The sequence below is a fragment of the Cyprinodon tularosa genome, unplaced genomic scaffold (genome assembly GCF_016077235.1).
Source record: "Cyprinodon tularosa strain WSP-4 unplaced genomic scaffold, ASM1607723v1 ctg339, whole genome shotgun sequence".
NCBI lineage: Eukaryota > Metazoa > Chordata > Actinopteri > Cyprinodontiformes > Cyprinodontidae > Cyprinodon > Cyprinodon tularosa.
Window position 1 is genome coordinate 189,335 of NW_024039051.1, and position 136,229 is coordinate 325,563.

At 38.7% G+C, this 136,229-nt stretch overlaps 6 protein-coding genes across 6 annotated transcripts in view; 5 read left to right on the top strand and 1 right to left on the bottom strand.

Moving 5' to 3' along the window:
* Nucleotides 1–775: 775 nt before the first annotated feature.
* On the top strand, nt 776–16,900 carry LOC119789451 (netrin-4-like). Its single transcript, XM_038294327.1, has 10 exons — nt 776–1,058; nt 1,162–1,718; nt 4,935–5,207; nt 5,571–5,697; nt 7,326–7,514; nt 11,984–12,191; nt 12,328–12,440; nt 12,543–12,611; nt 13,526–13,699; nt 16,432–16,900. The coding sequence occupies exons 1-10, from the start codon at nt 965–967 to the stop codon at nt 16,572–16,574; spliced, it is 1,947 nt and encodes a 648-aa protein (XP_038150255.1). The 5' UTR covers nt 776–964; the 3' UTR covers nt 16,575–16,900.
* Nucleotides 16,901–22,638: 5,738 nt separating this feature from the next.
* LOC119789439 (methionine aminopeptidase 2-like) lies at nt 22,639–34,340 on the bottom strand. Its single transcript, XM_038294318.1, has 11 exons — nt 34,145–34,340; nt 33,479–33,610; nt 33,217–33,279; nt 32,666–32,768; nt 32,321–32,482; nt 31,623–31,804; nt 28,202–28,296; nt 27,216–27,312; nt 27,010–27,113; nt 23,417–23,532; nt 22,639–23,326 (listed from the first exon to the last, which is right to left on the bottom strand). Exons 1-11 carry the CDS (start codon nt 34,323–34,325, stop codon nt 23,074–23,076), a joined length of 1,488 nt encoding a protein of 495 aa, XP_038150246.1. The 5' UTR covers nt 34,326–34,340; the 3' UTR covers nt 22,639–23,073.
* Nucleotides 34,341–41,350: 7,010 nt separating this feature from the next.
* Nucleotides 41,351–59,695, top strand: LOC119789440 (uncharacterized protein C3orf20-like). The gene is made up of 17 exons (XM_038294319.1): nt 41,351–41,542; nt 44,276–44,338; nt 44,426–44,506; nt 44,577–45,061; nt 47,528–47,584; nt 47,670–47,769; nt 49,312–49,521; nt 49,623–49,772; nt 50,051–50,171; nt 52,636–52,761; nt 52,828–52,935; nt 53,056–53,197; nt 53,465–53,681; nt 55,405–55,485; nt 57,997–58,357; nt 58,664–58,780; nt 59,362–59,695. The coding sequence occupies exons 1-17, from the start codon at nt 41,484–41,486 to the stop codon at nt 59,554–59,556; spliced, it is 2,673 nt and encodes an 890-aa protein (XP_038150247.1). The 5' UTR covers nt 41,351–41,483; the 3' UTR covers nt 59,557–59,695.
* A 3,716-nt stretch (nt 59,696–63,411) lies between these two features.
* LOC119789461 (FYVE, RhoGEF and PH domain-containing protein 6-like) lies at nt 63,412–91,870 on the top strand. Its single transcript, XM_038294339.1, has 21 exons — nt 63,412–63,617; nt 66,804–68,676; nt 72,867–72,999; nt 73,132–73,199; nt 74,511–74,541; nt 78,197–78,348; nt 82,573–82,729; nt 82,866–82,953; nt 84,362–84,412; nt 84,597–84,655; nt 84,749–84,820; nt 84,904–84,972; nt 87,362–87,445; nt 87,522–87,601; nt 87,685–87,805; nt 87,895–88,041; nt 90,237–90,342; nt 90,498–90,592; nt 90,870–90,998; nt 91,086–91,225; nt 91,318–91,870. The coding sequence occupies exons 1-21, from the start codon at nt 63,608–63,610 to the stop codon at nt 91,352–91,354; spliced, it is 3,702 nt and encodes a 1,233-aa protein (XP_038150267.1). The 5' UTR covers nt 63,412–63,607; the 3' UTR covers nt 91,355–91,870.
* A 4,241-nt stretch (nt 91,871–96,111) lies between these two features.
* On the top strand, nt 96,112–109,248 carry nr2c1 (nuclear receptor subfamily 2, group C, member 1). The gene is made up of 14 exons (XM_038294338.1): nt 96,112–96,266; nt 98,495–98,628; nt 98,770–99,003; nt 99,161–99,239; nt 99,351–99,530; nt 99,610–99,760; nt 100,088–100,184; nt 101,894–102,078; nt 102,275–102,428; nt 103,304–103,425; nt 107,616–107,758; nt 107,895–108,032; nt 108,120–108,225; nt 108,383–109,248. The coding sequence occupies exons 2-14, from the start codon at nt 98,557–98,559 to the stop codon at nt 108,552–108,554; spliced, it is 1,833 nt and encodes a 610-aa protein (XP_038150266.1). The 5' UTR covers nt 96,112–96,266; nt 98,495–98,556; the 3' UTR covers nt 108,555–109,248.
* A 13,413-nt stretch (nt 109,249–122,661) lies between these two features.
* Nucleotides 122,662–136,229, top strand: part of LOC119789448 (transmembrane and coiled-coil domain protein 3-like) — a 23,671-nt gene continuing 10,103 nt past the window's right edge. Inside the window, exon 1 of the mRNA XM_038294325.1 lies at nt 122,662–122,869. Coding sequence (XP_038150253.1) covers nt 122,804–122,869 — 66 coding nt within the window. The 5' untranslated portion in view covers nt 122,662–122,803. The remainder of the gene's footprint in view (nt 122,870–136,229) is intronic.

The following is a 136,229-nucleotide window of genomic DNA, read 5'->3' on the forward strand; positions in this document are numbered from 1 at the left end:
TCAGTCTTACTTTACTCCTGATTTTCTAGTTTTTAGTTTTCTTTTCTCCATGTTTTATAGTCCTAGTTATTTGATTATCATTTTGTTTTTATTTCCAGTCTTCCAGGTTTCTTTTTGTTGCTCTCTGCTGCCCTCTTGTGTTCTCCTTCTTCCCTAGCTCTTTCCCTCTCTTGTTCTGTGCACACCTGCTCCCAGTTTCCTCATTAGCCTCCTCTTTGTCTCAGTCTCCTTTAAAAAGCCCTCTCTCTTCAGTCCCCCTTTGCTGGGTCCTCGTCAAACATGCTCCAACTCTTTCTCTCTGTGCCTTCCTCGTTATGATTGTGATTCCCCCGATGTCTCCATGGTTTCTGGTACGTTTAGACTAGTTTTCATGTTTTTGTTTTTTGGACTTCGGGTTTCATGTTTGTTTGGACTTTGTTTTCCTTTTGGATTTTTGGATAACCTGCCTCTGTTTTCTGTTAAGTCATGATTAAATCCACAAGAGATTCACCTCTGCCTCCCTGCCTCTGCTTTTGGGTCAACTAACTATAGCCAAATCATGACAATTAGATGATTAGGATGCACAGAAACCAATAATGACCAAGGTCATAATCTCAATTTCTAAGAGAATTTTTACTTAGAAAAAAAAATTGCATCCTGATTGGTGGAAAGGTAGAACCAGTGGGGTGGGAATACCTTTGCAGGGCATTTGGCTTTTTAACAACAGTGCTCTAGTTCTTATAGAAAGTCTTTCTGTATGAGGTGTAGTTGGGGTGGTCTGGGGGTGGGTGGAGCAAATATAAGTGCCCAATGTCAATGAAAGTTTCCACTGAGAACCCTGCAGTGCGTGGGATCATAGAGTGACTTTAGAATTAGGAGCTAAGAAAATATAAAGATGAACAGTGAATGCATACTCCCACAGATGTGCGTTTTAAACGAGGAAGAGGGATGCCATTTATTTATGATCTATAAATCGAGCCTTTAAATGGATTATTTATCAAGCCAGTGGAGTTACAGGATGAGACTGGGGACGCTCTTAGTTTTCATATGGATGTGCGCATCATCTTCTCCATCAGCCGGTGAGTTATTTTACGCAATTGATCCAATTTATTCAAATGATATTTTATCTTTTTTTCTATAATATAGATATACTTTTTTCCAGTTTTTTTTTTTTCTTACCAGAGCAACATAAAGTGAAGGATCCAGGTCTCCGGAGCCGCTGCTTTGGCCGAGCCTGCAACCCTCCCATGGGTAACCTCGCTCTGGGCAGGCTGCTCCGCTCTCAGTCTGTCTGCGGCTCCAACTCCTCGGAGCGCTTTTGCTTCTTCAGTCAGACTTCCAGCCCTCACAGCAAGCAGTCCTGCTCCGCAGCCAAATGCAGCCGCTGCGACGCGTCCAAGCCCGGCCGGGCGCATCCTCCTTCGGCCATGAGCGACTCCTCTTTCCGCCACCCGGACACCTGGTGGCAATCAGCTGAGGGGGTGAAGGAGGAGACGCTCCAGCTGGACTTGGAGACGGAGTTTCTCTTTACTCATCTGATCGTGGTGTTCCGGTCCCCCCGCCCTGCTGCCATGGTGCTGGAGCGCTCCAAGGACTTTGGGCGCACATGGGAGACCATGAGGTATTTTGCCAGCGACTGTGAGAAGATGTTCGGCCTGGCAGAGGGTTCACCTGGAGGGGTCAGCGGTGCAACCTGCACCTCCAAATACTCAGGAGCTTCTCCCTGCACCAAAGGAGAGGTGAGGGTCCTCATAGCAAAACACAGCAGTGGCGGTTGTAGACCAAATGCACCAGGGGGTCTGGAGGGGCCCAGCATGTTTTCATGGGGGCTCAGAAAAGCATAACAGGGCAAAGGATTCAAATACATTAAGAGAGCTGCATGAACTGAAATTTCAATTCAATTAAGTTTTATTAAAATTCTATGTCTTATTAGGTCTATATACATTCATAATTCATGGATTATACATATTTTTGACAAAATTTAAGTTAAAATTACAGTTTTCTATAAAATTTGAATTAGAACTCAAGAAAAACTGATAAATTCTGCTGTAAAAATTTTAGTATATTTTTGTTTTTGAAAAATACATTTAGTAGACAAATACTGGGATCCTATCTCAATAACACTGAAGCTATATATATTAGTAAAACAGAACTTGTAAAAAAAAAAAAAAAATGAAAATGAAAATGTATCTAAAGGACCTGTCAGTAACCATGTTTGTTTCTGCACATATCATCATTAGAATTTCTTTGAGTATTATGTCTTCAGTATAGGGGCCATAACAGGGGCCAGGACATAATCTACAGGGGCACTGGCCCCCGTTGGCCCCTGGGACCACCGATGAAACACAGCCATGATGGATCAAAATAACACAGAGATATTAATCACTGCACATCAAATATCAAAATTGTAATAATCAAACCACCTAAAACAATAGGTTAAAAACTATATCTGTAATTTGTAATAATTACAATATTTTCCTGCCTAAATATTCTGAAGAAATTAAAATGAGGGGAAAAAAGCTGCAGACAGAAAAGCAGAAAACTGCAATTTGAAACTAAATTTAAATGTATTTTCATCTAAATATGTACAAAAGTTTAATTCTTGGAGCTCAGTATTGACCCGCTGTTAGTTAGGTTTAATTACTGTGGAAGGAAAAAAAAAATAAAATAATTGAACTTTTATTGACCTCACATTGGAAAAATTTAACCCATCCCGTTGGGGAGCAGTGGACTGCCATTGTGGGGCGCCCGGGGAGCAGTGTCGGGTTAGGGGTCTTTGCTCAGGGACCCAGAGTGACAGTCTGTGGGAGTGGGGCTTGATCTCAGATCCTCAGGATTCCAAACTCTATGCCTTAACCACACTCCCTGAAAGGCCTATAGATTAAGACAATGTTCTGGATATTCAGTAGTTTAAATCGGAGGTCTTCAACAGGGGGTCCGCGACCCCTAGGGGGTCCACAGAGGTACGGCAGGGGGGTCGCAAAAGTTTTGGTTGATTAGACTTTTATATATATATATATATATTCCCCCCTGCAGTTTATTCCACTAATTGAAATGTCTTTAAATCCACATAAAATTAATTCAACACACTTTCAGTCATCAATGCACACACAGGAGCCCATTCAAGCTGGGCACCGTTTCATTCACAATACCTGTCCCATCAACCAGGAATCAGAAATACTTTAATAATCCCAGGGAGAAATTACTTTCGTTATATTACTCCATATGAAATAAAGTGACTATAGGACCAGTTTCATACAATATATATAATTAGGGGGTCCCCGCTCCATCTCGCCATCAGTTTGGGGTCCTTGCCCTGGAAAACGTTGAAGACCCCTGGTTTTAATCAACACAAGCTCTTGCAAATCTTTTCACATTCTGACATGTTACAGTTTTGTTTAGACTCCCTACAGTGATATCTCTACCCATTCTACTGCAAACTGAGTCAGACTGGATGGATTGCATCTGTAAAGAAAGATTTATTTTTTTTATTCTTGTCATAGATTTAGGTCTGGTATTTGATCTTCTGAGAACTTGTGGAGCAGTTGACAGTTTTTCTGAAAAATGCTTCACCTGTCATTTAAAGTGGACACCATGTTTATGTTTGTAGTTTATGCTGTTTGTTCACTAACAAACAAAATCAGAATCAAGTTAATATATTAATTTTGGTAAATGCCTCTAAATTAAAAATATACCATGAGACTAAGAGGAACGAGGAGATCTTAAGGATTAAACAGTTTAATACTTAGATCAACATTCCAAAAAAATAAAAAATGTAAGAAAACAATCTTTTTTAATTCAAAAAGAGTCCTGGATGGGAAGTGAAACATCTTAAAACTTGGAAACAAAGTCCAGTGGATTTTTTTCTTTTCTTTTTTTACATTTTTTAGGAATGACTTTGACCTGGATGACTGAGAATCTTCACCAGCATATTAGATCAACATTATGCTACAGTGGTCAAAGTGCCTTCTGGAAAACATCCTGCACCTGCAAAAGCACACACCATCTGCTGCTATTTATTTTACTCCCCATTTATTTCAGATGAGCTGTGCCTGCTGCTAGGATATGCACATCTATAAAGTCAGGTCTCATTTTTACCTTTTTTTTTTTTTTAATTAAGAAGGATAGAAACTTTGAGAGCCTTCAGAAACAACACTCATATGGCCTCAGATTAACTATACTGCTAAATATATTTTTACTCCAAAGGGCTCATGGCAGGTTTTGGTTCTTTGACAGATAAACCTTAAGAATAAGTCTTGATTTGAGATTTCAAACTCACATTAGACCACAATGACTTGGCCATTTTACTGACATTAAAAAGGTTCTTGACATCTCCAGACATCAGTGATGTGATTATTAGATAGGAAATATAAAAACCATTATGGATAATTATAATTTATCCTAATGTGCAGGGTTTTTTTTGTTACAGTATGGTGATGGGAACGTTTCTAAATGTACTTTAACAATGGAAGACTTTCTTTTTCTACAACAAACAGAACTGTCCACTCTTACTTCTCTTAATCAAGACGTTTCTAAGGTTGTCTGTGGCTCAGGGGTGACTTAACACATGTGTCACATGTGTCAAATGTGACAGTTATAACCCTTGTCCCGGACACATCTGTGTGTGTCGAGTCTTGAAGCTCTGTGAAGTTTTACAATAGTTTTCTGAAGCATAGTTGAGTCAATCTTTTTACTTAGCAATTTTTATTATGATTATTTTCCTAACATACCTATTCCTTCCAATAAATGTTTCCGTATCGTGCTTAAAAATAACATTGTGCTAATTTATTTCAACACAGTGACACGCAGGTGTATAATCATATTAGTTTTCTTATATTAGTAGCTGTTAATCAGAACCATTTGTTTCGTATTTGACAGGTCAAGAAAACTAAAAATAAAAAGTTTCTTAAAGCATTCCGTTAGCTTTTAATCTGGCCCTGTTCTTTCATTTTCAGGTAATCTATCGAGCGCTGTCTACTTGGCACTCAGTGGATCCTTATGGCCTGGCTGCTCAGAACCGGCTGACTGTCACTAACCTGAGAGTTCGCCTCCTGCGGAGGCAGCAGTGTCCGTGCCAGACAAACCATCCTGGAGCCGCTGCTCTCCCAATAAACCACTACGCTATTTATGATTTCATTGTGAAAGGCAGCTGCCTTTGTAACGGACATGCTGACCACTGTGTGCCGGCCAAAGGCTATCAACCAGGCCCAGAGAAGAGCAGTAGCATGGTGAGCTTAGATTTATGGAACACTACTCTACTCTTGTGCCATTTTGTGTGTGCTGAAAGATGAAGTGATGACTTACTGTCAAACCACCCGTTTACCTAACATTACAGTGATTTAACAATGTGGAAACTTCAATTATAGTATTGAGCCTAAGACTTTAACAGCCTATAATCTAAGGTAGTTTATTCTCTGCAGTGTAAGAGGAGAATTAAAGAGTTTATTTGCAACAAACCTGAAAGAGTTTAGACATGTTATGCCTTTAAATGTTGCAATACTGCAGGAGGGTGGCAGTTTTAAAATGTTATTTATCTAGACATAATTTTTATAAAACACAAACATATTTTTCTCTCTGTGCTCAATGGGCAGGTCCATGGCAAGTGTGTTTGCAGACACAACACAGCCGGCGACCACTGCGAACGCTGTGCGCCTTTCTACAATGACCTACCATGGCAGGCAGCCAACGGCATCATGGGCACACCAAACGAATGTCGGAGTGAGTGATGCGACAAGAAACTTAAAAACACACTGTAGTCACTGCCTATTGACATGTCCTGCAAATGAATTAGGAGGCATAAATCACAGGCACACCCATTAGACACTGATGAAAAACGTGTTACAGTATGCTGATATTTAAAGGTATTGTGAAGGGTTTTCTCGAATTCATTAAAAGACCCACCCTCGTCTCTTAAAAAAAAGCACAAGCCCATTTCTCCTTGTGCACGCTCTGTTTAAAAGTTGCTGTTGTCATAGCTCATACAAGCTTAGTGTGTCTGAACGTTCACACTAACCCCTAAATCCCTCAATCACTATATAGAGGGGGGACTTTATAGTGAACTCAGTCAACTTACCGTTCGGACAGATGATTACTTCCCCATTGGGCCACTGGGTGGTGCCTGTGTGATCTCTGTTATTAGTCGATGCTGGCGGGTAGCGATAGCCTATGGCGACAGCAGGCTGCTGTGACAGCAAATCCCATAATGCTTTTTAAGGAGAGCTCTCCACGCAAAGCATTCTGGGATATATCTGCCTCTTCTGAGGCCTTTCTTTTCTTCATACACTTTGTAGACACTTTTTCTATTATGACCCTCGGCCATTTTTAAAGAACCGCTGTGAGAAAGGTGAGTTTTGATGACTGAAACTGTAGCTCACCACAGATATACGCCTGAAAGTTTGCATGTGCAAAAAAAGATGGCTAAAGGCACGAGTACGTAGGACGGCCTTACGTAAACATATCTCAAGAATGATTGACAATTAGGAGGACCACTTATTTAGATGATCCACCCGGAAATAAAAGATCCTCTTTTAATATAAAAGAGCATTTGTAATTGTGAAGGGAACAAAAAATATTAAAATTTTTCAGATTATTTATTGAATTTGCGTTTGCAATGATTTCCTACATAATATTTGAAATATTTTTTTTCTGTAAATACAAGAAAAAATGACTGCCGTCTTTTTGGACATCTTTTTAATGGCTCTTCTCCGATTTGTTCTAATTCTTTTTAATAAATCAGCCCCTTTAAAAGTTTCACTTGAATATTTCCCAGATTAATGTCAAGACTTTGACTAGGCCATTTTAATAACTGGCTTTACTGAAACCCTTCTGGGCTTTAGGATCATTTTTCTGGAGGAAGTCTCTAGCCTTTTGAAGCCTCAGTCATGTTTTCTCAAAATATTAATTTATTTCCATCAAGCTTCCTGTAAACCTTGACCAGCCTCGCTGTCTCTGCTGAAAGAGAATCATTCCCACAGAATGACATTGACACCACCTTCCTATGTTTTTTCATACTAATAATTAAATATAATATTTAAAGAGATTTAACTATGTGGTTTGTTTATTTACTCATTTGACTAATAAGGGAATTGATTACAGTAGATTTTATTTTGAATAAAAGAGGGGTCATCACAACTGGTCGCCATATTTCTTAAGTTCTTAATTTCAGGAAACTTTTGCTTTATCTGTATTAGTAAATATAATTAGTATTTTTTTTCCTGAAACATAAGGTTAGAACAATAAAAGTAAACATTGTGTTAATAAAGTTTCAAAATGAGAAAAAAATGACCTATTCTGGGCCCTGTAAGTTTAACATCAGTTTTTTTTATTTGCTGCATTTCTGTACATAGGATGTAAATGTAACAGTCATGCCAAGACCTGCCATTTCAGTCGAGGACTGTGGTTAGCTACAGGACGGCGCAGTGGAGGTGTTTGTGACAACTGTCTCCACAACACAGAGGGACGTCACTGTCAGAAATGTAAGAAAGGCTTCTACAGAGACCCAAGTCGTCCAAGAACCGCTCCTGACTCCTGCAAACGTAAGAGCGTTTAACATTTAGTTTTTCAAAGTGTACCCTACCGTATTTTGGCCCCAAAAAATAAATAGATTTCAGACAAAAAAACGAATTAGGAGGTGCGTATTTGATTGCTCCATTGGAGCTGATCTCTATGATAAAACCATCTGCATCCGTCTCTTCTTTATCAGTAGTGAGACAGGATGACCCCATCCTTATCTTAAGCAGTAATATCTGCTGTCCCTCTTGAAATATCTGCGTCACTGTTTTGGAATGTGACTGTAATGTCCAACAGGAGAGGAATTTCTGAGCACATTTTTCCGAATCTTTTCCCCCCAGAGGAATGCTGATGCATTCCTTTAGGAAGTAACAATAACATGCCATTTTTGGAAAAAAATAAGATGTGACAAATGTCTCCAAAAAACAGATGGAATGACCTCATTTAGGAGATTTAAAGCAACTTTTATTATTGAGGATTCAAGCTAACGATGTAATTCAGATTTCCATACATTTAGTACCTTCTAACATATCAAACAAACCAAACCTTCCAGCATTTATTCCATAAGATTAATAATTTATAGCTCTTAAATAAACATTGATGTGATCATGCACTGGCTCGTCTTGCATGAATGCTGCCCAGGGTAACCTCTTTATCTTGAAAAATATCTAATGTGTATAAAATGTTACAGACTAAAAAGGATTGTATCCAATGTTCCCTCTAAACTGCACAATTGTGCACTGCTCGTGCATTCTCAGTGCACAAACATATCTATGCAAAATAAAAATAAAATAAAAAATTTATCGAGTATCATTCGTTTATCAACCTAAAACCAACCAGAAAATACGAGAAATAACTGTCCTTCAATTATTTTTGCTTGCCATACTACTGGAAACATATTAAAAAACAAATGAATAGGCGACACATTCGTTTTATTTTCAGCTTGTAGATATTTGCGCTACATTTTAAGTATCCATTGCTAATTGTGAAAGATTTAGTTTAATGAATCAGGTCAAAACAGCATAATTGTCTTGAAGTGGCATATTTTGGAAAACCACTGGAGAAGAGAGGACAGATGTGAAAAATAGATCAAATTTAAGTCAGATTTGTTCATATTCTAGTGGCATTTATTTATTTTTTTTATTTATGGATATTAGTCATGAATTTCTTACGCTATTGTCTAATTTATGTCATTAGAAATGGTAAAAAACTGTGTAATAACATATTTTACAGACAGATTTACAGGAACTTATAGTGTATCACAACCTTAAACACACGTTTTATTGTGCAAAACATGAATATTTTAATGTAAACAAAAACTTATGTGTGAAAGGTGTAACATCTAATTTGTTCAAGAGCAGGACCATTACATATAGCATACTGCACATGAACAACATGTTTTTTTCCATTTTAAATGGGCCAAATCACTTAAATTTAAAGTAAACTAATGGAGATTGCTTCTATAATCTCTTATTCTTATAAAAAACAATGGAATTTAATATAATCCAGTGTTTATAACATAATTTTTTATTGGTAGATGGCCTCAGTATGCACATGTGATGTTGCGAACTCAGGGGGCTTGTTTGTATTCCCAGACACATAAAAATTATGGAGCATTGATTGCATCTCGTTGATACTAATCTTGTTTTTACCTAAATTATTTTATAGTTAATCCAACTATATATTTCTAAATTTGGAAATATATCGTTTTTATTATTTATTTTTCATGTCTGTCTTTTTTTTTTTTTCTTCTTCTTTTTCTTCAGAAAAAGTAAAATCCTTAAAGTAGCCTTTTGTTTGGGGGGCGAGAGTAACGCTAATTCATAGCAAAACCAATCAGAGCTTTGAAAACTCAGGTAATCTTCAGCTGAGAAAATATTCCCACTGTAAACCTCGGTTTCACACCAGAGTTGTGAATTGCTTAAATACATTCAATCTTCACTTTAATTGATGTTTCAGTCTAAGTTCAGTTTAAATGTCACACCCAAGTTTGATTACTGGCACACTTTGTGAAATAAGACCTGTTTAACACCATGAAGTAGGTTAAAAGATCTCTAAAAGCAACACACCCTGCTATGACTTAAATGTTAAGAACAGAAGAGATCAGGTTATTGACATGTATTATACTTTAAAGAGTTACAACATCATTTCTAAGGTTGTTATCCACTAACAGAGAAAACATGGAACAGTGTTGAAAGTCTCCAGTATTCCTCTCGTTTATAAGGCTAAAAATCACCCAAAAAAGCATCAGAAATATTTTGCATCACACACTTTTTTTTTTAGAAAGAAAATGTGTTACATTGTACAGGGGCAACAGTAAAGGGGGTAAAAAAAAAAAAAAAAAAAAAAGGTTTGGAATGGGCCGGTCAAATAACTTTTCCCCCAAAACTTCTCTACAGGGATGTAAAAGAGCCATGCAGTTATTGCTAACATGTTTTACAGCTGCTCCAAAAGGTGGCACCAGTATTTATTAGGTTTAAGTTTAATGTAAGAATATTGTATGATTTTAAGGGGATGGGGGTTGATTTTGCTTGTTTCTCTTAAATAAAAACTGCATTTTTTGATTTACTTTACATAGATTTGCTATTAAACTATGTTTGATTATCTGAAATGTAAAAAAAAAAAAAAAAACACACCAGCTCTGGAAGTGAGGGTTCGATCACAGAGCGGCTGGTAAATCAGGATGTTTGCCTTTCTGGCAGACTTTTTCTGAATTACAACAGACAGGTTCCAATGCCTGCAGTCCTGCAGACAAGGTTCCATTCGGTCTACCCATCTCCTGCTTCTTTCTACAATCTTTAAACATTTTATCAAGAAACTTGAAATGTAACTCACCTGGACGGAGTTGCCTTGGTCTGATTTCACATTTATTACTGACTTTTATTCTGCACTGCAAAAAATGTAAATCTAAAAAGTCGTTTTTTTCCTAAAATAAGTGCATTTTCTCTTGAACTGAGGTGGTAATTGAGACATTTTGCCAACAGAACAAGACAATTAACATTTATAATAATAATAAATTTTGCATAGTCTTATTTCAAGTGCATTTTATCTAATTATCTTATTTTAAGAGTAAAAATACTAATTCCATTGGCAAATAATCTTATTTACCTGCTCAAATTAAGGGTAAATACACTTAATTTAAGACATTATTATTTGTTTCTGGATCGTTTTTGCAGTGTGCAGTCTACATGGAGCCCCTCTGGGCTCAACGCTGCAGTGGAGCAGGAATTACCAGCTGGGTTAGTTTACATTTTGAAGCAGGAGGGGGAACAGAGTGACGCAACTAGTTGCACCATCGATAGATGTTTTAAGGTGCAGCCTCAATAAGTTGGAGCTGTTTGCTTCACTGTGCTGACTTGGCGATGCCTGAAGCCGGTGCTTTAGGCCGGGTAGGACAAATCCCCCGCATGCTTGTCTGAACGACACACTTTTAACGTAATATCTGGGGCTAAGATGATGTATGCATGTACCCAATGGCGTGACGACACAACAATAGGCCCGTAAGCAGTACAACTAACCCCCCCCTCAACTTCACTTCACCCACGCTTTCTCCATTCATCTCCTGGTCGCAATCTTTACTTACTGTAGCAGCAACGTCCACCTCTCTCTCTTTGGTTCTTAAAAGAACGTGTTTATTTTGGAAAGTTTTTTTCCGTTCTCCCAGCAGCATCTTTGCTTTTTCTTTTCTGGAATCCGCTTACGTACCTCTTTTTGGTATCCATCATCGCTAACACATCGTACGTTATGGTTATGGTTTTAATCTACACTCTGGGTTACCCATAATTATTTATTGCATTTTGAAACCTATTATTTGAATGTATTTTTAACCAACAGTCTAATGAACTATACAGTTATTAAAATAGTAATTAAAAGTACCACTGTCTGCTTTGCTGTTGGTGTCGTGTTTAAACGGCTCACCATCATGTTGAAATCTGCCATGTGTGTCGGTATAAATAAGGTCCGGTCAGTTAATCTAGTATCAAGTGGGTTTAAGATATTTTTTTGCACCATTACATCTGTAAAGAAATGTCCCAGTCCACAATTGCATAGGGGGCCTACGAGGTGTCAATGACGGGGCTCCTAAGAGCTCGGGGGGCCCTAAGCAACTGCAGTCTCTGCTTACTGATAGTAATGCCATTGCATGTACCCTTTGAACCCATATGAAAGTTCAACTTCAAAAGCCCCAGTCTGATCAGCTGCACTAAGGTGGTTTTCACACAAATAATGCAGAATTAAACATTTTTACATCAAAATGTAAAAAGAAATAATCACAGTAACATTACAGCAGGACCCAATAGATCCAGGTTATATAGTTTATCTACAAGAAAATGTGATTTACTGTATATGTTTAATTCATTCAGACCTCTTTAAATTTAGCAGTTATTATTAACGTGATGCTAGTATTCCATGTTCCTGTAGCTCTGTGCCAGATGTGCAGACATTACAGACTTAATAACATGCACTCTGGTTGTTCTGTTACCTCTCTGCTTCACAGCCTGCTCCTGCCACCCGACTGGCTCTGTCCCCGCTGGTGGTGGCACCTTCTGTAACCCTAGCAGCGGGGCATGCACTTGTAAACCTGGTGTGGAAGGTCCTCACTGTGACAAGTGCATAATGGGATACTGGGGATTTCATGACTATGGCTGCCGTCCATGTGACTGCGCAGGGGGCTGTGACCCCTACACCGGTGACTGCTTATCTGGGTAAGAGCCAAAATATATTGTATTTATTAGCATAAATGAGTTAAGACAAAGTCATGAATGCTGGGAAAGGTAGAGTTTTTTTTTTCTGTAAACAAAGAATAGCATTCTCTCTAATGTTTGTACGTCTGCTGTACAGCTTTGATGTGGAAGTCCTCCATGCAGCTGCTGGAAACCCAGGAAACAGCAGCAAAAATAGTGAGACAGTACTATTAAGAGTGGAGGAGCTTTCCTCTGCACTGCACCATTCTGGTGAGGAACCATGCAGATAAAAGCTGCACCCGTTGCTATCCAGAAATCAGATGAAGAAAGTGTTATTTAATATTAATCACAATGGTAATTTTTGTGTTGCAGAGAAATGTGAATGCTCTGAAGTTAACCTGGTCAGCCCTAAATGGTTCTGCTTAGCCAAGTTTGATTACGGTGAGCAGAAATCTTTAATTATAAAGAGCTATATAGGCAACCATATAATCCAAACTTGGTAAAAAACTTGGCAAAAAGCATAAAGTCTTACACCTCTGCTGATATCAGTGAATCAAATGTAGATAAAATGGTAATTACTGTATACTCTTTGGATGCATAAAATGTTTAATTGATATTCATAAAATTTAGTTTCATATAAATTCTGCAGATAAAAAGGAAAAAATGCAAGAAGGAGCCTTTGTACACAGACGTAAATGAAAAAAGAAATATGCAACAATAAAAAAAATATATGTTGAGTTGATTTCTTGCTGCTTATTCGTCATTTTTAAAAGTCTTAGTGAACTCTGCAAACTTTAGGCTCACAAACCACACCGGCTGTTAAAGAGCAGTGTTTGTTTACATACATAAAGTTTTTCATATTTGACAATACATTTATTTGCTGTGGATTTTTATTGTTTGTGTGCAAGATGTACGATGATATCTGCAGAAAATACATAAAGCAATGATTGCTCAAACCTTTGCATTTTATTACTGATGGTTAGCGGCAGCAGCTACTTATCAGGCTCTGAGCCAATTGAATGATTTACACTCAATCCACCACATTGGTAGATATTGTTTAATATGACTTTCCATAGCAAGACATTATGTTTTGTTATAAAATATACTGTAGATAGACCTTCAGTGGCGTAACAGACATGAGAGATATTAGAAATCATCATTTAGACTCATAAAATGTGAAATGATGGAATCCAGCTGTTAAAGAAAAATGATAATTCATGAACAGCGTTTCTCAGCTAGATACAATCTACGGTATAATTAATCCTGGCCAATGAAATAACTGATTGATAGAAATCCAACATTGATATAATAAAGTTTATAACAGATTTGTTTTATATGTAATATTTTTTTGACAGTTCTGGTGGTGAAGGCGATGTCTGCTCATGATAAAGGTTCTCATGCCGATGTGGAGGTAAAGATTAAAAAGGTTTTATATCAGAGCCCTGGGATGAAGATCCAGCATGGAAGTGTCACACTTTACCCTGAGTCCTGGACCGTCCGAGGCTGCACCTGTCCCATCCTCAACCCAGGTTAGCCTCCTCCAAAGAAAACCTCCAACAGATGATGATCATCCAAGATTGCAGTTTTATCTACTGGAATATTTGACCACTTTTCTCGTCATTATTGGTAAAACATTTTTAATCCGATGGTTTCTTAACTTTTAGTCATAATATGTAAATTACAACAGGAAAAAGGGCGAATCATTGGAAAGGTGAGTCTGGAAGCTTGAAGTTAGCTCTCCAAAACCAGCTTTAATCCAATACTAGCTTGGTCCAGTAGTCAATGATCTGGCCCAAATCTCACCCAAACCGTCAGCCCTTATCATGAAAGAAAAAGGAGTTACAGTATTCAAGAACAGCAAAGGCTGAGCTGATCATAAACAGGGGCAGTTCGGCTAGAGCCATAAAGAAAAGCAGCAGCTCTTAAATCATAGGCTATGGGTCTGACACAATCCTGCATGAAAGAAAGGCTTTTTTGATCAAATGACAGAAAGACTGAGCTTTCCAGCCTCTATGGTTTGAACAGGAGGGTTTTGAGGAGTTGAGCTCTGGCTTTTAAACCTAAAACCACTAAAGCCCGGCGTACACTGTGCGACTCTACTGCTCACACTGTACGACTAATCGCAGGGTTTAGTCGTACAGTGTGAGCTCACAGCTCACAATTTATGTTCGGCCCAATGCTCTGATGCGATCTACCTGCTCACACTGTACGACTAAAAACCCCGTCGGACTCAGCTCCGCAGTAAGATGGAGCTGATCTGTAGCTCTCTATCCTGAAGTCAAACAAATAGAAGGGGGATATTAAGTTCACTATAGGGAACCGCGCTGCCTCGGCAATTTGTGCAATGTTGTGCTGAGGGTCCTAGAAAGAAAGGGCGGCGACGTATTTTGAAAAAGTACGTGGCTGGGTGGGCGTGGCTGCTGCGGTCCGTCAATTTTGCAGACGGAGCTTCATTTCACTCATTGCATCCCTGCCACGCTGCTGTGTTTACATCTGAGAGGAGGAATAAAAAGAAGAATCCTTGTTTGAGCATGCGCCCTGAGCAATTTGCCCACGAGCACCTCCCCATTCCTGATCTGGAGGCGATTGTGAGAGGCTGATCGCCGCTCGTAACCTCCTGTACACTACACCAGCGGTCCCCAACCTTTTTTGCACCACGGACCACTATATGTCAGACAATATTTTCACGGGCCGGCCGAGTGGGGGGTTCAGGGGGGGAAATACGATCAAGTAAAATGATACGACTGGCATAAAATCAAAAACAAACTGCATAAAAATAAAACGACAAGCTTGTCCCATCTAGGTGTAATTGGAGACAATGACACACGAATTGTGCTCCTGATGTCCAGTCTGCTCCGTAGCTCTGTTTTGGTCGCTGTAACTGCAGAAAATCCCGCTTCACAAAGATAGGATGTTATAGATAGCGTCTTGACCTAAATTAACCTGTGTCAAGAGGCACAGATGCACTGACTGATGTAATTGGGAGAGAATACCGCAATTTTCTATATTTTTCAAAAATAAAACATCACTCAGACGCTGATCGTCCATAAATTATAATATAAATATATAATATACATTTTTTTTCTGTGCGGCCCAGTACCAAATGACCAACGGACCGTACCGGTCTGTGGCCCGTTGGTTGAGGACCGCTGCACTACACGACTCACGACGCACGATCAGGCTGAAAGTCGGCCCGATCGAAAGATTCTCGCATGACTGGAAAATCGCCCCGAAAATCGCACAGTGTACGCCCGGCTTAAGTCAGCTGTCAGGCATAGTGGTGGGGGCATTATGCTGCTGGGTTTTACAAAGTGAAAGCAATGATGAAATTAAAGGACAAATTGTTCAACTTGACACCTAGAATTTAGAAACCTGGATTATTCAACAGGGCTAAAGATCCATGCATACTTTCATATTTGGTTTTTCACATCAGAATCCAGAGTTTCAATATACAATATTTGCTCTTGAAATACAAGATTTTTTTTTTCATGTCTGAGGTCAGAAAAAGGATGAGGAGATGATGAGTGGAGTATTGATTAACTGGTTGTTTTTTGTTCTTTTGTAGTATATAGAAATCCCCATGCACAAACTAATAAACATAAGGGCAATTTAGAGTAGCAGAATAAGATGTTTTAGGACAGTAGGAAAGAAGCCAGAAGGAGAACCACTCATGCATCAGGAGAAGATGCAAACTGCCTACAGAAAATAAAATGAATACATCAAATGTTTGGTTTCTAAAGGTTAATATCTGATTACCTTAATATTAACAGATCAATAAAGTTTAGCTGTAACCCCAGTAAAATTGAAGATTGTTTTGAAGTTAATTCAAAGACATTTAAAGTAATGATTATTTTTTCTAAATAGTGATCAAATATTAACCCTGAATAACATATGGTAACAAACATTTGTGGTATCCCTGCTAATAGCCAAAGGTCATTTATCCTAATTATATTAGTGTTGTACTGTATGCCTATAATTGATCCTGTATAATTTAGTCTCTGTGAGAATTAGAAAACATTCAAAATCTTGCATGTATTCCCTGTTTTTAAATAAATAAAGAAGTTGCATGTTGGATCATCTTTCTGTGGTGGAAAAACAGTTGTTCTATTTTATGATTGAAAGCTTTCTTGCTTATAATGCGTGTATATAAACATCTGATCGACACTAACTTGTCTATTATTTTTCTGTAGTGGATTTTATTTCCATCACTTTCCTACCAGAATAATTCAGTCGTTTCTGCCATTTCCGTCCTCTTCTCCAGGGCATGAGTATGTCGTGGCTGGTCATAAATCCTGGAAAACTGGCCGACTGGTGGTGAACACCAGGAGCTTTGTTAAACCCTGGAAGTCGAGCCTTGGACGCAAACTCCTCCACATTATCAGGAAGTACTGTGGACGCAGGTAAAAGCCTGGGTCACCCTTCAGCAGAGACTGTTTTCTGTTATTTGGATGGTAAAACAAATAATGGACACCTTTTTTATTTCTGGTCCCAAAAAGGACTTTATAGGACAGAAAAACCACAAAAGACTTTTGGTTTTGCTCTTTCTATTAAGGACGGAGAAGACCAAAAAAAATGGATGGTGACTTTTATTTGGATATATCTAATGTTCTTAAATTGCTCTGATGTGGAGCTTCAGATTTTTATTGTTTCAGTTGTTTTTTAAAATACAGAGTATTTTTTTTTCTTGCTAAGAAATGGGATTATGGTCCTAGTTTGGCTATTTAAATGGAAAAAAAAAACTTTTTTTTAAAGTCACAGTTTAAATAACTCATTTAAGTTCAGATATTAATAAACTATGACTGTTTAAAATAACACGTGATTGTGTTATTACTGGTAGATACTCTAATTCACCTTTTAAGCCAGGTTAGATCAACTCAAATTCTGCAGGCAGTTAGACTCTCCTTTTATTAAAGCAGTTTTCCTTCATTGTAAAGATCCACTGTGGAGCTGTTCTCCTGATGCGTTCTGAGCCCAGTTCGTTCATTAGCCAGTGTTTATATTTGTGGGCATGCTCTCAATGTGTTTCTATATCTAGCTGTGCTTCAGAACCACAGTAAACACAACATTTTTTGACATTTTCCTATGAGGCTTAGTTAAGAATAGGCTTGATGTTTTGCCTCCTAGTGTAGCAAGAAATTATCAGAAGTAATGCAAAAAATACAATCCTCAGAGATGGCATCTTCAGTATTATCAGTAACCCAATGTTCTCCACGCGATAGATTAAGAGAAAGCAAAAGGGTCCTGTTAAAAAAAAAAAAAAGTATCATTCGGGAACTTTTTTTTTCCATACCTCGCCTTATTTACTCTAACTACTTTGAGGGAAAGCGTATTTGCTTTTTTTCCACATTAGAGGAAGAATGGATATCTGGAAAATGCATTTACTTCATGAGTCATGTAAGATTATCACCCTCCTTTGGTAGTAAGAGAGAAAAACACTCATATGTTCTAGCCTTCTTTATATAGTACTCATATATACCATTATTAAACAGAAGTACAGCAAAAAAGTAGAATTAAACAACTGTCTGCTTTTATGGTAGATTTCAAGCACAGCTGAAATCTAACAAGCTATTTTATTCATTTCAAGATACAGATTCAATAATAAAAGATATTTCTATTCTAAATGTTTCCATTTCAATGCTGTTACCTAATAGACCAGTTCACCTCCAGTCAGTTCCTCCTAATACTATAAGATGATAATAAGTACATAGACCTAAGTAATGTCATTGTGAAATTATATACATTTTGAATAATCAAACATTAGTGAAACTATAAATTTATGCATAACTCTGACAGGAGGTAGCCTTAGGCTTCAAAATGTAAAGAGCAAAAAATTAGAAAAACAGTTTAGGATATTTCTCGTGAGGGATTTATGTCTATGAAGCTACTAGCATGTAGAATAGATCTGTTTGGAAGGACAATGTTTTAGATCCTACTTCACCACATTCCTTCCTGTGATGCTTCCTGAAGGTTCTTTCATATCTCTCATATTTCCTCAAAACATTTTATGTTAATTGACATCAAATAGATTCTTATTTGTGATAAAAAAAAAAAACAACAAATTTATGTTCTGTGATCTTATAAGCTACATATTTTCAATCTCTTCAGGTTTAGTAACTTGGTTTTATTCATCCAGACATGCAGGAATGCTGTATAGTGGAATGAAGCCTCCTGTGAAAAGTTCACAAATGATCACAAAGCATACGAGCATTGCTCCAGTTCCATATTTATAATAATTTATTTTGTATACAAATGGCATCAAATGAAAAAGAAAGCAGCAGCAGATTAAAAAAACTAATATTTTATAGAAGCTTTTTTTTTTTCCCCTCAACAGATTCTAACAAAGCAACAAAGCTGGATGTGTTTTCTGGAGAGCTGCTAGTCCATTGTATTTTTTTTCTTTTTTGAGGGGGTCGGATATTTTGTTGCATAAATTTGTTTTGCATATTTTCTAAAAGCAGCACTTGAACTAACCCTGCAAATGCTACATTCAGTAAATATTTACCCTTTGACTCCTGGATTAATCATTAGAAGAAAACAAAAACTCTACGAAGCTCTCATCATGAGGCTGGTTTAGCTGCATTAATTACAGTGTGGTCCAAAAGTATTCATACCGCTGGAACTTTTCCCCATTACCGCCACAGACCTTAATGTTTTTATTGGGATTTTATGTTACAGATCACTGAAGGGAAATCTGCTCTTGGGTTTGCCCTTTCAGGGGGGTTCCACGGCAATTCATCCATCGCCATCTAACCTCATCTTCCATCACACCTTCCTGTCCTTTTTAACTCCACCTGTAAATCATCTTTTGGTCTTACACCAGCATCAGCATCCCTCCACAGATGCTCACTATCCCTCACCTGTGGGTAACCAAACCATCTCAGTCTACTGTAGCTTCTCTGGCTTTATCTCCAACTCATCCAACATGACTGGTCCTTCTGATGGACTCATTCCTGATCCTTCCTATCCTACATCGAACCTCAGCATCTTTATCTGCCTCCTATTTCTTCCTTCTAAACTGAACACTTAGATCCATGGGCGGTTCTAGACAGGGGACAACGGGGGCCAGTGCCCCTCATGTCCTGGCCCCTGTACTGAAGACATTATGCTTAAAGAAATTCTAATGATAAGCGCTGGAACAAATGTGGTTACTTTGGATCTATTTCATTTTTTTTCTGTTTTACTAATTATTTAAAAACAATAAGTTGATAGCTTCAGTGGTATTGAGATTGGATCCCTGTTTTCAAGTGCTAAATGTTTTTTCAAAACAAATTTTTACAGCTGAAATTATTGGTTTTTCTTGTGTTCTAATTCAGATTTGATAGAAGACGGTCATTTTAACTTAAATTAACTCAAAAATATGTAAAATCCCTAAATTATGAATGTATATTGACCTAATAAGAGAGAGAATTTTAATTAAACCTACTGTAATTTTCGGACTATAAGCCGCAGGTTTCACACAAACTGTCTTGCGCACGCAATGTCCGTCTTTCTCGCTGTCGACTTGTCTCGTACCACTCGCGGTAGAAGTCTGCTTCCGGAGGACCTCTGCATTACTGCGCGAAGCTACCGTACTTGCGTGTTGAAGCAAATGTGACGTCAACATGGTGGATGGTAAAATCCATAGATTTAGGTATTACCCTAGTGGCCGTTAGCTGTACAAGTCCAAAGATAAGCCGCATTGTTAAATAAGCCGCAAGGTCGAAAAATGGGGGAAAAAGTCGCAGCTTATAGTCCGAAAATTACGGTAATTGAATAGAAATTTCTCTTCATGCAGCTATATTAATATATTTGAATCCCGTGCCCTTTTTTTCATGTCATGCTTTTTTGTGCCCCCCATGAAAACATGCTGCCCCCCTCCTGGCCCCCTGCTACATTTGGTCTAGAACCGCCACTGCTTAGCTCCACCTGTTCCAACCTCCTTTGACATATTTTATTACCTCTTTAAGGCTGAGGAATAATGAGTGAAATCTAAAAACTGTGGCACATATTTGTATTCAGTCCTCTTTAAAATAAAATCAATTAATGCAACTATCTGCCTCTTAATTACTGAGCAGGTCATATGGTGTAATCTCAACATTAATCCAGCTGTTCTGGGATGGCCTCAGAGGTTTGTTAAGAACATCACAGAACAACTAACAGCACAAAGATGAGGAACAAATCAAAAAATCTTACTTTCACAATTAAATCCATCTTCTGAAAGAGAAGAATTAGATGGAAATTGAAACCCCCGTCACATGGCCATGCATCTAAACTAACAAGCCAGGGCAAAGCCAGCATGAAGGCCTACACACCCTTCATCAGAGCCAGATCAGTTGTTTAGTAGCTTGCAAGAACAAAGTTGGTTCTTTGCAGGATGCTTCAAGCAGGATTCATGGGAGGCCTTCATAGGGCAGCTGCAGTATATATGTCACTTTTTCTGCACCCAAACTCTACATATTTCTGACCAACCACAGGTTTTGTTGAACACAAGAAACAAAAGGTTCAAAAGGAGATCTTAAAGTGGTGGTAAAAATATGCTATAAGCCAAATATCATTGGGGTAAGTCAAAGTGGCTTGATTAGAAATAAACTCACTAAATTAATTTTCTAAATTGAACAATTATTCTGGTAGCATTACTCCTAAAATAAGAAAAACTGGTAAATAATACCCAAGATCAACTGAAATATCTTGAAAAATATCAAGAAAAAGATGTAGCACTGGCTTAATTTTCTTGCAAATATGTTTTCTTTCAGGAAAAAAAAAATGTACATAAACAAAAGTTTCTCTACTTTCTTCAAATTGTTTTTGCAGAGCAATCTGAGAGGCAACCAAGCAGCCTATAGGGACTCTTGAGGAGCTGCAGAAATCCAAAGCTTAGATCCTGACAGGACAACTATTAGTTGTAGTTTATAAATCAGGCCGTCATGAATGAGCACCTAAAATATAGCCTGTATAAAGCTGTGGAGGAGATACAGAGAAGTTGAGCTCTGGTCAAATGAGACCTCACTAAAACAGCATGAATGAACCTAACCACACAATCCATAAAATTAAGTTGTAGTAGCGGCAGCAGCATGGGGATGCTTTCCTTCAGCAGGGACCAAATGAAGGACCACGCTGGAAGAAAACCTGCTAGAGGTCGCTCAACATTTGAGACTAAGCGACAAGTTCAGCCTCTAGCTATGAAATGACTTTAAATAAGCAGCCAGATCTAAAATGCAATTATTTTGATCAAAGCATCTCCTCAATGTAGGAATGGGCTACTTATAGTCCAGATCTAAACTGATGGAGAGACGGTCAAGGCTTCACAGATGTTCTGCATCTAGGTTTAACCAAACAAAAGCTATTTAGCAAAGAAAAATCTGCTATTTTTAAAGAAATACCTAGCACAGGGGTCGGCAACCCGCGGCTCCGGAGCCGCATGCAGCTCTTTAGCGCTCCCCTTGCGGCTCCCTGGAGCTTTTTCAAAAATTTCTGAAAATTAAGTTGTTTTTTTTTCTTTTGTTTTAATATGGTGTGCAGGAGGTCAAACAAAAAATAATCATGTTTTCCAATGCTGTAAACATTTGTGTAATAAATAAATTTAAACAATAATTTGCGTCATAGCCGTAGAGATCAGAGGTCATAACTTGCAACCAGCGCTGCACAGTGCCAGGCTGCTGGTGTGTCTCGGACCATGGATCCCAAAAGGGAAAAAAGGAAGATATCTGAGAAAAGAGGATTCAAAGGATGGACCGAATCATTTTCTTTCATTATCAATGCGGAACGATTGCCTGCATTTTTGCTTGGTAATGAGAGGTTGGCAAAAGATAAAAATAAAAATTTGGAAAGGCATTTCCAGGGAAGGCAAGCTAAATATGCAGCCAACAACCAAGCTGGGAGGGAGAGAAAAATGGTGACTGCAGAACTTCTGGATAAATTAGAGGAGAGCAAATGTAGATTTAAGAAGTGGATTACATCTCCAAACTCCACTACTGCTGCTAGTTTTGTTGCAAGGATGGAAAACCGTCCACAGATCGAACAGGTAGAGCTCTGATGCAGGGATGGGAACTTTCTTCCATTTTTTCCCCAAAACCCAAAAAATATAAATCACACCAAGGAATGCTGGGATGGGGGATTTCAGGGTTAGAGAGCTCTGCTCTGATGGGTGTCAGTTCCTGCTTGGTTCCTCATGACTCAATCAACTCCTCCCAACAGAAACACGTCCAACATAGAGAGATTCCTTGATCATTTCATCAATGCAACAAAACTTAAACCGCGCGGTAAAGGGCTGTTAAGCGGCGCGTGATGGGAGCGTTCACTGCTCGTCCCTCACCTCATGCTGCTATGTGACATTTGCTCGAGGATAAAGATTTAATCATGAATGCTTATTATATATTTAAGCTCACATAGTCATTTTCTATAGTGGGATAAAACACCCGTGTTTCCATACGAGGCATGTATAAGACTTTTACATTTTTGCGGCTCTAGACAGATTTATTTATTTTTTATATTTTTGGTCCAATATGGCTCTTTGAGCAGTTTGGGTTGCCGACCCCTGACCTAGCAGCTACAATTGTGGCAAAAGGTGGTTCAACAGAATATTCCATTTAGAATTTGATTTCCATTTTTTTTAAACTTACCAAAAATCAGTAAAAATAAAAATAAAATAACTAAATCTAAAAACAGTCTTCCTGCTTCACAATGATACACCTTTTTTAATCTGTCACACAAAACCCAAATAAAATGCTCTGAAATTAGTGGTTGAAACGTGACCAAATGGTAGCGAGCTCTAGAGCTATGAATACTTTTAAAGGCACTGTACCTAAAGGGATTCAAGCGGTGAAAAGTTAGGTCAGAGAGACTTTGCATAGCTGCTGTCAGTCTGAAGTGGTTCGTTGTGGCTCAGCTGCCATGCTCCTCCAGGTCCAGGCTCTTTGCTGCAGGGTTAATAGTCATCTCCTCGGCTAACTACCTCTTTGCAGGTGGGCCTGAGAAGGATGGTGTGCTCGTACTGGGCGGTGTAGCTGCCCTTGATGTCGCACAGAGGCGGGTACGGGTCTATGATGCCGAGGTCGCACAGGTTCTTCAGCGCCATCAGGTATTTGCTCTCACCCAGGCGGTCCAGCCAGCGCCGGCAGAAGGCAAGCGTGCCGAAGTTCTCATTGATGACGTTCAGCAGGTGTTTAGCCCTTGGCAGTCTGTAAGACAATTTAAAGGTTAAAAAAAGGGAGTCTACTCGTAAAACGCCACTAGTGTGTCAGTGAAAAGGTCAAATGTGAGGATTAAACCTTATCGGCACATGTCCAACATTAAAGTTTTTCATGTAGTGAGAGCAATCCATGTCGTCATGGACTGCGCCTCTTCCGGTGCTGCCAAACGTCTCGATGGCGTAAGCTTCACCTTCCTGAAAGGCAGGAAAAGAGCCGCTCATTACGCTGCTGACGCAACATGAAGAAATGCCATGAAAACTTAAAAGGGCAGGAATGAGAGGACGCAGTCGGTGCAGAAAACAGGGTGAATGACAGAGTAAATTTGACCAAAACCTCCAGTTGACAGCTGCTAATTTATTCACATAAGGTGTAAGAAGGACAGTAGTGGCCGTCAGCTCTGATTGGCTGCGTCTCGCTGACATTTTGTGCCTCTATCAACCTGCGGTTGTTATTGGAGTCCCAGTGGTATTAGCTGATAACGCTGCACCGCCCTCTGCCGCTGCACCGATAATCAGGCAAAGTGCTTGCAGCCCCACGGCACGCCTAGCTGCTGCTCCACTCTCTGATCACAAAAGCGGGGGTAATGGGCCTGTTACACCGACACACTTCAGCTAAAAATACAATGTGCAAAAGGTGCCACATCAGCATCCCTCCTTTGCCCTTATTGCTCCCCTCCCCCTGCAGCCTTCAGCTTGACAAAGCAACTTGCTGCTTCTGATCCAACACAGCCGTTTCATGCACCTGTGCAAGACACAAGACCTGCAGATCTTCACTACAGGGGCGGATTTATGACATCTGGGTCCCTAGGCAAAGACAGGGGGCCCTCTGAATTGAGAAGAGTTAGTTTGGATTTTATATCAGCAACACAACATAGTGCACATTGTTGAAGTAGAATAAAAATTATCTTTTAAAAAATGAAATACACGGCATAGATATCTGAAAAGGGTGCCTTGTTTCTGTCATTTTTGTATATGACTGTGTTGATTTTCTTCACTAAAGGGAAAACAGGATAGGGAGGAAAGCAAATATTTATTGCATGATACTTGAAGTATTGTGTAAGATCATAATAGATATATGTTCAAAACGTGGCTTTCCATAAGAAGAGTGAACAGATTAGGCATAAAAATGTAATAAGGTCTAGGTGTCTGTTTCAAATACTGAAGTAAATATGAAGCAACTTGCCGTATTTTCGCGACTATAAGGCGCATATAAACGTCTTTTTTTTTTCCTCAAAATGTGCGGTGCGCCCTATGTGTGTTGTTACTGCAGACGTTGTTGAGACCACCGTGAGAACGTTAAAGGGGGAAGTGTTTGCGTGGATTGTGTATGTGTGTTTTATGGAACGGTGCCATTTTTCCACGCATCACCACCGCTATTAATCTGTGACTCCATGCATGCCCATCTCACAGCCGATGTGAAAAACATGGTGAAACAAATGAACGCTGTGCTCGCTGTTATTCCGGGAGGTCTGACAAAGGAACTTCAACCGCTCGACATCGGTGTGAACTGGCCGTTCAAAGTAAGGCTGCGAGCGTAGTGGGAGTGATGGATGAACGACGGAAACCACAGTTTCACCAAAAGTGGAAGGCAGCGCCGGGCAAGTTACGCCACCGTTTGCGGATGGATTGTAGATGCTTGGACTAACGTGTCTGCTGGCTCTGTTGTTCCAGCTTTCGCAGAAGCCGGCATCATTTCCAAGGAGCTGCGCTGCACGGAAAGTGACTCTGACAGCGAAGAAGGGGAAATTGGCATGTCTGATTTAGCGCAGCTGTTTAATTCAGAAACAGAGGATGATGACTTTGATGGGTTTGATTAATACTTTGTAATAAATACATGAATAAAGCACAAACATACTCAGTTTTGCTCCCGCTCTATTTTTAAATACGCAGTAGAGGTATTTAAACGTAGCAGAGTATATGTACCGGTATATAAAACCCACGCCCTATAATCCGGTGCGCCTTATGTGTGTGTTAAATAATGGCACACATAACTGAGACTGCGCCTTTTAGTATGGTGCGCCTTATGGTCGTGAAAATACGGTATTTCAATTGTACTGGAATTTCTTTTGTGACACATTTCTAACCACTTTGATAGAAGCTTCAAAAGATAGATTACATAAAAATCTAATTTAGCAGTTAATAATTCCTGAAATATCTGTCAGGTAAAGAGGGACAGAGAAATGCACCGAATAGTCATGATGATGTTGCTTTTGCTCCTTAAGGCAGATTTGACTAATGGAATTAGAAACATTTTCTGGGAGCAGGCCTCTGAACCCTAACCTGACAACAGCTAGATGCATGTCTAGCTCCGCCTAGCTCTAGGCGGAGCTAGACATGCATGCCTAGCTAGACATGCAAGCCTAGACATGCATGCCTAGCTCTAGGCGGAGCTAGACATGCATCTGACTGTTGTCAGGTTATCTGAACCCACCTAGAAGTGACTGAGTATTTTTTAGGCCCTGCATGCGGCCCTGGCTACAGAGTCTTTTGCTGCCTTTGTCAGTTTTTCCAAATTTATATTGCTCTGTATTTAGCTCCACTCACCGTCCCTTCCACTAACAGCTTTCCTTTCCTGCACAAAGAAAAGAAACCAGCAGCATGTAGGTCAGGAAGTTCAGTTTGAGCCTCGCCTGAACGCAGCTAGCCTCGTGAGACCATCCTGATCTCGCGAGCTTTCAAGGTTTCACTCGCAGATCATTCCGGCTACTTTCCGTTAAAGAAAATTTGGAGCCGTTCACCAAACGAACGTCCAATCAGCGTTGGCTTTGAGGCGGGTTGAGGTGTGACGCAACGAGAAGTGCGACAGTTCGGTCTAAAGAACATGGCGGCTTCAGCCGATGAAACTAGCGTTAGCATGGCTATTGAGCAAGTTTTATCGGAATTGCAGAGTATTTCTTCACTGAAAGAAGAGCAAAAAATGTTTTTGCTCTTCTCCCGACTGGTTTCGGCAAGAGTTTGATCTACAGTATCAATTGGCTCCTCTTCGTCGTCGCTCTGTTAGTACGTCATATGCTTCGTTGATCTGATTGGTTTATTTGGCCCGTCTATCACCAACATAGGCCAATCAGCTAACAAGTATTTTCGCCCCTTCCCAAAATTACTTCAACAGAAGATTTCCAGATGGATATGCGGAGCAAATCTAGCAAATCCATCTGGCGGAGTCAGATTAGAACGCAGCGGCATCTTTCTCATAATTTCGAAGTATGTTGCTTTTCATTTTGTTGGATTTCAGACACAAGAAGGAGGGGAACTGAGTTCTTTTTAGTAAAATAATTTGCAAACATAATTTTTCTTTCACTTATCTCAATAAATCTACTTTCAAGGTTTTAATAAGAGACCCCTTAAATGTCAAACAAACTCATTTAACAGGAGCTTCTATTCATTAACTTATATATTGCAGGTTAAATGTTGTACTTTGTGTGATTATTGTTTTGTAAGAAGATAAAAATTAACGCTCTGATTTGTGCAACACCTCCTCACACCTTTTGTATCTCAACCAGCTGAATATTCATCCATTTAAGAATTAATCAGGTTTGTTCATGAAGTCAAACAGCCAATCAGTGCCTTATTCCAGTGGCTCCAGCAAAAAAAAACAATAAACAAACTCTTGTTGAATTTCATGAGAGATTCTGGCCTGAAAACAATTGTTAGAGAAATTGTTTGAATCCAAACCTCCATCCTGGTTGCCTCTCCGCCTTTCACAATAGGAACAGTCTTCCCTGAGTGTATCCTGTACTGTCCAATCGAGTGGCCGTTAAGGTTTCTGACTGGTTTGACTGCCAAGAAAAAAAGAAATAACACCAAAAAACAAATGTAATTATTAAGTTTAAAGCAGAGGCCGACCTGAGAGGGAAAACAAACCATCAGGCTGCTTTTACCTTGATACGTTTTCCCATCTATCTCCACTTCATAAGACTCCATGACCTCCTGGATGGTTTCACCGACGTCGCACAGACGCACATCTATTCCAGCACACTAGGAGAGACCCAATAATCACCGTACTCAGAAGGAGACATTTTAAAGCTTAAAACTTTTACTTTCATTAATACAGTCACATAATACAATTTAAATCATCAGTCAAAACGTATTTACTCCCACAGTAGTGGGGCCAAATTTATTGTAACCTTAGATACTTAGTTTTTACTCCAAGGTACTACTAATCTATTGGCATAGCCATAATAATTCCCTCCGCCAAGGAGGTTATGATTTTAGTAGCTTATATCCGTCTGTCTGAAATTGAATTAATTCTTATAAAAAATTAAGGCCTTATTAAAAAAGAAAAAAATGTATTGACTTTTAGTAATTTTTTATGACCACCGGAAACCCTGTTACTGTTTAACGTAATTTTTATATAAATAAACAGGAATACTATAGTAATAGATTGGGTCATAGGACGGGCTACCAATACTGACCTATGAACTAGAGGAGTCGGCGTTCACCTGAACTTCATAGATAATAAACATATTTCTATTGTTTCTTTTCATTTTTAATTTGCTTTTAGATATTCTCATTACGAAATCCATATAAATCATCAAATGTTCTAATTTATTGATATGATAAAATGCTTCATAAATGCTTCAAAATAAGAGCTTCAGTAAAAAATAACATTTCAGATTTAGTCCACTGGTGAATTGTTCTGTATTCCAAAGATGCTGAGGGCACCCCATGTTGTCCTTGAGGGCCCCTTGGTGCCCACGGGCACTACGTTGGTCACCCCTGCCTTAGAGGCTGAAACTCTGTCTAGATTAGAAGATTTCTGTAAATATGCTGGGAAGACAAATACATCCTCTCTGATGATAAGTATCTGTTTGTCTCATTATATAAAAAAAAAAGAACAACAGAAATGAGTGGGTGGGACTGTTACCTTTATTCCAGTGTCGGTTGCGTCTCTCACAGCCTCCAGAAGTCTGTCGTACTTTGGATTGAAAGTGACGGTGAATGCACAGTCTATTATTCGACCTGAAAGGAAAAACAAATGATTAAAATAATTACTCCCCTGTTCCATGTACCAGTAATAATCAATTGGCTAAAAAGTCAAAACATTTATTTATATTGTGTCAGTTTAGAGCGCTATGTGAACATTATTGGTATTTGTAGCATAAACAGGAAGGATAAAGAACAATTTTTGCTAATTTAAAGACATGGTCCCACTCAATGTTTTGCAGAAAGTTTCCTTTCAAGCGTTTTAGTGTGTCTCTATGATGTGCACATCTATCTAACATCCTTCTCCCATTCTTCCCATTACCAGACTGAATTTAGAGTGTTTAGTTTTAAAGCCTTGTCACCAGGGCGACAACTAACGATTATTTTGCAAATTGATTAATCTCTCAATTATTTTTTTCGATTAAACGATTAATAATTGGAGAGCCAAAGATTCCTTAAAGAAGGCTTTTTATAAAATTAAACCAGGTGAAACTCAAACTTTTCCACTTGAGTTCTGGATAGAGCATATTGACAGAGCCTTTTTTTTATATATCTTTAATGCAAAATGTTTAGATTTTTTTTTTTTTTTTTTTTTTTACAATGTTGGCATAATTACTGCTCAATGTGTGTTCCTCTGTCAGCTCCAGGCATGTTTTACAGTCTCTACACTCCAATTAAAGATTAATCGATTGCTAAATTAGTTGACCATTATTTCAATAATCAATGAATCGCGATTAATCTGATTGTTTCAGCCCTACTTGTCACAGTGTCAAGTTCATTTAGGCCATTGCAACTCATGAATATCTTTCATCTAAACTATTTTAGTGTAGTTCTGGGTTTATGTTTAAGATGGCTGAAATGGAGCTTCTGTCGTTCTTAGTAACCTTACATTTCCTGTTTCCCCTGCATTTGGTTTTATTTAGGGATTGCAAAATAAAAAGGGTTCATCACAAATGTATGCTAAACTTTTAGGATTTAACTAATAAAAACTTTAAAATCTGTGCATCGTTTTTTTTTTTTCCACATCACAACTATAAACTACTTCATGCAGATCTATAGCGTCAGATTCCACAAAAATACACTGAAGCAGGCTCGGACAGGCAATCTGTAATACTGGGCATTTGACCAGTGGGCCGGTCCTAATTTCAGCGTAAATCATACCGGCACCAACACTTTCTCTCCGGCCAAAAAACCTACTTGTGACAGTAAATAACTCAAAGAGCTCAAGAAGTAATACAATGTTAACTTTCTAAATTATGCATGCAGTTTATATAGCCCTTCGTTGTCATGGTGTCATTTTCTATTTCTTCAAACTGTAAAATCCTTGCAACAAACTAAATTATAATCAAACTAAAATGCTTTCTTTAAACCAAACTACGATGTCCCTCCTATATTTGGAGAATTTAATTTAGAATATTTAGCAAAAATATGTTGCGTTGCATTAAGTGGTTTTGCATCTAAAGGCCAACGTTTCCCGTCTTACGTGCATTGTTGTCTGGCTTCGTGCAAGTGTGGACGTTACGCAGCAGCAGTCACTGTTGCGTCCGGGTTAATAACCAAAGCCAGTAAAACCGCATTAAAGACGTCTTGGTGATGGTTGGCATATGGTGTCATTATCTATTTCTTCAAACTGTGAAATCCTTGCAACAAACTTAATTCTAATAAAACTAAAATGCTTTCTTTAAACCAAACTACGATGTCCCTCCTATATTTGGAGAATTTATTTCAGAATATTTAGCAAAAATATGTTGCGGTGCATGATGTAGTTTTGCATCTAAAGGCTAACGTTTCCCGACGTGCATTGTTGGCTGGCTTCGTGCAAGTGTGGACGTTACGCAGCAGCAGTCACTGTTGCGTCCGTGTAAATAACCAAAGCCAGTAAAACCGCATTAAAGAAGTCTTGGTGATGATTGTCGTGTGATGCTTGAAGATAGATCGGTTAATCCACAACGTGTATTCGTATTGTGTTTCACATTTAAGACGCACACGTTGGACTATGCTTCTATTTTTTTTTTTCAGGGCGGGGGTTGGTGGGAATCATAAGTGGGCCGGTGTAGATGGGAAAAATGCCAGGGAACTGAAACGTTCCCAGTCTGTGCCTGCACTGAAGTTTGTGGTTTTAAAGGCATACTATGCAACATTTTTCAGTTAATTAATGTGTTCCATAACGTTTTGGATGATTAAATGAGTCATTTCAGGTTGAACAAAGGTATTCTCGGCCGCCCTGGTGGTCTGTGGGGGAAATACCGCACTTGCAATTGCAGGAGCCCTCGGCCCGCACCCACAGGCTCAGAAGTCTCGCGAGAGTCGGTCTTGCTTTGCGGCGAGAACTGCTACACGCCCCCAGTTAAAAACATGCTCGTTGCTAGCACAGTGGCGATCTTTGTGCAGTTATCATGGCGGAACCAGCATGAAAACAGCGAAAGCCCATGTCGGAGCAGGCAAGAAAGAGGAAAAGGGCTCCGGACAGAGAGAGGAGTCGTACACGGGTGAACATCGGGCAAGCTTTTTCCGAATGGCGAGAGCTAAAATAAAAGTAGGCTGCAAGGCTGACGTGGACCTCGCGTTTCTGCTGATGCGATTGTAAGTAACATTGGAATGGTTTCTCTCTCTCTGTGTGCATGTTCATACTTTCACTGTGTTAGTCATTCGTTGCGTTCGCCTGTCTGCTAGGCTCAAAACAACCGCACCTGGCTTGACGGAGAAACCAGGAGAACAGCTGAGCATATTTACGACAGTGCACTTTTACTTTCGCAACCTGGGGGGAGCTTCGCTGGAAAATCAACACCGGTTGCATAGTGTACCTTTAAAATGTGGAAAAGTTTAGGGGGTATAAATACTCAAAAGAGCTGTTATGAGAGTGAAACTTTGAAATTCTTCTGTTCCACTTAGTGTAAAATATTATATCCCTAAAGCACTGGAGGAGTAATCAAATCAACATATTCTCATTATCAGTTCGTATGAAATCTTACGAAAACTTATGCACAGTATTTCGTACGTTTTGGACGTTTTTCCTCAAAAAAACAGATCAGTGCGCATGCGCAGGCAGACAGACGAAAAAAGCAGATCCGTGGACGGACGTAAAACTGGGACATACAGTGCAATAATTACTTCTTCATGTCTCTAACTACGTTTCTTGATGTTTTGTATATTAGGGTTAGGGTTAATTGTATGTTCAATTCTGTTTTTGAATGGTGCGTAAGATGCGCATGCGCAAGGATATCTTGTCTCGAGGCAAGACGTAAAAATACGACGAAATAAGACGAAAAAAACGTCTAAAACGTACGAAATTACGGTGCATAACTTTTCGTAAGATTTCATACGAACTCATAATGAGAATACACTGATCAAATAGGTGTTACCATTAATGTGTGTTCCAAAGTCAATTTTGCAGACATCGTCGTAGCGCAGCACGGTGGGGTCTCCTGCGTTTGGGGTGTAGTGGGCCGCACAGTGGTTGATGGAGCATCCAGTTGGGAAAGCTAAGCCGGCGTTCAGCCCGTCTTCTTTAATGAGCCTCCTGGAGCAATCCTCCAGCTTCTCACTGAGGCAAACCCAAAGCAGCAAAGAGGGTTAAAGGTAGATTAGATTAGATTAGATGAGCTTTATTGATCTCACAGCGCAGAAATTCACTGGTCACATATTGGTATAGAAGTCAAAGAAGGTGCAAACAAGGAGGAAAAAGGTGCATTAAGAATAAACAAGCAAGCACTGTATATACAGTATATCAAGATAAGAATAAGAATTAAGGTGCAAGTGTACATGTATCACACACAATGAAAATAAAAATAAGAAATAGAAAATAAAAAATACAAGGGAGTAACACAGAGATTTGAGGTGATATGTGTACAATCAGGATGGCTTACAGGTGGATTAACTTTTACATTAAAGTGTACTAGGTAAGGAACAACGGTGAGGTAGTGGTATGACTATTATATTCACATATATTGCACAGTCAGCATATTGCACAGAATATTGCACAGTCAATAAAAAAAACTATAATATAGTTGCACATTGGTTGTGCAGATCTTAAAGAAAGCTTTATCAGCTTGTTTCTTACCAGATCTCTATCATGGTCATCCCCGGTTTGATCCAGCTCCTGACATAGGAGCGCACCTGTCGGTGGGCCTCGGCCGCCTGCCGGAAGTCGCTCCACATCTCCTCGTTCGCCCGGTCCATTGCCCGCTTCTCCTCGCTGGTCTTCCGCCACGCTGCGCTGCGTCTAAAAAGCCGTTTGTGGCCACATGAAGATATGAAATTCATTATTTTCTCATTCCACAAAAACTGTCAAAAAGAACAAACACAGTTTTGCAGAGAGGTGTATGTGTCTCTGTGTAAAGTTAGGGGACCTAAATAAAAACTAGGCACTGCAGGAGTCTTTTGGCCAAGTGTGGAGGTCACACACCCGTCTTTCGATGGGGGGTATTCACACTCTTCTCCCTTTGGAAAGTCACCGTTGGGATAGAGCTCACAAATAGGTACTGAGGGAGGGTCAGTCTGTCCCTTCACTGTGGCCCAGATAGAGAAAAGTAGAAAAAGATGAAATAAGAGGGGTACAGGGCAAACACTGCTTCAGATCAAATAGCCTTTAACAAATAAAAGTATCTATCTTAAGACATTATTATAATGTGTTTGATATAAGTGAAGAAAAGTTTTTTCTTTAATTATAAATAAAGACTTTTTAAAAAGTGGGATGTGTGCTGGACTTAAAACACTTCTCAGCATAAAGGAGGCTGAGTAAACATTTTACATTTTTATCTAAAGAACAGAGCCTTTCCTAATAGCCTAGTTTAAGCCTAATAAACTTAGGCTTAAACTAAGATAAATCACATGAAACATATACTATGTGAACAATTATGACCAATCAGTTCCCAGGCTTTCAGTAGTTTACCAAGACACTAAGTTTAACCGGCTGCATGATAATACCTTCCTCTGTGTCAAAGCCAGTCACCTTACCTCCTTTCTTCTTCTTTTTCTTCTTCTTCTTTTTGGCGGCTGAGTTTTCCCCTTCATCACCATCTGTTGGAGGCATCATGCAGCTATTAAGGCAAGGGAATATTGATGGCATGGACGTATTTCCCTGGGGCGTCCGCTCAAATTAAAAAAAAATCATGCAGCAGTCATGGCCAGCTGAATCTCACAGTGGCACTTTTAGCACACTTTGAGCTCCAGAAGCACCTGAGCTGCATGTTAGAATCACTGGAGGTGAAGGATATACCTTCTTCTGCATCCTCAGGCCTCTCTTTCTCCTCCAAGGTTTGCTGCTCCAGCTGTGCTGTTACTTCACCAACACCTCCAGCTTCTCCACAGTCCCCCTCTGCTTCCTTTGTCCCTGCTGCAAAGTCACATACTGTTGTGCATACATGTGCACACACACACACAGGTACACACAGTTCATTATTTGTTGCTCATTTCAAGAAAGTGCATACACTATGTTTTGAACTTGGCAGAGCCTGTGAATAATTTCTTGACAGTCTAGTCTTTATGTTCAAGGGCATATGTACCTTGCAGCATTATGCTGTTAAGTGCTGTGTGGAATAAACATGCAATATAATGCAGCAAATGCAGCTCGGCGTTGTGTTAATGATTTTTCCCCTCCTTATAATAAAAATGTTGCAGGTATCAGTGACATCTTTTACTTTCTTCCTGCACTGAACTGTTGCTGCTTCCAGTATATGAAACTTATCCATCTTATATATCTTTTTATACCCCTCATTTTGCAACTTTGAAGGAAATATAAAGCCTATTATTAAATTTTTTTATTTTAAAATTGAGTGTCACTCTCAGAAAAAGAAAAAAAAGGTTGAAAACTCTCCTGTCCCGTATCCAGATAAACAGGAGGAAACATTTTGCGCTGCATTCCTTCCAAAGTGACGCGTCTCACCTGGCACCTGCGTCCTGTTCCTCTTCTTCTTTCTTCTCCTTTTTTTCACAGCTTCGCAGGGGTCCGCTTCCTCTCTTTCCTCGTCTTGCAAGTCGCCTCCATTGAGAAGTTGAGGCTCTACTTCGCGCTGTGGCTCCGGCTCCGCCATGATCAACGACTGAAGAGAGGCGAAGTGACGCATAGTAAGGCTGCCGGGAGCCTCCAAGTGGCCAAAGAGGATAGAAAAAGTCACTGCTGGCCAGATGTGACTTCTTAAGTTTCATGCACCTTTTACTAATATGAAAAGCTGATTTTGCTTTACCTTTTTTTTCTTTTCTTAAAACAAAGATAGGGTTAAAACTGCAACTGATCTAAAATCAGCCGGCCAGAGTCATAAGCAAAGGAAGCTCCTACTTATATTTCTTGCATCAGTGGTTCTTTAGGTGTTAGATGAGCTTTATTGATCTCACAGTGGAGAAATTCACTGGTCACATATTGGCATAGTAAATAAAGACGAAGGTGCTAACAAGGAGGAAAAATGTGCATTAAGAATAAACAATATATATATACAGTATATCAAGATAACCTCTTTCATCTGAGGTCACTTTCGCCAACCAGACTGAGTATTTTTTGTCCATCTTTAAAGCCATTATACTAAATTTGGTTTTGCCCTCCAAGTCAACAGTGACTTTACTAGTATGTTACCTTCTGCTGTGAGCAGGGGTGGATTTAGGAAATCTAGGGTCCTAGGCAAAGACAGGCAGGGGGCCCTCTGAATTGAAAGGACAACACAGAAAACAGACCCATTATACAGATGTAGAAATCTTAATAGAATAGACATACGTTATTTGTTCTGCGATTTGTCCCTCTCTTCTTCTTGTCCCTTTTATTTTTATGTTTTGTAGCTGACTTTATAAGCTGTCTCAAAAGGAATGAAACATTTTTTCTAAGCACTGTTAACTTAGCTGATTGCTTAGCTGATCCTGTGTTTCCAATAAGGCGACAGCAAAATTAAATAACAGTCCTTCTTTTCACTGTAGACAAGCCATGATCTGCTTATCTGTTCTCAATTTTTCATTTGGATGAAATAATATTTGCATGAATCAAACCAGCAGACAAGATAGAGGAGAGCAGGAGGCGGGGTTACCAATCTACTCGCTCTGGAGAGCAGAGTTTGCTGCTTTCGTATGGATTTTTATCAAAAACAAAATTAACATGCACAAATAAGGAATACTTGTATTAACTATACATGTAAACAGAGTTTTATGGGGCCCCCAGGAGCTTGAGGAGACCTGATAGTATTGGCTAAGTGTGCATATGAAAAGACTTCATTGTGCCTCAGCAGCAGTTTAAAGGTATTAAGGAGGAGTTTTGCAAATTTGTTAAAAGACCTGCCCTCTCCACTTAAAAAAAAAAAATGCAGATGCACAACCCTGTACCTGCTCCTGAGAGGGAACGCCTATTACGCGTGTGCGAGATCTAAAATGCCCCCTGACAGCTGACCCCCACAGATAATCCAAGCATAACCTCATGATATGAAAGCATAGGATGCCACAAAACACCTTTGTTTCAATTTTCAAGTTGTGACGCAGTCCTTAATCGAGTTGGTGTTGGTCAGAGAATAAAAAAGAACAATGACTATGGAAGCTCATTGGTAGAATTCCCTGAAAGAAGACCACGATTCATACCATTTTATCATCCGGAGGGGGGAAACATTTAAAGCATACAAAGCATGTAACGTTTCTACTAATGCATTCAATGACTCGTGATTTTATATCCCTTTGATGTTTTATACGCATTTTTATTTTTATTATTATCACCCTGAAGAATATTTCATGGTTGTGTGGAAAGAGAAATATTAGATTGATATAGGGGATATAGGGGAGTGGCAGCCTAGTGGTTAGTTTAGTTTAGTTTAGTTTATTTAGGATCCCCATTAGCTGTAGCAAGCTACAGCTATTCTTCCTGGGGTCCAACAACAAAACATGAAATAAAAAAAAATTACAAATTAAATAAAATTATGTGGACATTAAAACAACATCTCCCATAATCTATACATATACATATATACATACACACATATACACATACATATACATACCCATATACATAAACAGAAACAATCCAAACTAATCAAAACAAACTACAAAGCACAGCAAGTGAAGAAGACAGTCCTAATCGTGTTTTACCTCTATATTTAATAAATGTTCTTTCAATGATTTTTTAAATTTCCTTAAATCAGTTATCAGTTTAATGTAATTCGGCAGTAAATTCCATGCTTTCATACCTCTATACATAACAGTTCTTTTTAAGGCATTTGACTTTACTTTAGGCAAACTAAAGTTTCCTTCAGTCGCATGCCTAGTCCTGTATTCGTGATTCTCTGAACTAAAAGTAAGGTTTGTAAATAACATATAAGGTGTTTTTAATACAGATATGTTTCTAATCATAACAGTCAATGAGTATGAAAGTCTGTCTTTAACCAACAACCAGTTTAACTTTTTATGCATTGTTATGATATTTGTCCTTAAATCACACTTCAATATTATTCGGGCAGCTCTATTTTGTACACGTTGTAGTTTATTTAGCATCTCTCCAGGGGCATTTGACCAGACGACTGGGCAGTAATCCATTTGAGAAAAAATCAATGATTGGATTATCATTTTAAGAATATGTGGGGACATAAAGGTTGCATGTCTTCTTATGACTGTGATTCCTCTACCCATCTTTGCAATCATGTTATTAATATGTTTTCTCCATAATAACGTGTTATCCACCGTCACTCCCAGAAGCTTGGACTCATGCACATTCCTTATCGAGACGTTATTGATATTAATATTCAATATATGATTACTGTTTACGTTGTAATTTGACCTCACAATCATGCTGTTAGTTTTTGCTGTATTCAATACCAGCTTATTTGCTTTCACCCATTTATCCACTCCCACTAGTTCGTTATTCATAATAATTTCTAATTCATTATTTGTTCTTGCTGATGTATATATAGTGGAATCATCTGCATACATAATTATTTTAGTTTTTTTGAGTATGTATGGTAAGTCATTAGTAAATATTGAAAATAATAAAGGACCCAGGCAGCTCCCTTGAGGTACACCACATGTTACAGTTTGTTTTTCAGAAAATGCACCATTAAAATATACCGTTTGCGACCGGTTAGTTAAATAACTGTAAAACCAAGTAAGTGCAGATTGTTCAAAACCATAGCAGGAAAGTTTTTCTAATAGTAGATGGTGGTCAATTAAATCAAAAGCAGCTGAAAAATCTAGAAACACAACTCCCACCATATCTTTTATTTCAAAACTCCTAAGCCAGTCATCAGACATACTAATTAGTGCTGTTGCTGTAGAATGAGCCTTTCTATAAGCATGTTGAGAGTGACAAATTATGTTATTAATCGACAGATAATTATTAATTTGTTCATATACTATGGTCTCTGTTATTTTTTCTAACACAGGTAGTAGACTTATCGGACGACTATTTGAGCTGGAAAAGGGCAGTTTCTTATTTTTCTGTAATGGGATTATTTTGGCTGTTTTCCAGGCTTGTGGACACACTGAAGACATAAAACTTAAGTTAATAATGTGAGTAATTACAGGAGCGATTTCATCAGCAACCAATTTGAGAAGTCTGACATCCAGTTCATCAACACCCGGTGGTTTATCTTTGCACTCTTTCAGGCAATCCTTTACCCTCTGCAAGTTAACCATTTCTAATTTAAACTTGGACCTTTTCCCTTTCATTATTTCGTTTCTTATTAATAAGTGAGATATTTCATTACTTAGGTTAGGCATATTTTCTCTTAGTTTTGCTATTTTACTAATGAAATAATTATTTAAATAATTAGCAATTTCTCTAGGTCTAGTTATGAAGCCATCGTTTGTCTCAAGAAATAATGGATGCGTTCTATTTTTCCTACCTGTCAAATCATTAACTATCTTCCACATTTTTTTGCAATCATTCCCCGCCTTCTTTACTCTATCTTCATAATAATTCTTTTTTTTCTTTTTATTTAGCTTGGTCACAGCGTTTCTTGTTTTCCTATAGAGGCACCAGTCTTCCTTATTACCAGTTATAATTGCAGTTTTTTTCATTTGGTCTCTCATTTTCATAGCTTCTTTCATTTCTTTGTCCAGCCATGGTGTTTTCGATGTTCTGACGGTAAACCTTCTCAAAGGTGCATGTTTCTCAATCACAGGTAGAAATAAATCATCAAACTTTGACAGTGCAAGCTCAGGATTTCTTTCAGTCAACACTTTAGACCAACATATTTCTCTCACATTGTCAACAAAAGAATAAGGATTGAAAGATGCATATGATCTTATTGTTTTTTTCTACTATAATCAGATTATGGTCACTGCTTCCAATAGGGACCGATGATATCTTGTTAACTGTTTCTGGAGAGTTTGTAAAAATGTGATCAATACATGTAGCTGTTTTAGTACCATCTTTTTTTATACATATTCTTGTTGGCTTATTCATAATTTGATCAAATCCACCTGCATTAGCTCCAATTTGTATCTTATTCTTCAGTGGACAGTTATGAGCAAACCAGTCAATGTTAAAATCTCCAAGTAAATAGACATCCAGACCCACATTCATATTAGCTAACATTTCACAGATTGTGTCAAGATATTCATTGTTAGAACTTGGAGGTCTGTAACAGCAGCCTACTAGTATAGGCTTTCTGTGAGGAAAATAAACTTGTAACCATAATATTTCAATATTATATTTCATCATGTCAGTACACATTTTCACAGGTAAATGATCTTGAATGTAAAAAGCTACTCCACCACCATATTTATTTCTATCGTTTCTATAAATGTTGTAACCCTTTATATGTAATTCACTATCTACAAAGGAGGAGTCTAAATGAGTCTCAGAAATAGCAAGTATCTTCAGCTTATGTTCTTCTAACAATTCAGCTATATCATTTGTTTTGTTTCTTAGACTGTTTATATTTATATGTGCAATAGTTAGTCCACTTTTTAGTCGGTTGTGTTGGGATGTCATTGCCATATATTTTAAGAAGCAGTCCTGTAAGCATATTTCCGTTTGTTTATCCTATCTTGGGGTGCTGGTACGAGGTCGGATTATCAGTTTGTCGTGTCTGAGGTAAGCTATTTCACCCTTCTCACGTGCAGCTTTCAGTTTTGGCATGAGTTCCTTTCTTTTTAACCTTACAGCATCTGTGTAGTCCTCATTGATGAATATTCTAGTACCTTTCAGATTTTTTGCTCTCTGCATTACTGCAGTTTTGTCTTTGAAGTGCAAAAACTTTACCACAATGGATCTAGGTCTTTCCCTATCTGGTTCAGGTTTTCCTATACGGTATGCTCGTTCAATATCAATCTCCCTTTGTAGTTGCAACTTCTGCTTTAGAATTTCTTTAACTTTTTCCTCTGATTCTACCCAAGATTCACCCGGGGTCTCAGGTATCCCATCAATGACCACATTATTTCTTCTCGATAAACCTTCCAGGTACTCTTGTTTATCCACAATTACCTGTAAGCTTTCACATATCTTGATTATGTCTGTCTGGATTGAATTACCATGATCAGACTGTTTTGCCTGAGTGATCTTTAGCTCATCCACATCTTTCTGTGTGAATTGTATACTTAATTTCAACTCCTGAATTTCTTTTGTAATCATGTCCATCCTTGAATTTGTTGAATCCATTATAACTTTAACAAAGTCTTTGAAAATGTCCTGCTGTTGCTGTAATAAAGCTGTAAACATGTCCTTCTGGTGATTCAGCAGGTCATTTACCTGAGTGAGTGATACCCAATCCTCCTCAGTGTTTCTTTGCTGTTTGGGACCCATTTTTCAAGGTAGTATGGTGTTACCTGATAGTGGAGGCTGGGGCCTGGCCTGGTGGTGGTGGCTGGCCTGGCGTGGAGGCTGGGGCTTGTTCTTGTAGTGGTGGCTGGCCTGGTGTGGAGGATGGGGCCTAGCCTGGTGGTGGTGGTTGGCCTGGCCTGGTGTTGGAGGCTCCTAGCTTGGCCTGGTGTTGGAGGCTCCTAGCTTGGCCTGGTGGTGGAGGCTAATGCCTAGCCTGGTGGTGGTGGTTGGCCTGGCCTGGTGGTGGAGGCTGGGTCCTGGCCTGGTGGTGGTGGCTGGGTCCTGGCCTGGTGGTGGTGGCTGGCCTGGCGTTTGAGGCTGGGGCTTGGTCTGATAGGCTGGCTTGGTGTGGAGGCTGGGGGCCTAGCCTGTTAGTGGTGGTTGGTCTGGCCAGGTGTCGGAGGCTCCTAGCTTGGTTTGGTGGTGGAGGCTAATGCCTAGCCTGGTGGTGGTGGTTGGCCTGGCCTGGTGTCGGAGGCTCCTGGCTTGGCCTGGTGTTGGAGGCTAATGCCTAGCCTGGTGGTGGTGGTTGGCCTGGCCTGGTGTCGGAGGCTCCTGGCTTGGCCTGGTGGTGGAGGCTAATGCCTAGCCTGGAGGTGGTGGTTGGCCTGGCCTGGTGTCGGAGGCTCCTGGCTTGGCCTGGTGGTGGAGGCTAATGCCCGGCCTGTTGTTGGCCAAGTTGTCCTGTAGATTGTCTGTCTCTGCTGCTGCTCAGTGCTGCTGCTCAGTGCTACTGCTCAGTGCTGCTGGTTAGGGTATAGAGCTTGGAATCCTGAGGATGTGAGTTTGAAACCCACTCCCACAGAGTGCCACTCTGGGTCTCTGAGCAAGACCCTTAACCCCCGATTGCTCTCCAGGCGCCACAGAATGGCAGCCCACTGCTCTCCAAATGGATGGCTTAAATGCAGAGGTAAATTTCTCCAATGTGAGATCAATAAAGTTCAATTATTTTTTTTTATTATTATCATTATGATATTCAATGTTCAAAAGCCTCATAGCAAAAAGAAGAAAATACTTTAAAATTAATCGCTTTATGAAGTTTATTGAAGCAGTATAACAATAGTAGGTATCCTGGTCCAAGCAATTTATCTGCTACTGAAGCTTAATTTTTTGTTGCTTTTCTGAAAATAAAGTAAATAATACAAATTGATTCAGATGTAAAATACATAATTGAAAAAAACAAATACAAAAGTAACTGATCCCACGTTTAATTCAGCTGAGAGCCCTATTCAGCCTTAGGCTTGGTCTGGCTGCAACCTGCTCCTCCTGATGTGTGTCCCATTGTGAGTGTCCATGTTGTGTGGCCTCTTATAGTTGCACTGCACGCTAAACGCATCACTTTCTCTTAGCTCCCAGGTGCGTCAGAGTTTCAGGTTACCTGTCAGTGCACACCTGAACCAGCAGCAGCCTTGCCTGTGCGCCGCTTGTTCCACGATCCAGAAAAATGTTCGTAAAGATGATGTTTTCCTGTTTGCACTGTGATAGGTAGCCATTGCATTTGATGAATCGACGATGTGTAAACGAGGAGACGTGTAAAGAGGCGTGTATCCTAGCAACAAGGTGAGCAGAGAGGGTTAAGGACAAAGGTAGGTCTACAAAAGTGAAAGGTAGATCTTTTTTTGGATGTTTTTTCCAGCTATTATTTTATAGTCTAGTCTTTTCTTTGGTATAAAAACTTTAAGGGGAGTTTTACAACAATATAAAAAGGAATTTATTTTGGTAATAAACACATTTACCGTAGTAATTAAAAATATGCATATAAAATCCAGCTGGAAACAAATCAAAAACCAATCAATTTCCATTTATAATAATAATAAAACAACAGCTGTTTATATCAGAAATTTTCATTTTGACGTGTTTGTTGGATGCAAATCTCCTCAGTGATAACCCTCAACTAATCTGCTTTCCTCTGCCAAGGAGGACCCAGCAGACATTTCTAGTCTGAGAGGATTCTGTGCATTTATAAAACCTGTTATTCTGTGCGCAAATGACAGCTGTGGAAATGTATCCTTAACATTTACTTTTATTTAGATATTATAATTAAGCCCACTTTCCATTAAACTACCGTGAAATATTGCTAATCAAAATGATGTATGTCTTAGCTAAACTAACGGTTTAAAATACGATCTTGCTGTTCGATCTATGTTTTAGACGCTTGTTTTAAAGTTAGAAAAGGTAGTTCTTGAGTGAAGAAGTGACCTGACTCCTGTTTGCCAATAATGATGGTTGGTTATCATCCGTTTTGCACTTTAATTGCTCTTAAGCTGAGGTGCCGTTTCAAAAGGTTGAAAAGGTAGCGTGTTTTCCCTTTGATCCACTTAAATTAAATTTTTTTTTTATCTTAAATCGATCAAACCTGAATTATTTCACACTGAGGAGAAACTTTTTTGCAGCTCAAGAAACCGTTAATCTTTACAAAAAACAAATGAAGAATAATTGTCAACTCTCTAAAACTACTGTATTTAGTAAGTGTAATAATTATATAAAACCAGAAAAACACACACACATATATATATATATATATATATATATATATATATATATATATATATATATATATATATATATATATATATATATATATATATATATATATATATATATATAAAGCTCCTCACAATGCATGGAGGATTTCCCCCAAAATCCAGCACCCTGAGACTGTATACCAAGCGTAGGGAGGGAGGCCTACAGTAGGGCTAGTGAGTGTCAAGACCACTGTCCAGGATGAAACAACTATGATCCAGGAGTACATCAGAAAGATGGCCCCCAAAGACAAATGGCTTGGTGAATACTTCAGGCAGGAGAAACCCGAAAGTGAGAACAAGAAAGATGAAGGAGAACCATCATGGAGGGACAAGCCGCTGCACAGCGTATACCACAGACAAATAGAAGAAGTGGCTGATATCAAAAAATCCTACCAGTGGCTGGAAAAGGCTGGACTGAAGGACAGCACAGAGGCACTAATCATGGCAGCACAAGAACAGGCACTCAGTACAAGATCAATAGAGGCCAGGGTCTACCACACCAGGCAGGACCCCCGATGCAGACTGTGCAAAGATGCCTCTGAAACAATACAGCACGTAACAACAGGGTGTAAAATGCAGGCAGGAAGTGCATACATGGAACGCCACAACCAGGTAGCTGTCATAGTGTACAGGAACATCTGCCATGAGTATGGGCTGGAAGTCCCAAGGTCAACATGGAGCACACCTCCTAAGGTAGTTGAGAATGACCGAGCTAAGATCCTATGGGACTTCAAGATCCAGACTGACAAACAGGTGATGGCTAACCAACCAGACATTGTGTTGATCTACAAACAGCAGAAGAAGGCAGTAGTGATAGATGTGGCAATCCCAAGCGACAGCAACATCAAGAAGAAAGAACACGAGAAGCTTGAGAAATACCAAGGTAGAAAAGATGTGGAAAGTGAGAGCAGCAGTGGTGCCAGTGGTAATTGGAGCACTGGGGGCTGTGACCCCCAAACTGGGAGAGTGGCTACAGCAGATTCCAGGTAAAACATCAGAGGTCTCTGTCCAGAAGAGCGCAGTCCTAGGAACAGCTAAGATACTGCGCAGAACCCTCAAACTCCCAGGCCTATGGTAGAGGACCCGAGCTTGAGGATGACACATACCAACCCACGAGGGGTGAGAAAAGTTTAGTTTTTGTTATATATATATATATAGTATATGCACAAGTCCAAGCTGGTCTGATAATTTTTTTATAGTGATCACTGATTATATTAACATTTTGTTAATGTTTATGACATTTTTAATCTGACTGTTGGAATTTACAGTTTGTGTAAAATATCATCTTGCTTTCTTATGAACCAAATCTCATTTCATTGGCAGGATGTTTTCTTAGTTATAGGTTTAAAATGGTATTAGAGAAAACCCCAAAAAAATTTTAAATACATGTTAATAGTTTGTTGAATTTCCATTTTACAGTTGGCTGTTGTGTCAAAGAGGATATATTACAATATATTTGGAATTTTTTGTTTTTTTCTTTTTAAGTATTGAACTTTATTGATTTCACATTGGAGAAATTTACCTCTGCATTTAACCCTTTGGGAGCAGTGGGCTGCCATTGTGAGGCACCCAGGGAGCACTGTGGGATTAAGGGTTTTTGCTAAGGTACCCAGAGTGGCAGTCTGTGGGAGTGGGACTCGAACTCAGAACCTCAGGATTCCAAGCTCTATGCCCTAACCACTAAATCTAAAGATAATAAATCAATCAAAATTTCACAAACACTTTTATTGGTCAAATATTATGGCTGAAGTCAGTGTTGCCTGTGCAGGAGTTCATGGATTGTGACTGTGGGCAGAGAGGCAGAGGTGGTCCTGTCTTCTTCTTTGACCAGGTGGGCTTCAATGCATTTATTCTGTTGACTCTATTTTAAATATAATTTTAAATAAATCAATCAACATTCATTGGTTATTTTCTGCAGCCAACAAGACAGAAGTGGATTCAAAGCAACATTTTACACTTTTACAAGTGGAGGGTCACAGCTGGATGGCCCTCAGCTAAGGTAGAAAAATTGTTCGTCTAAGTTTTGTTGCTGAACTTTGTATCTATTACAAGAACCCATTTTCTTACAGTCAGCAAGAGGAGAACCAAAAAGGTGAAAGCAACGATTTAAACACCCAGAAGCCCTCAGGTGAAGCCTTCAATGATAAAGAACCTGATGCTTCATCATCATCCGTCAGTGCTGCACCAAAGGATCTGATGGACGCCTACAGGCGAGCGGCCCCTCACTTATTAAACAAATTGGCTCATCTACTTTCACAGCATAAGTGGTCGCAGAAAGACTGCATCCCCAGCGGCGTTGTCAATATCCTGAATTACTCCTGGCTCGATCTGACTGCAGGGGCGTCGCTCCGCTTGAGAAGTCGAGTGGCGATGACTGAGAAACAGGGGAGGTCCAAAGTCTCTCTGAAGAGGGAGAAAACACCTCGTCAGGTTGTTGAGCCTGCCAAGGAGGAAAGAGGAGAAGGGAACTGTTGTGTGGATGGAAATGCAGGTTCATTTTGGAGAAAAGTTGAAGTGAAAAAATGGGGAAAAAAGAACAAACGCACCAAAAGAGGTACATTTTATTTTTATGTTTTTATTCTATTATTTTGTGTCAACCATATTTATGCTAAAATATGCTAATAGATGTTAATATAGAAGGAAGAAAAATACTTTTGTTTTACAGGAGCTGCAAACTAATTTATTATCCTCCGGGGATTGATTCCTTATGCTACCACTTTACCCCTGCTGAAGCAGAATAATGAGGGTACTGAGTAGTCAGGTGCATAAAGGCATGAAGGGAGGGAGGTATTTGCTGGCTGGGTTTTAACAGATAAAGAATAAATAAAAAAGTGATAGGAAGACCTACAGCCATGTGTCCAAAAATTACACATTTAAAGGGGAACGCTGTTTTTTTTTTTTAATTGGGCCCTTGATTTTACGTCAATAAATCATGTTCTACTCACCCATATGAGTTTTGTGTCATTTGGACCCGTTCTAAAGATATTCTGTTAGGTTATATCCAAGTAACGTCTTCCTTTGGGCAACGATTGAAGGAGCAAACTAAACTGCTCATAATTTATTCTTTATAGTACGCCAGCATTCATAACATGCAGGTGAATCACTGTCCGCCAGAAATCTGCGGTATATTTTTTATATTTATATTTTTTTAGAACATAGAGGCGTGTGTATGACGTCATTCGCATTCTTCCTGTCCGCTGAACTGCTGCTAGTTTTCCTCACATGCCTGGAAGATTTCTAGTGCTGCTACCACAGATGATCTCGCTCTCCAAATGGAATTGAACGATTCAGATTAGCTAGAATGAATAGAAGGGGTAGAGCGTAGCCGTCTGTGGCCCGGGCTGCCGTCACAACTCCAGTCCGGTGCACGGATGACGTCATACACACTCCGCTTAGTTTTTAAAAGATATAAATATAAAAAATATAACCGCAGATGTCTGGGGGACAGTGATTCGCCTACATGTTATGAATGCTGGCGTACAATAAATGATAAATTATGAACAGTTTAGTTTGTGCCTTCAAGTCGTTGCCCATAGGAAGACGTTAATGTATGTAAAAAAAAAACGGCGTTCCCCTTTAAAGTCCCGTGTATGAAGTTTCTATACTGAGACATTGGCCAAGATTAATCCAAAATTTCCACATGGAGATGTAAGAACAAGAATACATACAAAAACAATATACTTTTATAATGAAAATTAGTTTTCAGTTAATTAGTGCTGGTATAACATTTTGAAATAGATTCTATTTTACGTCATTCAAAGTTACATATTTTCCATTATATGGATATATCGCCTTTCGTACATTTTATTAAACTAAATTAACATTATTTTTGTGGTACCGTCTTACAATAAGGCATCAATGCACTTTACCAGATAAACAGATTCAGCTAATATTTTACTGTAAAACTCTGTTTTTAAATCATCCACAAGCAAAAAGCTGAATTCGATAATTTATTGGAATACATTAAGGCCCAATTCAGTTGATAAAAAGTTTTATCTAAGAGATCCTGGCCAATAATGTCAACCCCTTGTGCCAAGAAAGTATGTGGTGACAGTGGGGCAGAAACTGAAAGCACAAACAGAACCAGGATTGGTAAGTTCCATTTGGGTCCAACCCTTTGTTAAGGTATTTGTTGTTTATTTATAAAGTAAAAGGACAAAGAAACGAGTCTAAAACCAATTGAACTTATAGTTCTTAGATTCAGTCATTCACTGGTTCTGTTTGAGAGAAAAAGAAAGATCAACAGACTTAATAGTTTCAGACGAGGCAGGATTTTCAAACAGGAAACCAAGTAAAACTCAGCATCACAAACATTAAGGGTCTCTTCTTTGCTCAGATCTTAGTATCATATTTGAATGACATTGTCATGTTGAAATAAGCAATATAGAGCCAATTTATAAACTGTTTATTTCCAGTTAAAGGTAGTGGATGCAAATGTTCCTGCATGGTAGTTTTGCTTGCAAGCTTGTGCCAGTGAGGATATTGGTTTACCAGATCATATGTATTAGCGTAGCACAAAGGCTGCCTGGCTGTGTGTTTCCTGGACGGGGCCGCCTTTTACGGCTGCTTTTTGTATCTCTGCTTCTGTCTCCTTGAACCCCAGTCGGCCTCGGCAGATGGCCGCTCACACTGAGCCTGGTTCTGCTGGAGGTTTCTTCCTGTTAAAAGGGAGTTTTTCCTCTCCACTGTCGCTACAAGCATGCTTAGTGTGAGGGATTGTATTTGAGTCAATGAGTCGATGCAATCAACTGGTTTTCCTTAGATAGAAAACTTTGTATCAATTTGACTGTATGATCTGGTTGAACTGTAAAGTGCCTTGAGATGACATGTGTTGTGAATTTGGCGCTATATAAATAAACTGAATTGAATTGAAAGGCTCTTCTCCCTGGTAATGCACGATGGCAAGGCTATCCAGTTACGCTCGGTGCATTGACTTACACACTCGTACAAATCTAACATACCTGAATGAAATTACACCAGGTGATAGAATGGTGAATTTACTTATTTCTATTCCACACAGCTTCAAACTCCACAGCAGTGAGATTCTCCATCTCAGCCTGTAGCTGTGAAGATCCAGGTATGATGCGGCGCTGCAGCATTATGTTATTGACCGTTTGCCTGCAGCACCTCTGCTGCCTCAGCTGGATGTGCTTTGTGTCCAGGTGGGATCGCTCAGCCAAAGCAGCACCTCTGTGATGAGCCTGAAAGCATCCAAGTGATTCAGTGGGCGGTGGAGCGACTGCGGGCAGCACGAAATCCTCAGTGGGTTTTTTTTTTTTAAACCTTCTGCAGCTTTAACAACTGTGTGGCCAATGAAGGGTTACTTTACCAAACATTTTATACCCAATGATCAAATCTCTCCTTTGCACACAGTCTATCAATGCGTGAGGCCATAAGGTTAGGAGCTGCTTGCAAAATTAATCACATGTTGCCTCATTACAGGCATAAAATTTAGGATTTTCGGTGGGAAATCAATGTAAATTGAAAGGAAAACAAGCATTTCTTTGACAAATAAGTATAACTTTAGTATAACCTTCTTCTTTTACAGCAGCAGTTCATTTGAGGTATTTTAAATTTTCTACGACTGCATTAAACTGGTTCATTTACATTCTTACCTGGACTTTGACTGGACCATTCATCTATCCATTATCTACTGTTAATTCTGTCAGGGTCGCTGTGGAGCTGGTAGTGTCATGAACCGAGGACAGATGGACCCAGTATTCAAGGAGAGACAGTCAGTAGGAAAGTTCAAAACGTTTATTAAATAAACAAACCTAAAGTGGAGCTGTGGCTTGCGGATTCTGCAGGAGGGGGAGCGGGGCACCGCCCAAACACAGACACTCTCGTTTAACAGTCCAGTCCAAGAATGTCCCCAAAGCTGCAGTGCCAGAGGTCTTGCAGGAAGCCGATCCTGGTCAGGGATTCAGAACAGACAGGAACAGGATCCAGATCAGGGTGTAACAGACAGGTGGCAGGATCCAGCCTTCCAAGCATCATAGAGCTCCCAGGCAGGTTCAGAGTCTAACTGGGACCGGAAGCATGACCAGGCAGTCACACACAGGAGCAGACAGGATTAGGTGCAGACAGGCAGGCTCAGTGGCAGAGGGTAGCAGAGACAGGACGTGGAACCAGAACTTGATGCAGGACTTTAAACTGGTCTCCTCCTTGGAGCCAGGCTTACTGAGATAAAAACTGAACCTCCCCACATATAGAGCCAAAAACCATGAGGACTCCGCAGGGGAGGAACAGTGGACGATCAGGAGATGAGACAAACACAAAAACCTCTTTCCACTGGCCGCCAGGATCCAGGACAACAACCAAGGCAAAAACTGATTATAATTGAGGCAGGGAGGGAAAACGGCAGGTGAAAGAGATAATCAATTAAGGAGGAGCAAACAGGCCTTATCATGACAGGTAGTGTGTGAGCGAGCGGCAGGGTACACCCTGAACAGAGACGCACATACAACCATAAACACACACTCACACCTAAGGACAATTTAGGGAAGCCTGGGATCAAACCAGAACTTTCTTGCTGCGATGAAACCGTGCTACATACTGCGCCAACATTCGCCCTCCTGGGCCAGTCAACTATCATGAATATGCTTTCTTTATAAAGAACTTTGGAAAACAATCCCTTTCCTCGGCCTTACCATTTCTTTGTATCTTTATATAACTCCCAATAAAATACTAAAGTTTGTAGTACGGTAATGTAACTAAACATGAAAAAGACCAAGGTGTATGAATATTTTTGCAAGATGCAGTGGGGACTCCAAACTAGATTCATGATTTTCCATCTTTTTGTAGAAATCTGCCACCAGCTGAGCAGGATCTGAATAAAGCTTTTATTCTCCGTCATTATGGTGATGGAAAGGAAGATCTTTCTAAGAGAAGAAGAAGAAGAACCACGCCTGGACCTCTGGTTGATGCTAAACTCCAGATACCAGAAGAGCAGCTGCAGAATCCAGCCCCTCAGAAACTGCACTACCACATGAATGATGGCTCCTCATTCATATAGTATCCTTACTGTTTCGCTTTGGATTGCAGTCCGAGCAGAAAGCACCACATCTGGCATATAGAATAAATGTGCAAGTTCTCCTTAACCGCGCTTTCCCTAGCTACCCGTCCGGCAGCATCGCTGTGTGCCAGAGCTGCTCATGTCTGCCTCACGGAGGCTTCTGCACCAACGTGTTCGCCGACGCCCAGCACCCTGTCACACTGATGACCATCACACCTTTTGGACATGGGGCTGTTACAAATCCTCTCTAGTGAGTTCAGACCTGCACATTTTTTATTTGTTGCTTTTTTCATAGTTTCAAATTCTTTGTTTTTCACTTTTTGTCTTCTGATGATTTATCTTACATAATAACTAATCTATTACCAGCAGTTGATTATGATATACCAATTATTAGATACTGTCATTGTGGAAAAAAAACTGTCAAAATAAGCATTTTGTTCTATTTTATTAATAAAGAGAACGATATTTTAAAGCCGTGATGACAGTGACGGTAAACTTCAATCAGTTATTTGATATCTGTTGCTGCAGCTCCATCATCACAGCCGTGTGGGATCAGGGAGGCGGGTTGATGTTTGATGATTATGGCAACATAACCAAGGAGTGGAGCTGGCAGACATATCACACACTGAGGGGGGAAATTATCATACAGGTAAGAGTTACTGGTTCAATAAAAAAAAGATACTATCACACACGGAAAATCACAAAATGTGTGGAGTGGGCTAAGCCTAATACAACTCCAAAGGTTTATTGAATTATTTAATCTAAGCAAAGCACAAACTATAAAATAAACTACTCAATTATGTATTTTGTAAGGTGAGGATTTGTGATGCTGTGGGCTTCCTGTTAGAGAGCATCACATCAAACAGGACATTTAGGCTAAGTATCTTGTGGACAATGTTACAGAACCAGTTACTGTTCTGCTGTAAGCCAACCATTTATAACTTTATGTCAGGTGCTATTTCAGTCCTAATTCTGAAAGTTGGGATGTTTTTTGTTTTTTAATCATCCTAGATTTAAATCCATTAAGCAGGTTTTAGGTTTTATTCATTTTTAAACATACTTGTTTTAAATGTGCCAAAAATTATTATTAATATTATTTCACTCTCTCAGGAAAATATGCCATTTTGAGTCAAATCCTCAGGAGTTTATTTTTTATTTTTTGGAAATCTATAATTTTAGTTAATAAACTCATAGCTTTTATACACTCACCGGCCACTTTATTAGGTACACCTGTCCAACTGCTCATTAACACTTAATTTCTAAGCAGCCAATCACATGGCGGCAACTCAGGGCATTTAGGCATGTAGACATGGTCAAGACAATCTCCTGCAGTTCAAACCGAGCATCAGTATGGGGAAGAAAGCTGATTTGAGTGACTTTGAACGTGGCATGATTGTTGGTGCCAGAAGGGCTGGTCTGAGTATTTCAGAAACTGCTGATCTACTGGAATTTTCATGCACAACCATCTCTAGGGTTTACAGAGAATGGTCCGAAAAAGAAAAAACATCCAGTGAGCGGCAGTTCTGTGGGCGGAAATGCCTTGTTGATGCCAGAGGTCAGAGGAGAATGGCCAGACTGGTTCGAGCTGATAGAAGGGCAACAGTGACTCAAATAACCACCCGTTACAACCAAGGTGGGCAGAAGAGCTGAACGCACAGTACGTCGAACTTTGAGGCAGATGGGCTACAGCAGCAGAAGACCACACCGAGTGCCACTCCTTTCAGCTAAGAACAGGAAACTGAGGCTACAATTTGCACAAGCTCATCGAAATTGGACAATAGAAGATTGGAAAAACGTTGCCTGGTCTGATGAGTCTCGATTTCTGCTGCGACATTCGGATGGTAGGGTCAGAATTTGGCGTCTACAACATGAAAGCATGGATCCATCCTGCCTTGTATCAACGGTTCAGGCTGGTGGTGGTGGTGTCATGGTGTGGGGAATATTTTCTTGGCACTCTTTGGGCCCCTTGGTACCAATTGAGCATCGTTGCAACGCCACAGCCTACCTGAGTATTGTTGCTGCCCATGTCCATCCCTTTATGACCACAATGTACCCAACTTCTGATGGCTACTCTCAGCAGGATAATGCGCCATGTCATAAAGCTGGAATCTTCTCAGACTGGTTTCTTGAACATGACAATGAGTTCACTGTACTCAAATGGCCTCCACAGTCACCAGATCTCAATCCAATAGAGCATCTTTGGGATGTGGTGGAACGGGCGATTCGCATCATGGATGTGCAGCCGACAAATCTGCGGCAACTGTGTGATGCCATCATGTCAATATGGACCAGACTCCCTGAGGAATGCTTCCAGCACCTTGTTGAATCTATGCCACGAAGAATTGAGGCAGTTCTGAAGGCAAAAGGGGGTCGAACCCGTTACTAGCATGGGGTACCTAATAAAGTGGCCGGTGAGTGTATATGTTAGTCGCATTTTCCAAACTACATCCCATATATTTGGTAATTTACTTCTAACACTTAAGGGATGAAAATCACTGATTTTATTGTTAATATGTTTTAAGTGATATACATGTGTATAAATATTTTTTGAGGAAAGGAAAATCAATTTCTCTTAGTTTTTAATTTAGTGAAATCTAATTCAGATTAAAATGACACATAACGTTAGATTTTATCCTATTGGATTATATTATTAATTCTTTTTCCTCTATAAGGTGCTATTTTGTTTTCATTTTCATAAATTAGAGCAACAATCACCTTTTCTCTGTCTTAGTCAGAACCTCAGACATTCATGGCACAGGGACAAAGCAACATACCAAATAATCATGAAGGGATGAAACTAATCTCTCCGAGTGGCTGCTGTGGAAATAGAGAATTTGGTTTGTGACTAAAACCTGTGCACATTTTACTACTACTGTGTCAGACCATGTTTGGACCCTTTTCTCTCTCTGGATTTGCCTCAGTTTTCATCTCCAGGTCCTTCCCAAACATTATGGTACATGGTGACAGCAGGAAATGAACAAAACGAGACCCGTCCTGTTTTTAAACAACCAGTCTTAGAGTTGGATAGTATCCACAGCATATGGCCAAATCACATAGAAATAAGGTTGGATGAAACTAAAATGCTGCACTTATTCTTTGTCTGATTCCTGTAGGTCTCAGAGGAGATCTCAGTGAGGCTCTTCAGTGGGACGTCTGGTGTGCTCAGCTTCAGATGTGAAAATGAAAGTGTTCAGCTTCCACTTTCTTGTGTCCCTAATAAAAGCCAGTTGAAGAAAATGGTGAGATCATGAATTAACGGTTACAGTTATCTCTAAATTAATCATCTTTTATGAAACTGTTTGCAGACAGAGAACAAATTGTTCTCTGTTGCTGCTCAGGAGCTGCAGCAGCCAAAGAGGCAGAAACATCCTGCAGGAGTAGCAGAGAGCAAACGCAGCCTGGGGAAAACACCTGTAAGACTCCTTTATTTAATGAACAAGTGGTTAGAAGCATTTCAATAGACCAAGTTACATAGTTTATATATTTTTTAAACGCAGACACCTTAAGTAAGTCATCACAACTTTATTCATCAGATGGTTAAAGAAGAGGAGCAGCAGGTGGAGCCATTAGCTCTGTGGCGAAGACGAGGAAATGCCGCGAGGGAGCTGCAAAGGATGCAGCAAAGAATGCGAAACACAGTGGAGACCTGGCTGGACTTCTACCGTGCTGCCATCGGTATACCTACAAATGTATTCACACAATAGAGTTTTTGCACATTCTTGCACGCGTGAGGCATTTTATGCTGCAAAGCACATAGAAAATGAACGTGGAGCCAACCTAACCTGGTGGGCTTACAGGATAGAGTTTGCTGAAGCTAAAAAGTTACAGTATCACCACATCCTGCAAACTCAACATTATTGAATAGTTCCAACAGGATCCTATTCACGGTCACTCGTGTCACTCAGTGACTGCTCATGTCAGTGACCTCTTCCTCTCCTTCAGGTATCAAGTGTCCTGACACGGAGCCACTGCCAGGGGCCCAAAAGTGGACCCGGCAGAGACGAGCAGTGCAGCTGGCTGCTCTGCCCTCACTGAACTCACCTGAATGCAAGAAAGCTGCACAGTTGCATGCTGGGAGACGCAGGAGGGATGAGCTCAGAGAGAACCACAGAGGCCTCTCAGCAGAGAAACCTCGGGGCCGCTTTGTCCAGATACAAAGGTGCTGACTGATGCAGAGAGTTTTCCTGATATCCTACACAGATTAGCTCATTTATAAATCATAAGACGTGACCTTGGGTAAGATTTGGCTGCTAAAAATCTAAAGAAGTTTTTTATCCTTCTCATAATTCATCATATTACAACCACAGGCTTCCTTTTTTTATGCAGAGGTTAATTTGACATTGAAGCATGAAGTTGTGGATAAATATGCAGCGAAGAGAAAAAAAAAACTGTGCATGCATATCAGTTTCCTTTAATCTTATTTCCTTATTTAAAGGGCTTTGCAGAGATAAATAAGAAGCCAGTAAGAAATAAGAAGATGTTTAATATGGTGCTATGAAAGGTCTTCCTTTATTCCTTTTATTGCTTTAGAGAGTGAAAAGCAACTTGACTGTTTATCTGGTGATTCCTGCCGTTACTGCTGTCTGTCTTATCAGAGCCGTACAGATCTTTTTGTTTTTGGAGCCTGTGTGTGGACTGCTGCTAATTGAATTTAGAGGGATTCTCTTGAGGGATTGCAACCATTAAAATACATGTAAGATCAGACCTTTTGTCTTTCTGATGGATATATCATTGGAAGTGTAAAATTTAGACAAGCCTGCCCATTAATACTGTCTAGAGTAAGTTATTGGAAAACAACAACAACAACAAAAACATCTGGACGCCTATTTTTGGGCCCTTCATGATGAAATTAACTGAAACTGTTCAATCCTATTTGAGATATTCGGCGTTTCTCAATTCACGAGAACGCGAGTACGTACTCGCGTTCTCGTCAAGTCCGTTCTTGGCGAGAATGCAGGAAGATCGGACTTGACGAGAACGCGAGCACGCAAGCACGTATGTGTGTTGGAACAGAAGCGTACTCGTGACGTCATCACATGCAACGTTCTTTAGCATTTCTTTAACAGTCAAAACTATTTATTCCCTACACAAAACATTTTGAAAACAACATTTTTAATTTCTAAAGCTTAAAAAACATTTTAAAAAATTACCGAACCGCAAAAAACCGCCATCAGAATGAGCGGTAGTTCACACATAACTAGACCGAGAGAAGTGCACTACAGACGGGGGTAATATTAGCCCTGGCTGCGGTTACCCTCGGAGGTCTGCTGGTCACTCTGGTCCGCTCAACGTCGGACTTTTTTAAAATTTATTTTGCACTAACTCTGTAAACAGGCCACACAGGGAGGCTTAAATGTATAATGTTATCGCCTCAAACGATTTCAAAACGTACTTTTGAAGAACAGCAGCAGCAGAAAAGGGAATGTTTAACTTAACACTGTGAGTGCTGTCTCGAATCAAGCTGCGGCCGCGGGGCATTCTGGGGAAGCGGTCAGTCTGAAGAACGCACAAGTCTGCTCTGATGCATGCTCGATAAAGAGGGCGGGGCGAGAACAACATCCGGGGATTTGGTGCGTTCTCAGTCTGGCGTTCTCGAGAATTGGAACGGTACTCGGGCTGAGGCTGATGACGTGTCACGAGTACACGAGCACACGAGAACGCTCAAGAACGCATATTGAGAAACGCCCATCATGTTGTAGAAATAGGAGACTCAGGTTTGCTAGGTTGCTAGGCAACCAGATATTTTAGGTAACTTATTCATTTTATGTCCTATTAAATTGTGAAGAATCCAGCTCTCAAGCCTCAAGCAAAGCATAAAGTTTAGATAGATTACACTGAAACATTAAATATGAAAAACCCAGTTCAGTTTTGTGTGTTTTCAGGACACTTGAGAAGCAAGACAGAAAAACGTCCCCTGTCACGCAGATCGGACCCCTTCGGATCCATGGTGACATCAAACCCGAGTAAGAGCTGTTTCTCTAAAACAAGAACTATTTTGGCCTTTAATTCGAAAACCTTAATTTGTTGAATGTTTCTGCCTCCGTTTGGAAACCCCTTCTCTGCTTCTTTCATAAAAACACCCACTCAACATGATGCTGCCACCTCCGTACATCACTTTTGATGTTGTTATCATGCTTAGCGCCTCCAAACGTAGCGATGGTCATTATATACAAACAAACATATTTATTTTGTTTAAATTAAAGCTCTTTTTCTATCCATCCATTTGATTTGATTTGATCAAGAGGGGTGCTGGTGTCTATCTCCAGCTGTCTCCAGCTGTGCTATGGGCGAGAGGCAGGGTGCAACCAGGACAGGCAGGGCAAGCTAGCAGCAGGGGCGGATTTACCATTAGGCAAAACTAGGCAGTTGCCTAGGGCCCCAAGTTCCCGGGGAGCCCATAAAACTCCTTTTAACTTTATGGTTAATTCAACTATTACTTATTTGTGCACATTATGTTTTTGATAAAAATCCTTTTTGCTAAAATGCTCTGTTTGAAGACAACATCTAAAAGCAGCGAACTCTGCTCTCCAGAGCGAGTAGATTGGTAACCCCGCCTCCTGCTCTCCTCTATCTTGTCTGCTGTCATGACTCATGCAGCTATTATTTCATCCAAATGAAAAATGGAGAACAGATAAGCAGATCATGGCTTGTCTACAGTGAAAACAAGGACTGGGTTATTTACTTTTGCCGTTGCAAAAAGCAATCAGTTAAGTAGTGATTTGAAAAAATGTTTCATTCCTTTTGAGACAGCATGAAAAGCCGGCTGAGTACGAAACATAGAGATGAAAACAACAAGAAAAGGGACAAAACATAGAACAAATAAGGTATGTCTATTCTATTAAAATGTCTATATCTGTATAATGGGTCTGTCTTATGTTTTGTCTTCTCAATTTAGAGGGCCCCATGCCTGCCTTTGCCTAGGGCCCCACATTTCCTAAATCCGCCCCTGGCTAGCAGGTTATGTTTTTAAGAGAGTTTTTGGGTGTGGGTGTAACTTGAAAAGGTATCAACGGATTTTAATGGAATTTTTATCAGAGGTTTCCCTCATGCCAAACAATAATCCATTAAATTTTGGTGATGATCCAGATTCTAATCTGAATACAGGATTTATTTTGAAGGATTCTTTAACATTGTGAGATATTGATTTATGGAGGAAAAAAGCTGTTCCTCCTAAACCAAAGAGGCAGCAGTGACTATTGACAGCTTCAGCATCAGACTTCAAAAGTCATGTTCCAGACGTGTGAGTTCAGCTATAGATGAAGGTCAAAATACGAGATAAAATTTGCTTCTTGCTGGAGGTCTACGCTCTCTGAGTGCTTTTCTAGATATATTTTGTAGTGATGCACGATATTGGGATTTTGGCCGATATCCGATATGCCGATATTTTAAAACTCATGTAGCCGATAACCGATATCGATACCAATGTTAAAGCTGGACAAAAATAAGTAGTCATTGAAAATAGAAGTTTTGTTATCCATTTCTGACACTTTGAGACATAATATACTGAAATATATTTTCATATGCTGATATCAAATTGATTTTTAAAAACGCGGTATCGATCTATTTTACTTTCAAAATCTCGTGAAATTTCATCGTTCTGTTACAAACTCTCGTGAAATTTTGCAAATTCTTGTGAGATTTTGTTAGTAAAATAGATCGATACCGCGTCAATATATCAACATATAAAAATATGGCAAAATTTCGTGAATTTTCGGGGGATTTTATAGCATAACGATGACATATAGCAATATTTCATTAGTAAAAGAGATTGGTATGGTGTTTTTAAATGGCAATATATCAGCATATGAAAATATTGTGATATTTTAGTGTTTCAATATTTTTTCCCTCGTCTTTAGACGTTTTTAAGTCTGTAAAAAAGAAGTTTTTGAGGAAGAAGAAGAAGTAGTATTTTTTTTATTTTTAGACTTTAGAAACTCAGAAGCTGATCAAATATCGGGTTAAATATCGGTGGGGTGGCCGATGTCCGATATTCAGTTTTAAGGCCGATACAGGTCGATACCGATAGGGGGCCGATTATATCGTGCACCCCTAATATTTTGTTTTTACAGCTTCTTCCTCACTTAGTGGTCCTCAGTCCCTGTCAGTACAAGACATAGTTCACCATCTGGATAAGATGCACATTTTTCACAAGTGAGATGCAACATAACCTCATAGCTGGACATTACTGACAATAATAGTATAAGCAGATAAACGGTCCGGCATCCAGAAACTGCACCGAAGTAGAAACAAAAACCTGTGATCTTCCTGCTTTCTTTGAGTTTTTCCTTGATGTCAGCCTTGGATTTTAGGTGTTGCCTTTAAACACATTAATACAGGCTTCTTTGTTTCATTCAAATGATGAATTTGAATATATTTATTGTGACCGGAGGCATTTGCTTTAATTTAATATCAGACTGAAGTGTTTTTATGTAAATATCTGGTTTAATTTTAACATCAGCTTAACTCTCTCCCAGGTCGGTGATTCTTTCACACCCTGCCGGGTCTGAAGCTTCACCCATCTGCAGTCAGACAGCTATGGTACCTCTTGCTCCCTCCATCCCTCTCACAACCTGCCCTGCTCTGCTGAGAGCTGCCCTACAGGGGGAGGAGCGGCAGAGGAGGAGGTGCTGCTGCAGTGCAACGCAGATGCCGGTGGTCACTGACCTAGAGTATGATGCTTTCATTACGGGTCAGCCTCTTCACAGCAAACAGATACTGGTGGTATGTGTTACGCCACGTCAGCAGCCTGTTAACAAACACGCAGCAACCAGGTGGGATGCTCTGGAGGATCTCTACAGGAGGAGGAACAAGCGCAGAACCATGCCATGCACCGAGGTGTGAACAGAACTCTGTGCAGTACATAAAGTTAAGATAAAAATGACTAAACATATGGGATCAATGTATAATCACAAGAATACCGAATTAAGTCTGTAATTTAGCCAGGAGGGCATGCATCATCATTGTTATCATGTGGTATCACTCTCGTCGTCATTAAATTCAATCAGCAAGAATTTTATTGATGCTGATGCACTTTTTCAAGGATAGAAGCAGTGTTGCATAAATGAATGAATAGAAAACGACACAAAGCCCAGTCAGCAGTTTTATAGAAACCCCAGTAACAGGTTGCCTGTGTTCACCCAGTGCCAGATGGACTCTTTTCGCCTGGTCAGGTACGAGATGTCGGCCGGATTGGCAGGCTCTGGGCCTGAGAACGTTCTGCTGCAACAGCGACATGATGCTTCTCCTGGGATGTTCTTGGTAGGAGAACTCACTGCAGACTTTTCAATAGGCTGCAGGTCTTCACAGCTGCCACACGGGGGCAGCAGCAGCTCTGTTCTTGCAAAGTAATGGTCCTTTCCAAAATGCTGCATTTATCTTAAACATACTTTGAGCTGACAAGCATCAGGATGAGCTGCCTCTTAATCATTAAGGACAGCACTGATCTTTGCTCCAGAGTCATGAGATCTGCTCCACTGATTTCTGCCGTACAGTGAAAAATTCCTCTTCTCTCCATAAATCAAACAAAAGTGACTTAAGTCATTGTAGCATGAAATTGTAAGAGTGCCTAAAACCTGCAGGTGCAGAGCTCTTATCTGCAGAAAGCACTACTATCAATGCACATAATAAATATGTTAATGCAGTGAAAAATCTATCTATCTATCTATCTATCTATCTATCTATCTATCTATCTATCTATCTATCTATCTATCTATCTATCTATCTATCTATCTATCTATCTATCTATCTATCTATCTATCTATCTATCTATCTATCTATCTATATATCTATATATCTATATATCTATCTATCTATAATGTTGTATTTCTGTTGTGTTATAGATGTACCTCAATGGGAAGCTGCTGTTTTCGAGCCACTTGTTCAGTGATGACAGCTTCTCTGTCAAGGATCTTCAGACGCAAATTTGCAGAAGCAGGAAAGAACACAGACTGGGTTTGAGTCTCCCTACAGACCAAAACTCCAGGTATAACTGCAGGGTTCCTTCTGATTGGCTGCAACAGAGTCACTCCAGTTAGTCATTAGTTTCAAAGAACTGCTGAGGAAATGTGGCATCATGTCAGTTAAAGCTATTAATAAAAAGAAAAAGGTCGAAAACACATGACTTTTTGATCAATACTAGAGTTTTTTATGATCACCACAGTGACGTAAAACCTCCCGCAACCACAGAAGTATAAATTGCATCAGAAGCAGCAGGATGTGACACAATGCAGACTATTTCTGAGGAAGAACAAGACGAAAGAAGAACCAAAGCAACATCAATTGTTTTAGACGCTATTCAGTTCCTCTCACTGCATTATTCAAATTTCTGAGAAGACATATAACATATTTATCTCTAAGCTACTCTGTTTTGCTTATAATGGATTAAAGGTTCAAGCAGGTTCAATTAAGTTTTTTTCTAATAAAAATTTTATATATATGATAAAAGTCTTATTTATATATCTTAATTTTAGGAATAAGAAATTACCTTTGCATGGTTAGAAAAGGGAAAAATACGCTTGATTTGAATACATATAAAACATTTTTAGTAGTTTCTAATTTCTCCTGTTTTATAGAGTTAGTTTTTAGGTTTTTATTGTTTTGAATTTAAGGGTAAACTAGTTAAGATATTGCATAATAACCCTGCGTCCTCCTCTTCTCTTTTTATGAACAAGAATAAAGGTTTGTTAGCCACCGCTCCAAAAAAAAGCATGTTTTGCTGTTGAGCCAGTTTTCTTTTGCAGTCTGAAAGCTTTTTCATTTGCTGATCATGTTGACGCTACTTCTAATTAGAGAAGATTTACATCACAGTTAACGTCTTACAATCTTACCGTGCTTTTGTAAAAGTATTTATGACCATTAAACATCTCTATGTATTTTGTTTTTAATTGAAAACTTTTTTGTTTATGTCTTTTTTGAAGTTAAAATAAACAGATCTGTACTGAGGAACAAACAGTATCAAGAAAAGCAAGAAACACAACAAATTGGTCAGCGAGGAAGATATGAAGTTGCCATGAATCCCATCCATCCGGGCAGGGCAATATTTAAACCACTTCCATTGGCAAAACACTACAAGAAATTTAAAACCCAGTGCAAAATGACTTTAAAATAGTAATCATTGTCGTTTCCCCCTTCATCCAGGACCGAGTCACAGGGGCAGAAGTCTCAGTAGAGAATCCCAGACTTCCCCCTCCCCAGAAACATCCTCCAGCTCTACTGGGGGAAGCCAGAGGTTCCCCCCAGGCCAGCCGACAGACATTGTCCCTCCAGCGTATCCTGATCATCCTCTGGGCCTCCTCCTGGTGGAATGTGCCTGGAAAAACCTCCTGATGGAGCTCATAATTCCTCTCAATATGGACTCTACTCCGAGCATACATTTTATTTTACTTGATCTAAAAACATAATTGCTGAATGCCATCTGCTGATACCGACACAAGACAAAAATGGTTATATCAGCTAAAATATCTGCCGGCTGTATCAGTCTGTCTCTAGTTAGTTGTACATGTTTCACAGCTTGAGTTCACTGCCCAGAGGGGATGATTGATAAAAAGCTAGTTTTTGAAAGTAATGGACATCATTTGTCATTTCTTATCATGAAACTAACAGTAAAAAAAACGATTTAACTAATCAGACTTGGTAGGAAAAAAATTGGAGATTAGATTTTTAAGCTGTGCTATCCAAAACTTCTTCAGACACCAGATCACACACATACACATATAAAACACCACCAGCCTATTTTACTGACGACCCCGCCACAGGCTGCAGTTTATGCAAATCCCACATGCTGCTTTTCCATCTATATCTTTGTTTCCAATGATGTTTTATATCTTCTACAAATGCTTTTGTTAGAGTTACTCATCCGGATTGAAGGGTGTATCCTTATTTTATTTTATGTTTATCTTCTACATTTGTTGTTTAAAATCAAAAGAGTGTAGATTAGCTCAGAGACCAGAGGTGTCAAGTAACAAAGTACAAATACTTCGTTACTTTACTTAAGTAGAAGTTTTGTCTCTCTATACTTTTCTGGAGTAATTATTTTTATGACAACATTTTACTTTTACTCCTTACATTTATTGGCAATTATCTCTACTTTCTACTTCTTACGTTCTAAAAATAGACTTGTTAGTTTTCTTTCATTTAAGCTCATTTTCATTACGGCCGGTTGGTATTTAAAAAAAATAATAATAATTTGTTTCATCCAGATGATTAATTTCTTTGCGGTTGGACTCGGTGCTGCCCCAACTTGTTTTTCACCACATACCAAAATAGATAGTTTTTCAAGATGATGTAAAGTTAAATCTTACACCGTTTCCTTCCTAAGAAAACAAATTTTAATCAAGTCTTTATTCAAGAAGGGGCACTTCTTCGGCTCTTCACAACCACTATTGAGCATTTTTCTTTTGAAATAAACTTTACATGCAGTAGTGCTAACAACTACAGGTGCTTGGCTCCAGGTACTTAGAGATTCACTTTCATACAGAAAACCCACATTCTTATCTTTAGATTAAATAATACTACTTATACTAAAGTGATGGTATGAAGGTTTTACATTATTGAATCTCTTATACTATATCTGCTCGTTGTGCTGTTCTTTTTACATCTCTTTGCAGGTGATGAAGCAGACTGAAGATGTTGAATAACTTTCTCCCCCTTTATCTCGTCTTTCTTTCATCTTTTTTCCTTTTTTCCAGTTTTTCCTTCCCTGTTCTCCTTACATTGCAGTGTCCATACAATCTGTAATACTCCCTGCATGAATTATAATAAAGCTATTTATATGGAGAAATGAAGCGGAACACTATGGCGATAGCCGTACTGCTCCACTTGTGAAAGTAAAATCTGTTGGGCTCTTTTTGGCATCAAGACAGTTATTCTTATAGCCACATCGCCAGACAGGACATTGTTAAAAAATAAAATAATAATAATGAAAAAATAAAGTTTAACTGTCCTTAATATTTTTTTCCTTCATTACTTTTACTTTTATACTTTAAGTAGTTTTAAAAATGCTACTTTTATACTTTTACTTGAGTAAAAAGCTTAAGTTGTTGTTCTAACTTCTACAAAAAGTGGGATTTATACTTCTACTTGAGTAATAAATATTAATACTTTTGACACCTGTCAGAGACTACGTCTAACTCTGGAGGAGCTGCACAGCTCAAATGGGAGAATGGGTTCCTAGGAAAACTATTTACAGCGTATTCTACATATTAGATAATTTACTGGAAAGCGGAAAGCAGAAGCTAATGGCCAATGAAATGTTTTTGTGTGAAAAGGCTGAAAACTGTTCCCCAATGTTTTTCTGTTTTTATAATTAGGTGGTGCGTTTTGTTTTTAGTTCACATACAGTCCCAACAAAAAAAGACTAATGTTTTATTTCATGTTAAGCAGATCTATTAAAAGAAAGTACAAATATCTTACACTCTCTTCTTACCACCTTTCATTTTCCTGTAAGTTGTTAAACTGCTGCGCCTGCTGACAGATACATCATGATGAAAGCACTGCAGGGAAGAGAAGTTGGTAGACTTTAACTTCCTCTTTACTTTGTTGTCATTTGGCATGTAAGATGAATATGAGGCTTGTCATTCTAATTCCAATCATATTTTTGTCTTCTTAGTCACATGAAAGTTAATATTAGAACTGATGATCTACGTGGAAAGATATGTGAATGGAAATTTACAAAAACAATAAGATGTATGAAAGTTCACCATGTAGCTTTTATCACAAGGATTAGTTTGTGGTTTACAAAAACATACTCTAAAAGTTTTTTTTTTCTTTTATTTCCTTTACGTTTCAGTTTCATAGTGACTCAGTTTCCATCTAATCTGAAGCCACCTTCTGTTTAGGTTGATACTAAATGTTGCGCCCTCTGAGGCCCCCTAGTGGACGGTGAAGGGAAACTAGGAAGGGTTTAGTTCTGACGCGGCTCAGGTGAAGGAGCGACTCCGATCCACTGAGCTGAGAGCTGTTTGATCCAGAAAATGACTGCTTTTCACTCGGTTATCTCCCCTTGAGCGACTGGGACGTTTTCCCGGACATGAAGGAATTATTTTGCGCCACAGTTTAGATTTTTTAAGCGAAGCGAATGAAGAGAAGATGAACCCAGGTAAGTAACTTCTTATTGGTTGACGGTTTGCTTGTTACAGCTGTCCCCGCTGAGCTGATTTATTATCCGAAAAGATAATTTGTGTATTTAATTTGACTTCTATTGAGAAATAAAATAAATAAAAAAATACCCAGAAGTTAATTTTTTACACAGTATAGATCACTTTAGTTGGATATAATGGTGTAGATTCTCAGTCAGGTCATAGTCATTCCTAATATAGAAAAAAAAATATACCTTGTTTAAAAACAATCTTGGAAACAAAGTCCAGTAGATTTTTTTCTTTTTTCTTTTTTGGAATACACTCTTAGAATGATGCAAAACAATTTGCTGTATTTATTTTTTTAATTTCACTACCTACAGAATATAAAACCTGCAGATTAAAGAATATCCCCTGTATTAATTCTCGCTCTTTCAGCTGTTCACATTGTGTTTTTGCAAAGAGGGAACTCTCAGACATCTACATCCCTTTCTGTCAGTGTGGTTGATTGTTTTTCCTCCCTGTAGAGATGATTCTGGTACAATAGTTCAGCCAAATGTTCAAGTTTGTTTCATCACACCCAGCACCCCTTCCTCTTCAGCTTGATTCATCTCCCACCCCATCCTCCTCCTCTTTTGCCTGTTGACACAAGCCCTAAGTGGGATTACTGGGCTGTGGCATGGAGTGGCAAAACAAAGCCATGTGACATTTAAACCCCCTTCATAGGATCCCTTTAGGTTGTTTGTACAGTACATAAAATTCTTTAGAGGTTAGGATTAGCAGATTTATGAAATGTGCACTGAGGCCAGTGTTCTGTTTGTTTTTGCATTTGGGTCTGACATGAGAGGGTGAATAGTAAGAGGTATTTACATCTGGATCTTACACACAACTTAGATGAAAACATTTTTATGAAACAACAAATCTTAACTTATTCGCTGGAGAAATTAACAGAAACTATTAAACCTTTTATAAATTGAAGTGGTTTATACTTTATGCCTGGTTTTAAGTCATTTTGCTTTGAAATAACTGCATCAAATCTCTTTTATTTATTGCTTCCTGTGGGGTTAGACCCCTCCGGTCTCTCATTAGCATATAAAATATCTGCGCTGGGGGATTTAAGTCTATAGATTTCCTGGGCCCATTCAAGACCTTCCACTTCTAGCAGTTTAGGATCTTTATTGCTTTTGGATCGTGTTTTTGGTGATGCATTCACTGTTTTAAAGGAATAGTACACCCAAAACATGATTAGCCTTCATTTTCTACTCACCCCCATGCTGAACAACACTCTGGAGTACTTTTTTGATATCTCAATGCATCTGGAGCTCTGGGAGGCTTCTTGCTGTCTGCTGACATTCAAATAATGGAGGTCTATGGCGCCCGAGGCAGAAAGGTCCATAAAAGTCCACAAAAAATGTGTCAATATTCCTTCATACTGCTCATCCAATGTATTCCAAGTGTCCTGAGTTGGTAGCATCCATAATTTACAAACAAAGTCATTTAGAATGTTTTTAGAGCATAAACAGTAGTGTATAGGATTTCCTAAAAGCGCGCGCCTGCGAGTTCACGAGTCTACGGAAACTGCGGCAGACCAAACCAGATGAAAGTGCGCATTCAGCGTCTGCTCTTGCTAACATAAGCGTAGAAGAAGAATTTTGCTGTTTACCTGTGCAAAGAAAGAAACAACGAAAGAAAAATGTCTGAGGACTTCAGTGTTGAGGAAGAGCATGAGTTCTTTGCCGAGCTGAATGCGCACTTTCATCTGGTTTGGTCTGCCACGGTTTCCGTAGGCTCGTGAACGCGCTTTTAGGAAATCCTATACACTACTGTTTATGCTCTAAAAACATTCTAAATGACTTCATTTCGAGTAAATTCTGGACGCTACCCACTCAGGACACTTGGAATACATTGGACGAGCAGTATGGAGGAATATTGACACGTTTTTTTTGTGGACTTTTATGGACCTTTCTGTCTCGGGCACCATAGACCTCCATTATTTGAATGTCAGCAGACAGCAAGAAGCCTCCCAGATCTCCAGATGCATTTGAGATATCAAAAAAGTACTCCAGAGTGTTGTTCAGCATGGGGGTGAGTAGAAAATGAAGGCTAATCATGTTTTGGGTGTACTATTCCTTTAAGGACTTTTTTTCCCACAGTTTTTCTGTTGTCAACTGTTGTTGTTTGATCTACCCGTTTCAATGTCTCTGTTATTCCAAAAAAACAAATCCGCTGGACTTTGTTTCCAAGTTTGAAGACGTTTTACTTCCCATCCTGGAAGCTTCTTTTTTTTTTCATTTTGAATTGAAAAAGCTTCCTGGATGGGAAGTAAAACGTCTTCAAACTTGGAAACAAAGTCCAATGGATTCTTATTTTAACTTTTTTTTTTTTTACTTGTTTGTAAACAAGTGTTTTCTTTCTTCTTAAGGATACTTTAAGCAAATACCAGGTATTGCGAATGTTATTTCTTCATTTTTATTTATTAGATTAGATTAGATTCAACTTTATTGTCATTACACAGGTACAGGTACAAGGCAACGAAATGCAGTTTAGGTCTAACCAGAAGTGCAATAGCAGCAAGTGCAGGATAAATAATGGTTCCATAAATACAGGACATGGGTTTCTACTTAATGAGTATAGAGGTGAATACTATTATAAATAATGAATATAATATATAGATCACTAGTGTGAACTAAATTTACAGCTGGATATGTACTGAATATAATATACAGGTGGATAATACTATAAAAATGTATTTATGGACTCATAGTTAAATTTAGTCTCCATAAGAAAGCTATAACTGAGAGAAGACATTTAGAGCTCTTATTGTTTCACAATTGATATAAAAGGACACATTTAGGTAACAACATCCATTTTCCAATACTTTTGTCTTTACCTAAACATGTTAGGTACCATTACAGATAAAGCTACATACTGAGTTGTAGAATAAAATCTGAAATGTTTTTGCTTCTAACGTGTTCATTGTTTGAAACCAAACCTAAATATTTGCAGTCCATAATATAAAATAAAAACGCTGAAAATGTACCTTTATGTAAAACTTTTGGTAGGGAGTTGTAACACTGATTTTGCAAGGTAAATTTATCTGCAAAATCTCCCTCCTTGTCTACAGTATTTGCATATTTCTCTCTATTTATGTTATTCTTTGATGCTGTTTCCTTTCCTTTAATTCAAGTTCCCATTTTTTCTGCCCCCAGGCATGGATAAGCCACCTATTGCTCCTAAGCCGAAGTTCATTTCCCACCAGAGGCCTGTCCGGTCTCCTTTAGTCCCTAGAAGAGACGGCCTCTCGCGTCTCTCACCTGGCACACCAAAGAAGGTTAAACCAGCAATTGCTCCAAAGCCAATCTTGTCTAAATTCCCAACTCCTTTAGAATCCAGGCCCCCGATTCTGAAGCAGCAAAAACCCCCCAATGGATTTTCCCAAAACAAAAAGCCTGAATGGGATTATATCATTCCTATTTGCCTGTGTGCTCAAGAAAACTGCACATGCATGAACAAGACGAAGCTCGAGCAGAGAGAAAAAGACTTTGAAGCACCACAACGTAGCAAAATGGTAGAGAACAAAAACACTCCTCCTATACCTAAGGATAACATCCAAGTGATGAACAACACTTCAAATAATGGTCGTATCATTAATTATGAAAAGTTTAATAAGACCCAAAGCCACAAAACAGACTCTGACACCGTTAGTGATGAAAAGCCTGTTGGGCCATCTCAGAGAACATTGGGGCAAGATGTACCTGGAACAGGACAACAGGGTGTTAGCCTTGGCTCAGAGCGAACCAGTGTGCAACCACCCAAACGTCCCCCACCAGGCCTTAGGAAGCCTCACCCTGTCCCTGTTCCAAGGAAACCCAGGACTAATGCACCATTCAGTCAGGAAAAGGTGGAGAGGGATAGGGATGAAACTGCCATCCAGGAAAGCATGGAAGTAAGTCTGCAGGAGGTGGAGATGTCATCAGATGGAAAGGGATGGTCATCCCCATCTGTCAGCATACCTGTTAATAACAATAGAGCGGTTATTCAGTCTGCAAGGCAGGCCTGTCCACCACCGGTCCCTCCTTCCAGAAAAAAACCTTTATCTAACCCCTTAAAACCCCCTTTGTCTACTACACCAGCTCCATCTGAGGACATGGACTCTGAAGATTTAGGTAGGAGCAACAGCATCCATGAGATGGAGTTATGTGTGGATAGTGGCATGGAAGTGTTGCCGAAGAAGGTTGTGGATAATCAGGAAGACAGGGATCAGCTGCCTTTGGACACTACACTTAATCCACCTATACCCAAGGATGTTCCAAAGATGTTTGTGAAAGCAGAGGACAGAGGGATTAAAAACAAAACGCCAAGGAAACTTCTGAGAAACAACAGCACATTGGGATTCCATGAGGATAAAGGCTTGAAGAAACTGGAAAACTTTGAAGCAAGGCAAGCCAATATAGTCAAAGATGGGAAATCGAAGGAACTGATGAAAAGGGAGCTGCCTTTGCCTCCTCACCTGAAATCAGACAATAAACCTGCAAAACCTGAAAGCCTCAACCCTTCTCGTACTAGCCTCAACAAAAAGAAATCCAAATCCTTTTCTTCTGCGGACCTCATTCACTCTGACGGACAGAAGGGAAAAGCCTTCAGGAAAATCTTAGAACTGAAGCTCCACAAAAAGACATTACAGAAGAAGACGACAAAATCAGGCCAGACTTCTGAAACCACTGCGAATTATTCCATATCACATCCTCACAGGGAAGAGTTTACTCACCCCAGCAGTCCAGACCATATGGGTATTGATGATAACATCCGTTTTTCCCAAGCTGGTGTTGAACAGAGCGTTGACGGAGATGAGATTTACCAGGAACCCCCGCAGTCTCCCATCTATCACACTATTCCCCTTCATTTTGATAGTCCGGATTATGAAAACATAGATTTTGGAAAGCCCGTCTCTCCTTATCCGGTTTTCGACCCAGAGGGGTGGCAGAGCCCTCAGAATGATGATGAAGGGATTTATGAAGAGCATGACCCTTATTTCTCCTTGGTTAAAGAGCAACAGCATCTGACACCAACAGGATATAAAAGGTAGGCTTAATTCCAGTTATATTTCTTAGTGTGTGCTGCATGATGTTACTAAAGAGTCTCTATTTCACCTGCAAAACGCTAGCCTCGTCAGACCATCCTGATCTCGCGAGCTTTCAAGGTTTCACTCGCTAATCAGTCTGGAGACTCTCCGTAAAAAAAAATTTGGAGCCGTTCACCAAACGAACGTCCAATCAGCGTTGGCTTTGAGGCGGGTTGAGGTGTGACGCAACGAGAAGGGCGACAGTTCGGTCTAAAGAACATGGCGGCTTCAGCCGATGAAACTAGCGTTAGAGTGGCTATCGAGCAAGTTTTATCGGAATTACAGAGTATTTCTTCACTGAAAGAAGAGCAAAACACTGCTCTGGAGGCTTTTCTCAGAGGAAAAGATGTTTTTGCTCTTCTCCCAACTGGTTTCGGCAAGAGTTTGATCTGTCAATTGGCTCCTCTTCGTTGTCACTCTGTTAGTACGTCATATGCTTCGTTGATCTGATTGGTTTATTTGGCCCGTCTATCACCAACATAGGCCAATCAGCTAACCAGTATTTTCGCCCCTTCCCAAAATTACTTCAACGGAAGGTTTCCAGATGGATATGCGGAGCAAATCCATCTGGCGGAGTCAGGTTAGCAAAACGCCTGATTAATTACAATTTCTAACTCTGTTAGCTTTATTGCCCAAGTTATGAACAATTCAGGTCAACTTTACAAAAAATTAAGTATAATCAAGCATACAATATCAGATCTCTTACTTTGTAGTGATTCTTGACTATGAAATATCTAACCTTGTTTGTATATTTCAGAAAAGTTTTTTTTTTTTTGTTAGCATCCCTCTAGTTGATGATGGTAGAGCTATAAGGCTAGAGCACGAGGGGGATTAAAGGTGGTCCTTCAGGTGGTCCTTAAAAAAACACTATAACCTTAAATAGATGTAAAGAATTACATTTAAAATACTGTATTTTATATTACCAAAAAGAAAAAAAGGATATAAGTGGTATGTTGGCTTTAAACTTGTGTGGATTAATTATGTGATAATACAACGATGGACAACTGAATGTCAAGCAGAATTAAGTGGTTGTGTGTTTTGTATGCACTTTAGAGTTAGACAACTTTTATTGTGATTTTGTCTACACAGTGTGTAGATAAAATGAAAATTCGGTTTGTGCAGCTTTTAGATAGTGAGTGAGCAGCAGCTTAGCAGTGACATGAAATGAACATTCCGTAAAGTACAGCAGTGATCAAATGTAAACATTGTGGGAGAAAAAACATGGTGTAAAAGCACATTAAATGAAGAGCCCTTATGTATACCAGGCTGAATTCCAGTATATTTTTACCTTAAAGAGCAGATTCTGAGGAATGCATCTCTAAGATGTTACTCGACTCTGATAGAATTAATGTCTTACATCTACATAAGAAAATCCACTTTTTGAAAATATGGTGAGCAAAGTCTCCAGCTGTGCAAATAACATTTTTAGTTTTTATGAAGAAGGCAACCCACATAATCTACATAGTATTTATTGACCTCTTAGGTGCACACTCAGAGGGAGTCAGAGGGATATTTTTCACGGTCGATGTTTTTTCATCAAAATACACTTAAGATTTTAAATAAGCTGCTAACAGGTTGAGTTCAAATGCTGTAAAGCCGTGCTGTGATCTGTAGGGCCAAAAGTGGGACAACAGGAACGCTACATAGTGCAATGAATAGAGGAGGCATCTTATGCCCTAAATTGTGAAATAAAGCCCACTAGTGTCACAGAAACCTTTACAAAGATGATACTTGAAGCCACAAAAAGCAACCAGTTACTGATCAGGATAGAAGCTCATTCTTTCCTGTTATTCAGCTTAAAAACTGACTGAAATACACTACCGTTCAAAAGTTTGGGGTCACATTGAAATGTGAATTTTTGAAGGAAAAGCACTGTACTTTCCGAGGATGATAACTTTAAACTATTCTTAACTTTAAAGAAATACACTCTATACATTGCTAATGTGGTAAATGACTATTCTAGCTGCAAATGTCTGGTTTTTGGTGCAATATCTACATAGGTGTATAGAGGCCCATTTCCAGCAACTATCACTCCAGTGTTCTAATGGTACAATGTGTTTGCTCATTGGCTCAGAAGGCTAATTGATGATTAGAAAACCCTTGTGCAACATGTTCACACATCTGAAAATAGTTTAGCTCGTTACAGAAGCTACAAAACGGACCTTCCTTTGAGCAGATTGAGTTTCTGTATTATCACATTTGTGAGGTCAATTAAACGCTAAAAAATGGCCAGAAAAAGAGAACTTTCCTCTGAAACTCGACAGTCTATTCTTGTTCTTAGAAATGAAGGCTATTCCATGCGAGAAATTGCTAAGAAATTGAAGATTTCCTACAACGGTGTGTACTGCTCCCTTCAGAAAACAAACAGGCTCTAACCAGAGTAGAAAAAGAAGTGGGAGGCCGCGTTACACAACTGAGCAAGAAGATAAGTACATTAGAGTCTCTAGTTTGAGAAACAGACACCTCACAGGTCCCCAAAATTCAAAAATAAGGACATTTCAATGTGACCCCAAACTTTTTAACGGTAGTGTATATCAGATGTACAACTCTATTTTTAAAGTGACCGGATTTTCTAAAAGCCAAGTGTTTAAAGAGTGTTAGCTAAATAAAAACGGTTTAAAATCGATCTTTAGTTCTTAGGATCTGTTCATTCAGTACCAGGATTTCTAGCAGTTTTGTTGAACATCTAAAATGAAAGCAGAGGTAGGTAATAGGAAGGTAAAAAATTACAGTTCAATAAATAAACCATGCAGAAGTCATCAATGTCTTCCACATTTAGGACTCTTTGTATAAAGGTGTTAGAAGCTTAACACACTACAGGACGGTAAAATCCCACTAAAAATAGTCCAATTGTTAATTTACTTACATTTATTCAGTGAGGAAAAAGTGATGCTGTTTTTTTTTTTTTTTTTGTTAACAAAAATGGCTGTTTGAACCATTATTAGAACCTCTAACAATATGCAAGTTATCTGACCAAAGCTGTAAAAATATTTAACTTTAAATATTGGGAAGAGAGTCTTTATTAGTAATGTTTTTGTTTCCTGGGGTGGATGTGATGTCACACAGAGGTACATGTATAAAAGGCAACGTTCAAAATGGGAAAAACCAGTGAGCTTGCTATTTAATTATTGAAACTATTTCAACAAAAAGCTTCAAACAGGCACTTCCTCATGCAAGGCAATGACAGACGAAGCTCGAGGACAAAATTTGGGAGATAAATTCATTTCTAAGCATCAAGCTTTAATATTTGCAGCAAAAAGAGGGATTTATTTTATTCATGCTTTTAGTTATTGTGAAGGCTGCCTGTAGGAGAAAATTTATTTGTTAAAAAATCTCTATTAAAGGAGTGAAGATTTGTCAATAAAACTTTCAGCCAGTTCTGTTGGTGTTATTATTAGTATCCTTTTTACTGCTTCTCTATATATGTTAGTAGTTTGCTAAGAATAATTACATGAATTCTTTTTTAGACTAAACACATGTTGGGTCTAAGCTTTGTGTGGCTAAATTGGCCTCTTCTTATGTGGCTCAAACAGAGTAACAGATGCATCCTAAAAGGCACTCAGAGCAGATCTAAAAACAGAGATATGCTCACAGTTCAGTACAAAGCTAAAACAGAGATAAGTTATGATATAATTCTTGCACCGTTCTGCTGTAATGCTTTTCTGCCTTTGTTTTTTAAGGGTGGTGCAGGCTGCTTTACACGCACCACTTCCCTTCGGGGAATAGGGGGAATTTTTCTCACAAAAGTTGCATCTTAAAGTTGTTTTTCCACTTTAATCTGTTAAAGTTGCAAGATGACTGATCTTTTTCATGGTTTGTAACTTTTGTCACCTTTTGGGTTTGGCAGTATGTTGATAAATTAGGGCTCTCTGACTCTATACAAGAAGCTGGATTTAGGTTATTCGTTGCGTGCCGAGTTTACACTGAAGTAAAACTGAGTTTCCAATAAAGCAGGAAATGTTAATTGATGAAACTTTCTATTTATGTGGCCAAATGATCAGATATTGTGCTTAGGTGACTGTTTTCCTTTTAAACCTCCATCTTATCTCAGAGAAATCTGGTTTCTTTCCTGTTTGCCTTTAACATGTTTAGATGTTTTTGCGTTGCACATACATAGGTCTTTTTTTTCATCCATGCATTCTTCTCGCAGAAATTTAGCGGACGAGGAGTACATTTTTAACAATGAGACTCTCTCTGACGATGAGTTTGATGTCAACTCGTCAGATGAAGATGACAGCAGCTTCAACTCATGTAAAGAAGACTTTGAGCATCCAGAGATTGGGGTGAGGATCAGACCTTTGCTCATCCTTTCTACTATTTGTCGTCCCTAACACTGCAGCATATCTAATGCTGCTGTCCCACAGACATGTGGTATGTCTGCTGATTCACAGTCTTGTTCTGCATTTTTTTTTTAGCTGGAGAATGGAAAACAGAAAACTAAGATAGAACACATCGCCACAGAAATCATGACCTCAGAGAGTGTGTAAGAGTGGATTTTTTTTTTCTCCTACTGATATGCTTTCTAGCTTATTCAGTTCCTTGTAAAGGCCTTGATATCCCTTAAACCTCTATTAAATGTATTATTATATTTTTTATGTAGCAGACCAACTCAAAGTAGCACATAATTGTGAATTTAAAAGATGATACATGGCTTTTTTTTTTTTTATCCAGGACAAATCTGAAAAGTGTGGCCTGGTTCTGAAGTACCCTTTAATACCCTTGAATTAAATTTGTTGCAACTAGTCACAGATGTCTTGTAAAGGCCTCAGAGGTTTGATAGAGAATGCTAGTGAACAAACAGCATGAAAAAGAGCATTAAGTGCACTTAATCTGAAATTACACAGAACTAAAAATCTACCAAGGTATGGATGTCCATATTAACTGACTGATGTTTGAAAAACAAAGCTATTAGAAACAAGGTTTTAGAGCTTGTTATAAGTGATGCAATGGCATCAAAACTGCTATGCTATTGTATTTGGGCCAAATTTATATATTTTTTTGCATACATGCAACCATCTAATTGAACTTTATTGATCTCAAATTGGAGAAATTTACCTCTGCAATGGGCTGCCATTATGCGGCACCCGGAGAGCAATCGGGGGTTAAGTCTTGCTCAGGAACCCAGATTGGAGGCAGTGGGATTCGAACCGGGTACTTGGAACCTCTGAGAGCTCTAACCCACTATGCCAAAACTCCCCCTGTTATAAAAACCAACACTGCATGTCATCCTGAGCAGATGGATGGAAGTAAATACAAGCCAGTCCTAAAAGGAACCCTGCTTAGATGCTGCAGAAGACTTGAGTTCTATTAAGGATAACAACCCTTAATTTTTAGCCTGAGCTGTGATGGAATGGCTGAAGGTTTGTTAGAATGGCCCAGTCACTCACAGATCTATATACAACTGAGAATTTGTGAAGAATACCTAAAATTTTGTGTCTATTTTGACTAAGCTTCAACTTCATTGCGGTCTCTAGATATGTAGAGTTGGAATAAACAGCAAGAGGCGTACACTTGAATTAATGGGATGATTTGATGTTCCAGCAAAGAAGAAAAAAAAAGAGTACCCTGAATAAAAAACACACAAGCCACTCTTTTCAGATTTTTATATTCCAGATTATCCCAATATTATTGGATCAATTACATAAAATCCAAGTAACATACAGTTTGTGGTCATTAGAGGAACCATTTTAAAGAAGCTGAAAATGATTCTGCTATAACTGTTGCATCAAGCTTTTAAGTTAGGAGATATGTCTCTTTGTGGTCTTAATTTTTTCTCCATTTTCGTTTCTTGTAGTTTTGTTGATGTCCTGAAGCTGCTACATGTTGTAAGTAACCACACATGAAACCTAAATAGCTTTTGTGATCACATAAAACTACCCATGTTTTTGCTGTGACAATAGAAGGGTCTGATGTGTTTCTATTTGTTAGACTAAGTGCCTCTCCTTTGCCTCGGCTCGTTTTCTCCAGATGTATTTCCTTAATGAAGACATGGGGAACACCCTGAGCAAGTTTTTTTATTTATTTAATAAAATTTTTTTTTTTTTTACCACATTCCTCCCTGTGTTCTCCGGACTCTGTGGAAGGAATGAATTTAGACCCATAAACCCTCTCTTCTCAACCTTGGAGCAATGTAACATAAAACAAAAAGATTATTAATATTTTCTTTTGCATCAGTTACTGTAAGTAGTTTGCTCACATGACAAAGCACATGAGGCATGATACATACAGGTGCTGGTCATAAAATCAGAATATCATGAAAAAGTAGATTGATTTCAGTAATTCCATTTAAAAAGTGAAACTTGTATATTATATTCATACATTACATACAAACTCATATATTTCAGATGTTTATTTTGTTTAATTTTGATGATTACAAATGACAACAAATGAAAATCTCAAATTCATCATATCAGAAAATTAGAATATTACTGAAGACCAATAAAAACAAAGGATTTATAGAAATGTTGGCCAACTGAAAAGTATGAACATGAAAAGTATGAGCATGTACAGCACTCAGTATTTAGTTGGGCCTCCTTTGGCCTGTATTACTGCAGCAATGCGGCGTGGCATGGAGTCGATCAGTCTGTGGCACTGCTCAGGTGTTATGATAGCCCAGGTTGCTCTAATAGTGGCTTTTAGCTCTTCTGAATTGTTGGGTCTGGTGTATTGCATCTTCTTCTTCACAATACCCCATAGATTTTCTATGGGGTTAAGGTCAGGAGAGTTTGCTGGCCAATTAAGAACAGGGATACCATGGTCCTTCAACCAGGTACTGGTAGCTTTGGCACTGTGTGCAGGTGCCAAGTCCTGTTGGAAAATGAAATCTGCATCTCCAAAAAGTTGGTCAGCTGCAGGAAGCATGAAGTGCTCTAAAACTTCCTGGTATGTGGCTGCGTTGACCCTGGACCTCAGAAAACACAATGGACCAACACCAGCAGATGACATGGCACCCCAAACCATCACTGACTGTGGAAACTTTACACTGGACTTCAAGCAACGTGGATGAAGTGCCTCTCTTCTTTTCCTCCAGACTCTGGGACTTTGATTTCCAAAGGAAATGCAAAATTTACTTTCATCAGAGAACATGACTTTGGACCACTCACCAGCAGTCCAGTCCTGTTTCTCTTTAGCCCAGGCAAGACGCTTCTGACGCTGTCTGTGGTTCAAGAGTGGCTTGACACAAGGAATGCGACAGCAGAAACCCATGTCTTTCATACGTCTGTGTGTGGTGGTTCTTGAAGCACTCACTCCAGCTGCAGTCCACTCTTTGTGAATCTCCCCCACATTTTTGAATGGGTTTTGTTTCACAATCCTCTCCAGGGTGCGGTTATCTCTCTTGCTTGTACACTTTTTTCGACCACATCTTTTCCTTCCCTTCGCCTCTCTATTAATGTGCTTGGACACTGAGCTCTGTGAACAGCCAGCCTCTTTAGCGATGACCTTTTGTGTCTTGCCCTCCTTGTGCAAGGTGTCGATGGTCGTCTTTTGGACAACTGTCAAGTCAGCAGTCTTCCCCATGATTGTGTAGCCTATAGAACTAGACTGAAAGACCATTTAAAGGCTTTTGCAGGTGGTTTGAGTTAATTAGCTGATTAGAGTGTGGCACCAGGGGCCATCAATTTTGAACCTTTTCACAATATTCTAATTTTCTGATATGATGAATTTGAGATTTTCATTTGTTGTCATTTGTAATCATCAAAATTAAACAAAATAAACATCTGAAATATATGAGTTTGTATGTAATGTATGAATATAATATACAAGTTTCACTTTTTAAATGGAATTACTGAAATCAATCTACTTTTTCATGATATTCTAATTTTATGACCAGCACCTGTATGTTGACAGACAGGTAATCCCTACCTTCTACCTTCACATTGTAAATCTTAATGCTAGATTTGTTTTCTCTGATGAACAAAATTATGAATTTATCTAAAAATAGCTTAAAACCAAACTTTACAAGTAAATTAACACATAAAACAGGTTTTAATGAATAAAAAAAGGAACAAAAACTAAATTGTGACATATGTCTGCTAACCAAATGCTCATATGCTAACAGTATCATTAATGCTGCAGCTGCATCACTAATGCTGCATTATCCAAATCCTTTTGGGAAAAATGCATGTTTAAGTCTAAACTATGTTATTGCACATGAGAATGTCACTACAACTTTCATTTGCTTGTAAATTTTGATTTCAAGCACTTTTGAAAAATGTAATACTTTTTAAAATCAGGTAAGGCTTAAAAGCGAAACAAATCTACCCGTAAGATTTAAGATATGAACATATGCATCATGCCATCATTCATCATGTGCTTGCTCATTATAAGCAAACTACTTACAGAAACTGATGCAAAAGAAAATCGTTATCATCTTTTTGTCTTTGGTCATTGGTCTCTCTTGTGGTCTCTGTTGCTTCAACCATATATATATATATATATATATATATATATATATATGTGTGTGTATATATATGTGTGTGTGTATATATATATATATATATATATATATATATATATATATATATATACACACATATGTATATGTATATATGTATATGTATATGTATGTGTGTATATATTGTTAGCCTAAATAATTAATTGAAAATAAATATAATTTTTGCATTGGTTCATGCACATGGGTCAGAACTAAATTAAAAGTAGAAAGGGTACAAAATCTGATAACATAATCATTTATTAAAAGTTTTTTAGCGCAGTTTTTTTTTTTACATCCTTCTTTTGGAAAAGATATGTGCAGCTGCAGAAGTAGTTTTAACAAATAAAGACATTTGGGTCAAGAAGTGAGAGCATAGTTGGACTGAATGATAAAGGCATGAACAGGAAGTGGTTTAGTCCCAGCTGTCTTTGGAGGAAGGGTGTACAGTAATGCAGAACAGCCAGTATTCAGATCCCTCAAACAATATTTGGAAAATCAAATCACCAAACCTAACATCGCAGCAGTTTGTTCGCCTTGTTATGGGCTACACTGGGTTTTATCAGGATGATTTATTCTTGGATATCTGTACTGTCTGCAGAGTCATCCCTTTCTAATTTGCTGCCACATCTTTTCCATGTTATTCAACCTTTTTCTGCATCAGCATTTGTAGCAAAAAAAAAAGATTCAGCACAGGAGGTATTTGTTTGGCCCTTTGACTTCGAGCGGTTTTATTTTCCAACTGCTCATAAACCGCATAAAGTCTACATCATCTGAAAGATTTGTTTAGAGGGTGCTCTAGTCTCTCCTCTCAGTCCTGATTCATAGTTTTTGGGAAGTGGTGAGCACTAGGTTAAGAAATATACCATGAGACAGAAGAGTTCCTCTTTAGTTATAAACCTTTAGTTTATGCAAGTCATTATTTTAAGCCATATGGTTTTTGCAGGAAGTTCAATCATGGGAATCAAAACTACAGCTGGAGCCATTCTGTCTGTGGTTGTTTTGTGTCAATCGCTGGATTTGATGTAATCGGTGTCTCTGACCTACAGGACTTCCGTGAAGCAGTGCAAAAAGCATCTCAGCAGAACGGCAAGCCTGTGATTGAGGAGCGTATCCTCAATCAGATCTTGTACTCCCTCCCTCAGCTCTATGAACTCAACCAAGACCTGCTTAAAGAGCTGGAGCAGAAAGTTGCTCACTGGTATATCATCGTTTCAAATATTTGTACAAACATATTTAATGTTGGTCGCATTAAACCAATCCAAGGAACTAAAGTCCACCAAATGCCAGGCTTTACAGCATAGGATTTTCATACTATAGAAAAACGATCTAGAAATAAGTTAAAATGTCTTAAATTATGTGTATTTACTGTTAATTTGAGTCGGTAAATGAGATAGTTTGCCAATGGAATGAGTATTTTTACTCTTAGAATAAGATAATCTGATAATGTTTACTTGAAATAAGACAATGCAATCGAGTTTTCTTATTTTAAGTGTAAATTGTCTTGTTCCATTGGCAAAATGTCTCTTTTACCTCCTCATCCAAGAACAAATGCACTTACAGGTGCTGGTCATAAAATTAGAATATCATGAAAAAGTAGATTGATTTCAGTAATTCCATTTAAAAAGTGAAACTTGTATATTATATTCATACATTACATACAAACTCATATATTTCAGATGTTTATTTTGTTTAATTTTGATGATTACAAATGACAACAAATGAAAATCTCAAATTCATCATATCAGAAAATTAGAATATTGTGAAAAGGTTCAAAATTGATGGCCCCTGGTGCCACACTCTAATCAGCTAATTAACTCAAACCACCTGCAAAAGCCTTTAAATGGTCTTTCAGTCTAGTTCTATAGGCTACACAATCATGGGGAAGACTGCTGACTTGCTAGTTGTCCAAAAGACGACCATCGACACCTTGCACAAGGAGGGCAAGACACAAAAGGTCATCGCTAAAGAGGCTGGCTGTTCACAGAGCTCAGTGTCCAAGCACATTAATAGAGAGGCGAAGGGAAGGAAAAGATGTGGTCGAAAAAAGTGTACAAGCAAGAGAGATAACCGCACCCTGGAGAGGATTGTGAAACAAAACCCATTCAAAAATGTGGGGGAGATTCACAAAGAGTGGACTGCAGCTGGAGTGAGTGCTTCAAGAACCACCACACACAGACGTATGAAAGACATGGGTTTCTGCTGTCGCATTCCTTGTGTCAAGCCACTCTTGAACCACAGACAGCGTCAGAAGCGTCTTGCCTGGGCTAAAGAGAAACAGGACTGGACTGCTGGTGAGTGGTCCAAAGTCATGTTCTCTGATGAAAGTAAATTTTGCATTTCCTTTGGAAATCAAGGTCCCAGAGTCTGGAGGAAAAGAAGAGAGGCACTTCATCCACGTTGCTTGAAGTCCAGTGTAAAGTTTCCACAGTCAGTGATGGTTTGGGGTGCCATGTCATCTGCTGGTGTTGGTCCATTGTGTTTTCTGAGGTCCAGGGTCAACGCAGCCACATACCAGGAAGTTTTAGAGCACTTCATGCTTCCTGCAGCTGACCAACTTTTTGGAGATGCAGATTTCATTTTCCAACAGGACTTGGCACCTGCACACAGTGCCAAAGCTACCAGTACCTGGTTGAAGGACCATGGTATCCCTGTTCTTAATTGGCCAGCAAACTCTCCTGACCTTAACCCCATAGAAAATCTATGGGGTATTGTGAAGAAGAAGATGCAATACACCAGACCCAACAATTCAGAAGAGCTAAAAGCCACTATTAGAGCAACCTGGGCTATCATAACACCTGAGCAGTGCCACAGACTGATCGACTCCATGCCACGCCGCATTGCTGCAGTAATACAGGCCAAAGGAGGCCCAACTAAATACTGAGTGCTGTACATGCTCATACTTTTCATGTTCATACTTTTCAGTTGGCCAACATTTCTATAAATCCTTTGTTTTTATTGGTCTTCAGTAATATTCTAATTTTCTGATATGATGAATTTGAGATTTTCATTTGTTGTCATTTGTAATCATCAAAATTAAACAAAATAAACATCTGAAATATATGAGTTTGTATGTAATGTATGAATATAATATACAAGTTTCACTTTTTAAATGGAATTACTGAAATCAATCTACTTTTTCATGATATTCTGATTTTATGACCAGCACCTGTATTTTAAGAAAAGTGACTTATCTAGTTTTCGTTTTTTCCAGTATAGTGATAGTAGTCCTAAAAAAATATTGTTTTTTTTTTTATGTCTTGCCATTGTAAACAACCAACAGTTTAATTGTATTTTTAGGCTTTAAAAAAAGGGAAAATATAAATAAATAAAGATTTTCCCCACATGATATTATTTGGTGTGTAGAAAATTAAAATAAATAAGGACAAAAGACAGGACAAAAAAAAACCTATGGGTAATGACAAGAAACCAACCACTATCTAATCCTAGAGAAGTTGGTATGGTAAAAACTCTCCGTTTACTTTAAGAATCAGAGGAGCCTCATCTTGGCGGCCTAGTGTTGAGGGCATTGGGCTTGAATCCCAGAGGTTCTGAGTTCAAGCCCTTCTCCCACAGACTGCAATTCTGGGTCTCTGAGCAAGACCCTAACGCCACGCTGCTCTCCGGGCGCCACACAACGGCAGCCCACTGCTCCCAAAGGGGATGAGTTAAATGCAGGGAGTGAATTTAGTTGCTTTGTACTTGTGACAGGCTTCAGATAGAGAAAAGATTATTAAATTTTTTTTTGTCATTACAGTAACTACACTCACCGGCCACTTTATTAGGTACACATGTCCAACTGCTCGTTAACACTTAATTTCTAAGCAGCCAATGACATGGCGGCAACTCAGGGCATTTAGGCATGTAGACATGGTCAAGACAATCTCCTGCAGTTCAAACCGAGCATCAGTATGGGGAAGAAAGGTGATTTGAGTGACTTTGAACGTGGCATGATTGTTGGTGCCAGAAGGGCTGGTCTGAGTATTTCAGAAACTGCTGATCTACTGGGATTTTCACGCACAACCATCTCTAGGGTTTACAGAGAATGGTCCGAAAAAGAAAAAACATCCAGTGAGCTGCAGTTCTGTGGGCGGAAATGCCTTGTTGATGCCAGAGGTCAGAGGAGAATGGCCAGACTGGTTCGAGCTGATAGAAGGGCAACAGTGACTCAAATAACCACCTGTTACAACCAAGGTGGGCAGAAGAGCATCTCTGAACGCACAGTACGTCGAACTTTGAGGCAGATGGGCTACAACAGCAGAAGACCACACCGGGTGCCACTTCTTTCAGCTAAGAACAGGAAACTGAGGCTACAATTTGCACAAGCTCATCGAAATTGGACAATAGAAGATTGGAAAAACGTTGCCTGGTCTGATGAGTCTCGATTTCTGCTGCGACATTCGGATGGTAGGGTCAGAATTTGGCATCTACAACATGAAAGCATGGATCCATCCTGCCTTGTATCAACGGTTCAGGCTGGTGGTGGTGGTGTCATGGTGTGGGGAATATTTTCTTGGCACTCTTTGGGCCCCTTGGTACCAACTGAGCATCGTTGCAACGCCACAGCCCTACCTGAGTATTGTTGCTGACCATGTCCATCCCTTTATTACCACAATGTACCCAACTTCTGATGGCTACTTTCAGCAAGATAATGCGCCATGTCATAAAGCTGGAATCATCTCAGACTGGTTTCTTGAACATGACAATGAGTTCACTGTTCTCAAATGGCCTCCACAGTCCCCAGATCTCAATCCAATAGAGCATCTTTGGGATGTGGTGGAACGGGAGATTCGCATCATGGATGTGCAGCCGACAAATCTGCGGCAACTGTGTGATGCCATCATGTCAATATGGACCAAACTCCCTGAGGAATGCTTCCAGCACCTTGTTGAATCTATGCCACGAAGAATTGAGGCAGTTCTGAAGGCAAAAGGGGGTCCAACCCATTACTAGCATGGGGTACCTAATAAAGTGGCCGGTGAGTGTATAAGCAATAGTCCCCACTATGGTAGGAAACTATCTTACTAAATCTTTCTAAAATAAATCTAAGTCTAACTAATGCTCCTGACATTTTGCGGGAACACACTGGCTCCAGCATTTTATGGACTGATGAAAAAAATATTGTTTACTAAACTCTGAATGAAAGCTGTAGGTTCACTGTGAAGCATGGTGGTTTAGGCATTATGATGTGGGAATGTTAATAAAGCCATTTTATTGCATATCAGGAATCATGAATAAGTTCATCAAAATACTGGAAAATTGAATCAGGGATGAAGAGTTCGAAACCCTGTCCTTAAAGTACACTGCTAATATTTTAGACAAAACTCAAAATCTTTTTTGCTAATTTCAAAGAAAAGATATAAAACCCTGAAACTTTGGGCACTTTATCCGTACATCCAGCTGACCTGGTTTGTCTCGTAAACAGGGATGAGAGTTCCCAGGTGGCTGACCTGTTCCTGAAGAAAGGGCATTATTTAAAGATGTACTCCACATACATCCGCGAGTTCAACAAGAATGTGAACCTACTGGAGGAGCAGACTAAGAAGAACTCTGCGTTTGCCGCTGTTGTCAGAGAATTCGAGGTAATCCTGCCAAACCTGTTCTGTTTCAGCTGTTTGGGGAGGCGTGTCTATGTTGGTGGCATTTTATTTGTTTAGGCCAGAATAGGAGGATTTACATTTGCAGATAAAAAATGTCTTCTTATTTCCTTTATTTTAGACGAGTCCACGTTGTGCTAACTTGGCTATAAAACATTATCTGCTGAAGCCAGTCCAGCGAATTCCTCAGTATCAGCTGCTGCTCACAGGTAAATCCAAAACAGATGACTGGTTTTAAGCATGAATTCACTACACCTGTGCTTGTGTAGCCTCTCTTTAAGGTCTCATTATTGACACCATGCTGCCCTCTGGTGTTCAAAACCTTTGAATTTGCCCACAATCAACTTACAGTAGTAGCCATTCAAAATTTCCCCACTTTCCTTGATGGGTAAAAATTCCTTTTTAAACATCGATCTTTGTACTAAAACATTTTTTCTATCGTGATTTGTCGACACTAAGATTTAAAATTGAAGTTTTCAGTTTATTTATATAGCACCAATTTACAACACATGTCATCTCAATTCACCAGATCATCCATTCAAATTGATTCAAAGTTTTCTATCTAAGGAAAACCAGTTGATTGCATCGACTCATTGGCTCTTCAGCAATTCCTCACACTAAGCATGCTTGTAGCAACAGTGGAGAGGAAAAACTCCCTTTTAACAGGAAGAAACCTCCAGCAGAACCAGCGGCCATCTGCAGAGGCCGACTGGGGGTAAAGGAGACAGAAGCAGAGATACTGTCAAAGGCGGCCCCTTCCAGGAAACACACAGCCAGGCAAATGAGCTTCTAAAGAGAAGCATCATCTCCTGGTCAGACCCTGTAATTCAGTGAAAGGCTGGAGTCAGAGTAAACAAATATGCAAGAGGGGGTCACTCCAGTGGATGTAAGTTGGAGGGGATTTCGCACGGAGTTTGTGGGAAGTGAGCTGCCATTTGGCTGGCGTTTGACTGGGAGGGGCCGTTTTGAATGGCTGCTACTGTATAGCAAGACTTCTAAAAAGCTCCCCAAATCGGATTAGGTGACATAACCAAAGCTTTGGAAGTGTTTCGTGCAATGAATGGGGTATAAAAATGCGTAAAATGCTGACCACGTCATTGTTCTGTAAGTACATTATATAAGCGCCTGCAGACTCTTTTTATCCAGGATTGTATTTTCAAAACATTCGTGTAATTCACATCCCAGAAAGGAGATTATTTGAAACCCTGGGTGGAAATTCAGGTTTTGACGGAAGAGGATTAGGGCCACTGAAAAAAAAAAAAGTTAACTGATTTTTTAATTTTATTTCAGTTTAATATGTTGATTAAACAAAGTTGATTGCTCCCACATCTCTTCCTTCATGGTGCCCATCTACATTAAGATCCAAAATTCTGAGATTAAAGTCAGAATTCTGAGATAAAAGTCAGACAGAATTGAGATAAAAGTCCGAATTCTGAGAAAAAAGTCGGAATTCTGAGATTAAAGTCAGAGTTCTGAGAAAAAAGTCAGAATTCTGACTTCTTTCCCCATGTTAAACTGAAATAAAATTTAAAAATCAGTTAACTTTTTTTTTTTTTTCCAGTGGCCCTAATCGTCTTCCGTAGGTTTTCCACTCATGTGCTTTTCTAATCTTTCCAGACTACCTGAAGAATCTGTCAGAAGACTCAGATGACTACAAAGACACTGAAGGTAAACTATTAGCTGTGTTTCATTTTGTCCCCTGAAGCATACAGAGCTCATGTCCCTTGAAGATTTTTTTTATCTTATGTCCGTTAGCTATAAAGTAAAATATTTGGTATATTTTGTAAGAAAACGTGAAAATGTTCAAGGTTTATCTGAAAGCGTGACATAAAACACTTTTTAATCCAATCAGCTGCCCTCGCTCTTTTGAAAGAGGTGGCCACTCACGCCAATGACATCATGAAGCATGGGGTGAGAGCCGTATCAAAACATTGAAGGGCATATTTTAAACATATCCTTGGAAAGCCTGTAAATGTTGCTGATTCATGTTTGTTTTCACCCCAGGATAACTTAGAGAAGCTGATCCAGGTGCAAAATCGTCTGAGCGGCCACCACGTCATCATCCAACCAGGAAGGGTAAGTTTCAGTCTGCAGAGCGGTGTGTCTATCTGACATGTAGAATCTGTAATTTAAAGAAATCTTTGATTTTTATGCTCCAGGTCTTTATCAAAGAGGGTTTCCTGATGAAGTTGTCCCGGAAGGTCATGCAGCCCAGAATGTTCTTTCTGGTACTTTACACAGTAACTTTTTTTGTCCTTATTGTTTTGGTAACAATCACTGTAAACTGTTTGTGCGCTTTTGCGTAATCGTCTGCACAATCAGTACAAAATGAAGAGCTTTGCTTTCTGAATGCAGCAGAACATTTTGTGTTTTAAGTAACCCTGCAGCCTGATATAAGGACCTGATGTATCCGAGTCTTTGGGCTGTCATTAGATCAGAGCTCACTGCTTAGAAAGTGACTGTTTTCAAATCACCATGGATTCCCGAGTGGCAACAGTCATCCTAAAATAATCCATCCACCTTTTAATTCCTCGCCTCTCTGTCTTGTATAGTTTAAATTACATTACCATATCAATATTTATTACTATAAATTCATATATTCAACTATTTATTAATTAATCGAATCATCTATCTGACAGTAATTGTGCTTACTACATGAAGGATCAATCATTATGTGATTAAAAGCCTAAGATTTAATCCTGTTTGCCTGCTATGATTTATATTCTACCAGAGGTGAAAAGTCTATAAGAAAAACCTTTTTCACTTTATTCAAAGTATAAGTGTATTATACAGTTCCATGGTGGATCTATTGCATCCTTGACTCTCAAAGGCCAAAAAAGTAACAATCCCACCTGTTGAGAAAGAAGTCTTCAGTCTCTCCTTGCCCCAGCTGCAGCCTTTCACCGACGTCTTTATGTTGTTGGAAACTATTGGCACTAAGGCCTTTGGGTTTAACCTGACTCCGCCAGATGGATTTGCTCCGCATATCCATCTGGAAACCTTCCGTTGAAGTAATTTTGGGAAGGGGCGAAAATGCTGGTTAGCTGATTGGCCTATGTTGGTGATAGACGGGCCAAATAAACCAATCAGATCAACGAAGCATATAACGTACTAACAGCCAGGCTACTCTTGCCGAAACCAGTCGGGAGAAGAGCAAAAACATCTTTTCCTCTGAGAAAAGCCTCCAGAGCAGTGTTTTGTTCTTCTTTCAGTGAAGAAATACTCTGTAATTCCGATAAAACTTGCTCGATAGCCACGCTAACGCTAGTTTCATCGGCTGAAGCCGCCATGTTCTTTAGACTGAACTGTCGCGCTTCTCGTTGCGTAACACCTCAACCCGCCTCAAAGCCAACGCTGATTGGACATTCGTTTGGTGAACGGCTCCAAATTTTCTTCAACGGAGTCTCCAGACTGATCTGCGAGTGAAACCTTGAAAGCTCGCGAGATCAGGATGGTCTAACGAGGCTACTTTGGGTTGGCCTTGGTGGATCATTTCCCACAGAGGCAGCTGCATTTAATGTCTGCTGCCACTGGCTTCAGGCAGGTTGGTCTGTGGCAGCTATCAGCTAAAAGAGAAGGTTGGTCTCGCTCTCTTTAGGATGGCAAGATGGGAAACGGCATATTTTCCGAGCGTTCTGTAAATCCTATTATTGTTCCACAATGGCGAAATTCACGTTCTGCATTTAACCGATCCCCCTGGGGAGCAGTAGGGTGCCATTGTGTGGCAACCGGGGAAGCTGTTAGGGTTTAAGGGTCTTGCTCAGGGACCCAGAGTGCAGGCTGTGGGGATCGACCTGGGTGCTTGCATCCTTCTCAGAGCACAAGCGCACTGCTCTAACCACTAGGCCAACACTCCCCTCAGATGGATTATGTTATTTTGGCATCTTCAACAATTCGCTTCATCAGCAGCTACAAAAAATGTCTCTTTCTTCTTAAAGATAATAAAATCAAATAGTGAACCTGTTGTATTGACCATAAATCATATAAAGAATTTGTAGTTTTATAAACACTTATTTACATGTAGGATGAGGGAAAAGTCTTTTTCAATCTTATTTCAAATAAAAACTAAAAACACATTCAGAGTTTAACCCTTTAAAGCCCGATCCAAGAATAAAACAAAACAGAAAATTACTTTTTTTTTATTTGAAGTCCTTATTTGCCCTTTTAACAAAATATGTAAAAAGAAAAAACAGAAATACATTTTTGATATTAATAATTTATTACTATGCTATAAGTCAATGTATAGTCTTCTACTGGCTGTTATCAGGTATATCTGATTGTGTCAATAGGATTTTGAGCAAAGTTTTTACCATTATGCAAAAGGTGTCAGATGCAAAACATTTCAGAAACCGTATGTATCAAATACGTTACATTTGGCATTATAGGGTTAAGGATCATTAAAATGAGCCATTTGATAATTTAACTATGTAATTAAAGCTTTAATTTGTAAAAAAACAAAAAACAAATCTATATTCATGTTTTTATTGAATGTGGAGATACCTAAGTGGTTCTGCTGTAAATCCATTATTCTGAAGGTGACGGACGCTGTTCATGTCACACCTTTGGTTATTATGTTGTTATTAAACAACTGAAAACTCTTTTTTGTGCGTCTCTCAGCTTAGCGACGTGCTGCTCTACACCACCCCTGTTCAGTCAGGCCAGTTCAAGCTGAAAAACATGCTGTCTCTGTCCGGGATGAAGGTGAGAGTCTTTTTATGTTCATATATCACAAGTTTGTCTTTTCTGGTGCCGTCGTTCACAATGATAATGATCACAGGTTAGCAAACCCAGTCAAGAGGCCTATCAGAATGAGCTGAACATAGAAAGTGTGGAGCGCTCCTTTATTCTGTCTGCCAGGTAAGTTAGGAACACGCTTTCTTCTAATCACACTAAGAACATCTCTGTCAGCATCACGTTTAGTTTCTTTTCTCTCTCTAAAGTTCGGCTGCAGAGCGGGATGAATGGCTTACAACAATTTCCTCGGCTATCAGCGAATATACGAAAAGGAAAATAAGTTTTATGTCCACCAACACTCCAGCTCAGGGAAGAACATCTCCTGGGGTACATTTTTCTGTTTTATGAACTTTTATTGTGTTTCAGCAGTTAGTTGTATTTATTTTCATACAATATTTTTATGTATTTCTATCCAGGGACATTTGGCCGATCAAGTTGATGGAGAGCCGTTGGGATCTAAAGCCCCCATTTGGATTCCGGACCTACGGACAACCATGTGCATGATCTGCACCTGCGACTTCACCCTGACGTGGAGGAGACACCACTGCCGTGCATGTGGAAAGGTTTGGAGACCAAAGCATGCTCTGTTTGTTATTTTTTTACCCTACAGTGGAAAAATAGGATTTCCGGACCTTCTCTTTTTTTTTTTTTTTTGATAAAAGAGAAATCAGTAATTTTTTGAGCCCACAGCTGTGCAAGCTCCAAGCTTTTTCTCTGTCCTGTAACGACCTGATCTGGAATAAACTCTGTTACCTTTTTACTCCTGTTTTTATAGTCCTTTTTTATATATGAGTTAATAGTAGTGAGTAACTTGCTCCCTGGAAAAGAACCGGTGGGAAGGCCCTGAGGTGCAACTGCCTTTTTAGGGGACATAACTTCCTCATTTTAACAGTATATTACCTTTTGTAAAAAAGTAATGAAGTCCCTGCACATCAAATAAAGTGTTCATCTCCTTAAACTAGGTTTTAGTTTCATGGTTGTTCCCTCTTTTTACAAATGAAAATCCAAACAGTTTATTATAGACACTATAATATAACACATCTGAATAAAACTAGGTACAACCAATTACCTTTAGAGGTCTCCTTATTAGTAAATCAATGGGTCTCAGATGTTTTTTAACACACTTTAGTGAACACAAAGGTTTATGAAAAGCATGGAACACAACAGACCTCTCAGAGATAAAGTTGAATATCTGACAGAGATATATATATATAAAAAAAGCCACAAAGTAATGACAGGATGAGGAAATCAAATGCATCACATCACTACCGTCCCCACAGCGAAACAGTGTGGTGGCAGTATGATGCTATGGGAATATTTTTGCATTGCAGTTACGGTGAATCTTTATAATTATAATTAATTATATTACAATTTTTTTTAATTTTGGAAAAAGCTGTTAAACATTCAGACAAATCTACAATAGAATGATTTAGGTTAAAGAATGATCATGTGCAAAAATAGCCCAGTCCAAGTCCAGATCTCATTCCAAAAAAAAAAAAAAAATTGCACTTGTTCCATAGGTGAATAAAATGAAATAATCTGAGATGAAAACATTTCATATTTTCCCTCTGTGGACTGTTTTTGGTTATGAAGATTAGTCACACTTAAACACACTGAAATTTGTGTTTATGTAAGGTGGAGAAAATGTAGAAAAGTTGCAGAGTTTCTAAAGACTTTAGTGAGATATTGAACCCAGAAAACGTGCAGATGAAGATTCTCAGTCATCCAGGTCATAGTCATTCCGTAAAAGTTCAAAAAATCCACTGGACTTGGTTTCCAAGAGTTGAAGACGTTTCGCCACCTCTCCAGGAAGCTTTCTCAATTCAAATGTCTGGATCCTTGTCTATATAAAGACTCAAACTCACTGCGGATCCAGACATTTGAATTGAGAAAGCTTCCTGGAGAGGTGGCGAAACGTCTTCAAATCTTGGAAACCAAGTCCAGTGGATTTTTTGAACTTTTAAGGAACCCAGAAAACCTTACTGGGTTTATTGTTTACTGTTACTAACTTTTTCAGAATGGATTTTATATTGAATAACAAGTCAGATACCGATTTTTGACTAGCTTGGCCTCACGTAGCCTCGTGAGACCATCCTGATCTCGCGAGCTTTCAAGGTTTCACTCGCAGATCAGTCTGGAGACTCTCCATTAAAGAAAATTTGGAGCCGTTCACCAAACGAACGTCCAATCAGCGTTGGCTTTGAGGTGGGTTGAGGTGTGACGCAACGAGAAGCGCGACAGTTCAGTTTAAAGAACATGGCGGCTTCAGCCGATGAAACTAGCGTTAGCGTGGCTATCGAGCAAGTTTTATCGGAATTGCAGAGTATTTCTTCACTGAAAGAAGAGCAAAACACTGCTCTGGAGGCTTTTCTCAGAGGAAAAGATGTTTTTGCTCTTCTCCCGACTGGTTTCGGCAAGAGTTTGATCTATCAATTGGTTCCTCTTCGTCGTCGCTCTGTTAGTACGTCATATGCTTCGTTGATCTGATTGGTTTATTTGGCCCGTCTATCACCAACATAGGCCAATCAGCTAACCAGTATTTTCGCTCCTTCCCAAAATTACTTCAACGGAAGGTTTCCAGATGGATATACAGAGCAAATCCATCTGGCGGAGTCAGGTTAAGGCCTCACCACTCTGAGACTTTATTTACTTTCCCAGCAGCTGAAATTATATATTATTATTCTACCACAATTAGAGAACTATTTAACACGGCTCCGTCTTACATAACTGAAACTCTTCTGCTGTTTCATCCCCTCAGGTGGTTTGCCAGTCTTGTTCCTCCAATAAACACTGTCTTGCATATCTAAAGAACCAGTCAGCACGAGTGTGTGACCAGTGTTTCCTCATTCTTCAGCAACAGAAAAGTAAGACATGTTTATAGCCATTGTTTGCAATCTGAGGCCATTTATTTTTACACTTTTACATATTGAAATATATCTGTGGTTTAGACATAGATTGTAATATTTATAAATAGGTTTATTAATATGCTCTCATAGTTAAACCACTTCCTGTTCATTAGGTGACGTGGTCTCAAGCGCAGCAATGACACCTGGAAGCAGGGCGACCATCGCGTTTTCCAGGAAGCAGAAGAAGATCCCGGCTGCACTTAAAGAGGTAAGTGATGCTTTAGTCATAAACAGTCATATTCAAAAAATGTGATTGTTACCGTAAGGTGGAAGGGAGTGGCAGCCTAGTTAGGGTGTAGAGCTTCGAAACCTGAGGTTCTGAGTTAAAGCTTGTTTTATAAAATTTCAGTAAATTCAGAATCTTCTCTTTTCAGGTGTGCACAAACCACTCTTTCTTTACATGACATAAAAATTCTATTTTTGATTTTACAAAATAAATATTTCTAATTGAGCTGCAAACTAATGTGACTACTTGTCTGTTTTAGGTGTCAGCAAACACAGACGATTCATCCATGAGCGGTTATCTGCACAGGTCAAAGCACAATAAAAAGCATTGGAAGAGGCTGTGGTTTGTCATTAAAGACAAAGTGCTGTACACTTATGCAGCCAGTGAGGTAAGTACCTCTGCTTTAGCAGAAATATACCTTCGTCAAAAGCTAAAATTTATCTAATGTGTGCCTTTGTTTTGGTTCTACCTGCAGGATGTTGCAGCCTCAGAGAGTCAGCCCCTGCTGGGCTTCGTTTTAAAAGTCGATTCCTCAGAGAAGCAGCAGTTTAAGCTATACCACAAAAACACGCTCTACTACATTTTCAGGGCAGACGACGCTCAAACGGCCCAAAGGTATGTACGGCTGAAAAGTTAAAATCAGTTTATTGTTCTACACGGGAAGAATCAATGATTTCAAGAATATTTTTGTTGTTGTTTTTGAACAGATGGATCGACTCGTTCAGAGAGGCAATTGTATTGTAACATCTGATGGGGATTTCGATGGTTTTTTTAACGTTTTTTTTTTAAATATATATATATATATACCTCAGAGCTCCATAGAAAAATGCAAAACAACTGTCGTCATACACATTTTTATTTTTTACTTTATTTTTAGGATGCTAGATTTTTCCATTTTTGTACATTTAATTCACCTTTTAACTCCAAAAAAGTAATCGTTCAAAATTTGCAGGCTTTTGTCTTGGATCTTCATATATTAGTTAATTATAGTTACAAATTCACATTAAATTCACAAAAATTCAAATGATAAGTGATTGGCATCTAAGTTCTAGTTTTTGTTGTTCTATAGCACCATGCTGCCACACTATCAGTAGAAAACCACAGAGGCTGCACTTTTGGTCTAACGCATGAAGGCACTGTATAAAAATAACTTCACTGTAATATATTTTGCACTTAAGTGGATGTACATATGGAATCTTACCTGTAAACTGTGAAATATCATTTGACTGTGAAGCAAATATAGTCAAATGTCTGCAGATATTCACGTTTGTTGTCCTTTGTGTTACAGCTTGGAGTTTGAAAATGCTGAATAAAAAGTATTTTAAAAGTACCACATGTTTTTGCTTTGGAGTTTAGGGATTTATTCATACATATCCCACTTTTACTTTAGTTTAAATTTAGGTATTGGGTAAGATAATTTATTTTATTTAAAAGGAAACATTGAACAAGAGGCCAGCAAAGATATTTGCTCCTGATTCCAATTTTATTTGTTGCCAAGTATAATTTATCTAATATTAAGATATCGTGGGCATGTTTATGGGTTTGTACCAAGAATAGCTTAAATTGTCTATAGAATTAAATTGTTTATAGTAGGGATGCACGATATAATCGGCCCCCTATCGGTATCGGCCTGTGTCGGCCTTAAAACTGAATATCGGACATCGGCCACCCCACCGATATTTAACCCAATATTTGATCAGCTTCTGAGTTTCTAAAGTCTAATAAAAAATAAAAATACTACTTCTTCTTCCTTCTCAAAAACTTCTTTCTTACAGACTTAAAAACTTCTAAAGACGAGGGAAAAAACTATTGATACATTAATATATCACAATATCTTCATATGCTGATATGCCATTTAAAAACACCATATCAATCTCTTTTACTAATGAAATATTGCTATATGTCATCGTTATGCTATGAAATCCCCCGAAAATTCACGAAATTTTGCCATATTTTTATATGTTGATATATTGACGCGGTATCGATCTATTTTACTAACAAAATCTCACAAGAATTTGCAAAATATCACGAGAGTTTGTAACAGAACGATGAAATTTCACGAGATTTTGAAAGTGAAATAGATCGATACCGCGTTTTTAAAAATCAATTTGATATCAGCATATGAAAATATATTTGAGTATATTATTTTTCAAAGTGTCAGAAATGGATAACCAAACTGTTATTTTCAATGACTACTTATTTTTGTCCAGCTTTAACATCAGTATTGATATTGGTTATCGGCTACATGAGTTTTAAAATATCGGCATATCGGATATCGGCTAAAATCCCAATATCGTGCATCCCTAGTCTATAGTTTAACAACATTGCATTTTTAGGGGAGGGAGCGAAAAAAGACTGTATTTAACATAAATTCTTTAGTAAACTGGAATTTCTTTAATTTTGGCTAAATCAGGGACTGAATTTTAATCATTTCAAATTTTATAAACAGAATAAAGCTTTATTGGGTACAATTTTATTTAAAAAAAAAAGATTTTTTTTTTAATGTTTATGCTTTTTTTTTTTTGCACCATTGTCCCCCAAGTCTAATAAATAATATTGTGCCATCTTTCGTAGCATCAACTCCCATCAAGTGATGAGAAGAACTGGCAAGGAGGCTTTTTCCTCTCTGTAAGCCGGTTCTTTACAGAAATGCATATCACAAGTTTGAGGATTTTTGAACATGATTTTATGTAATTTCATCACTCAATGTGATTAAAGGCTGAACATTGTCAAAGCCGTCTCAAATCCTGTAGTTAGGGGGATTACCTGAGGTGTTATGCTATAAGGACCAGAGATGGCAAAAGTACTCACTTTCCGTACTTGAGTAAAAGTACAGATACTTGTGTTAAAAAATACTCTGGTAAAAGTGGAAGTACTGATTAAACTTCTTTCCTCAAGTAAAAGTAACAAAGTACAGGCTTGTAAATTTACTTAAAGTATAAAAGTAAAAGTAGAAACCACTTTTTTCATGCCGTTGCCTACATTTTAAATGGATGTCTGCCAATAGGACTAGATCTCCGTTGTGTTCATTTTCAATCATCTCGTCGTCCATGCTACTATGTAACGCCACCGCCACCAAGCTGCAATGATTTGCCGCCAATGAATACCGACGAATCTGTCGATTCATCTTGTAGTGGTGCATCAAATGCAACGTAGATTCCCATCCAATTAGATTGAATTTGGTATTGATGACGTGAAAAATAATAACGGTAACTCCATTGAAATGATTCAAAACTAAAGTAACGAGACAATTTTTTAAAATGTAAGGAGTAGAAAGTACAGATATTTGTGTAAAAATGTAAGGAGTAGAAGTAAAAAGTCGCCATAAAAATAAGTAGTAAAGTAAAGTAAAAATATCAGAAAAATCTACTTGAGTACAGTAACGAAGTATTTGTACTTCGTTACTTCCCATCTCTGATAAGGACCATTCTCCTGCTGTATAACCCAATAGTCAGACATCTGTAAATTATTAGCCAGATATGAATTTCTTATTCTTTCTTCTTATAGGACACAATTTATGGTTGTTTAAATTACAGCACGTCATTCTGAAGCAGCAAATGACACACTGGCTAGCAGCATGTTTGGGTGTTTGCATGTTAAAAAATACTGTACCGTTAAGTGTTTTAACAATATAAATACAATATAAATACTGGACATTTTTACAGTAATGGATATTTGAAAAATAGCAGCAACATCAGAGATGTGCAAAATGACAGCAGCAGGTTATTTAAAAATCAGCATGAATGTAAAACCTTATAAAGCCTTCATAAGCCATGATATATTTTGTGTGATTTTATTTATTTCTCAGGGGATCCTAAAATTTCATTCTTGCTGATAAAAAATCTAATAATACTCTGTGATGGGATGCCCTCTGGACTCAGTGCAGGAGGTGGGAACCAAAAGAATCATAACTAAATGAACATTTCTGTTGGATAATGTCTCCCACCCCATGCATGAAGCTGGTGCTGAACTGGAGAGCTCCTTCAATGACAGACTGCTGCACCCTTAATGCACCAGGGAGCGTTATCACAGATCCTTCCTCCCAGCAGCTGGAAGACTCTATAACCACCAGTTCCCATCAACCTCAATAAGTTGTTTCATTCATGGTAATTTTGCACAGTTTCTATCTTAGTTAGTTAAATAACATGCTGCTTTCATTTTGCACATCTTTGATGTTGCTTTTTATTTTTTTTTATGGATTTTCTATTCAATTCTATTTAGGGACTGTGAAGTCTACCAGGGGCTTAAAAGAAGCCGCACAACTACAGTTACAACAGAAATGTAAGCAGAAACACAAAGAAGACAGTTTTCAGTGTTTATTGCATTAATCCCTATAACACAATAATGAAAGTCAGTAAAAAAAGAACACAGAAAAGATTAAAAAGGAAAGAATATGGGGGCTATAGAACTAGTATTTATAGCCGACGATCCGATGCATCGAGACGTCCGCAAGAGTATCGAATCATGTTTATTCATTTGCTCCTGGACATAATTCTGACTCTTGTGCTGCGGTGGCGCTAAACCTATTTTGCCCTCCTACCTCGCTTCCTTTAGCCACAACCCTCTGTTTGCACACACACTCCCGTAAACATAGAGGCATTATTATTTCTCAGTGAATGAGGTTTTCATAGGTCTAGGTGGTGTACAACTTTGCTACTTTTGTTTTTTGCTGTTGTTTCTCAAATAAAATGCATAACATTATTACAGCTTTCAAAATCCTATTAGTTATACAGTTAAAACAAGTAAATCTGAGGGAAAGAGTATTATTAAAGAAAAACTGATGGAACAATGGCTAAAATGGTGGGATGAAGAAAAAACAGGAAGATGGTTTTATAAAATTCAGAAGATAGTAGGAAAAGGAAGAAATGGAAGACGAAATAGAAAAGAGGAGAGAGTGATAAAGTTAAAATTTGGTTAAAATACAGGGCTAAATTATACACAAAATATGAAACAATAGAACATACTGGAATGTCATAAAATTGAAAGAGAAAGGAGATATATAAGGAAAGAGTTTGAATGTATTAATGAAAAGATTAATTTATTAGATATTTTGAGGAAGAATTTGGTGAGAAAACGTATACAAATAATTATTCGATTTTTAAAGAAAACTAAATTATTTCATAGAATCTAATTATAGAGAGTGTGAATGTGTGTGAAATATAGACGGGTAGAATACAAAGTTATGAATAAGTATGTAGTTTTTGTTTTTTTTTTCCTTAGAAATTATATATATGTTTATTAAGTAGATAGTCCATCACAAACCACACTCCATACCAGTAAGTGGCGGTAATGCTACTAAATGTTTGTTACCAACCGCCAATAAATCCAACAAGAAGAAGAACATTTAAAAAGGTTTAAAAATATATATTTTTTGCCTCATTCAGGTTTCTTTTTAAATACAGATAAGTGATAGCCACCAGCCATATCATTCAAATCACCAGAAGGAGCCGGTGAGATGCTGGCTGCAGACATGACGGACAGTAAACGCACCGCAGCCGCTCTGACACACACACCGCAGCTGCCTCTATGCGCATGCGCGACAAACCCTCTATTGATAAAAAAAGGTCACGAACTCTGACCCTCCCAACAGCCGCAGAAAACACAATATTATTTCATTAAAAGCAGGACCCTTTCTTACACATCGACTTTTCAACAGGTAAGGGACATTCATTACTGCGTAGGTGTTCGAGGGTCACGAGAGCTTCGCGCCGTTGGAGAAACAGGAAGGAAGTTGCTATTAGCCACTAGCTAACAAGCGGCAAATATAACTTGTTTTCGTCCGGAGCTCCTTCGGTTTCTTGTATGCATATACGACAGGAATACTTTTGTCTTCACCTGTCAGTAGGTGGGCGTTAAGAGCCACTGGATGAAAGTAATCACCCAGTAACCATCCAGTTAGCCTGGTTAGCTTAGTCGGCTAACAGTGCTACTGCTACCTCTCCTGCTAGCGCCGCTCCATAGATTCAGAAATAAAAGCGTCCGCATCGCAGGTTAGCTTCGTATCAGCGGGGTATGGTGTGAAAGCTTCGGCTGTCTCCGTCTGACGATGAGGGTAAAGATCCAGTACCGAAATAAAGCTGTACAGACCGGTTGTCGCAAACAAGCAGTCTCTGTCGGCATCATGGGCCTTGAACCCTAGCGCGCTTTAACCCTTCAATGTTGACCTTTCACCGACAGGAAAAGAAATACCTTTATCTTCCGTATGGATTTTAAGTAGCCGGCTGTTAGTGGCATGTGTAAACCTAGTGTGTTTAGGACTCATCCGATCTCACTCCGCATTGCTGTTGTGTAGTTTTGTGGGGATTTTTGGCTAACGTAGCTCGGTAGCCTCCTGCAGGCTTCAGACTAGCACATCCTGACATCCAACATGATAAACAGTTTATACCTGCTAATCAAGTCAATTTGCAGCGGCTTGAGTTTAAGCTTTCTAATCGATTACATCGCTTTTGTAGAGAGATGAGGATGCGATGCTAAAATACAAACTGATTGTTTCTACACCTGAATCTGCTCAAACATTTCTTACGCTGTTTTGGTTTGACATTCTACTTTTGCTTGCAACTCTACAGCAATACATTAGATTGTCAATGATGTGTATTTTGCCGTTAATTGAAAAGATGTTCTTTAATCATATTACTTTTGTTTATATGATTGTAGCTTACAGCTAATATCAATGTGTTTTTTTTTGCATCATGTTTTTTTTTCTCCCACATTGTTTACATTTGATCACTGCTGCAAAGAAAAGCTGCACTAAACTAAATTTCATTTTGCATACACTGTGTATACAAACCGACAATAAAAGTTGTCTAAGTAATAAAAACTACAATTTTTAATTTATACAAAAGCTTACATTATTATTAAACGGTCATCAATGCAACAAATTTCAATCCAGAAATGCAGGCCTTCTGTGCATCTATCCATTTTTACGTTTGATAATGGGTCAGATCTCCCTTTACTGCTTGTTGGAGTGCCGATGTGTTAAAGTAGCCCAGGCTGTCTGCACTGTTGGGTCTGCTGTCTCATCGTCTTCCTGATAATACCCAAAGATTCCCTATGAGGTTCTGATCTGATGACTTGGCTTACCAAACAATCGCAGTAACAACGTAGTTATTGAACCAGCTTTTGCTGTCTTTTGCAGTTTGCTTAAGTCCCAAGTTCTGCTGGAAAGTAAATTCAGAATCTCCAAAAAGCTTGTTAACAGATTGTTGTAGCTGTACCTAACACACTCTGACTTAGAAGCTGCTCAGAACCACACATGCGACTATTGTAGCCATTATCATGGGTATGTGTGTGTAATGTGTGTGTATGGTGATTCTTAAAGCAATTCTCCTGCCACAGTCTTCTGCAAATTCTCAAATGGTCTATGCTTTATTGGGCTCTGGACGATTTATTTACCGCTGCCGCTTGTGTACCTTGTTCTACTGCACTTTTCCTTCAACTCAACTTTCCATTAATATGCCTTATTAGAGTACCTTGTGAATATCTATCTTATTTAGAATCAACCTTTTGTGGTTTACTCTCTTTGTGGATGGTGGCTAAGGAATTGATCTAATGTAGTAATCTAATTGTCTGAGAAGCTGAATTACTAGGGTTTTCTTTCGCTATAATCGTAATATCACTTGGTGCTGAATCTAACCGAACTTCCCTGTTTGATTGCATATTCTAATTCAGCTTAACAAAGTCCACCGTATTCAGCACAGCTTAGATTAGTATTTATAGCTTACAGAGCTTGCTCTAAGGTCACAAGATGGTTTTAGTAGAAGGTCTTAATTATGTTGTCATTCAAATGTTTATATCTTGAAAAGCTGATTTTTCTGCAGCAGTCCCAGTACAACATATCTGCACATATTGTGAGGTAATTGAACTGTGATGGTCTTTGCTGTTCAGGTGTGTATTCCTCATGGGGCACTGATGTGAGGAGCAGCGGATGAAGGTGTGCACACAATAGGATGGATGGACTGACTCACAAGATTCAGCTTGTGTCTGCAGACAACACCATGGCTTTAGGACATCGGATCCAGGTGAATCAGAGGCCTATGCACCCTAAAGAAAACTTTTCCTTTTACTGGTAGTAAAGACAGAGGCGCGCTTAGCTCCATCTTTTATGTCTACTAGAAATCTAGATAATCCTTCATTCTTTTAACATCTTTTTCCTGTGATAGATCGTAACTGATCAGCAGACTGGACAGAGGATCCAAATAGTCACAGCACTTGAACCACCTTCCCCTGGGAAACAGCAGTTTATCTTAGCGAATGCCGACTATTCCCCCGGCGGGAAGGTAATTCTGGCCAAGCAGGAAGGCTCTCCCAACAAGGTGATACTGGCCTCTTCTGACGGCTCCGGGGTGAACCAGCTGCTCTTCGCTGCCCCTGAACTGGCAGGACAGCAGATCCAGGTACTACCCAAACACACCCTGACGTCTCCAGGATACAGTTTCTATAAACAGGCCATTAAAGGTTCCGATGACTGCGGCATGAGCATGTTTGGGCAGTCTAAACCCGCTGCTGGGTTTAGCGTACTAAATCTTTTCATTGTGTCGGCTGGTTTGTCAGTTTGTGACCGAAGGCGCGGACCAGTCTCTTGTCAAGCCGATGGTGGAGTACTGTGTTGTTTGTGGCGACAAGGCATCAGGTAGAAATAACTGTTTACTTTAAGCAGAGACACTTTTTTTTTGCTGTAATATAAACCTTTTTTTATCTGTTTAAAATATGTTTTAAATGCCCTGAATTTCTTTTAATTCAGGGCGTCATTATGGAGCTGTCAGCTGCGAGGGCTGCAAGGGCTTCTTCAAGCGTAGCATAAGGAAGAACCTGGTGTATACGTGCAGAGGCTCCGGAGAGTGCGCCATTAATAAACTACACCGAAACCGCTGCCAGTACTGCCGACTGCAGCGCTGCATAGCTCTGGGCATGAAACAGGATTGTAAGAGACCCCTTTACACTAAATACTCCTTTAAAAACATGTTAAGAAAGATTCACCTGCCCACTGTCCGATATTCTAGCTGTGCAGTGTGAACGGAAACCTGTCGAAGTTGCCACTAGAGAGAAATCGGTGAACTGTGCGGCCTCTACGGAAAAGATCTACATCCGGAAGAATCTTTGTAGCCCTCTGGCTGCCACGCCCACGTTTGTCTCTGAGAAGGAAACTGCTCGGTACGTAATATATTCAGTGATCAGATGTCCAATTGACTTTGAACTATGTCTGCAGTGTTGATACCAAACAATGTACAGGTTTGCTATCAATTTTCTGTTTAATTATCTATATTTTTTTTTCCAACATTTTTTTGTTGCTTTACGCTTAGCTATGCATAATCAAACACTCTAATATCATATTATATAACTGTAATAACTCAATTTCTCATATATCAACTCATTACTATTTGTTTAATAGGAATATAATAAAGCTTATATAATATTTCCATCTGCTGATATTTAATCAACTTGGCTGTCTAATGATGAATGTTTTTTTTCTGTTTTTAGATCCACTAGTTTGCTTGAGTCCAGCATGATGCTCAACATCCAGCAGCCGTTCCCTAAGCTGGAAAATACAATCCTGATTCCTGCTTCCCCTGATAAAGTAAGATCCAAGTTATAACAAATGAATTAGCTGCAGAGATCCTCCAGTCGGGGAAATGTTTCAAAGTAAATTGTTATTTATTTCCAGACTGTTCATTTTCATCCATAATCTCCTCATATCTATTTTCACATTTTCTTATATATCAGTCCGTTTATTAGTTTGGCGTTTATCTGTCTGCTAATTGTTCAGTTCTCTGGCCTCCATTCCGCTGTCCGTCCATCACGTCATCTATCTAATCGTTGCACAGCTCACACTGTACGTCTAAAAAACACGTTGGACTCAGCTCCTCAGTGAGATGGCACTACTTGGACTCATCTATCTGGAAGTCATACGAGTAGAAGAGGAATATGAAGCTCATTAGAGGGAAACCCATTGCCCTGGCAATTTGTGCAATTTTGTGCTGAAAGCCCTAAAAAGAAAAGGCGACGACGTATTTGGACAAAGGCATGGCTGAGCAAACGTGGCTACTACGGTCTGTTAATTTTACAGAAAGAACTCCATTTCACTCGCACCCCCGCCATGCTTCTGTGTTTTTGTCCGAGAGGAGGAAGAAGAAGAATCCTTGTTTACCCACTGAGCGATTTGCCCACGACCACCTTAGGGTGCCCGACTGAATTTCAGATATGTTTGATTTTTCCCCCCGACCTTATGATTCCTGATCGGGAGGTGGTGGTGAGAGGTTGCCCCTCGTTACCCCTTGTACCCTACACGACGCACCATCCAGCTGAAAGTCAGCCCAATCGAAAAATTCTCACACGACTGGAGAATCGGCGTGAAAAGGGCAAAAAATCGTACAGTGTAATCCCGGCAGTGCTGTCAAAAGTACACATATTTGTTACTTAAGTAGAAGTATAGATACTGCAGTTTAAAAACTCTCTGGTAAAAGTCGAAGTATCAACTTGACCTCTTTACTCAAGTAAAAGTGAAAAAGTATGTGCTCCAAAAACTACTTAAAGTATAAAGTAACCTTTAAAAAAACAGCCAGATGCAGCTATATGAATTGAAAGCTCAATTTTACGACTATTTTGAAAAATTCCTCTTCCAAGGATGAGGGAGGTCTTGTTGGTCTCCATCTCCCGATACGCTCTCGCCTGTGTCCAACCTTTCAGACATTCCAACATCTTTTTCTGAATCCGACATTGTAGCATGGCATAGACAATTCACGTTTGCAGTTTGAAGAACACCTGCTTGCTTCTGATGATATCCTTTAGCTAACCAATGAGTGTTTGCGTTATATGACTCATCCAATCACACTAGTTTTCACTAGATGTGGATGGATCCAATGATCTGCATTGAATGGCGCACATGACGTGAAATAAATATTTATAAACATTTATCTGAAGCCGAGAGTAACGAGTGACGTTTATTTTAAAAATTCAAGGAATAGAAAGTACAGATTCTTGTGGAAAAAGTAATGAGTAGAAGTCAGAAGTAGGAAGAAAAATAAGTAATGGAGTGAAGCATAGATACCTTAAAAAGTGTACTTAAGTACAGTAACAAAGTATTTGTACTTTGTTACTTGACACCTATGATTTCCGGCTTAATTGTTCATCATGACTTTTAAAGTTGCTGTTTTTTCAGACTCCATGTAAAAAAAATTTCTTGTGTAGAAATGTCTGTAATAAATTCAAGGGTAATTGTTAAAAAGGTACCTGGTCACCTATGAAATTTTGACCTAAAAATAGTAACATTAATGCTTTTCCCCACAGGATGATCTGTCTCAGGGGGATCTTGGTACGTTGGCAAATGTAGTTACATCCCTTGCTCACCTTAACAAGACGAGGGAGCTAAGTGACGGTGGGAATGACGCAATGGGGGCTGAAACGCTCAGCAATGGTGATAGCTCTATGACTGACATGCAAGGCGACGATCAGAACACGAGCGATATCACCAGGTGAGAGTTGTTATGAGGAATAAGAAAGATGCGATATGGATGTTGCGTTTTTGTTACTGCATGTTTGGACCCTGGTTCTCCAGAGGGAAATTCAGGGGCAGTTGAAGCTTCAACGGAATTGTAAATGTGATAAATAAATGCATTTGTTTTGAAATAAGAGTTCTTTGGGTTGTTTATTTGATTGTTTTATATTCAGAGCTTTTGACACGTTAGCCAAAGTCCTACATCCTGATGACGGCTCAGCTGGGGAGTCCTTAGAAACCACCATGCAGCTGATGTCAGGAGACCAGTCGGGTCCGGTGATAGAGCTGGATGGGCCGCTGCTCTCTGAGAGCCACATCCCTTTCAAGGTAAAAGCAGAGCCGTTTCACCAGAACCGCTGCTCGTGCCAACCCTGATCTACTATGGAAGCAAATCGTTACCTGATTTAAAATAAAAACGCATTTTCAGAAATGCGTTTTCATTTTAAGAATGTGGCTGCATTACTTGACTCTTAAATTAAATTAGTAATCAATCATCCGATTTGCATTTTCATTTTCTTCTTCAAGGCTGCTCATCGTTTTACTTAATTAAAATTAAAAAGAAAAATATTTGAGATTTATTTTTCAAAACGTACCCCAGCAAATACATACCAAAATTCAATTTGAAAAGTAAAATTTGAAAATGAAAAAGCATTTCCAGAAATGGAATGTGGCTGCATTACTTGACTCATAAATTAAATTAGTAATCAATCATCCTATTGATATCCCATTGAAATCTCAAATGTCTTTTTCTTTTTGATTTTAGTTAAGTAAAAGGATGAGCAGTCTTGAAGGAGAAAATTAAAATGCAAATCGGATGATTGATTACTAACTTTATTTATGAGTCAAGTAATGCAGCAACATTCTTAAAATGAAAAAAAAAATTCTGGAAATGCTTTTTCATTTTCAAATTTTACACTTCAAATTGAATTTTGGTATGTATTTGCTGGGGTACATTTTGAAAAATAAATCTCAAATGTCTTTCTTTTTCATTTTAATTAAGTGAAAGGATGAGCAGTGTTAAAGAAGAAAATTAAAATGCAAACAGGGTTATTGATAACTAATTTCATTTATGAGTCAAACAATGCAGCTACATTCTTAAAATGAAAGGCATTTCTGAAAATGCTTTTTCATTTAAAATATGTTAACGATTCGCTTCCATAATCTACTAGATAAAAACTATCATTACGTTGATTTTTCCGCAGCTTATGATGCCATTGCCTGTACCAGAGTACCTCAATGTCAACTACATCTGTGAGTCGGCGTCCCGGCTTCTTTTTCTCTCTATGCACTGGGCACGCTCCATACCTGCCTTCCAAACCTTAGGGTAAGAGGATTTCACTGTGAGTGTGTCCACCTTATGCTACCTATTTTCCAGATTTCATCGAATTCCAAACTCAAACTTCAATCGGCTTTATTGCAATTTTTAAGTCATAAACCCCCCAAAACATAGTAAAGAGGTAGAAAAACGAAAATAAAAGAAAGGATAACATGATATTCCTTTTTTTTCCTCTTTCAAATTCTGTAGTGTCAATAATGTCTTCACCGCATTTACTTTAACACCCCTAAATAAAATGAGCACAACTCAGGCGGGGAAACAAACGTGTAGCAGATGGTAGGGATGGAACGGTTTATGAAAACCGTCCGAACCGTTCGGTTCGACTGCCTCGGTTCAGTTCGCGTGTGTTGCGTTTGGTTCATGCACTGCTCCTTTTTCTCATAGGCGAAACGTTTACACTCCAGAGCAGAAGGTGGCGGTACTGTGACCAAAGCCAACCACCAGTAGTAAACAAGAAGAAGAAAAAGCGTAGCTGGGTGTAGCAGAAAAAAATCAGTTGTGGAGAATTGTGTGGGTATGGCGAGTGGGAAATGACCGGGAATTTGAAGACGCGCCAGCAGCACTTTATAGGTCTGCTGTATGGGACCACTTTGCATTTAGAGTGACCTACGATGATGGCGGAAAGAAAGTTGTGGATAAAAGTGCAACAGTGTGCAAGCATTGTGCAACACGTGTTCTTTATGCTAACAGCAACACGACCAACATGTCATGCTAACCCCGAAATCCCACATACTCTGTCAGCGCTGCGCTCCAGACCGCCTGCGCCAAGCAAAGCCTGCAGCCTCCACTGTGGCTCCCGTCCGCTCTGCTCTGAGTCCCTTGGAGATCGTAGAGGGCATGCGCCAGATGATTAAATTCAAAGCAGCAAAACATGTGGAAATGATCCAGGGTTCCCGTGGATCATTAAAAATAATTACAATTCATAAATTTTTGGGAGCATTTTTCATTAATTTGATAAATTTTTATGGGATTTCGGTGTAACAATCAACATATACCGAACCGAAAACCGTGACCACGAAACCGCGAACCTAGCCGTGGATTTTGTGAACCGTTCCACCCATAGCAGACTGTACTCGGGCCAGATGAGCTCTAGATTCAGCTTTTTGTCTATTTCTATTTCTGTGTAACAAGCTAACATTGCAAAGCAGCAGTAACACTAGAACTACCAAGGCTGTCATTTTGATGGTTCTAATATTTTAAATGAAAAAACTTTACATTAAACATATGTTGCTCACGTTAACTGACTTATCCTGTTTATATATATCCTTCATTTTCACATAATTTTTTGTGTGAAATAAAAATGTAAAAAATCTATATGTTTCATTTTACCACCATCTTCCACAGCCCTCATTTTGACGGCTCTATTAGTTGCATTGTAAATTCTTCCTGCGGTGGACTGACAGTTCGTACTGTTGCTTAACAACCGACATTCTACCTAGAACTGTAAAAGGGAAAAATGGCTTTCAGGAAAAATCTAACAGCAAAACAGTCTTTAGAAATGCTTCAAAATATTGATGATAGTTTGGTTTTTGGGCAGAGAGGGAGACCGATGAGGACGACTGGGTAGGGAATGGCTCAGATTCTGACAGCGAGTCAGAGGTTGATCATCCACCCCCGCCGAAACGCAGACGTATCAGTGACTCTTCAGACAATAGTGAAACTTTTGTTCAATGTTTGATAGCACTGTATAGACCTCAGCCTGTACACTCAGCAGCCCAAAAGTCAAACCAGAGCCTGTGGTCAAATAAAATCACATGAAGGTTGGTGTGGATGTGTTCATCAGATAATTAAAAAGTATTCTGGAAAAGCTCCAACGCGAAGGTGGCCTGTGGCTGTATTTTACCATCTCCTGGACATAGCAGCTTTAAACGCGTTCGGTTTGTTCAGGAACTGTTTGAACGTCACTGTCTCACGCAGAGATGTTATCCTTGAACTGGTAAAACAGCTGCCTGCCAACCACAACCCCTCCCCCGCAGTAGGAAACGTTCAGTGGGAATCAATCAATTTCTGTAAACAAAATTGTCATTTCAAACTTTGAGCCTGTATAGTAAAACACTCTTATTTTACTGATTTCTCTTTCATGTAAATAGTAGACCACAAATAATAATAGCATACAATACAGCCTTTAAAATATATATATTAGACCTGTTTTAAGGTCCACATTTCCACAATGGGCTTATATCGCACACTAGAACCATTTCAGTTGACATCACTACTCATGCGTTCCATTGGGAAAAAATGTCACCTGTCAAATTGACGGCCAGTGGGAGTTCTAGTAGGATCGGAATTCTGGGAGTCTTAAGTGTTTTATAAATGTATGGATGGAGCTAAATAAGAATGTGAATTTTGGATAGAAATACAAAGTCCTGGCCAGAGTCCTTATGTGCCTTGCACCTGAAATCTTAAAGTCGTATGGAAATCATATTTAAATTTCAAATCATTCTGGCTTAAATGTGGATATAAATGTACTCTTTATCAGACCATATTCTCCCAAAAGTTAGAAAATGTATATTTTTGAAAAAAATCGTGTCTTCAGCAGGCGTAGAGCTAACAGAACTGGCAGCGTTGCGAGGCAAGGGCTCAAACATGTACGGCTGGAAGCCTTCTACACCAAACCAAGCTTCTGCCGCCCTGGCGTCCTCTTCCACAACATCTTCGTCCTCGCTTTCCTCTGAATAAAAAATGGATGACGGAGGAGACTCATCCACGACCTCCGACACTAAACTCTCCTCCTCTTGCATGTTTCCGCTGTCCATAGCGTTCCTTGACAGTGTCGTTTCTAAGTCACCAATTTAGTGCTACTTGGTCCCAATATGTGTCACCTCATGTCTGTAGCTAACAATGGTTACAATTCACGCTCTTCAAGTTGTGTTCTTTATACTATTCCCAGGATCAACACAGATCTTGGCAAAACATCAGTTTTCTATGCAGCAGCATGGTCGTGGCACAATATTCAAAACTCCCTGCAATTACGGAAACTTATTCCGCTACAGCATTTTAAATCACTATTGAAAACCGCCTGCACAGAGAATTGTAACCGTTATTCTAGAGTCTAGTTTATGATTGATTTTATTATATTGTCCTGTGTTCTTATATGTCTTACTGTACTGCTGCCTCTTGGCCAGGTCTCCCTCGAAAAAGAGATTTTATCTTAAGGGACTTCCTGGTAAAATAAAGGTAAAATAAATAAATAAAAAAAATCTATAATTTCTAAGGGTGCACCGATTGCAGTTTTCCGGACGATTTCCGATCACCGATCTTTAAAAAGTCTGACCTGCCGATTCCGATTTTTGGTTAATACAGATTTTATAATTTTTTTTTGCTATAACCAACACTGTGTTACAAGATCGCAATTCACTTTCAATGTTACAATCTTTTCTTGAAAAACATGCCCTTGAACAATAGCCTTGAACCATTATAAACTTGTTTTAACTGCCCATGAGGTAGAGCCTTGACATAGAAATGAATTAAATAATAAATATTAAATAAATAAAACAAACTTAAGACTACAACATTGGTCTTTTGATTTTTTAACATTTCAAAAAACAAAACTTTAACAAAAGATCAGAAAAAATATGGAATAGCAACTGATTTTAAGACACTCGCGGAGGTAAATAGATCGGTGGTTAAGATCGGTTTCATATGTAAATAACACACCCTAAATTAGGGAAATCGAGGCCGAACGATCGGCCGGCCGATTTATCGGTGCTCCCCTAATAATTTCCCATTGGGAACCTACTAGCACTAAGTTGCTAAGTGGTTAGCAAGATGCTTCCGAGACACCAGCCACAACCAAATGCTTGCCAACATTCCACCACAACAATCCAGCCCCCTTGATAATCAACTAATCACATTGACTCTATTCACTCGTGTAAAGTCGGGCACCACTCGGGAGAAATCAGAATCGCAACGGTTAGAATCGCCTCTTCCCTACGACTTTTAAGCCTTTTTTTAATTAATACATCTAAACTGTCCTTTGTATGAGGACATTTTACATTGATGTTAGTGAAGATTGAATTTTATGTAACTTTGGGTGAAAACGTTTATAATTTACCATTTGCTACATATGTATACATTGCTTTGAATGAGTCTATAACATGTATTGTCACAGGTCCATGGGGTGGGAATACTTAAGAACACAGTTCAGCTTTTAACGATGGTGCCTTATTATTTTACAGAGGCCAGGATAATGATATTAACTTGATGAAGGCCTGCTGGAATGAGCTTTTCGCCCTGGGTCTGGCACAGTGCTCCAACGTTATGAATGTTGGGACCATCCTAAGTGCCATTATCAATCATCTGCAGACCAGCTTACAGGAAGGTAGGACGGCTGGGCGACTGGCTGCAGGCTCCCATTAATGAAGTATTATCTCTGAGCAAAAATGGCCGTCTGGTTTTTCCCTTCTTTTCTTTTTTTTTATGCATGATCCGAGGTTTTCTGTTTTGTCTCATTTCAGAGAAGCTGTCACAGGAGAGAGGGAAAGTAGTAATGGAGCACATCTGGAGGATGCAGGAGTTCTGTAACAGCATGTCCAAGTTGGCCCCAGACTCTTATGAATATGCCTACCTCAAAGCAGTTGTCCTCTTTAGCCCAGGTGTGTAAGAATCTATATATTTGATTTTGATTTTTAAGCGTGTTAAGTATGCCTTTCTTTACTTGGTGGGTGTCGTTTTTGTGCTAGATCACCCTGGTATAGATAACATCCCACAGATAGAGATGTTCCAGGAAAAAGCCTACATGGAGCTGCAGGACTACGTTACAAGGACATACCCAGACGACTCTTATCGGTTTGTACTACATGATGCTAACGGTGTTGAAAAAGCAGCGGTGCATCAGGCCATGCTTGTTCCATAAAGCGGGACAGATTGATGATGTTGTCACGGATACGTCTGCCTCATGTTTTTTTTTTAAATCTGCGTCTCCTTTCTGCCTCATTACTCCCAGGTTATCCAAGCTGTTGGTGCGTCTTCCGGCCCTCAGGCTAATAAGTGCAGCTGTCACAGAGGAGCTGTTTTTCGCCGGGCTTATCGGCAACGTGCAGATTGACAGCATCATCCCTTACATCCTCAAAATGGAATCCACTGATTATAACAGCCAAACAGTCTCTGGCGTCTGACACACTGGGACAATTTAAAAAAAAAAACAATATCTGGATTGTGGAAGGTTGACTAACAAAGCATTTCGAGAACTCATCAAGCCGGTTTTTGTATGAGTATAACAAACTAGATTTCATGACTCATTATCCGTTTGTATCTCTTAGCTTCTCCTGCCTTCTCTTTAAGCCGTTGGTTGAGCTCAGCTCACTAATGGGACAACCTCCCGAGATGTTAAGAATTCAATTCTTAAAAGCTGCAAAGCAGATTTAGCTTTTTATTGTATAGTATTTTATGCTTCATACCCGTTAAGCCTGTTTTTCTGAGAGAAAAAAAACTCAGTTGTATTTTGAATAAATCGCACGGCTTGTGTTTGTTTTCTTTTTTTATTTTTTATTCATTACTTCTCCAACTGGGCCATATTTTTTTTTTCTAAATGTTAGAATGATCCTAAGGAAAGAAAATGTGAAATTTGAGATTCTATCATTGAAGGTTGCTACCTTTATGTGTAATCCAACAGATTGGCAGCATCATGTGTCAAATGACATGGTGTGGATCTGATGTAACTATGTATATATATTTATATATAAAGTACACCAAAAAAAAAGAGCTATTCAGGCAACATTTGGTAGTTTGTGTATGCTGTCATTTTGGGCGATGACGTGAAAATGGACAGACGATTATGTCATACCGAAATAAAAACATCTTTCAGTCTTGCTTTTGTGCGACTCCGCATTTGTGTGAACATTGTAAATAAGATGATCACTGGTGTGTGTGTCTGTGTATGTATATATGTATGTATATTAGGGATGAGACGGTTTATGAAAACCATCTGAACCGTTCGGTTCGACTGTCTCGGTTGGGTTTGCGTGTGTTGCGTTCGGTTCATGCACTGCTCCTTTTTCTCATAGGCGAAGCGTGTACACTCCAGAGCAGAAGGTGGTGGTACTGAGACCAAAGCCAACCACCAGTAGTAAACAAGAAGAAGAAGCGAAGCAGCGTAGCCGGGTGTAGCAGAAAAAAATCAGTTGTGTAGAATTGTGTGGGTATGGCGAGTGGGAAAGAACAGGAGTTGGAAGACGCGCCAGCAGCACTTTATAGGTCTGCTGTATGGGACCACTTTGCATTTACAGGTGCTGGTCATAAAATTAGAATATCATGAAAAAGTAGATTGATTTCAGTAATTCCATTTAAAAAGTGAAACTTGTATATTATATTCATACATTACATACAAACTCATATATTTCAGATGTTTATTTTGTTTAATTTTGATGATTACAAATGACAACAAATGAAAATCTCAAATTCATCATATCAGAAAATTAGAATATTACTGAAGACCAATAAAAACAAAGGATTTATAGAAATGTTGGCCAACTGAAAAGTATGAACATGAAAAGTATGAGCATGTACAGCACTCAGTATTTAGTTGGGCCTCCTTTGGCCTGTATTACTGCAGCAATGCGGCGTGGCATGGAGTCGATCAGTCTGTGGCACTGCTCAGGTGTTATGATAGCCCAGGTTGCTCTAATAGTGGCTTTTAGCTCTTCTGAATTGTTGGGTCTGGTGTATTGCATCTTCTTCTTCACAATACCCCATAGATTTTCTATGGGGTTAAGGTCAGGAGAGTTTGCTGGCCAATTAAGAACAGGGATACCATGGTCCTTCAACCAGGTACTGGTAGCTTTGGCACTGTGTGCAGGTGCCAAGTCCTGTTGGAAAATGAAATCTGCATCTCCAAAAAGTTGGTCAGCTGCAGGAAGCATGAAGTGCTCTAAAACTTCCTGGTATGTGGCTGCGTTGACCCTGGACCTCAGAAAACACAATGGACCAACACCAGCAGATGACATGGCACCCCAAACCATCACTGACTGTGGAAACTTTACACTGGACTTCAAGCAACGTGGATGAAGTGCCTCTCTTCTTTTCCTCCAGACTCTGGGACTTTGATTTCCAAAGGAAATGCAAAATTTACTTTCATCAGAGAACATGACTTTGGACCACTCACCAGCAGTCCAGTCCTGTTTCTCTTTAGCCCAGGCAAGACGCTTCTGACGCTGTCTGTGGTTCAAGAGTGGCTTGACACAAGGAATGCGACAGCAGAAACCCATGTCTTTCATACGTCTGTGTGTGGTGGTTCTTGAAGCACTCACTCCAGCTGCAGTCCACTCTTTGTGAATCTCCCCCACATTTTTGAATGGGTTTTGTTTCACAATCCTCTCCAGGGTGCGGTTATCTCTCTTGCTTGTACACTTTTTTCGACCACATCTTTTCCTTCCCTTCGCCTCTCTATTAATGTGCTTGGACACTGAGCTCTGTGAACAGCCAGCCTCTTTAGCGATGACCTTTTGTGTCTTGCCCTCCTTGTGCAAGGTGTCGATGGTCGTCTTTTGGACAATTGTCAAGTCAGCAGTCTTCCCCATGATTGTGTAGCCTATAGAACTAGACTGAAAGACCATTTAAATGCTTTTGCAGGTGGTTTGAGTTAATTAGCTGATTAGAGTGTGGCACCAGGGGCCATCAATTTTGAACCTTTTCACAATATACTAATTTTCTGATATGATGAATTTGAGATTTTCATTTGTTGTCATTTGTAATCATCAAAATTAAACAAAATAAACATCTGAAATATATGAGTTTGTATGTAATGTATGAATATAATATACAAGTTTCACTTTTTAAATGGAATTACTGAAATCAATCTACTTTTTCATGATATTCTAATTTTATGACCAGCACCTGTAGAGTGACCTACGATGACGGCGGAAAGAAAGTTGTGGATAAAAACAGTGTGCAAGCATTGTGCAACACGTTTTGCTTATGCGAACAGCAACATGACCAACATGTCATGCTAACCCCGAAATCCCACATACTCCATCAGCAATCCCCGCTGCGCTCCAGACCGCCTGCACAAAGCAAAGCCTGCAGCCTCCACTGTGGCTCCCGTCCGCTCCCCTCTGAGTCCCTAGGAGATGGTAGAGAGCATGCGCCAGATGATTAAATTTAAAGCAGCAAAACATGCGGAAATGTTCCAGGGTTTCCGCAGATCATTTAAAATAATTACAATCCATTATTTTTGGGGGGATTTTTTCATTAATTTCATAAATTTTTATGGGATTTCGGTGTAACAATCAACATATACCATATCGAACCGAACCGAAAACCGTGACAACGAAACCGTGAATCGAACCGAACCGTGGATTTTGTGAACCGTTCCACCCCTAATGTATATATATATATATATATATATACATATATATATATATATATATATATATATATATATATATATATATATATATATAGCTGTAGCACTATTTAGTTAGAGAAGACAATAAAATGCATGTTTTCAAGAATCAGTGAGGCCTTCAAACTGTCAAGCATGGTGGAGGAGAATCATCCTGAGGGTCTGATATACGCGGTTGTAACTGGTGCATAAATTTTGCCTCCTAACAAATAGCGGTTAAGAATTATACAAAGAATTAGCTTATGTACAAAAATAAGGAATACATGTCTTAGAAGCTTTAGTGTTTTTATTAAGAATATTTGAATTTAGTTTTCAAAACATGACATCAAAAGAACCATGAATTGTTTTCTTTTAATTAGCTTGGAAATTATATTTATTATTTGGTAATTAGGCCAAAAATAAGGTATACATGTAGGTTATTACCTGCATTTAATTATTACAAATGATTGTTACTATGCAGAAATGGAGACTTTTGTTGGGTAATTACCATCAGGTTACCTCATAACAGTTTCTATTATTGGCCACCACCTACCAACGGTTTACAAAGTAAATTGTAACTTCAGATCAGTTTAATAAAGTATTATAAAACTGAATTCAAGTTACATATAAATAAGAATTTTAAGATCTTCTAGGTTTAGTTTTCTGTTATATGCCAAGCAATAAAACTGCATTTTACTAGATAACACATTAATTTATTGCTGTCGATGAAATGATTTACCTGGTAATGACGGTTCGACATCTAAGTAGTCTGACTTTACCTTGTCTGCCTAAAATTGTAAGAACTTAACAAAATTCTCCATAAAGTATTTCTTGTTACCTAGTAATATAGTGTAACTTGTTATGTTATTACCATTTTATTACAAGGATATTGATGTACTGTTAAAAGAAAGCGTTACTGAAAATCCATGCTTGATATTTAGGAATCTTTTTATGTTTTTTCCTTATGATAAAATCTAAAGATACAAATAAACTGTATGTTGTTTAAGATGTCAAAAGATTTCCCATGGCAGATATTTAACAAAAATAATAGGTTGTATTTCCTTAAAAAAATAAAAGACTTTTATTTAAGAACACAGTCATTCCCATGGACACCTAATATAATACACCTAATAGAGCAGCTTAACATTTACCTTCTAGAAACGCCTTAACTCCATTGATAGTTTATGGATTATGTTTATCTATTTAAATGAGCTCCTTTATTTGAGAAGAAAAGTGGTTAACAATGCAATCAGCACTATGCTGGAGGCTTGTCAGCTACACAAAGGTGAGCTTAAGGGTCAGATAAGAAAAAAGATTGGAGCCTTTTGGAATTTGAAGCTTTTGATCCGTTGAGTAATGCATCAGCTGTCAAGTAAGGTAAAGGCGGCACCATGCTGAGGGTCTATCTGGTATGTCTGGATTTTTCTCATGGCTGAGGCCCCGTCCACAGGAAGTCATACCCTGGCCTAAACGCACAAATTTTTCACCAAACCAGCCTCTCATCCATACGAAGCCGTCGTTTCGGGGGTCTGTAAACAATCTTTTTTTTATTAAGCCTTCAGAGTGCGAAGATTTTGAAACGCCATTTTCGCGTTTCCATCTTTAAGCTCTAACCGCATTTTTTTTCTTACACGCATGCGTCATAGCGTCGCCTCTAAACACGCATGCGCGACACAGTATCACAACAACAATGGCGCCGTACTGTGTTCTTCTGGAATATCTCCAGGAAGAACAGAGCAATATCGACGACATAGTTCAGCACCTGAATTTGACTGAACCACGAAAATGGACCCGCAGGGCAACCATGTATAAATATTAGTGCGCATGCCCAACATTTCGTCGCCTATTTTTGCTTCGGCACCACAGCGCCACTTACAGGCCTGGCATACATTTTGCAGCGTTTTCATGCATTCGTGTGGACGATCACATTTATTTTACGTCTCCGTCTTTACGACAAACGTTCTGGAAAATATTAGCATTTCATGTTCGTTTTGACTTCGTGTGGACGGGGCCTGAAATGAGGCTGACGTTAAGCTTGCTTCATGATTGCCAGAACCTTCTTAGAACAATAAAAGGCATTTCCTGATTATATACTGTCGAGTTAAAAAAATATGAGCGCTGAGAGTTGATATCCAAGGAAGAAGAGGGTTTTATTTTACTCTGCAGAGGAGAACAAAACAACCAGCCTAATGCAGCTCTCAATGATGTTCTGAGGCTGCAGCATGCCAAAACCTGCATAAAAAGGGGACTTCCCACACATCAACATTTCCCAAGAGAATCACTTTAGTTCATCGAACGACAGAGATGACAATTGTTTTCTATTCACACCAGGACAAGAGAATCTTGACATGTTTCCCCCTTATCTAACCTAGGGGGAAAACTTCCTTTCAAACCTCCAAGTAATCACTTTTATTGAGGAAAAATGAAAAAAACAGACTTTAACATCACTGACAAACAGGCCAAGGAAAAGTACCATTCCACAATAATTAATGCATATCTCTGCATAAATAAGACGGCTGGTTAACAAGCCATGAATAACACATAAGTCAGCTGCTCAGGCCTTTGAATTAACGTTATGAGTATCGGTTACCATAGAATAGTTGTCATTAATCATTGAGTAGGAAAGCTAGAAAGAGGAGTCGGACATTCATAGTGAAGTAAAGAAAACATGTTTACCAACAAATTGGCCATTTCAACCGTCTCATTTGACTATTCAAAGCCTGCTGTAGTTTCCTGAATGGCTTGAATCAGTTATCAGACTTGTGTATAAGGTAAGCAAAAGCTTAATCATGTTTCTCAGAACCCGCCTCTCCTTCTGCAAACAGCAGACTGTTTACATGCTGCCTCTGAATTAATAATGTTAAATCTCCAACCTACCCCAGTGACTTATTGTCGGCTGTCGTGTCAAGTGTCCAGAACGTGGAAGATGTTGCTGCGTGCTGCAGAGTGGGCTAGACTTTCAGAGAGTGTTATTAGATGATGAATTATTTACTGGGGCTCAGCAGAAACCGATGTCTGCAAGCTTCCCCTCGCTTTAGTCACCTTGTAAATGCATCTAGCTAATTAGGACAGCAGTGGCAGCAATAAAAGATGAGTATGATTTCCTGCTCTATCTTTAGAAGACAGTTGTGAGGTTTATCCAGCGGCTTTGTGTTGCTCTGCAGAGGCCTGCCATAAAGCTACACCTGATATTTCCTCTAGTTCTCCTTCACAAATAGCTCAGGTTCTATTAGATTGGCTGGAGAGTGTCTTTTAAGATCAGTTTTCAAGCGTTACCAGCTTCTCAATTTGATTTCGGTCTGGACTTTTTAATAAGGTTATTTTAAGAGCTAAAAAAAAAGCTTCTAATCTAAACCATTCTTTTGCAGCTCTTGCTGTCCTTATGCATGGAAGCTAAACCTTTTCTTTTTACTCAAGTTTGCAGCCTACTGATACCTTCATCCAGCTTCCCATTTACCTATTACCAGTTTCCCTGCCCCAGGGGAAGAATAGCATCCCCACAGCATGATACTGCCACTGCCACATTTCACTGTGGGGACATTTCTTCAGCGTGAGTTGCTGTTATTTCATTTTTTTCTCTCGCTCTGTTAGTTTGTGGATTCCTTTTCACTTACCCTCACACACTTGCTCAGATGCATCTTATCAGCCGGCTCTCTGCTCTGCCAGGGTCAATCGTGTTCGACAGCCTTTAAAAAAATGAATATACTGCATTCCAGACTGTATATTAGACTATATATGTGGGTCTTTTTGTTCTATCTGTTAAAATATATATCATTTTCGACTATCAGTTAAAGTTTTCCCATTTTTTAAAAAGTATAAATCTCCTATACTCCTCCACTTGACTTTAATCTATCTGACATGCCTGCAGCGGAAAGCAGAGCAGCCCCCTGCCATGATGGATTTGTTCATTTACACCCACTCACAATGCTTTGGAAGCAAATGTTAACAAAGTACAAGAACATCTTGTTTTTATTATGTTCATGATCATTTTAACACTATCATGTTTCACTTTCACATAGCAGTTGTGCACACATATTCAAATAGGAAAACATGACATTCAAAAGTTTCTTTGAATTAGCAGCTGGGTATGGATCTGAGGCCGAGCTTCTTTGTCTCTTAGGTCCCTGCATAAACACACCTGTAAAAAAAAATAAATAAATAAATTCTGGTTGCTTCACAATCATTCCCTACAATCCAGAATGAAAAAAGCCCTCAGTGAGATTTAGGGGGGTTCAGGGATCTGTGATGCAATGCAGGCTTTTGAGTTTAAAGCTAGCTGGATTTGCTTGTTTCAAGAGAAATGAATGTGAGTCGAAAGACCAGCTGGATTATTCTACCGGCCTCTTAGCTGGACGGCATGAGAGAAGTGTTGCAAAACATAGTGCAGATATAAAAAAAACAACAATACACTGTTGTTAGTGGGAGTTTTCACAGATTTCACCACAATGAAGCTCTTTAGATCATTTAAACATTTTTTTATATCAGAAAAAGAAATACTAGAGAAAGAAAGAACATAATAACACTTATTAAAGCTATAAAAACCTTTCCTGACGTAAAAAAAAACAATGTCCCCTCTAAACCTCTTAACTGGTATATTTATACTGGGTAGGGGTGTAAATCACATCCATCATGGCGATTCGATTCAGTATCGATTTCCTGACCCAACGATTCCATTATTTTCGATACTCAAGAATGCACCACGATACGATTCGATTAATCGATAAATTTTTTTTATTTTTATTTTTTTTAGACCTTACAGGCTAAACAAAGTTTCAAGTTTGAAATAAATCAATGAAAGCTGTAATATCGTTATGCATTTTTTTTTTTTTTAGAGACAACAGCAAATAACAGAAGTAAAAAAGTTGCATCAAAAAATACTGCAGAAAATCAGTGCAATGAGTGCAATTCAATACCTCGGCTCCAGACGTCCCCACTTGAGAGACGCTCCGCTGCTCCTCTCCCAAATTGTAGCTGATCGCAAACAGTGCCGCAGACAGGAGGCCGGCTTGTTTTGTTTTTATGACTGAAATTGCGGAAAACAACTCTCGAAGTTTGTCCCGCTGGAAGAGCCTGGTGCGCGAGAACGCTGGGACCCTTTTTCCAGCCGAATCTCCGCTCTTTTTGGCCCTCATGTCCCTCCGTCGTCGGACTAATCTCGCCCCCACTTCCTCACCGCCTCAGCCGTATCTAGACCCACAGCGTGTAGCACAGCTTCAATATTAAGCATAAATCCAAAATGTCTGTGTCAAGCTCACTGCAGCACACTGCTGTAAGAGTATAACCAGGAAGCGAGGTAGGAGGGCAAAATAGGTTTAGCGCCACCGCAGCACGGGAGGAGAATTAGTCCAGGAGCAAATGGATAAAAATAGACCAGAGGAAAAAAAAACATGAATCGATTATCTTGCAGACGTATCGATGCATCGGATCATCGGCTGTTGGATCGCTGCATCGATACAAAACGATTATTATTTACACCCCTAATACTGGGCAGGAAAATACCATCAAGGATTGGGAATAACTGGCATTAAAACTTTTACATCATTGTGAAGATTTTTTTTCCTCAGTCTACTTTAGCAAATTCTTTTAATTTAGCCAAACTGAGTGTTTAGTTATATTACACATGTTAATCTGAAGATTAAACTTGAACTAGGCCACTCCAAATGAACCCTTATCTGATTTAAATATGTTTAACCCTTCCATAGGTGGGTTCTTCAGAAATATTCTAGAACTGATCAAAAATTAACTCAGACTACCATCAGCATGTTTAACTGTCTGTATGCTTTATGATATTTCCAATACTGTGATATCCATAACCACAGATGTAACCGGACATACACTTTAGAAAATATACAGTTTTCTCCAGTTGGTAAAGTGTTTTGTTTTTTTAATGTCTTTAGGATCATCATCTGTCATTGGTGAGAAGGATTTTTGTTTTCTTTTCGTTCAGCGTTAAGCCCTTCCCCGAGATTGTCCTGTTTTTGTTCAGTTTATCAGTTATTGTTGAACCATGAACAATGACATTAACTAAGGCCAGTGAGGGCTCACATGCCTCAGACATTATTTGTGGTTCTGTTCTGACCTCCTGGATGAGAAATCAATGGACTCTTGGAATTATTTTTTGGGATCTTTCAGCTTACTTTATGTTTTAAAACAAGTTTTTTACTGACAAGACCTGGGAGGAACTATTAAACAATTAACTCTGTCTTTCAAGAATCATTGTTAATCCGAGATAATTCACAGGTTAGCAATATTGGTCATTGGTTTTTGTAAAGATCAAGCATTGCGATGCTAAAATGCAAAATTAGCAAGATGTTCATCGTACCTCCTTCATAGTTTCACATAAATTCCCATCACCATGGGTATTTCTAAACAGTCCTCCAGTTTTTTTTGTAAATCTTCTCAAAGTTATGGCTTTTACACTCAATATATAACTAATTATTAATCCAAATTACACCTCTGATAAATAAGAGGGAACAACTTCCTATTTTTATGCTGTGTATGAAAGATTAGAAATGGATAAAATAAACAATGCAGTTGGTGGAAGTTAGTAGCAGACTTCATAGTTTTCCTGATAAAATAAGCATTCAGAAACCAGCTCATGCATGACTACAAACATTAATGATAAGCTCATATCTTCCAAAACAGGTCAGAGTAGTAAAAGGACTCTGTGAATGGATACCGTGTTCCAGAGGAGAAATGACTCGTCTGCTTTCTGTTTGTTTTTTTGAAAGTAGCTTTATTCTGTTTCCCAATGTTTCAAAACAACCGAAAGAAAAATGATTGTCAAATCTATATCATCATCATAAAAACTCATAAATAGTTAAACAATGCAGCTGAGTATTTTTAATAAACTGTAACACGTTATTTTATTTTTTTTTTTTTTGATACAATCTCCCTGAAAAAATGCAAAACACAGCAAAACACTGATGTTTTAAAGTGGGATTTTACAACTGAATTAGTGTATGTTGTGATCTGCCTATGATCAATCTTGATCTTTTTAGGACATTTTATTGCAGTTATAGATGAGAGTCTTTTTACCTACCAGCTTTGCTTTTAGGGACTCACATATTACACATTATAGGTTCATTCAAAGTAGCTGCAATAGATGGAAATTTCTTTGTAACCAGGATTTTTTAAGTCTTGCTAAACTAACTTCATTGAATTTAGTCTTGGACTTTGAGCCATTATAACTCAGGGATGCACTATGTTGCCCTTTGGGGTCGTTGTCCTGCTGTAACGTCCACCCCCGTCCCACTCTCTAACAGCTTCGCTGTCCCACAAGAAGAAAAACTTGACGCTGCCACCTCCATGTATCATTAAGGAAATTGCTTTTTCCTAAATTTTTCTTTGCCATGTATAAAGTTAACCATGTTCACCTTCTTTTATGTTTCCCTACATGTATAGCAGCAAATCTGCTCTTAATCAATGGCTTTTTTATGAAAGTAAAGGACTAACAGCTGTTTTTCTGTTTTGTTCCTCACATACCACAGATCTGGCAGTTTCTTCAATTTACTATGTTGGCAATTTTACAACACAATAGGTTTCTACTCGTGGTATTTTCAATTTTCAGATGATTGATTAAAATTAGGGCTGAAACAGTTAATCAGATGAATCATGATTAATTTAACTAATCATTAACTACTATAGTAATTGATTAATCGTTAACATAAGCATAGAGACTCTAAAACGTGCCTTTAGCTGAAAGAGCAATGCACTCAAAGCAGGTATTACACCAAAATTGTAGAAAATATATATTAACACTTTGCATTCAAGATGAAAATTAATTTATTAATGTACTCTATTCAGAAGGGCCTTCAATTTTAGGTCCAGTTGGTTTAAATTCTGTGTACATCTTATTTTGGAATTTGACCAATTAGATAAGCCCTTGAAGGACATATACTCTAAATTAAATTGTAAGTTACGAAAAAAAAGGTAAAAAACCGAATTGAAAAGTCAAAAAGTAAACTTAAAAAGTTAATAAGCCTAGTTAACAATTATGTTTAATTTATGAACTAAAAGATGTAAGTGTCAGTATTAGCATTAATCACTCTAAGGATATGTTGTACCAAAAATGGAAGCACTTTTGTTATTTTTCTTAACAAGTTGGTGTTTCTTGTTATTACATCAACATTAAGTTTTGTCATCAAAATATCCAAAGTTTTTTAAATGTCCCAAAGGTAATAAGTTCTTATTCTGGATTCCAATAACACTATCGAATGTTGATTTTCTGGGTGCCCTATAAACTGATGATTACCGGTAATCAAAAATCGACAGTTTAATCAATTAAGAAAAATATTCTTTAGTTGCAGCCCTAATTTTAATTTAGCCCTTTGATACCTGTTGTTGTTAATAAGCAACAAACCCCTTGTATTACACTACAAAAAATATAAATCTAAGTAAGTCAATTTTTCTTAAAATTAGAGAATATTTTTATTGAATTGAGCAGGTAAGAGAGACACTTTGCCAATGGAATAAGAGAATGTAAATTTGAAATAAGAAAATAACAACTGCAGTCTCTTATTTCATGTGCATAATATCTAATTATCTTATTTTAAGGGTAAAAATGCTCATTGCATTGGCAGATCATCTTATTTTCCTAGTCATATTAAAGGAATAGTACACCCAAAATATGATTAGCCTTCATTTTCCTGAAAGCGCGTTCACGACGCTACGGAAACCGCGGCAGACCAAACCAGACGAAAGTGCGCATTCAGCTCGGCGAAGAACTCATGCTCTTCCTCAACACTGAAGTCCTCAGACATTTTTCTTTCGTTGTTTCTTTCTTTGCACAGGTAAACAGCACATTTCTTCTTCTACGCTTGCATTATCGGCAGAGCAGACGCTGAATGCGCACTTTCATCTGGTTTGGTCTGCCGGCTTCCGTAGGCTCGTGAGCGCGCATGTGCGCGCTTTCAGGAAATCCTATACACTACTGTTTATGCTCTAAAAACATTCTAAATGACTTCGTTTCGAGTAAATTCTGGATGCTACCCACTCAGGACACTTGGAATACATTGGACGAGCAGTATGGAGGAATATTGACACGTTTTTTGTGGACTTTTATGGACCTTTCTGCCTCGGTCACCATAGACCTCCATTATTTGAATGTCAGCAGACAGCGAGAAGCCTCCCAGATCTCCAGATGCATTTGAGATATCAAAAAAGTACTCCAGAGTGTTGTTCAGCATGGGGGTGAGTAGAAAATGAAGGCTAATCATGTTTTGGGTGTACTATTCCTTTAAGGGTAAATACACTTATTTTAAGACATGTTTAATCATTTCCAGAATATTTTAGCAGTGTAGGCAAACAGCTGCCATAGAGTTTCTGCATCACCCCAGTGCTAGTCACAGTGTATATTATTATGTAGTTATAACTGCTGTTACAAAATATATTTTAGCTTCATTTCTATTTATTTAGTAACATTAACTATTTAAATTTGTCATCTCATTGAAGGAGGAAAAACACACACAAAATGTCTTTTTATATGTACATGTATATCAATTCAGGCTTAAAGGGGTTACAACTTTTTTTAAAGTTAAAAATCATGTTACTTTGTTCCAATCTGCACTTTACAAAATGAAATTGTCTAGAGAGCTGTTCTAAACAAAATTAATTTTTGTTTACAATTGTGTATACAGAATGACAAAATAAATCTTAGTCCAATGCACAATTTTGCAGCACTATATCTCTTTGTATGAAAGAAAACACAACTAAAATATTGTAAACTGTGACCAAATGTTTATACGGAAGAGGATTATGGCCACTTCAGTTTAATATGGGAAAAAAGTCAGAATTCCAATTTTTATCTCAGAATTCAGCCTTTTTTCCCCCAGACTTCTGACTTTAATCTCAGAATTTTGACTTTAATCTCATATTTCTGACTTATTTTTAAGAATTTTGACAGAATTCTGACAGCTAACTAACATGTGCATAAAGCCGTAGCCAGGTCTGTCTTAAAGACTAAACTAGCTCTCTTGTTTTAATGACCTTCTGCTCTTCAGTTAATGAAATAGTATCACCAGGGACCCCTCAGGCCCGTAAAAAGTCACCTAATTTCGCAGTTTTTCACCAATGTGTTACTGTTCCTCCCAAACAACTCACATGTTTGTCAGTGAAGCCGAGTGCTCCAACATCTCTTCTTTCATGGTGCCCATCTACATTAAGATCCAAAATTCTGAGATTAAAAAGTCAGAGTTCTGAGGAAAAATTCTAACTTTTTTCCCATATTATATTGAAATAAAATTTAAGAATCAGTTAACTTTTTTCCCCCTCAGAATTCTGACTTTTTTCTCAAAATCCTAACTTTAATCTAAGAGTTTTGGATCAGAATTCTGAGATTAAATTTAGATTTCTGAGAAAAAATTCTGACTTTCCCCCATATTATATTGAATTAAAATAAAAAAATCAGTTAACTTTTTTCCCCTCAGAATTCTGACTTTTTTTCTATGAATCCTGACTTTAATCTAAGAGTTTTGGATCAGAATTCTGAGATTAACGTCAAAATTCTGAGAAAAAAGTCAGAATTCTGAGATTAAAGTCAGAATTCTGAGAAAAAAGTCAGAATTTTGAGATTAAAGTCAGAATTATGAGAAAAAAGTCAGAATTATGAGATTAAAGTCAGAATTCTGACTTTTTTCCTCAGATGATATTGAAATAAAATTAAAAATTCAGTTAACTTTTTTTGTTTTTTCAGTGGCCCTAATCCTCTTCCGTATGTTTATGAGTTAAAGGGGATGGGTGTTGTTTTCTGTATCTTGCTCAGATAGGCAGGCCTGCTGAAAGGGTTAAGCCCTCCTCCTCCCTCCCTCCCTCCTCCTCCTCCTCCTCTCTGCAGAGAGGAGCAGGCGGAGTTTTGCCTTCGCGCACAGTTGTGTGTCAGAGTACAGTCAGCGTGTGCGAACCCAGTGACACAGAGGGCTACAGGAAAAAAGAAAGAAAGAAAGAAATGGATCAACATGAGTAGGAGTTCAGCCATGAGGAGGAAGCAGCTCCCAGTATCCAACTGAAGCCCCTCTGCGCCTCTCCGGCTCCAGATGGGAGGTTATTATGCCCGGCGTAAGCGTCACCGTGCGAAGTTTGTCTGAAGTGGAGAAATACCTCAGCAGCCGGATGGTGAGTGATGTCAGAGCCACTTGGTGCCTTTTCCTGCTTTCTTTTAGCCGCTGTTGTGTCAGAAGCTCGCTTCCCACGCCGTACCAGCGCCGCATTGTTGTCCGTTTGGCTCTCCGTCCTCAGAGGCCAGCAGCTGCGCGCGTTAAAGCTGCGCACTGGCTCCAAACAAAGAGCTTTAAGTAACCCGGTTATGCATTTGGGCGGATATAATGGATGCAGAAGATGTGACAGAACATGAAGCCTGTAGGTATCTATGGCTGAATGCATGGCAAGAAGCTGTCCACATGATTAATGAAGTTAATTATTCCCCTTATCATTGCTATTGTGTAGAAAGTAATGTGAAACATCCTCATTTATTCTATCATATACACATATCACATGTCCATCTAGTCATAAATACAGTTTTATAACAGATTATTTTCTTTACTCCTTAGTAATTAATGAGAATCTAATGATATTTGTCTGAGCTTAAGTAGCACTACTAGTACTGATACCACCAATCCAACAGAAGACCAGATCAGTCTGTAATGACCTCATAAACTTGATGCAACAACATAAAGTTCATTTTCATAATAGAAACTGAAAGAGTTGTGTAATGTATTTGTAAAGTGATGCAGAGGATTATAAAGGTGTTTCTGTTGTTGCTCAGTGAGACAGCTTCTAATGTTTGTAGCTGGCCTCATTTGCCCCCTGCATTCAATATTTCCATATCTGACCCTGAATGCAGAAATAAAATGAAGAAAAAGGCTTGAATGATGTCATACATCAAGAAACAAACAGCTATATCATATTTTTTGACCATTTTAAATGTTATAAACTCAAAGAGACAGTAACTTGTCACTGAAGTAATGAAGCTTTTAAACCAACCGCATTTAGTCAGTTAGTAATTAATTATCATGCTATATGTGTAGATTAAAAAAGGACTTTAAAAAACCAAACTACAGAAGAATCGGTAATAATAAATACATAATTGTGGATTTTTTGAAAATAAAACCTTCTTTTTAGCTGTTTTTGAGCATTTTCACTTAGAGATGTCCCGATCCAGGTTTTTGCACTTCCGATCCGATAGCGATATTGTTTTTGGACTTCCGATCCGATACCGATACTGGCCGATACCAGCCTATCCGAGCATGTATTTAAGTTTAAGTTAAAGTATTTAGCCTTAGTTGTAAGACTCATGTTGAAAAGGGTTTTAGTACTCTTGATAACATCTAGCCAGCTAAATTAGGTGAGATTGAATAAAACACAATGCTTGGTAACAACAAACTTTCCTGTTTATTAAGAGATAAACACAAACTGGACAAAATTATGAATAGCAATCTGAATTTGCACAGTGAACAGTAAAACCGTTAAAGGTGCAAGTATTACTGTAAGTTTTAATAAAAATGCAACACAGGGAAACACTGGCGCAAAATAGTCGAATAGATCGTTTCAATCGTCGAAACTGGAAAATACGGACCAGATTTTTTTTTTAAAAACTGGATCGGCAGTCTGGATCGGCATTTTACATGCTTTGCCGATACGCATTTTTTTGCCAATATCGGCGTCCCGATCCGATACGTGGATCGGATCGGGACAAGCCTATTTTCACTCACCAAAAGTATGATTGATAGTCATATTTTCCATTTGTTATTTTTGAAAATCTACTTTTTTAATCATTTGTTATGTCTTCTAGTTTTTGGAATATTGTTTATTGGATTTGAAAGTAAGATCATTAATAGGATGTGATAAATTTCAGGAGGACAACTGTTTTTTTTATGTTTTCCCAGCTGTTTGTCAAATCTGTTATCTGCTATTGATCTCTATTACACTGTTTGGGAAGTTATTGAGTTACTGGTACTGTTTACATTTAAAATAACAAAGATGATCGCATCAGCAGGAGGTATTTGCTTATCGAGATGTTGACAAAAAGCAAAAATCTGATTACTTTTCTAAAATATGTGGTGATATTCAAGCTGTTCCTTAGATGAGAAGATATTTATATATTTTTTTTATTTCATATTCAGGATATTCGAACTAGGTCAACAATTTTTTTTTCAACCCTTGACAGACATCTGCTCCATTACCGTAAACCTTGGACTATAAGAGGCAGTGTTTCCTTAGTTTACCTCAAAGGTGTTTCCTTAAATCCATTTTCACCAAAACGCAAACATAAACAAATATAAATCAATATAAAATGTTAGCTAGATTTAGTATTTTTAAAATAGGTTGCCATTTTTATTTTGTGTTAAAAAATTGTTTTTACACTTTAGCATCTATGGACAGTGATGTCACATGATGTCACATGGTTGCACTTGTGGAGACAACAAAACTGTCATGAATATGAAAAACTGACGCAAAATGTCACTTTTCTTGCTGGATATTTTTTTCCCCTTCTTTTAAATCAGCTTTTAATTTATTGCATATTTGAAGATGAAATTCATATAACCAGATCTTTTTTTTCTTTGCTGTTGTATGAGTGGAAATAAGTTATTTATTTTATATGTGGTGATAGAATATAAAGAGGAAACAGCAGTAAAAAAAATACCATGTTTGAAAGAAAATGTTTTGTAGTAAAAAAAGGATGTGGTCAGTTTTCTTCTGTAAATCCAAATATAAGCAGAATATAGCTTATATATAAAATTTAGGATGTTGATTTATTTTTGACAGAAAAAAGGAAAAAAAACTTCCTGTAATTTAAATTGGTTATAGATTAAAATATGGTTAAATATTCAGTTTCCATTGAGAACATCGATTTATATACATCTTTTTGTACTTAAGTTAGATCCCATTGCACACGACATAATTATTGATAATACAGAACTTTAAAATGTTCAAAGCTCATATCTAATTTAATTCAAATAATACGTATTATATTCTGAAAAGTTTAAATTGTGTTTTTACTCCCTGTGGTTCCACTGCTTCTATAGAACAGTTAGGTCTTATGAACTCTCAGAAAACCCCAAATATGTCTGAATTAACTTGTAAAAACATTTCTTGGCAATAATAATTGACCAAATCTCATTACTTATAGAAAGTTCCTTGAGGTGCTTATGAAGCAAGCTGAAAATAAAACAGCAAAGATTTGATATAAACAGTTCCTGTAACAAATTTTACCTTTCCAATAAGACAAATTACCTCAAATATATTATTTAATTGCTTTATTGGTAGTTATTACAAAAAAAAAAAAAAAAAACACCCCAGGTGTGTATTAAACCTGTTTGGGAATATATGTGAGATAAGTTGATGCTTTGGTCTCATATTTTAATCACTGTATTCATTAATAAAACTGACACTCTTAATAAATAAATAAACTGCTTGTTCCCCTCATTAGTTTTCTAAGAAATCTAAATATTCTACCCAATTTTTACTTTTTTTTAGATATCTAAAATTTGTATCCAGGAAGTCCCCTAGATACGCTTGTGTCTCTCTGCCTTTGGTCTACAGAAATGTCTTCTAATAAATTCATGTTTGCTTGCTACAGCTGGCTGCACAAGGCTCTTTACAAGCTAAAATACAGCTGAAAAAGAAATATAAATGCACATTGATTTTATACAAATAAAAAAAGATGCACAAATGAGTCAAAACAGCCCTAATGGTGTTTAAACAGAAGTATTGGGTTCATCATCTTAAAATCAACTAAAGAAAAAAAAGTGTTTATTTTAGGGCTGCAACTAACGATTATTTTGAAAATCGATGAATCGGCCGATTATTTTTTCGATTAATCGATGAATCGGACACAAGATATTTTTTTTATATTAACCTCTTTATTCCAAAATAAACATTTTAGACAGAACAAACAAGCACACAAGTACAGGTTTCTCATTAACTGTACTGGTGCAATATGAAAAATAAATGTTTGTTTTAAAACTACGCAAACTTACATGAGAAATGTAGCTGTACATCCACAAAATATAGGGTACTTTGTTTCATAAAGCGCAAAAAGAGACAGGCATTTTTGTTTTTTAAAGCCCCTAAGGGGTTCAACAATAGGCCCCCCCATTTCAACAAATGAGGTTTTGTTAGACTAGAAGAGTTCTGCCTTTTAAGACAGGAAAGTATAGCAGTTAAAGTTGCTACTTGAGAAAATACTGAACCATAGAGATAAAAATAGCCCTGTGATTCAAATTATAAACTGTATTTGGAATAAAAATGAGAGAACTAGGGTTGCTAAAAAACACATCCTCCAAAGACAGATATTTACATGGGAATGTGGCAGATAATTAATTGACATATTACTGATCTTGCTGGATTTTATTCTGCTTTACTTCCATAAATTGCAGGATCTTCTTTACTTTATCTTTGCCAGAAGATTTAAACTTTAAAAGCCTTGCCCTCATAATTTGCAAATTAATTTATTTATAAAGAAAATATAAACGCTGCTTAAGCTAATTCAAATGAAATTAAAAGTAAAATAAGTAGCCAACCTTATCACTGTCTGTAACCTACTAACACGGTAAGGAAAGCATCAGATGAGCTACCTGAGAAACTAATGTTACGTTTCCCCACTTTAAAATGAAACAAACATGGTTACTCATCCTGCTGATCAGCTCTCTTCACTGCCATTGAAGGCTCCAACATGTTTTCTTTTCAGGTGCTGCGTCATAACAGTGGTGCTTCCGTGCCATGTTTATTTGTTTTTACAAAAGTCGCGTGTTACGACTTTTTTCACTTTACAAAGCGCAGGCTATTTTAATTATTGTGATCAATTTGCGCCGTCAATCCCGGGGCATGCGCGCTTCATTTGCAGTCTGGACGCTGAGGTTAAACTCCTCACTAAAATCCTGCGGCTCGGACTGCAGCGCTGAGAGGGATTCTTGTGGGAGAGAGAGAAAGGCGTTGGGATGGGGGAGGCGCCCCACGGCAGCAGCTGCCGCTGGAGGACCAGAGTAGGAACGATACATGCTTTCACGTAAGAGTCTCCAAAAGCCGCCAGTGACACCGTAAAAAGTCGCCAGATTTGTCGCTAGTCGCTTTTTAAAAAAAATAGTCGCTGGAGGGGTCTGAAAAGTCGCTGAGTTGGCAACACTGCAACTGCGGCGCTGACTCGCTCCGCCATATTTTTTTTTCTTCCCCGGGATGACGGCGGCGGCGGATGACGCATTAATCGCGCGACACAACTAATCGATGATTAAATTCGTTGCCAACGCTTTTAAAAGTCGATTTTTATCGATTTTATCGATTCGTTGTTGCAGCCCTAGTTTATTTGTATCTTCAATGTTCCAGTAGATGTGATGTTTCTGATAATGATGCTTGTTAAGTTCAGAGGTTCCCTCTATCGCGGTCGGATCAGTTAAAGTACGGCGTAAAGCCTGTTGCCCAGGTGTCAGTGACACGGAGAAGAAAGAATGTGGGATTCTTGAACAACCAGAAAATCTCCGCCTGTACCTGAACCTTTACACCTCAGCTTAGTCACCCTCACCCCTACCTAGCTGTCTTTAGGTGTGGTTGAAACTATTAATAAGGAACCCTGACTGTCCCATTACAACACAGTAGAAACCTTTGATTAAATTGTGAAATATTGATGATTAAGCCATTAAGTATAGCTCAGGGTTATGAAGTGGGGTTCTTTTAGAAGGTTATAAGCCAGGATTGCGTCATTAAAATACACTAAAATAGACCTCTTTGCGTCTTAATTTATTTCTCAGCATGTTTAAACAATCATTTTAATGTGCTAATCTACAGTGATTGACTAATTCAGGTGTCAAATGTGTCCTATAATCACATTTTTGATGTTTTGGTCTGTAGACTCTATTTCAGGATTCACCTGCGTTATTCTGCTCCGTTTTGCCAGAGAAAACTCTTTTTTTTTATGAAGCAGACTTCTATCTCCATTAACCAAAACCCATCTGAGAAATGCCAGATGTTTTATGTATTTTCTATTTTATTTATTTTATTTATTTTAAGGTACGATCTAATTTACATTGGTTGATAATATACACTAAAAACAATGATTGTTTTTAGTTTAGTACTTTCGTCTGGTTTGGTCTGCCGCGGTTTCCGTAGAGTCGTGAACGCGCTTTTAGGAAATCCTATACACTACTGTTTATGCTCTAAAAACATTCTAAATGACTTCGTTTCGAGTAAATTATGGACGCTACCCACTCAGGACACTTGGAATACATTGGACGAGCAGTATGGAGGAATATTGACACGTTTTTTGTGGACTTTTATGGACCTTTCTGCCTCAGGCGCCATAGACCTCCATTATTTGAATGTCAGCAGACAGCAAGAAGCCTCCCAGATCTCCAGATGCATTTGAGATATCAAAAAAGTACTCCAGAGTGTTGTTCAGCATGGGGGTGAGTAGAAAATGAAGGCTAATCATGTTTTGGGTGTACTATTCCTTTAACACAGTAAATGAAGGTAGGAGGCAGCGAGGAACTAATGAACTTCCTGTATAAAACACATAGGGTTAGGGTTAGCATGCTTTCACTATTATATATATATATATATATATTTTTTTTTTGTATTTTTTTTTTTTTTTGTATTTATTTATTTATTTTTTTCTACTACAGGCATTATAACTACTTCTAAACTTTTTACCAGAACCTCGCCTCGTAAACTGAATGATCCCTTTATGATCCTTTAGCGGTGTGGAGTAATCATCTAACGATAATAGAAAAAAACAAAACATTTGGACGTTTTATTCTCAAAATGCAAAGATTTTGTTTTTCCTCACTCTGTTTGCCGTCATTGACATTTCAGGTTTGTTCCTCAAAATGTTGTCTGAGCAGATTTAGTAGGTTAAAGGTCATCATGCTTTGACCTTTAACCTAACCTTACCCATCAAAAAAAAAAAAAAAAAAACAGCAATTTGAAAAAGTAAACTGAACATAAACAAGAGCATAATTATTTCAGAAAGTGAAAGACACACATTGATTACTATTTGATTTTTTCCTCATGCCTTTTTTAGAGTTTCACAGACTTTTAAGACTCTATCCTGGTTAATTAGAGGCTCTAAGCCCCCATGAACCTGGATTTATCACCGGCTCAATTATTCATCTCAGTTTGAATCATTACGCTGAACATACCAGCATATTTACTGTAATTAGATCCCACTCAATACGCAGCAAGCTGATGCTGGTAGTGTTAATGGCTTATTGATTTAGTCCAGGACCAGCTTGTCTGTGTAAGATAATACTGAATGTGCGCTAAAGCTATTCATTCCCCTGATCTCATAGGAATTATTCATTCAGGAAACCTTGTTCCTTCTTTTTTCTTCTCTTTCTGCTTCGCCTTGAATGAGGGCTATTGTTTGGTTACTTACTGGGGAAAGAATTCAAAGTTTGACAACACGGGCAGCTGTGGGATGTAGATGGGAGGAGAAGTAGGAGGAGGAGGAGATGTTGGGTGAGTTGTTTGACTAAAATGAAAGATGTGGCCCCTTATTGCTTTCCCTCTCTCTCTGTGTTTGGTTCTCTCTCCATCTCTCTGTGTGAGTCGTCCCCGGGAGAGCGTCTGTATCCATGAGGATCAGCTGGAGGGAATACCAATAAGCTTTGGAGGCTTCTTCCCCTCTGTGGTTCTGTTCTCTGCTGAAGGGACGGTTTTGTTCCATCTCCATGAGCATGCCAGCTCCGTTCCCCTTTTATGCTCCTGCTGACTGGCCTTTGCTAGAAGCTCTGCTTAATAGATGCCATTTCATGTGTTACACGTAAGGGTCTTGTTAAGCAGATCAGACATCTTCAGGCCAGAACACACACACCTGTGCTGTCTGAGCAGATGTATTTGCTGGAGTCTCTGCATGACTTTATGACCTGACCTTGTGCTTTCAAGAGAATAAACTTAAAAGCATAAGTTCCTCATCATAGGAGCAAAGTGTGGAGCCTGTTCATACAGAAAATCTCTGCTTTCTTACCCAAAAGGGAAGGAAAGGCGTCTGTAAGTTCTACTTACCCAAACCAATAAGTATTCTAGTACAGCTCAGTTTTTCAGTAAACATTTTTTGCATACCAGTCTGTGTTTGAATAATTTGTAGTTGGGAGTTAAACTGATGCTCTGTTTGCATCTTATGATACTGCTGCTTTTGCATAAAAAATAATGGAATCAACAACAACTCTATCATTGATCCCGGAGGAGGAGGACACGCTGCAGTGCAGGATCAGCAGCATCTGCAGTCTGGCTTTGTAATGTGCTGCGTTTAGAAGAAGGTAGTGTTGTATCGATACTTAGATTACTCTGCATTGAAGGATTAAACGGGTCATGATGCTAAGTGTGACATTAAAGCAGAACCCATTGATCATAGTTTATAGATGTTCTCACAGACTCCTCAAAAAAATGGCGAAATCTAGCTGCGGCCATATTTATTGTCTGCTCTGGTCCCTCTGTGTCAAAGAGCCCGTCTGTATGTTATGCTGTAGGGCAGAGTTCTGCGTCGGTATCCGTGGGTATCCAGTGGTTACCCGTATAAAACGTACATCTACGGGTGGAAAATAACCCACATCATTTTAGGGGTATGGGTATAATTAATTAAAATGGGCAGGTATTATACAGTTAAAGCATGACTAAATCTTATTTACATCTTCTTATTTATTAACTCTGCATCTTAATCAATAAATTGATTGAAGAATATCCAGATAACAGCATTTTTTAAAGCACTGATGCAACCTTACTTTGACTAATTTACAGCTGTTAGTCTGTGAGCGCCACTGGATGCTATGATCTTTACTGCAGCTGTTATTATAAACGGGTCGGATCCCACTTCATTTACGGGTCCATGTGGCCCCTGCCAGGTTTTAGATGGGGAAAGGTGCAGGTAATGGGTCGGGTCTTGGTTCTGAACTCTACAGGTGAGGGCGGATACAGTTTGAACAATCAGACCCGTGCAGGACTCTGCCGTAGGATGTGACTGTAAAAAAGGTGAACGCCAATATTTCTTTTTACCGACCACCAAAAGAGAATAAACAGGGTCAGAGATCGATGTCATATCAGAGGGGCTGACTGGACGCCGACTGCAAGTAGCCGTCTGCTGACTGTACATTCCGTATTAGGTGAGTTTCAACACTATTTCTGAGAGCTACTGTAGCTTAAGCTGCTGTCTACTGGATTTAATGTGTTGTACATACCTTTTTTTTTTTTTTTTTTTTTAGAAAATTAAGTGATTAGATTACACTGATTAGAGTACATTTAATAAATAAAAGTATAGAAGACGATCTTTTATTTAATCAAAATAAGTGGTCCTCCTAATTGTTCATCATTCTGGTGATATATTTACATAAGGCTGTCCTATGTGCTCGTCCCCATTTTCACTTACTGGTTGTGAGTCTGACATAGTGGAAAAATTGCAAATCTTCTTTTTTAGAAAGTAACTATGGAGCCCCTAAAGGGACATGGAGGGGAAAAAAAGAACTTTTGCGAGATCCCGCAATACTTTTGCGAGATCCTGTAGTACTTTTACAGGATCTCACAATACTTTTGCAAGATCCCGCAATAGTTTTGCGAGATCTCGCAAAAGTATTGCGGGATGTTTTTGCGAGATGTTGCAATACTTTTGTGAGATCCCACAATACTTGTGCAAGATCCCGCAATACTTTTACAGGATCCCGCAATAGTTTTGCGGGATCTCGCAAAAGTTTATTTTTTGCGAGATGTTGCAATAGTTTTTCGAGATCTCGCAAAAATGTTGCAAGATCTCTCAAACGTATTGCGGGATCTTGCAACAGTTTATTTTTTCCCTCCATGTCCCTTTAGGGGCTCCGTAGGTAACCTTGTATGAGCGATGCAAACAGCAACTTTTAAACTGAGCGTGCACGAGGAGAAATGGACGCTCTCTCACACGTTTAATAGGCGTTCCCTCTCTGGAGTGGGTATAGGGTTGTGTATGTACGTTTGTTTTTAAAGTGGAGAGGGCAGGTCTTTTCAAAAATGCGCAAAAATCCTCCACTATACCTTTAAGATCTGAAGATTTTGCTATAGACCTATCGTTGTTTTTAGCTGTTTACATAAAATGGTTATAAAGATCAACAGAACGCAACTTTCCTTCTCTTTACATATGAATATCTTGATGTTTTTCGGATGCCATATTTTCAGGTCAATAACCCAGCCAGCTGTGAAATACTAATAATTATCTGTGCTTTTAAAAGCTTTTAGACTTTATCCTGAGAATGAGGACAGGTTTTCTGTAAGATATTTATGTGTCAGTCCTGAAGGAAAAATCTAAAAGCCTCTCAATTGAAGAAAGGTGTTGAAAAAAGTCTGCAGGGACTTCATATGGATCGCATCCATTAACAATTGTTTTCTCAGTGTGTCGTTTAATTTCACGTGGATTTAAATGAAGTGCAACAGAGTTAAGCTAAGCGTTCGGTACTCAATGTGGTGGTCGTAAGGTAGAACGCTTCAGTTAATCTGCAAAATAAAGCTGTTGATAGGCTAAGTTACACTTTTTTTTACTGGAAAAGATCAATAAGCTGATAAGCAATTTAACAAAAGAAAAAAAAAATCGTTAGTGGTACACAGCTGAGTGTTTAACCTTAGCAGCAGGTGGGGGAGGGGCAGTGCTACCTCACAGTCCAAATGATCAGATAAAAGTCTTCTTTTCTATTACTTTGCAAGAAGTTTAAACCACATGCAGAGAAACCGAGTAAGTAGCTACTAATGGTTTTGAAACTGTTACCTAGAAACTGGAAACCAACCTGTGGCTTTCTTGACTCAGAAACAAGATCAAGTTCTTTGCATGTTCAAAAAAAAGACAAATCCTTTGATCTCTTATTATTCTATAACCCGGTTTTAGTCATTGACCTTTTAGTCAGGTTCTTTTCTCAGACGCAGACATTTCATCCTCGTTTTTTTTTTATCACTGGTCACAAACCATGTGAACATACCATCCCCCCCCCCCCCCCCCATTCTAGCTAACATTGTAAAGAAAGCCTGCATAAGTGTGAAAGTAGGGCAGCACACCATCAGATTTATGTGGACATTTCCATCAGCGGGAGGCTACTTGGTTTAAGCCGAGCCACTCATGCAGGGAGTAAATTCTCTCCCGAGTGACTTTCACTCTTTAGTATCCAGCCGCGGCCATAGAAAAGGGTTAATTCGTTCGACGTACGGTTCCGTCAAATCCCTCACAGGGAAACTGGCTGATGTCATGCTCGCTGGTGAGCTGAGGTTTGTGAGTAAAGATGCAGGTTGTGTGATAATCCTGTTGTGAGGATTAGGCCTCATCTTGCCAAAGTCTGTCTTGTTTTTGTCTCTCAAAGTGAGCGCCCCTTGCCCTCTGCTGTGCAGTGCAAACTCAGAGATATCTTGTGCTCCAGGCGCAGTGCAAATACAGAGGTTGTATCGACAGAAACATGATCAACTCACTGCTATCCATGCTATCAATGCCTAATTGGGCTATTTTAACTTTAGAGCGTGACAGAAACTTAATGGAGAAGATTTAGCCGGCTGTTTATCATGTTTTAAAGAGGAAGGACCAGAGACAGAGGCTGCCTTAGGCTCAGCTTTAGATCCAGTGGTGCAGGAACAGCTTGTTTCCTCTCCTGCTGGGTTGAACAGACATCATTTGTAAACCAAAAAGTTTTGGCAGTAAGTACCCGACCGAACCAACCAGACTGGTTAGTGCCTCCTATTAAAGGATACAGTTAGGCTTCTCTTTGTTTTGCATGGGGAACAGGTTTGACGAAAGGACAGCTAATGGTATGTGTGGATGGTTTAGATAAGCTTTGCAGGCTGAGCTGTGGACAGAGCTGGATAGTGATTGGACACAAGGCCCCTCAGACTGTACTTACGTCAGACCCGCATATCCATATGTATCAAGCTCTGAGGTGGGACGTGACAAAGTGGGCTTTTTTTCTTTCTGCTCATAAAGAGTTCTGTGTTCAAGGAGGTCAGGAGGGACAGAGGCTGAAATGCCCCCCAGGCAGGCTCGAAGAAATGAACATTGTTCTCACTGTTTCAAACAAAAAATTTGTAACAGCTGAGTTTGAATGATTTATTATGATGAGTTTGACACCAGTTTGGAGTTTGGATAAAATTGTCATGACATGATTATCAAAAGCTACTTTGATAAACGATCTTCAGTAAAACCACTCACTACATTGAGGGTGGTTATTACGCAAAATATCTACTTTTGGTTTCTTTCTTTTAGACTTATTCTGGTATACAAAGCCAGTGTTAGCTGGTTAGTCAGGCTGTCTGCAGCAATAGCGATCTAAGGTCAACTGCTGAACAGCCATGCCCCTGTAGTTCTAAACCTTAACTTCAATTCACTACAGTTTATTCATATAGTGTCAATTAGGGCTGAGCAATTTGGCCAAAAAAAAAAAATTGCGATTATTTTCAATCAATATTGTGATTGCGATTTACTGGAAGTGCAATTAATAGTCGAGCCCCAGTGTCAATTAGGGGTGTAAATAATAATCGTTTTGTATCGATGCATCGATACAAAACGATGCAACTAGGCAATGAAATTACACCTGTACACCTTACTCTATTAGAAAAAGGTAAATAAAACATTTTTTTAGATAAAAACTAGGGATGTCCTGACTAGATATTGATATGGGAAATGGTTTGATATAAGCCGTAAAGCAAGTCTAGGAATATGTCGGCCTACATCTTAAATCTCCGATATAAGCATGCTGAATGAAACACTCCACTTCTATAAGCTTCTGTTTAAAGGTTATGTAACCCTTTGGTTAATAATAAATGAGTCTGCTGATCTCATAGCTGCTGCTGATGACTATTGTTCTTTAACTAATATCACTTTATCTAACCTTAATGATATTCCACTGTACAAAATAAATAATAATGGAGTGTATGATTCATGCTGATATTCATGTCTGGTCAGTATCAGTATCAGATGTTGCATAAAGCTGTGGTATCTGCTTAGTGTCAGAAATTAAAAAGTTGCATCTGGACAGCTGTGCACAAAACGTTTTGAAATTAATGTAAATTGACAAGTGGTATGAAAAATGAAAGAAATCATTGAAAAATGTAGAAAAAGTTAACATTATCCAACTTTTTTAAAATTTAAACAATAAGTCAACAATAATAATGTATGGTATGTCAATAAGGTATTTCTTCAAATATTAAAATAAATGAAAAATAAATACAGTTAACATAAAAAAATGCAATACCCCACCATAAGTTATGGGCTCCTTTGTTTTTACTTCCCTAACAGTAAACTTTCTTGTGGTTAAAACAACAGGAATGTGTCGCTCTGACTGACTGTTGATGTGCAGCATTGGGTAATGGATGTGCTGTGCAGAGCCACTTTGAACCTAACCTGACTCCGCCAGATGGATTTGCTCCGCATATCCATCTGGAAACCTTCCGTTGAAGTAATTTTGGGAAGGGGCGAAAATACTGGTTAGCTGATTGGCCTATGTTGGTGATAGACGGGCCAAATAAACCAATCAGATCAACGAAGCATATGACGTAC

What these genes read in the sequence shown, in the direction of transcription:
- LOC119789451 (XM_038294327.1), top strand. Translation starts at nt 965, where the DNA reads ATGGATTATTTATCAAGCCAGTGGAGTTACAGGATGAGACTGGGGACG. An exon ending in ATCATCTTCTCCATCAGCCG is followed by an intron (nt 1,059 to 1,161) that starts GTGAGTTATTTT and finishes TTTTCTTACCAG; the next exon opens with AGCAACATAAAGTGAAGGAT. An exon ending in CGCTCCTGACTCCTGCAAAC is followed by an intron (nt 7,515 to 11,983) that starts GTAAGAGCGTTT and finishes TCTGCTTCACAG; the next exon opens with CCTGCTCCTGCCACCCGACT.
- LOC119789439 (XM_038294318.1), bottom strand. Translation starts at nt 34,325, where the DNA reads ATGCGTCACTTCGCCTCTCTTCAGTCGTTGATCATGGCGGAGCCGGAG. An exon ending in GAGAGGCAACCAGGATGGAG is followed by an intron (nt 23,533 to 27,009) that starts GTTTGGATTCAA and finishes CCTGCCTTTCAG; the next exon opens with GAAGGTGAAGCTTACGCCAT. An exon ending in GTTGGACATGTGCCGATAAG is followed by an intron (nt 23,327 to 23,416) that starts GTTTAATCCTCA and finishes ATTGTCTTACAG; the next exon opens with ACTGCCAAGGGCTAAACACC.
- LOC119789440 (XM_038294319.1), top strand. Translation starts at nt 41,484, where the DNA reads ATGAATCGACGATGTGTAAACGAGGAGACGTGTAAAGAGGCGTGTATC. An exon ending in CGGGCAGCACGAAATCCTCA is followed by an intron (nt 47,770 to 49,311) that starts GTGGGTTTTTTT and finishes ATCTTTTTGTAG; the next exon opens with AAATCTGCCACCAGCTGAGC. An exon ending in GATGGCTCCTCATTCATATA is followed by an intron (nt 49,522 to 49,622) that starts GTATCCTTACTG and finishes CGCTTTCCCTAG; the next exon opens with CTACCCGTCCGGCAGCATCG.
- LOC119789461 (XM_038294339.1), top strand. An exon ending in TGACTACAAAGACACTGAAG is followed by an intron (nt 84,413 to 84,596) that starts GTAAACTATTAG and finishes TAATCCAATCAG; the next exon opens with CTGCCCTCGCTCTTTTGAAA. An exon ending in TCCTTTATTCTGTCTGCCAG is followed by an intron (nt 87,602 to 87,684) that starts GTAAGTTAGGAA and finishes CTCTCTCTAAAG; the next exon opens with TTCGGCTGCAGAGCGGGATG.
- nr2c1 (XM_038294338.1), top strand. Translation starts at nt 98,557, where the DNA reads ATGGATGGACTGACTCACAAGATTCAGCTTGTGTCTGCAGACAACACC. An exon ending in CTTTAGGACATCGGATCCAG is followed by an intron (nt 98,629 to 98,769) that starts GTGAATCAGAGG and finishes TTCCTGTGATAG; the next exon opens with ATCGTAACTGATCAGCAGAC. An exon ending in TCTGAGAAGGAAACTGCTCG is followed by an intron (nt 99,761 to 100,087) that starts GTACGTAATATA and finishes TTCTGTTTTTAG; the next exon opens with ATCCACTAGTTTGCTTGAGT.